At 41.2% G+C, this 114,757-nt stretch overlaps 3 protein-coding genes across 6 annotated transcripts; 1 reads left to right on the forward strand and 2 right to left on the reverse strand.

Annotated features, from left to right (window-relative positions):
• Positions 1-3,484: 3,484 nt before the first annotated feature.
• On the reverse strand, positions 3,485-3,980 carry LOC308426856 (ubiquitin-ribosomal protein eL40 fusion protein-like). The gene has a single exon (XM_080924819.1). It carries the CDS (start codon positions 3,934-3,936, stop codon positions 3,550-3,552), a length of 387 nt encoding a protein of 128 aa, XP_080780945.1. The 5' UTR covers positions 3,937-3,980; the 3' UTR covers positions 3,485-3,549.
• Positions 3,981-13,270: 9,290 nt separating this feature from the next.
• NCOA6 (nuclear receptor coactivator 6) lies at positions 13,271-92,145 on the forward strand. Of its 3 annotated transcripts, none has more exons than XM_080924899.1 (16): positions 13,271-13,407; positions 32,294-32,362; positions 39,148-39,249; positions 41,855-42,134; positions 45,634-45,789; positions 49,664-49,786; positions 58,724-58,852; positions 59,794-60,693; positions 62,601-62,747; positions 66,325-67,441; positions 69,493-69,614; positions 72,539-75,520; positions 78,189-78,257; positions 81,034-81,070; positions 84,609-84,757; positions 88,372-92,145. In XM_080924899.1, exons 4-16 carry the CDS (start codon positions 41,900-41,902, stop codon positions 88,413-88,415), a joined length of 6,210 nt encoding a protein of 2,069 aa, XP_080781025.1. In that variant the 5' UTR covers positions 13,271-13,407; positions 32,294-32,362; positions 39,148-39,249; positions 41,855-41,899; the 3' UTR covers positions 88,416-92,145. The 3 variants fall into 3 exon arrangements, with proteins under 3 accessions (XP_080781025.1, XP_080781027.1, XP_080781026.1); XM_080924901.1 differs by having other exon boundaries at positions 84,612-84,757; XM_080924900.1 differs by lacking the exon at positions 32,294-32,362 and having other exon boundaries at positions 13,328-13,407.
• TP53INP2 (tumor protein p53 inducible nuclear protein 2) lies at positions 89,614-97,566 on the reverse strand. Of its 2 annotated transcripts, none has more exons than XM_080924903.1 (4): positions 97,397-97,566; positions 93,972-94,146; positions 93,272-93,440; positions 89,614-92,880 (listed from the first exon to the last, which is right to left on the reverse strand). In XM_080924903.1, the coding sequence occupies exons 2-4, from the start codon at positions 94,093-94,095 to the stop codon at positions 92,628-92,630; spliced, it is 546 nt and encodes a 181-aa protein (XP_080781029.1). In that variant the 5' UTR covers positions 94,096-94,146; positions 97,397-97,566; the 3' UTR covers positions 89,614-92,627. The 2 variants fall into 2 exon arrangements, with proteins under 2 accessions (XP_080781029.1, XP_080781028.1); XM_080924902.1 differs by having other exon boundaries at positions 89,627-92,880; positions 93,272-93,560.
• Positions 97,567-114,757: the final 17,191 nt, after the last annotated feature.

The following is a 114,757-nucleotide window of genomic DNA, read 5'->3' on the forward strand; positions in this document are numbered from 1 at the left end:
TGTTAAAGATGTAACAATCATTAGTATATCAGTTATCTAGGAGATCTATAATTTATCCACCCTCCTAAAGAACTCACTCTCCAATTATAGCACTGTCAGCAATCTAGCACATGTTCCTCCAAGCTGCTTTCTTCTGCACATTTATGATTGTTTAAATAGTAAAAATGGAACTATATTTTGTAATTGCTACCTTTTCCTCCTCCTCTGGCTTCTAGAGTTCACAGTGGTCCTCTATCATTGCCTCCTAAGAACTTGGATTGTAGTCATGGGACACTGTGTCCAGCTAAGACTCTTGAATACTAAGATTCTGATGACTTAGGATGTCTGTTTCAATACTGTCCTAGTACAAGGGAGACTGAGACAGAAGAATCATAATTCCAAGGCCAGTCTGTGCTGGGCAGCAGTGCAGATGCCTTTAATATCAGCACTCAGGAGGTAGACGTAGGTTGATCTCTGAGTTGGAGGTGAGCCTAGTCTACAGTTGGGTTCCGAGACAGCCAAGTTACACAGAGAAACTGTCAACAAAACTAGAGGGAGGGAGGAAAGGAGGAAAGCAGGGAGGAAGGGAGGGAGTCAGAAGAGGAAGGGGGAATGGAAAGGAAGAGGGAGGGGAGAGAGAGTGACATTTGTGAAACACTAAAGTTTATTCCACGAAATGCATTACATATTATGTGTGCGCTCTGTTATGCATGGACCAAGGCACTGGAGACACTAGTGGAAAAGGCAAGGCCAGTGCAGTCTGAGATTAATTCTAATCATTTTTAGTTTATTTAGACCATACTATCTTGTGATGGCATAAAGAACACTGGAAATTTTGCCTCATTTGAAGAATATGACTTTGGCTATCTATGAAATGAGAAAAGAAAACGTAGTGCTCTAAAGACAGTCTCAGGCCTCACATAAAGTTAAAAGTACTTCCTCAATCAATTTTGGCATTTCCTTTACTATTTTCTTTGGCAGGGCCCTCAGCTGAGGATGATCTTGAATTTCTGTCTTCCTGCCCCTACCTCCCACGGTCTTAGATTTCAGTCATGTGCTATCATGCCTGGTTTCTGTGGTGCTGGGAACTAACTTTATGGTTTGGTCCATGCTAGGTGGTCACTACCAACCATGGGCAGCTCGTAGAGGATCCCCAGCCCCTTGCCGGATCGTGGGGAGCATTTTAAATGATCATTCTTACTAGTCAATTTTATTGGCCTTATCTTTACACATCTTCTTATAATTCAGAGATATTTCCATAAGAGGAAGAAAATAATCTGGGCCAAGTACATCATTAAAAGATTTAAGAAATATCTAGTTGCATACCTTTAATCCCAGCACTCTGGAGTCAGAGGCAGGGAGATCTCTGTGAGTTTGAAGCCATTCTGGTCTACAGAGTGAGTTCTAGGACAGCCAAGGTTATGCAGAGAAGCCCTGTCTTCAAAACAAAAAAAAAATTCAAGAATTCAATAAGTAAGTGGGAACAGGACCAAGAATGTAGCTCTGTTGTAGAGCATGTCTAGCATGCATGAAGTTCTGGGCTCGAACCCCAGTCCTACAAAACAGTAACTTTCAAGGTGGATGGGTAAAACAATCTGATCAAGAAACCACATCACACTGGATATAAAAATAATATCCAGAAGTTCATTGTTTATGAAAAGATTCATAAACTCAAGATTCAGACTCAAAGACACAAATAGGTTGAAAATAAAGAATGAGGGAAAGTAGTTCATGTAAATAGACCGTAAACATTTTAGAAGTCTGGTGTGGTGATGCTTTTAACCCCAGCATTTGGAAAGCATCAGCAAGTAGGTCTCTGGGAGTCCAGGCTGGTCAACATAGCAAGTTCTAGGCCAGCCGGGGCTACATAGTGAGACCTCATAAAAGAAAGGAAGAAAGAAAGAAAGAAGGAAGGAAGGAAAGAAAGGAAGAAAGGAAGAAAGAAAGAAGGAAGGAAGGAAAGAAAGAAAAGAAAGGAAGAAGGAAGGAAGGAAAGAAAGAAAGGAAGGAAGGAAGAAAGGAAGGAAGAAAGGAAGAAAGAAAGAAAGAAAGAAAGAAAGAAGGAAAGAAAGAAGGAAAGAAAGAAAAGAAAGGAAGGCAGGGAAGGAAGGAAGGAAGAGAAATAGAAAGGCAGGAAGGAAGGAGAAAGAGGGCTGGAGAAATAGCGTACTTGTTTTGTTACTGTGCATCTGCTCTTCTAGGGGACAGGAGTTTGGTTCCCAGTGCCCACATGGTCGTTCACAACCCTCTGTAATTCCAGTTCCAGGGGCTCCTGCTTTTTGCTTTTGCCTGAACCAGACATTGCCACAGACACATACACATGCAAAATACCAATACACATAAATTTTTAAAGAGGGAGAAAGACTGGAGAGCCAGATTTGGTGGTGAATACCTATAATCTCAACACTCCAGAGACTGAGACAGGGGGATCACAGAGTTTGACGTTGGCTTGCACTACAAAGTGATTTCCAGGCCATCCTGGACTACAGAATGAAATACTGTCTCAATAAGAGGCAGAGGGGAGGAGGGAGGGAACTGGGGGGAACTGGGGTTATTGGACTCTGACACAATAGATTGTAAAACAAAAAGTCACTTAGAGTCAACCTGCCAGACAAATATAAACATATTCACATCCTACTAACAGTCAAAAACATGAAGGATAGGTCTGGGAAGATGGGTTGGTGGGTAAGAACATTGCTGGGCAGGCATGAGGACCAGGGGTTGAATTCTCAGAACCTGGGTAAAATGTTAGGCATGGCTACTACATACCTACCCGCCCAGCACTGGGAAGTAGGGACAGGTGGATCCTGGATGCTCACTGGTCAGACAGTCTAACCAGAACAGTGAACTTCAGATGCAGTGACAAGAATCTAACGAAGAACAGAGGAAGAAGACACTGACCGTCTTCTGCTGGCCCCTGCATGCACAAACCTGGACACTTGCGTGCATGTATCACACATCAATAAGAAATAAGACATTTAAAAATATGAAGCAACCCCGCACCCATGCTCAGGCATGGTGAGAGGTTAATTAAACTCAGGGGGTCCCACACATAAAAAGACTCAAGTAGGCAGGGATTTGTTGGGAAGACGGTTTTCAGTTGGAGAAGGATGTGGCACAAGAAAGAGGAACAGGGTACAAAGGACTATAAAATTCATTTTATGCATTGATAAAGCTGTCAAATATACTTTTAAAATTATGAATCAGAAATGGACAGAAATGAAGGGAGGAACGGATGAATATTCAGCTCTTCGTTGTCAACAGAGGATTGAACAGCCACTCAAAAGCTTTTACAAAACTGGGACTGAAGAGGGGACCCCGTGATTATGAGCATTTGCTGCTCTTGCAAAGGGCCCGAGTTTGTTTCCCAGCTTCTCTATGCCCAGCTTTGGGGAATAAGGTGTTCTCTTTGGACCTCCACAAGTACTGCATTCACAGTGTACACTATATACAGGCAAAACACCTGAACACACAAAACAAAAACAGACTCTTTTTTTTTTTTTTTTTTTCCAGTCGATGAAAGGGGCCTTTATTTGGTCCCAGGGGCCCAGGCCAGGCATAGCCCCAGCTTTATTTGACCTTCTTCTTGGGGCTCAGGTTGTTGGTGTGGCCGCACTTCTTCTTGCGGCAGTTGACTGCACGGGGGTGCAGACGTGCATAGCACTTGCGGCAGATCATCTTGTCACAGTTGTACTTCTGGGCAAGCTGACGAAGGGACGGCTCGATGATGCCACCGCGCAGTCGCAGGACCAGGTGTAGGGTGGACTCTTTCTGGATGTTGTAGTCAGACAGGGTACGGCCATCCTCCAACTGTTTGCCAGCGAATATCAGCCTCTGCTGGTCAGGTGGGATGCCTTCCTTGTCTTGGATCTTGGCCTTGACGTTCTCGATGGTGTCACTGGGCTCGACCTCAAGAGTGATGGTCTTGCCCGTCAGGGTCTTCACGAAGATCTGCATGTTGGCGTCTGCCGCTCGGCCGCCTCGTTGAAGAGAAAGAGAAAAACAGACTCTTAAACAAACAGCCAGCCAACACTTAGGAGGCAGAAGCAGGTGGATTTCTGTGAGTTTGAGGCCAGCCTGGTCTTCATAGCAAGTTTCAGGACAGCCAGGGCTACACAGAGAGGCTGTGTTTCAAAAAGAAACAAACAAAAGACTGGCAGATACTGCTTAAGATATTCTATCTCCCCAAAACTAGGACAGACATTGCTCCCAGCTCCCAAGAAGCAGAGGCAGGTGTCTCTCTGTAAGTTTGAGACCAGTTTAGACTACACAGTAAGTTCTGGGACAGCCAGAGATACATAGTGAGACATTGTCTTAAACAAAAACAAGAGATGACAGACCCAAAACTACCCTTACAGTGAAATCCTAAATGCAGTTAGCAGCAGCAGAGTAGATAACCCATAACATAGTCACAGTAAATGCTACCCAGCAATAAAATGGGATAAACTACAAACGTGTGCGCTAATATGGATGAATCTCAGAAACAAGCACAGCTACAGAAGCTAGATTCAGAATCTGCATTCTCTGTGCTTCCATTTGCAATGTATGAAGCTCAGCCCTGGTCAGGCTTAACCTGTAGAGTGAGAAGTTGGACCATTCACTGAAGGGAAAGGAATTTCAGCAATTTCTAGAAGGCTTGAAAAGGGTTTTTATGGTGCTCATAACATATGTTCATGCTCTCCTCTCCTCCCTTTCCTTCTCCCTTTCCCCTCCCTCCTTCCCTCTCTCTCCCCCTCCTTCCCCCTCTCCCTCCCTCTCTCTCTCTCTCTCTCTCTCTCTCTCTCTCTCTCTCTCTCTCTCTCTCTCTCTCTCTCTCTCTCTCGGAGAGATGTCTCAGAGGTACAGAGTACTAGCTGTTCTTGCCGAGGACACAGATTTGGTTCCCAGCACCCACACAATCTCCTAACTATCTGTAATTCCCATTTCCAATTAATGTGATACCCTCTTCTGACCTCCATGGACATTACATGTATGAGGTTCAAACACAAACATGTATGGAAACCTCTCATATATGTGAAATGAAAATTAAAAAAATTTTTTTTAGTTTTAAAATTCCATAATATTTTGAAAACAGATATTTGAATGCTAAGATGACCTGAATTAGGGCACATACTTGATGTTGTTCAATTTTTTTCCCAGCTGTGTATCTATGGCTCTATTTCTTCCATTTTAAATTCTTTCTTCCTGAAGGACAAGCCTTCTTGCCCATGGTAAGCATTTATTGTATAAATTTTACACTGAATGTTGCTTCTCTTGAGGGCCCCTCCATTTGTCTGTGTATCAAGGCACTTTCCTGCCACCTACTGGTCAACCATCGATGAATTTACACAGTACAATGTTTGCCCAGTGAATGGAGCCCACCGAGATGTGATGTTCCCCTGCAGGACTACTTACCCAACTAGCCTAGTCATTGGCCATTTTGAGACGAACCCTGAAAACAATGGACTGTTGATGATCTGACCCCCTTTGTTGGTTCTTCTCCCTGTGCAAGATGTAGGTCTATTGTTGGCGGCCATCACCGGTTCTTAAATGTTCTCAATTAAATCCCAAGTTCAAACTTTCTTTCTTTTTTGAGCTTGTGCCACCATGCCCAGCCAAACTTGTTTTTGTCTGGAACTAACTCTCCCACCCCCTCTCCCTCTCCTTCTACGTCTAGACAAGGCTGGCCTTGAACCCAAGGCTAGGATCAGAAGTATACACTACTACTTTTAATCTGATGCTACAGTGCTGGATTGTTTTACTGTATTTGTTTGTCCGTATCCTGATTTTAAAAAAAATGCATACAATATATTCTGATGATGCCTTTCCCCTCTCCTAATTCCTTCCAGATCTTTCCCACTTCCCTACTCACCCATTTGCATTCTCTCTCTCTCTGTCTGTCTGTCTCCCCCGCTCTAAATATCAAATAAACCCACACACAAAAAAGAAACCAAAATATACAATCAAAAGATCAATAAGACAAAAAAAAAATGTCAAAACTATATGAAACAAAAAAAAATCTTCAAAAATGCTATACTATACTATACTATACTATACTATACTTTGTGTTGGACATCTCCTGGCCAAGAACCTGAGACTCCTGGAATGGAACTTCCTCTAAGTTGTGATTAAAGGACTCCATTTTAGACTGTCTTTTCTTTTGCAAGCAGGTACCAATTGCAGATAGCTTCTTGGCTAGGGGTAGAAGATTGTGCCCACTTCCTCCCCATTATCCTGGAACTCTGTCTAGTTTGAATATGTACTGGTCCTGTGTGTGCTGCCGTAATCTCTGTGAGTGTATATGTGTGTTGATCCTATTGTATCCAGAGGTCACTATTTCTTAGAGTCATCTGTCACCTCTGGCTCTAAAAGATTCCCACTCCTCTTCTGCATAGGTCCCTGATTTCTACTGGGAGGGTTTGATAAAGATATGCCATTTAGTACTGAGTGTTCTGATATCTCTCACTCATTGTATAGTGTCAAGTTGTGGGTCTCTGTGTAAGTTCCCATTACTGTGAGCTGCTCTGATGGTAGCTGAGTGAGGCACTGGGCTATGGATACAGCAGAATGCCACTGGGAGTCATTTTGTTGCTATGTTCCTTTAGTACAACAATAGTACTTGGTTTTCCCATAGATCTGTGGTCTGTTCAGTCTCAGGTTCTTGGCCAGCCAAACAATGTCAGGCCTGGTTTTCATCTAATAGGGTGGGCCTTAAATTCAATCAGAGAGTGGTTGGTTGCTCCCACATATGTATGCCGTTATTGTACCAGTGTGTCTTGCAGGCAGGTCACCACTGTTGGTTCATAGCTGGGCTAGTGATTACCTTTCCCCACTGTAGTCTGCAAAGTTAACCTCCAGTACCATTGATGCAAGTCACTAGTGGTGAAGCCTCTAGTTGGGTGCAAGTTCAACTTCTCTGTTTGATTGTTGCACCTCACTGCTAAAACTGTAATCTACCATATGTGGTCAGCTTTCTTGACTGAGCTCCTCACAAAATGGAGAACTCCCTTTTCTTAGCAGGACTTTCTCTTCTCTGCCTAATCTGGGGAGCCCAACCCCCAGGCTTCTACCCAACGAATGTTACCCAGTCCTTGGCAAAATTACAGGTTCAACTTCCTGGAACACCTCAACATACAAATGAGGTATTCCCCAAACCTTAAGCCTCAGCCAATGAAACTCCACCCTAAGAAGAAACCCCTTCCCACTCTCCAAGATTCATATATACAGTGCTTGATTCACCCCCAAATAAAGGGTATGCACAAAAGCTGTTTCATTGAATACCATCTAAGAGAGCTATAACACTAAAATCTTTGGAGAAGGATATCTTTTGTGCTCTGTGAGCACTGCACTCTCTTTTCACACACACAACACAATATATATATATATATATATATATATATATATATATATATATATAATTAAAATAATAATACAAAATTCAAGAGTGAGTTGTTGCTAGGCATGGTGATGAACACCTTTATTCCAGCATCAAGAGGCAGAGATGAGCAGAGTTCTGTGGGTTCCAGGCTAAGCCAGCGCTACACAGTCTTAAAAGTAGGAATTGATGATGGCTTGGGTTCTGTGTGTATGTGGTGTGTGTGTGTATGTGGTGTGTGTGTATATAACACGTACCAGTTGTGATGACTGTTCTTACTTGTTAACTTGGCTACATCTGGAATAAACTTCAATCCAGAAATGGAGGGCGCACCTTCGATCCGGATCTTGCTGTGGGAAGACACGCCTTTAACCTAGATCTTCCTTCTTTTGGAAGTCTTTATAAGGACATGAAAGAAGGAAGGTTTTGTTCTTTGCCTGCTTGCCTTCACCTTGCTGATATATCCATTCCTTCACTGGCTTGGAGCCAGTGGGGAATCCAGCATATACAGAAGACCAGTGGCGACACCCAACCTTGTAGGACTAGATTCTTGGACTTTCCATTCATAGCTAGCCATTGCTGGATTAGTAAGTCATTCATAAATATATATGTATATATACATATATATATGTGTGTGTGTGTGTGTGTGTTGGATATATTAAACACACACACATATAGAGAGAGGGAGAGAGATATTCATCCCATAAGTTCTGTGACTCTGGAGGACTCTGACTAATATACCATCCCAACCACTCAAAGGTACAGCTCAGTGGCATTAAGAACATCCACAGCAGTATTCCCTATCATCCATTTCTACCCTGCCAACCACACCACCACCCTTCAGAAACTGAAGCCTGGTACTCATGAAAGGCTTCCAGATCCCCACTTCCTCTTGCCTCTGGGAACCAGTAATCTACATTCTGTCTTTGTGAGTTGACTGAGCTACCTCACAGAAGAGGAATCATACAATATTTGTTCTTTCATGCTGATTTCACCTAGTACAATGTTAACGTTCAGCTACATTGTGACATGTAGGTATCAAAACCTTTTTTTTTTTTTTTTTTTTTTTTTTTTTTTTTTTTTTTTTTTTGGACCTGGGAATTGAGGTGATGGCTTTGTTCAGGTTAAGCACATATTTCTTATCCTCCTAGCCCCTTCTCTTTTGAGGCTCGATATTTCACAATATAAGCCACCCTCTGCTCATCTGTTGAGGGACATTTGACTTGCTTCCACTTTTTGGTTGTCATGAACAACTGTGAGCATGGGTATACAGAAATATTTTCAATTTAAATATCTTAAATTGGATGGAAGTGCTGGCTCATGTGATAATCTCATGTTTAACTTTTTCAGGAGCTGTCAGGCTGTTTTCCACAGTTACAGCCCCACTAGTAATACACAGGGTTCCAATTCCCCCATCTCCATGACAATAGTACTTTTCTGCCTCCCTCTGCCCTTTTGAGACTCATGTAGCCCAGGTTATCTCACTATAGCTGAGAATGACCTTGGATTTCTGTTCTTCTGCCCCCACCTCCTGGTTACTAGAATTAAAGGTGTTCCGGCAGCACTGAGGATCAATCCCAGAGGTTCCTTCATGCATGTCAGGCAAGAACGCTACCAAGCAAGCCATATTCTCAGCCCCAGTTTCTCGTTGTTACTGTGACTGCACACATGCACTTGTGGGTGGGCATGTGTATGTGTGTGCATGAGTGTGTGTAAGATAGCCATTCAATTGGTTTTCTTTATCGTTTATCTTTTTTTTTTTTTTTTTAAGACAGTTTCTCTCTGAACCTGGAGCCCACTCTGCAAAACTCAAAACTAGATTTTGAGGGGTTTGTTTGTTTGTTTGTTTGTTTGAGACTGGGTTTCTCTAGTTCTGGCTGTCCTGGAACTCACCCTTAGACCAAGCTGGCCTGGAACTCAGAGTTGAAGGCACGCACCACCACCTCCTGGCTGAGAACTGCCTCTTAGCACTTCAACACTAGGATTACAGGTGCTGGAAAGTTAAACTTGAGCCCGTATGCTTGTGTTTTCCATGAGCGTTTACCCAGACCCTTCATTGTGATTTTGATTTGCATTTTCTGATCGTTACTTAAGTTAAATGTTTTTCATGTGTTTGTTTGCCACTTGGGTATTTTCTTCAGAGGCATGTCTATAGCCAGGTCTTTTGTCCATTTTTCAAATTGCTTGGAAAATGAGATTCTTGTTACTATTGAGTTTCTGAAACTTGTCAGAGTTTTCACACCTCTGAAAGTTTTGTGGAGCTGGAGGATGTGTAGATGATGTCATTCCTAACTGCTGGTGGCCTGTTGATGTCAGGACCCCATCTCTGCAAAATGAAGTCATCAGTCACTTTTCATTCTCGTATTCAGATTGATTAGCCAAGCAGTTCATTTATTGTATCATAAACAAAAGCGACCCTTCCACTGCATCCCAGGTTCGGGCTAACACAGAAGAATACATGCTATATATTCTCCGTGTCCAGTTCCAGGCTGACACAGAAGAATACATGCTATATATTCTCCGTGTCCAGTTTCAGGCTAACACAGAAGAATACAAGCTCTACATTCTGTTTATCAGTCATTCAAGAATTGACAAAATAAGTTTAATGCTAGAAATCAGCCTATTCTTACCTCTGATGGGACAGGCATTCACTGGAAGGGGACAGAAGGGGACCTTCTGGGTTAGCTAATCTGCAAGTTGATATGAGTGAGTGGTGGCACCACAGGAACACAAGTTAAAGACTTCATAGGTGGACCAAGGATATAACTTAGCAGAAAGCATTTGTGTAGCATGTTCAAGTTTCCAGCCCCGCCCCCAAATTAGGCACATGCATAAGATTTTTGTATTTTATTGGGTATAATTTATAACTTTTAATAAAACAAAATGAATTAATCTAGTAACCATGGAAATTAATATGGATGTTCCTCAAACAATAAAAGGCCTACCATATGATCCAGATATATCATTCTTATGTACCCACACCTAAAAGGACCTAAGTTAATATACATCAGAAACCCTAAACCCTCGTGCTTACTGTGGTACTATTCACAATAGCCAAGCTAAGTAATCATCAATGGATGAATAAGCTGTTGTACATACACACTTACATGTTATTTAGCCATAAAAAGAATGAAATCATTTGGGCAGTGGTGGCTCACACCTTTACTCCCAGCACTTGGGAAGCAGAGGCAGGTGGGTTGCTGAGTTTGAGATCACTTGTCTACAGAGTGAGTTCCAGGACAGCCAGAGCTACACAGAGAGCATTTGTCTCAAACACCAAATAAAATAAAGCAAACAAAAGAATGAGATCAACTGGATATAGAAGTGCAGAGGCAGCCAGATCTCTGTGAATGTGGAACCAGCATGTTCCAGGCCCGCTTCTGGATTCTGCGGACACCCCCACCCCTCCAACACACACACAGGCACATAGCCCTTTCTCTAGACACATGCATGTTAAAGTTAAAACAAATTAAGAAATAAAAATGAGAGAATGAAATTTGATAGAAAATAATTGCAACCAGAGATCATCATGTTAAGCAAAAGAAGCCAGACTCAGAAAAATAAATACTGCACATGGAATATAGGTTTAAAACAAGGGGGGGGGCACAGAAATGGAAGAGGAATTGTTTGGGAAAGGAAGGAGGTGTGCAAGACACAGGATGGTGTAGCACAGAGTAAGTAGGATCAAAGTACAAATCCCTGCATATGAAAATCTCCTGATGAAACCCATTCTGTCATAAGGTTAACATATGGGATAGAAAAGAAAAGGCCTGGGGAATGGTGATTCATGCTTTTAATCCCAGCACTCAGGAGGCAGAGCCAGGAAAATCTCTGAGTTTGAGGCCACCCACGGCTACATAGTGGCTTGCCTGTGGTTCTCCATCTTTTTAGGGTCTTGGGCCTCATAAGGACAGCATGTAGAATCCACATAAATATTCACGATCAACATTGTGCTATTTATTAACAGAGGAAACAGAAGCCAGCATAACAAGTCCAGTCTAGTGGCAAAGAAAATTAACTATTTTTATTTATCAGCTGTACACTCAATTGATGAGTACGTTCTGCTAAGAGAAACCTGTGTAGGGAGAGATCAGGGTCCATCTCCATGAGGTAGCCATGTTTGAAGCCGGAAGTGAAGGGTCTCTGTGTAGGAGGGAATCTCAGGCGGTAGGATCAGGGGAGGCAGAGAGAAGGAAAGAGGACCGGAAATAAGCCTGGCTCAGTGTCTGCCCTAGGGAGATTGGTTTGCCTGTTAGCTTAAGAGCAAAGAATTTAGAGTGGGTTTCAAGATTTTTATTACATTAAATCATTGGTTGTTTGGCATATTTCAGCGGTTTAGTTCCCAGCACCCACATGGTGGCTTATAACCTTCTGTAACCGCAGTTCCAAGGGATCCAACGCCCTCTTCTGGCCCCCAGAGGCGGACACCAGGCACGCACGTAGTGCGTGGACATAGACACAGGCAAAAAAAAAATAATCAGACACATAAAATATTTTTTTAAAAAATTTAATATGTGCGTATGCATGCACACACTCGAGAGTCAGAAGACAACGTGTGGGAGTCGTTTCTCTCTTTCCATCACGTGGGGCTCAAGGGACGGAGCCCAGGTCCTCGGGTATGGTAGGTAGGTAGGCAAGTGCATTTACCCATTAATCCATCTTGCCTGCCTGGGTTTTTTAATTAAAAAAAAAAAAAGATTTTGGGAACTAGAGAGATGGCTCGGTAGCCTAGCACTCTTTGGGAGGACCCAGGGTCCCATTCCCAGCACCCACATGACAGCTCACAACTCCCTGTAACTCCAGATAGTAGATCTGATACCTCCACAGGCGCCAGGCAGGCACCTGTGGTATACATACATACACACAGCCAAAACACTCATATACATAAATATAGGCTTCTCTATATTTCCAAACACGTATATCACGTTTTTATTTACTCTCCTCTCAAAACGTTTTCTCTCTCCCTTCACCTCCTCCGCACCCCGCCCCCCTCACACACACACACACACAATCTAGATTTTGTCGAATCATTTTTAGTAAGAGCGTGATTTCTGACTGAGGAATATTGCTGACAAGAAAAATAATAGCGGGGCACTCTGGGGGCATGGGGGCGAGGGTGTCTCCTGTACTGGTCTAAGTGCACAGTGTGTGCTGAAGAAACATCTGTGGAATGAAAGAATCATAGGCCTCTCTCTTAGATGAGACAATACACTGAGTTCAGAATCCACCTACCCTAACGCCTGCCCTGGCCTTCCTTACAGCGGAAGAAGCTGAGATTCAGAGGGGCAAAGAAAATCATGAAGCTAAGTGGTGAGAACTGATTTAAGTGAATCCAGGCCCAGCCCTACTTTGGGAAGAGAGGTCAGTGACCCGCCCACACTTGTTCACTTAACAATTACATTTTGCGAGCATCTACTAGGGTGGTGGTGGGGCAGAGTAGGGAAATGTTTACAAGAGAATAATAAAGGTTATCTTTATCGCCACTGTTCTCAGACTCTATGCTAATAAATGGCTTTAATACTCCGATGTTTGGCTATAATAGTCCGACGTGTCAAACGCTTTCCGAGTCTTAATTTCTTCTGCGTCTGGAAATACTGTTATCCCCATCGTTGGGCTGAGTAAACGAGGCATGGAGCACTAACGTACCCAGCATACACAACCATCCGCTGGGACTGTGCTGAACGTCTAACCAGACCCAGGTCGGACCCAGCTCCGGAGCTCGCTCGCCCGTTTGCTCGCTCGCTCACTCCCAGGCTCGCGCGCTCCACCTTGCGCGCCAGGGGACGCCTGATCACGTGGGCAAGGGCCCCGCCCCTCGGGCCCGCCCCGCCCCCGCCGCGCTCCCTCCCTCTCTCCTTCCCTCCCCCTCCCTCCCCGGCCCGGTCCGGCCCATCCCCCCCCTCCCCACCGGCTCCCTGAGGCCCTGCCGGGTCGGGCTGCGGGCGGCCGGGCGCCGACGGCCGGACAGACGGGCACACGCGAGGACGGGTGGACGGACGCGCCTAGGGCGCTGGGCACGCACGGCCCGGGCCGGCGCTGCGAGGCCCGCCCGGGAGGGCCGGGGCCGCGCTCAGGTGAGGCGACGGCGACGCTGGCCCGTAAGGGGTGGGCCTGCCGGGCGTCCCGGGCCCGGCCCGGTTGGCTTCGTGGGGAGGAGGCGCCGCCCGGGCCCGGCGCCCGAAGATGGCGCCGAGTGGCTGTGCAGCTCGGCCCGAGTGCGGCCCGGGCCCGCAGCCGCCCCACCCGCCGCCGCGCTCGTGTCCCCGTCGCCATGTTGGGGAGCGGGCCCGGGGCCTGCGGGCGGGGCGCGGGCGGGAGCGGCGGGGTGGCGGTGGGGAGGGTGCGGGGAGTGGGGGGTCGGGGCGCTGCGGGAGTGCAGAGCGGCCGGGGGACTGAGCTGGGTGGCGCTCCGGCCCAGCAGCGGGCGACATCGGGGTGTGAGGTTGGGGCCAGGAGCACGGAGAAAAGACCCCAGGAGCGAACGGGACCCGCGTTGGGGTTGGTGGGCTGAGGGGGTGGTGGGCGGTGGAGTTGGGTTAGGCCTTGCGCAGTGCTCCGAACCCCAGAGTCTTACCCAGGGATAGAGGAGGTGGCTTTGGGGGCCAAGTCCTGGCTGTCAGGACTCAATAGTTCTTTCCCTGCACAGGAGGCGATTGCTTAGAAATGGGGGTTTCGAACGCGGGTATCAGAGTGGGGTACTGACGCGGGAATCAATCTGGAAAGGTCCTGGCGCTGAATGGCCAGCCTTTATGACTCCCAAGGGTCTCAGGACCTGTGAGCCCCGAGGAGCCTCTGAGGAGCCTCTTGTCCGTTTGGAAGCAGCAACAGGAAAAAGGGAAGAGAACTTGATGAGGAAAGAAAGGGTGGCGGGGGTTGGATGTAGGAGCTGGACAGACAGCAAAAGGTAGAGTGGAACTGGTTGGGAAAGGAGAGAACCTCCAGCAACTTAAGGAGTTGTCTTTAAAAGGAGGGACCCGACTGTTAGGGGGCGGTGACCCAAAGTGTCTTTCCTGGAAGGGGACAGCAGCTGCTTAAAGAGCAGGGTCACCTGAAGAGGTCATCTGAAAGGTCTTGTTGAAACCAGTTAGAATGGTAAAGAGTGACTTTGGATATCATGTCATGATTTCAGACCAGATAGTGATTTTAGCCTGAGACATAGAAAGGTAATTGCTTTCCCAAGACATGTTGGTGACTGGGGCTCCTGGAAGGGCCTACTGCTTCCTCATTCAACACGTTTCCTCAAAGGATTTTACTAAGCCAAAAGGTACCATAGTTTAGAGAGCCGTTAAGTTTTATTTGAACAAGTTTGTCAGTACAAAGGATGAGTGGGATATAAAAAATATTGATAATCAATTATTGGATATTTCCTAGATCTCCATTGGTACAAAAAAAGCATCAACAAAGAACCTCCTTGTAGAGTTAAAGATGCCCTTCCTCTTTTTGATGTTTATTGCACAGCAAAGAACACAAAAAACCTTCAAGAAAAAAAAAAAAAAGCATTTTAGAGACCTAGGCTTTCCATCATATTCTCTTTAAGTACTGTTATTATAGGGAATTCAAAGTTTAAATAGATCAGCATAAATCAGCCAGTGATGCATAGTTGACTTTTAATATCCCTAAGTTTTGCATATACATCTTCAACGAATTATGAATTGAAAACATTCATTAAAAAATACATCTGTGCTAAATATACCTTTTTTTTTCTTGTCCTTCTTCCCTAAACTTAGCAGGTTTACAACTGTCTACATGCCATTTATATTGTATTGGGTGTTACAGGTATAGGGGATATACAAATATTATACCACTTCCTGTAATGATCTTGCTATCTTAGGAAGTCCTGGAATCCATGTAGATGGATACAGCAAGGAATGACAGCACAGAGCCCCACATTATCAAAAAAGCTTTAGAAGCCAGGTGCATTGGCTCACATGTATAATCTCAGTGCACAGGAGGCTAAGGCAGGAGACTGCTTTCAAGGCAGTATCTCAGGAGGGGGGAAAAAAGACTTTCAGAGGTTAGTGTAGGTCATTAGTTTTATCCCAAGCACAAAAAGGACTTTTAGCCAAAAGAACTTAAAAGGATTTTAAATGCCTTAGGTATATTCAATAACAACTTTTCTGAGCCTTCCAAATGCAGAGAGATCTGGTCTTATGTGTACCGTGGCCCCTGTGGCATCTAGTGAAACACATGGACTGCTCTCAAAATAATATTTCTAAATGTATAATTATTCTAAAAATAAGCCACATTGGATTACAAAGAAAAGCAATTACATTATAATAGTTGCTGAGTATAAAAAGTATCTATGCTGATGAATCTGTACACATACCTTTCTGTGAATGCAGTGGTAGGAATCAAACTCAGAACCTTGCTCAACAGGGGTTGTGTAGAACATGCACTGTGTGTGCATGTGGTTTGTGTGTGTGCATGTGGAGGCCAGAGCTTGGCTTTGGTGTCTTACTTGGTTGCTTCTCTGCTTTATGACTTTTGTTTTTATTCTCTGTTCTTCAGTTATTTGTGTATGTGGGTGGATTTGGAAGCATGAGGACAGCGTGTGGGAATCACTTCTCTCTTTTCTCCTCTGTGGGTCTGCCAGACCGAACTCAGGTCATCATGCTTGACAGCTAGGGCCTTTACCCACTGAGCCATGTTACAGTCTTAACCACCTTATTTTTTGAGACAGGGTCTCTCATTAACCCTCCAGCTTATTGATCCAGGGAGGATCATTAGCCAAGGAGCTTTAGGAACCGGCCAGTCTCTACCCTCCAGCAAGGGGTTACAGATGTGCACCCTGCCTTTGTTTGGACTAGGGTTCCAAACTCAGGTCTTTATGTCCTTGTGGGACAAGCATTTTACTACCTGACTCATCTTCCAGGTCCTATATATAGTCTGTTACCAGCACATTAAGAAGTCATTTCAAAGACGTGTACCTTGAATAAGGTAGAGAACAATATATATGCAGGTATGATTAGAGACAAGATAAGGAAAGGTTGATGAGGACTTGATTGAGCAATTTAGTCTGACTCCTCCTCACCTGAGGATGGGGGCAGTCAAGAGTTTTGAAAGGGGAAATATATAATGAGGTTTAATTTTAAGGAGATGAATTGGATGCTCTTCCTCTCTCTCTCCCTCTCTCTCTCTCACACACACATACACACACACTTGGGGCGGGGCAGGGCAGGGGAAGCGCATGTGTGTTCATATACGTAGAACCCAGAGTTCAATCTCTGTCGTCATTTCTTATGCACTGTTCAGCTTGGCATGCTGAACATTTGTTTATCAGTTGGTCTATCTATCACTCTATCCATATATCAACAGGGTCTCTTGATGGCCTGGGATTTGTCACATAGGGTAGGCTAGCTGACCAGTAAGCACAGGCTTACTGCTTGTCTCTGCCTCTTCAGCACTGAGATTACAACTGAGCACCAAAATACCTGTTCTTTTGTGTTGGTTGGTTGGTTGGTTTCCTATTGTTTTAATTGGTTCCTGGGATGGAACAAAGGTCCCCATGCCTGGAAGACAAGCACTTTACAAACAGCTGTCTTCCAAGCACAAATAAATGTTCTTTTCTGATATGGAGGATATAAGGGCCAAAATTAAGGTTCAGAGAGTGGACATTGAGCAGAATTAGCTATTACAGGTGTTGATAGCCAATACTGTGAGTGATAAGGGACCATTTTAAACTCTAGTTTGGATGATGACTGTCAAAAACATTTTTTCACAGTGAAGTAAAGTTGAACGGAAAATTGTCACAGATAATAAGTTGGAGGATTTTTGTTTTGTTATTGTTGTAGGGCTTTTTTGTTTGGTTTGGTTTTGTATTTTACCATTCCAAAGCTGTTAGATGTGGTTGTAGTATAGTTTTTTGTTAGAAATCAGAGGTGTCAGCTGACATTAAAGGTAGTGAGTGGCAGGGTGCAGAGAATATTCTGAGTGTAGGAGTCACAGCTTCCTCCATTAGGGAGCACCAAGCTAGCTCATAGGTTAAATCTTGTTCACCAACCTGGTTTTTGTAAATAATGTTTTATTGAAGTGCAGCCACACTGTTTACATATTGGCCATGGCTGTAAGTGCTTCCAGTTGCAGGATTGAACAGTTGTTACAGAGAATTTATATCAGCTCACAAAGTTGAAAATACTCTTTTGTAAATGTTTCTTAACACCTGATATACTTTGATGCATTAGTTGTTCAACCTTTACTTTCCTGTCCAATATCTATACCATGGAGACTTGCCATCTTACCTCTGCTCTTCTGGATGGATTCCCTACCTCTCTGTGTACCTGCAGTATGATGTAGACCCCGGGCTACTTTTTATTGTTCAGTGATAGCAAACTGACTGTTTTGGAATCTGCTGAGTGTGTTAACTGAGGTAGTCTCAGGTTTATACAATTTACACCCGGATGGGGCTTGTTCTGTTAGATTATATATTGTTCTGTTGAATTATTTTTTAAAACGTTGCTTTATATATTTTAATTATTAACTCGTATGTATGCATTACAGATGTCATTTCCCATATTTTAAAACTCTTGAGAGTTGAGAATACATAATTTGCTCAGTGCCTTGGACTTGATCCTCAGCATGGAGAAAAAAGCAGGTTGGGATGCTGGTGAGATGGTTCAGTGATTAAGAGCACTCAATGCTTTTATGTATGGCCCACATTCAGTTTCCAGCACCCACTTGGCAAGTGTCCAATTTTGGGATCCAGTGCCTTCTCTGGTCTCCATGAGCACTGTATACATATGGTACACATACATATATGTAGGCAAAACAGTCCTACACATAAAAAGTTTTAAATAAGTCAAATTTGTATAAAGTTGCTAAAAGTTTGAAATTTTAATGTCAATTTTATCAATCTTTTCCTCCTTCAAGATGTAAGTTACCATGTAAATGATCTACTAGAATCTTAACTGTTTGCCTTTAATGTTTAGATCTCTGGTCCACTTTGTGTGTGGAATGAGGTTAGGTGCAATTTTATTATGTCATTTATATATAATCACTTATCTCAATACCAGATACTAACTAACATCTGCTTTCAAATTGTAAGCTTCTTAGTGGAATCTGAAGTCTTAATTTCAGCTTTCCTGTTTACTAATGGACCTTGGGAGAGATTTATGTAACTTTGTGCCTCTGCTTTATCTTTAAAATAAAGATAATAGTACTTAGTAGAGTTGCTAAAAGGATTAAATTAGCTCATGTAACACGTAGAATAGTGCCTGGCACTTGCAAAATGTTCAATAAATGTTACCTGCTATTTATAGCCCTCGTTCATGTCTCACTCCCCAGCACCTGGCACAAAGTAGGTATCCACTATAGCTCACTAAGTTGTCACATATATTTGGCTTTCAGGTTAAGTCAGAATGTTTGAGATCTAAGCCGAGATGGTTGGAAGGAATTGCTTGGTTTAGGGCTGCCATAACTCCCAAATTCCTCATTTTTGCAAATAATTTTGTAGCAGAGGATACAAATTGGCAACTTGTGGTTGACTTTGACCTGCACACATATTTTCTTTGGCTCATGCAATATTTTTAATGTCTTTAAAGTTTTACACAAACCCCTGAGTTTCTGACTTGTCTTGAAAACCTGGAAGGTCTGTCAACACTAAGCTCATATTCTTTCATAGGAAAACTCTGCAATACTTGTAGGCAGATGTGACGTCTAGTTCTTGGTGCTCTGCAGTATTTAGGTTTATGCTTCTATAGACCGTTGATTTTCTGATTCTTTTTTTTTTTTTTTTTCTTTTTTGGAATTTTGAATATTGTCTCCTAAACTAAGATAAAACAAATGGGATAAGGTCAGAATAGCTGAAAGTAATGGGTTTGTAGACAGGCTAAATACTAAAATATATTCAAGAGACTGAGCTTCACTTGAATATAATTAATAAAATGAGAATTTAATTTATAAGATGAGGTAAAATTTAGTTCGATTCTGTGGATATTTAGGCATTTACTATTTTTGGGTGCTGTGCTATATTAGAAATTACCACACTGGTGATAGAGAACTTTGATAGATAGCTTTAAAAAATATTGCAAAAAAGAGGTCTTTGTACTTGTGATATAGAGTTGCCGTCTTAGGAGTTCCGCATGAGAGAGGAGGCAGGAGTTCATTCTTGAACATTTTACTACCTTCCATGCATGCCACGAAGTGGCTAGAACTCTACACCGCAAAGTTTATACCAGGAGTAGAGCAGAATTTGTGCGATTAGTGTCTGTATGTGTTAAGGAGTTGAAGCAGAATACCAAGGATGCCGAGAGTCTTAATTCTTGAAGATGATACTACTTTACAGACTGATGCATCCTGAGGGTAGTGGTGTGTGATTAGAAAACAGTAGTCTAGTTGGAGGCAGTTTAGTAGATAAAGGCACTTGCCACCCGAGTTTAATGGCTAGAGCCCTGCTTTAAAGTTGGAGAGAACTGACTAAGTAAAGTTTTTCTTTGACAGATGTATCTCAACATAAAAAAATAAGAGTCCAGTTTGCCTGGAAAACAGGTTGTTACACAGTGTTTTTGGAGATAAAGGCTCAAAATGAAGAGTGAATTGCAGCAATAGTGATAGATTAAACTTGTCAAAGCATCACTAGTGCTTAGGGTTTGCACGCTTACTGTTTGCTGCACACATGCTGAGCATTTCACAAGTAGTTTGCTCTTTTCTTTTTCTTTTTTTTAATTTTCATAATAATTTGAAAAATATTCTGGTTTTTTAAAATTCCCTTTTATAGCCTAAGCAAGAAATAGTTAACAATTGATAATAATTTTGCATTCAGGCAGTCTAGTTGCAAAGCCTGTCTTCCCTAATTTGTGCATTGTGTGCTAATGAACCATAGAAGACTGTTTTGGTTGTGTTTGTTGTTTTGTTTTGAGACATCATCTCTCTAGGTCAGGTTAGTATTGACACTAGTAAAGACTCTCCTGACTTCCTCCAGAGTGCTGGGATTACAGGTTTATGCCACACACCTGGTTCATGGAAGACTTTGAATGTTCTATTTCTTCTTGTTTTAGGCTGGAGAGTTTGGCTTGACAGTGGGAAGCCATCAAAGGTTTTAGTGTTGTAATGAAAACTGTAGGAAGAGAAGCCCTTTTGTGAAGTACTGGACCAGTGCAGGAAGAAAGGAAAATGATAGAGGTTGTTTCCTCCCTGCTCTTTAGATTGGGTGCTTCTTGAGGGCTGGGCCAACTGTTGCTCCTACATTCTGCCTTTGTCTCCATTGTCTACCTGTTGTGTAATCTAGCATTTAAAAAAAATTACTTTTTAATTTTTTAAAATCTTTTTCTACTTTATTCTAAGAAATATGTATGGTGGGCATCTAGGAGCTCAACAGATATTTTCTGAGTTACTTAATAAATCTCTAGACCTGGAACAGTGGCTCAGCAAGTAAGAGTGCATCTTGTCCTTGCAGAGGACCTGAGTTTGATTTCTAGCATCCCCATTAGGCAACCCACAAACTGATCTGAGTTCCTTAAACATACTTACACAAACAAATAATAACTAGTAAAATATTTTTAAATTAATAAATGTCTAGAGGCTTATATGGATGAATACAGAAAGGGAATAAAACCCTTTGATGGAGTAACGGCAGCCATACAGTTTGATAAGCTAAATTTTATTTATAGACCAGAACACATAATTAAAACTTTTGAGGGATTTTCTATTCTGTATCATTTAGAATAGTAGTGATTACTAATATTAACTTGGGTTAGTTAATGATACTAATGAATACCAAATTTAAAGGGCACGTAAGCTATAAATCGGTATTTATGTTCTGTAGCTATCAATGTCTAACTTCAACATTCCCATTATGCACACAAAGAGGCAACAGAAGTTCTCATTAGCCAGTTCATTTACTAATACTGACCTTTTAAATGTATATTCCATCGTGCCCATTTATTTACATTTTTTTTTTTTTTTAAAGATCAAGCAGATGTCTTATGGGAAGAAATAGTGATGAATTTGTGTATCAGATTCCTGTTTGGGAAAATGTTCATTGTGTTAAGTCTCTTTCTATATTAATAATTTTTAAAATTGTATTTGATAATTAATTTTGTTATGTTTATGTGTATGCAGAGGTCAGAGGACAACTTGTAGGAGTCTGATTTCTCCTTTTACCATGTGAGTCACAGGGATTGAACTTAAGTCATTGGGCTTGGCAGCAAGTGCCTTTACCTGCAGAGCATCTCACACGCTCCTTTTCCATATTTATTTAATATTTTATGAAAGTAACTTTGTGGCCTTTCTATAAAATATAGACTTAAAGAATTTTTTAAAGATTGATTTATTTAATTTATGTATATGGATACACTTCAGACACGCCAGAAGAGGGCATTGGATCTCATTACAGTTGTGAACCACCATGTGGTTGCTGGGAATTGAACTCAGGATCTCTGGAAGAACAGTCAGTGCTCTTAACTGCTGAGCCTTCTCTCCAGCCCTAGACTTGAAGAATTTTAAACAGTTGGAGAAATTCAAAAGCACCATTGTTTTCTACTGAATGCTCTGGGAAGATTTTAGGTAAAGTGCATTTTATTAGACTAAGAAAATCAAGGCTAGGTAGGGGCCATAGCATATACCTATAATCCCAATGTTCAGAAGGCAGGGAGATTTCTGTTTCCTACCCAGCCTGACCTAGATAGTGAGAACAGAGTAAGGCGAATCACGTACTTCCCACGGAATGTATTTTTAAACGTCAGTTTCCATTGTGGACATTGGCTAAGAGCATTATGTGTACATATCAATATTATATGAATTTACATAATAAGTAGCTAGGAATGTTTTCTAAGAATAGCATCTTTGGGACTGGATATGTTATTCACTGATAGAGTGGTTGTTTTAAATGCTCAAGGCCTGTCTGTGGCTTGAGTTCCCAGCACCAAGAAAACAAAATACAAATTTTCAGTAGAAAACTTTTGTGGTGTATTTAACTTGTCAGCATATGTGGAGATGATACATTCAGAACTTTTCAGATGAAAATAAGTGTGTTGGGACAGAAAATGTGACTGGCAGTCAGTATATAATGAATGCGCACCAGGTGTTGAGAGATACACAGTTAATGAGTGTTTAGGCTTCAGTATACATGGAGGATTTATTTCAGACCCTCTTGGATACTAAAACTCATAGATGCTCAAGTCCGTTATTTAAAATGCTGTCTTATTTGCATTTAACCTTTATGTATCCTCCTATACTCTTGGAATTATCTCTAGATTATTTATAATAATAAATGCAATATGAATACTATGTAACTAGTTATACTGTATTGTTTAGAGAGTAATAGAAAGAAGGCATACAAATGCATTTTTCTGGGTACTCTTTTGAATAATGTTCATTGGAGTTTTACGTGCATGCATGAAAGTGGCTAAAGTCTTGGAACAGGAGTTGCAGACAGGTGTGAGCTGCCTTGTGGGAGCTGGGAATTGAACCCCGTGTCCTTTGGAAGAGCAGCCAGTGCTCTTAACTGCTAAGCCTTCTCTCTATCCTTCTACCATTTTAATGCCACATCCTCAGGTACAGAGAATGACCATCAATGGTTTCTGCCTTCCCGAAAAAGTTTATATAACAAGGTCCTGTGAACATAAAAGGAGGAAAAAGAGAATCACAGCACTTGATAGAACAAAGGTGGAGAAGGACCATAAGTTTGAAGCTGTTCTAGACTACACAGTGAGTTCTGGTTCAGCTAGACTACATCACAAGACCCTTTCTTGATACAAAACAACACAGGGGTGTGGGAATTCAGAAATAGATCATGTATTGGAAAGTTAAAGAGAAAGTTTTATGGAAAAGATTACATACTGGTTTCCTTGGGCTTCAATTACAAAGAAACAAACTCAGTGACATAAAATACCTAAAGTTTATTCTGTTATAGTTCTGGGGGTTGAAACCTAGGCTAGACTCTGAATTTAGGATGCCAACAAGTCATGCTTCCTCAGAGTTAGGGCATAATCCTTCTGCCTTACTTCAGCCTTGGAATGCCAGGATTAGAGGCTTGTCTGCCCTTCCCACCTTCCTCTTCATTTGCCACATCATTCTAGTTTCTTCCTCTGTTGTCATATGGAGCTATCCCAGTGTGTCTATGTCCAAGTGTCCTTAAAAAGGTAAGAATCATTGCATTTAGAGCTCTTCATCCTAACTAGTTTCCTATTTCAAATTAATCCCTTTTCTGAGAATAAAGGCTTAATTAAATACAAAATCTGAGGACACAGCTTCTCTCTTTTTGTTTGTTTGTTTGGTTTGGTTTGGTTTGTTTTTCCAGACAGGATTTCTCTGTGTAGCTCTGGCTGTCCTGGAACTAACTCAGTCTGTAGACCAGGAAGGCCTCAAACTGTTTCTGCTCCTGAGTGTTGGGACCAAAGGCATGTACCAACCACTGCCTGGCCACAGTTCATCTCTTAGTAGGTAGCGATTGAAATGACACACAGCTACTAAATTAAAATTTTCTAAATAAGCTAGCAAGGTAGCTTAGTAGATAAAGGTCCTTGCAGCTTTCTACAAACTTGTATTCTGACCTCTACATTTGTACCATGGCATATATGTCCCACACACATCATACACACACACACAATCAAAAAATTGACTAAATAAATGAATAAGAGAGTAAGATTGCAACAAATGAAGAGATGAATCAAGGGAATGATGGATGTAAAAAAGTTTTAAGTTACCTAGGTAATGGAATGGTAAGGTGTCTGTTTGCTGGTGTGTTGAGTTGTAGAGATGAAGCCAGAGCAGTTTGTTGGTGGCATGGGTACCAGATCTAGGACATTTGCATGCTGGTGGCTGTCCAGTGTTTGTAAGCAGGATGCCATTGCAGATGTTTTGTTTATTTGGTTTTTGGTTTTTCAAGACAGGGTTTCTCTGTGTAGCCCTGGCTGTCCTGGAACTAATTCTGTAGACCAAACTGGCCTCAAACTTAGAGATCCACCTGCTGCTGCCTCCCTAGTGTCATGATTTTAGTATTCAGTAACAATCTTGATGCACTTTTAGTCATCTCCTTATTTTTAGTGGATATAAAATAATGACTTTTGATATCTTGATATATTTGATGTTTAAGTGTTTTCCAGTTTATTTTTATTTCTGTTCTCAATTGTATTATGAAACATATGTTTATAAGCCCTTCCCATTTTTCTGCTAGACCATATTCCCTAAAGTTACTTAAAACTAAATGAGTTAGGACTAAGGATATTACTTTTTGGCCATATTATTCCTTAGAATGACTACCAGTTGCTACGACCAGTTGCTACTAACTACTAGTTAACATTGAATTTTATAATTCTTTTTTTACTTGTAACATAGTTGCAGTACATCGAAGCTTAGCAGGGAACTGGGTGATACTCTAAATATCTTATCATACAAAATTTCATATACACTAACCTAAATAGTGTATGTTTAACATGTTGTTATATTCCTTTTCTTCTTTTAATTTTATTTTTTATGTGCATTGGACATTGGTGAAAGGGTTTCAGATGCCCTGGCACTAGTGTTACAGACAGTTGTGAGCTGCCATGTAGGTGCTAGGAATTGAATTTGGGTCCTCTGGAAGAACAGCCAGTGTGTTCTTAACCACTGAGCCATCTCTCTAGCTCATTGCTATATTCTTAATGTATTAAATCATACAAAAATAAGGACATCTTGGGCTGGAAAGATAGATGGCTCAGCTATTAAAGGTTAGGCTCACAACCAAAAATAAAGACACTTTGATACCATGCTGCAGAGTCTTCAACATGCATCTCTTACAAATACAGACATCATTTTTTCTCTTAAATAATTGTACGGTTTTAATTAGAGAATTAGATTATTTTAAGAATCATTTTAGGCCTGGCAAGATGGCTCAGCAGGGAGGGTGCTTGCCACCTGACCTATGACCTGAGTTTGTACAACAGCACCCACATGGTTGAAGGAGAGAACCTACTCTCAAAAGTTATTCTCTGACCTATATATGTGTACATGTGTGCCCACAATTATAATACATAAAAATTTTAAATTCCTTAAAAGTTTTTTTTTTAGGTTTTGTTGGTGGTGGTTTGGTTTTTCGTTTTTTGTTGTTGTTCATTTTTGGTTTTGTTATTGATTTTTTGGTTTTGAAACAAGATTTTTTTTGTGTAACAGCCCTTGCTGTCTCGGAACTCATTTTGAAGACCAGACTGGTCTAGAATTCAGAGAGATCTGCTTGTCACTGACTCCTGACTGTTGGGATTAAAAGTGTGGGCCACCATGTCCAGTTTGAATCTTTCTTTTAATGCATACGTTATATATTATATGCTAAAATGCATTGCCTAAATGAATTGAGATCTTACTAATAAAGCCAGAGCAGCATTGGAAAGAGTAATGATCAAAACATCAGAGTCCACACCAAAAAGATTTTGGAAGAGCTTATAAACATGGAGATGTTGCTAGACTTTCAATTCCTTGACAATCAGCAAAAATCATTCTCCTTAATATTCATTGAGGTAAATTTCTTGAAAAGCATCTAAAGGAAATAATATCAATAGCTGTACCAAATGAGGTGTAGCCCCAGAGTAAAGCTACATATGTAGATTCAACAGGAAGCTCTTGGCTTTAACTCTATGGGAAGACATAGCTTCCAAGCAAGCCTGGGCTCAGTAATGTTATCCAGTGTGTCAGGCTGAAAAAACGCTTTACAGCTTAGACAAAGAAGCAATGTGTTGAGGAAATCCGACACCAGTAAGTAAGTATTTGGACCTTGAAAAGAAGGGCAGGGGCTGGAGGGATGGCTCAGTGGTTAAGAGCACTGACTACTCTTCTAGAGGTCTTGAGTTCAATTCCCAGCAACCACATGGTGGCTCTCAACCATTTGTAATGGGATCTGATGCCCTCTTCTGTTGTGTCTGAAAGACATAGACAGTGTACTCTCATACATAAGATAAATATGTCTTAAAAGAAGAGCACTTGTAATGTGTTGACATTTGTAGAAATAGGTTTTGTCTAAAACAATGTGGCATCATCAGTTTTATGGATAAATATGTATGGTACAAACCTGAATCTAAGCAGATAGTGCAGTAACAGACACTAAGTTTAGTGTCTTCAGTGTCTTGATTAGGTCATAATATTAGGTGGATCACAAATAGTAAGATGATTAGGATGTCTCTACTCATTTGTTTAAGCATGTGTTTTGGGGTTTGTATAGTTATGTGTAAAGGATTATAGAGAAATGGTTCTCCTTAACAGGTCATATTTCTAGCTTTCTTTAAAGGTATTTTGAATCTTCAGAGAGTTCAGTTAGTTTTTCAGCTCTGTTAGTTATAGTTTTTTCAGTTGCTTTGATCAACATATTCTTCTATGACATTCCAACAACCTTAAAATACATGTCAGTCTATGAGGCTTAAATTTTGGTCCTCCGTTGTTCAAGAACAATTTATTGGATTTATTTACTACAATAAAAGGGTAGTGTATCATTCACAATTTTCTCCCTTTTTTTTTTTTGAAGAGACTGTCTTCTGTTGTAAAAGTTAAATGAGCTTAATTCGCCTTTAAGGATTTCCCAGCCAGATAGTGGCATGCTCTTTTAGTCCTAGCATTTAGAATGAGGCAGAGCCAGAGGCAGGTGAATCTTTGAGTTCAAGGCTAGCCTTATCTACAGAGTGAGCATCCAGGGATACATAGAGAGACCTTGTCTCAAGGAAAAAATTTTTCTTTGTTCTCTCATAACCTCCTCATTGCTTACATCTTTCAAGTTCTTCATATTTTAAAAAAATGTATTTTTATCTTATGAGTTTGAGCATTTGCCTACATGTATGTATATGTGCAAGCTACTCATGGAAGCCAGAAGAGGGTATGAGATCCCCTGGAACTGGAGTTACAGATGGTTGTAAGCCACCATGTAGGTGCTGGGAACTGAACCCAAGTTCTATTAAGAGCAGTGCTTTTAATTGTTGAGCCGTTTCTCCTGCTCCTAGTCCATATTTTCAAGGAAATGTCATACTACTTAATACTTGGTCCTCTAATGCTTGGTTTTTGATAATACTTCCCTGTTTGCGAAATTGTGATTATTTGAATGATCAAAGGGCTAAGGTGATGATTGCCAGGTCTTTCTATTGTAAAGTTGCATTTTTTTTCTTTTGTAGTTTCTTAGAATTGTGTATCTGAAAGAAGATATCATGCTAATTAGCTTACCTGCCTCATTTACTTTTCATCTTAGTTGGCCATTTGTTCAGTATGATTTGATACTGTCTATTTGTATTCTTATGATGCACATAAAGTTGTATTCAGTATAACCAAATTGGTGGGTTATTATTGAGGAAAAACTTTAATGTCTGGAGATACCTAAAAGCAAAGCTGGGGTGAAGAGGTTACACACAAGCACATGATAATACAATGGGAGATATTTCTTTCAAAGGATTTTGTGATAGTTTATGTATGTCTTTTTTTTTTTTTTCCTCTCTTACAACTTTATTTTTTAAAAAAAGAGAGATACATGTACAGATTTTAAAGGACATTTTGGCATAACACTATATGAATATATTTTTGTCAGTACTTAATTCTTTTAGAGGTTTGATAGTATGCATTGAAATCTTACTAGTTACCATAAGCATAAAGTACATGTAGAACAGAACGTAATATGGAAACAGTCAGAGTTTTCTTGATGTGTATAGATTAAACATAAAGATTTTTGAATACCAAAAATTGCCACAAGGCTATATTCTTAGCTCTTGGATTATTAATGATTTAAGGTCCAGGTGTACCACACTCTGAGAGGGTGCTATACATTTATTTTTTTTCCTAAGAAAGACTGGGGCTTTCACTTTTTGGCCTTTGTTTTTCTTGAACTTCATATGGCCTGTGAGTTGTTTCTGGAGTATTCAGAGCTTTCTGGGGCTAGTATCCAATTATCAGTGACTACATATTATGTCTGTTCTTTTGTGACTGGGTTACCTCACTCAGGATGATATTCTCTAGATGCATCCATTTTCCTAGGAATTTCATAAAGTCATTGTTTCTAATAGCTGAGTAGTACTCCATTGTGTAAATGTACCACAATTTCTGTATCCATTCATCTACTGAAGGGCATCTGGGTTCTTTCTAGCTTCTGGCTATTATAAATAGGGCTGCTATGAACATTGTGGTGCATGTGTCTTTGTTATATGTTGGAGCTTCTCTGGGGTATATGCCCAGAAGTGGAATAACTGGGTCTTCAGGTAGTACTATGTCCAATTTTCTGAGGACCCGCCAGACTGATTTCCAGAGTGGTTATACCAGTTTACAACCCCACCAACAGTAGAGGAGTGTTCCTCTTTCTCAGCATCCTCGCCAGCATCTGCTGTCATCTGAGTTTTTGATCTTAGCCATTCTGACTGGTGTGAGGTGGAATCTCAGAGTTGTTTTGATTTGCATTTTCCTGATGACTAGGGATGTCTAGCACTTCCTTAGATGCTTCTCAGCCATTCAATATTCCTCAATTGAGAACTTTTTGTTTAGCTCTGTATCCCATTTTTTCATAGGATTGTTTGGTTCTCTGGCATCTAACTTCTTGAGTTCTTTGTATATATTTAATATTAGATCTCTATCAGATGTGAGGTTGATAAAGATCTTTTCCCAATCTGTTGGTTGCTGTTTTGTTTTCTTGACAGTGTCCTTAGCCTTACAGAAACTTTGCAATCTCATTAAGTCCCATTTCTCGATCCTTGGTCTTAGAGCACAAGCCATTGGTGTTCTGTTCAGGAAATTTCCCCCTGTGCCTATGTGTTCTAAGGTTTTCCCTACTTTCTCTTCTAATAGTTTCAGTGTACCTGGTTTAATGTGGAGATCTTTGATCCACTTGCACTTGAGCTTTGTACAAGGAGATAAGAAAGGGTCTATTTTCATTCTTCTGCATGCTGAGTGCCAGCTGAGCCAACATCATTTGTTGAAGAGGCTATCCTTTCTCCATTGAATGTTTACAGCTCCTTTGTCAAAGATCAAGTGACCATATGTGTGAGGGTTCATTGTCTTTTTTAAAGGAATCTATCTGTATGTCTATCTATCTGCAGAAACCAGAAGAGGGCACTAGATCCCTGGAGCTGGAGTTATAGGAGGCTGTGAGTTGCCTGACATGGGTATTGGGAACTGGACTCCAGTCTGCTGGAAAAATAGCAAGAACCCAGCAACCTAGCTATTTCCCCAACCCTATATCTGCTTTAACACACACACATGTATACATGCACATATTGAAAGTTAAGAACATTCATATGTAAAGTACAAGCAAAAAATAATAATAATTTGAGGCAGGGTCCCATGTAACCCAGGCTTACCTCAGGCATGACCTGGAATGATCTCGGATATTGGGTCCTCCCAAGTGCGGGATTATAGTTGTGAGCTACTCAGTACATCTGGCCCATGTGCTGAGGATCAACTCAGAACCTCATGCATGTGATTTAGGTACTCTACCAACTGAGCTATAATACCCTTTAGGGTGTTATAGCCCCTACAAGTAAATTTTTAATTCATAAAAGGTCTTTATGTACCTTCCTAAAAGCACCTAGAATTTGTTTTTATTCTTTAGTCTGAGAAGGTTTTTCTTTTGTTTGTTTGTTTTGGTTGCTGTCCTGGTTAGGGTTTTACTGCTGTGAACACACACCATGACCAGTGCAAATCTTATAAATGACAAATTTTTAATTGGAGCTGGCTTCAGAGGTTCAGAGGTTCAGTCCAATGTCAGCAAGGCAGGAGCATGGCAGCATCCAGGCAGGCATGGAGCAGGAGGAGCTGAGAGTTCATCTTCACCTGAAGGCTGATACACTGGCTCCCAGATAGCTACAGTGAGAAACTTATAACCCATACCCACAGTGACACACCTCCAACAGATCCACACCTTCTAATCCCTAGGCCAAGAGTATAAACAAACCATCATAGCTGCCTTTTATGTAACAATGCTTTATCAGTTTTTAGTAATTATTTTATCATGCTTATCGGTTTTTCTTCTTTTCTTTAACAAATTATACATAAAGGATATTTCTTTAAATTCCCACAGCAGCAAAGCACCTGTTGTATAGCCATGAAAGCCAGCACCACCTTTTCTCCAGTTCTCAGCTCCAAATGTATCATATGAGTTGAATTGCATAATGTGATTCTTCTTTGTTTTCTCTGTACTCTCAATATATATGTTGACATATTTTCTCTTAGGAAGTTATTTTATGCATTGTTCTACAACTTTTTTTTCTTTTTAAGAGAAAGTCTTGCAAGCCTCCTCCTTTGCTCTCCTTCAGAGGTGTGGGTTGCATATTGGCACCACCTCACCTAGCTGTGACTCCACCCCCCTTTTAGGATATCATACATTTCTAAATCCTAAAATAATATCTAATTAACTTTTATTAATGGCATATTCTATATATGTGGTACTCAATGAATTTTTTCTGGTTCTTTCTCTTTATAAACAATTCTACATATTGTTTATGTATATCTCTCTGTATAGTTTTGGCTGTTCTTAAACTCACTCTGTAGACTAGGCTGACCTTGAACTCAGAGATCCATTTACCTTTACCTCCTGAGTGCTGGGATTAAAGGCATCTGCCACCACTGCTCAGTGTTTATATATGGTTTTAAAAGTTGAGTTTTTCCTTCTGTAAATCCCCAAATGTATATGTGTATAGTTTTATTTTGAACTGTGAAATAGTTTTTTATAAAGGCTGGTTATCACAGTTCCCTATTCATTTACACTGGTAAAAAAAAAATAAATGTTTTGTTTATATTCTTTAAATGTCTTAAAATCTAAAAGGAACATGAGAAATCTGTTTAGCTATAGCTCTGCCCTCTCATTATTTAACTTTAAGGAGTCTGGCTTTTATGAATTGTGTTCTGCTCCAACTCATGCAATTTGATGAGAAGAGGCCACAGTGAGAAGAAAAGGCGCAAGCACACACACACACACACACACACACACACACACACACACACACACACTCACCCCCCCACACACCCCACACACCCCACATACTCCTGCATGCCTAGCTTTCTCCATTACACAGTGTGTGCTAGTGTAACTGTGTAGCCAAAATCAGATGAGGTGGGACACAGTTGTAGCTCTAGCACCTAGAAGGCTGAGGTAGAAGATTAAGAGTTTTAGGCTAACTTGGACTACACAGCTAGATTCTGTCTAAATAAACAATAAATAAAGCTGTATTTTCTGAATTTGTTCACCAGCTGATGTTACTATTTGAGGGATGAATACTAAGGTTGGGAAATGTTTGCATGGGCTGTAGGCTTTATCTCATTTCCATGTTTGGCTGGTAAAGTAGCTGTAATAGGCAATGGTTGTAGACTTAGGACATCTGTGTTTTTATGTGTTTGTTTCTTTGTTAGTTTTTGCAGTTGTCATAAAATAATTTTCTAGAGTATAGAGTAAGTACTAAATTAAAATGTATGATGTTATTAACATGTTTATGGTTTTAAAGCCAAAGAACAGTGATACAGAGTGTGTGGGCAAGCTGGGACAAATCAGCTAACCGGTGAGCTGATCTATAATGAAAACCTTTTAGGGATTCTATTCTGGACAAATACATACTGCCTTTCTTTTGTTCCTTCTTCCTCTCCCCTTCTCTCTCTTTCCTTTCTCTGTACCCCTCCTCTTTTTCTCTCTTTTGAGACAGAGTTTCTATGTAGTTTACAGGCTAGCCTGTATGGTCACATTGTATGGTCCAGGCTATCCTCAGCTTGTCTGTGTTTTAAGTGTGTTAATTGGAGTATAACATTAAGAAAAGTGTACAAACCATGAAGATCATGACATATAAAATGAGTTTACGTGTACAAGTGTTCTACAGCTGTTTCAAAAATACCTTGAGCATTCTTGCTAATAATAATAAAGTTTATTTGCTAAAAACTACTGTACTAAGAGACTATACCTTTTCTTTTACATCTCTTTCTAGAATAAATTAAATAATGATAAATGAAATTGGCCAGTTATCAACATTTACTTAGACTATTTGTTGGGTTTATTTAGTCTTTTCATCTGATGTTTCTCTCCTTCCTCTTTTCTTTTCCCCTTTTGTCTAGGTCCTGGGAGGAATGGAGAGGGGTCCTATTGACCACCTTCTCTGAGAGTGGTCAGAGAATTCTTAACAGGTCTGTCAATTATGTAGAATGAAAATAAAAGTTTTTTTTTAAAGACTTAGTTTCAAAGTTTCAACTAAAAGAATTAAATTAGAAATAAACTATTTTAAAATCTGTACTGGGAATTGAACCTAGAGCCTCATATGTATTAGGCAAACACTAAACTAGGAACTATACCTGAGACTATAAATACCCTTTAAATTTTTAAACATTTATGATATGTATGTATGTATGTATGTATGTATGTATGCGGATGTGAGAGTGCCATGGGTGTGTATAGAGGTTAGAGAGGGAGTTGGTACTTTCCTTCCACCATCTGAGGTTCAGGGGGATTGAACTCATGTCAGCAGTTTTGGCAGCAAGAGCCTTTACCCACAGTGTCATCTCACTGACCAAACCTTTCTTTTAAAAAGAAGTTATTTTGAGCTCAGTATAAACAAGATTTCACTTTGGCAAGCTGCAGTTGGCATGTTGGTTAACTAATGATCTGTTTGATGGAAGAGCATTTGGCCATGCTGGGGTCAGCCTGTAATTCCACCAATTGACTGAGGCAGGAGGATCATGAGCCTGAGTGCTGGGATTGAAGATATGTGCCACCGTGCCCGCCCAGCTGTTTGTATTTGATCAGTCTTACAGGGCTTTAGATTTTGAGTCATTAGAAAAACTATTTTTTCTGTGCTTCTATAATATTAAAACGTAGAGTTTCACTTATTATATGTGAAGTTTTTGGTCTGTTTGGAGTTACCTTATTATATAGCGAGACAAATGAATCAATTTTAATTATCTTCTAGATAGCTACCTTGTTCTAATATCATAGAAAAAAATAAATCATTTTTCTTCACCTTTATGAGATACTAAAATTTCAAAATTCTGTTAATCTTCCATCCACTTAAAAAAGTTTTAACTACTGAGAATATAGTGTGGGTCGGTGTTTGCTAACTTATATAAATTGCATGTGTATGTTGTTTACGTGTGCATGGAGGGCCTAACACGGAACCATATTCTCTTAGAGGACAGAGGACTTTGGCTGTCCTGCTCTCTCACTCCTTACCTTACTCACTTGAGAAAAGGCCTCTTACAACTGGAGCTAGCTAGCTTGGCCTCCTGTCTCCACCCCACAATGCTAGAGTTACAGCATATGGCCATGTCCAGCTTCCTGTATGAGTGCTAGGGATTTGGATTCCCAATCTCAGGCTTGCACAGCAGCCTCTCACCCACAGAGCCAATTCCTTAGCCCCTGATAACATGTTTTAATCAGATAGGGCTAGGTTATCATTAAATTATACATTAGGGAGAATTGACACATAGGAATCTTTGCCTATGCAAATGTCATTTTACCCATGTCTGCAAAATTTTTGTCCTTTATTAAGTATTTTAAAAAATTTCTGTATACCAATGTTTGCCTTCATGTGTGCATATATATATATATATGCATCATGTATGTGCCTGATGCCCTAAGTCAGAAGGCCTCAGCTCTCCTGGAACTAGACTTATGGATGGCTGCAAACCACCCTGTGAGTGCTTGGGACCTGTTTCTTCTACAGGAACAAGTACTTTTACCAATGAGCTCTTTTTCCAACTCCCTTCATAAGTATCTTAAGGTTTTCTTTCTATAACTTGACCTTTCTTTTTTGTCAGTTCTTAATGATTTTAAATTTTTTGTCACTATTAAAAACTGAGATCTTTCCCCACCTGTTGATGATTATGTGGGTAACAAATGCTATTTTTCTGTATGTTAATTTTACATTGTGCTGCTTTGCTAAATTTTCTCATCTGTGTTGTTTGACTTTCAAGAAAACAATGTAGTAATAATTTTTTAAATTAATCTCAGCAGTGGATTCGCTACTTGCCTCAATGGTTTACATTCCCAAATGAGACTCACAGACAGCCTTTATATTTTAATATACCTTACACAGCACAATCACTGGGCCACTGCCTAACCTCCATTGCTGATAGAATCTACCTCTGATAATTCCGAGTAGTAACTTACTAAGTTTTATGTTCTATCTTGGCTGCCCTGGACCCAGTTAAGCAGCCCTTTGGGCTGAACTCTCCCAGCTCCTTCACATGTGGCTATACCTCTCTGTTTTACACTCCTCTCAGGCATGTCCTACATCTCTCCTCCCTCCACACTCTCCAGGCTTGGTGGATCTCCCCTCTTCCTCTTCCTGCTCCTGGTCTCAAAACCAGGACTCCTCTCTATCCTCTTCAGCTATTAGCTGTTGGCATCTTTATTTACCACCAGAACCAACTGGGGGCAGATTTCCAGAAGCTACAAGCAGGCATTCTCATGCAAACATTTTTTGGGGGGGGTCATAATTAGCATTAGAGTACCCGCAACTATAATTCAGTCATGTTGTTTTTCTTTAATTTTATATTCTTTCTGATTTTTTTAACCTTTATTTCTCTTGTTTTATTTTAATGATTTTTTAAATACATTTGTGTTCGTGGGTATACCCCTAGACTCCTCCCACGAAGCAGACTGCTGATTTGTATTGCTGGTTTCTGTGAGTGTGATGTGCTTCATATATGCATGTACTCTGCTACTGAGTTACACGCTAGCCCCTCTGTCATGTTAAGAAAGCATTATATGGGACTGGAGAGGTGGCTCAGTGGTTAAGAGCACTGATTACTCTTCCGTAGGACTCTGGTTTGATTCCAGCATCCACGTGGCAGCTCGCAACTGTCTCAGGCACCTCACAAATGTCTGTAACTCTCGTTTTAGGGAATTTGATGCCTTATTATGGATTATACAGGTACTGCATACACATCCTGCACAAATATATATGCAGGCAAAACACTCCTGTGTGATATAAACAAACAAACAATAATGGTATTAAATACTTAGAAAAAAGAAAACATTGTATATTTTTTCAAGTTTAGAAAATTATCAAGAATAAATGATTAAGTCAGCCAGATGAGGTAGTCATATAATCCAGCAATGCTGGAGGCTAAGGCAGCAAGATCAAGACTTGAAGGCTAGCCTGAGTTACATATTGCTAGCCCAGCCCAGGGTGGCATGGTGGCACATACCTTTAATCCCAGTACTCAGGAAGCAGAGATAGGTGGATCTGTTCATGTGAGGCCAGGCTGTGGTATACATAATGAGTGAGACCCAGTCTCTAAATAATTAAACTGCTACCCTAATAGTGTCGCTCACTTCCAAATAAAATACGGTGTAAAACTCTAGATTTAATACCCAATATTGGAGATGGGTATGTTACATTAATGGAGATAATCACATAACATCTTTCCTTAGTTTTCTGATACTTTGAATACCAATAAAAAACTTCCTTTAAAATACTGCCGAGGTCTATTTAACATTTGATTTAGAATCTCATACATTGTATAAGAACACACAATATTAAAAAAAAAAAGATCTGTAGCTTTCTGCCTACAGATTGTGTTGGCTTTGAGTATTTATATTTACTTCATTAAGTGAATTGAGGGGCTGGAAAGATTGCTAATTCAGTAAAGGGGGCTGCTACCAAGTCTCATACCTGCATTTAGTCACTGGAACCCACATAAAAGTGGAAGGAAAAAAGTGACTGTGAAGTTGTCCTCTGAGTCCATGTGAGAGCTGTGTCATGGGAATGCCCACGTATAAACAAAATCTAAACACAGTTTTAAAGCATTGAAAGGTCTTTATGTATACACGTGTACTCTGGACAACTTCAGGCCATTAGACTTCTGTACTCTTTAAAGAAGTATCTTGTTTTTTACTAAGTTTGTATATGGTGCTTAGGGGTGAAGGTAGTCATGGCAGAGAAATGAGCTGTGAAGAGGTGAGAATGAAAAGTTGGTTCAGATTTACTTCATTAGCCTGGATCAAAGACTTCGGGGAGTCTGGTGCTAGGTGGTGTATTTCCAGCAAATTTAAAGAGTATAATTTGGAATAGCTTTCCTGTTGTAATACAGCCCTTGGTGTACATTGAAACTCAACTCGGGGTACATGCCATTTTTTTCTGAGAAGATGTGCAAGCTTGAGGACCTAAAGAAGAGTCTGGCCTGGTCTGTCATACAGACACCATAGAGGTCATTTGTGCTATAAGCCCCCTCTGATCCTAGTTGTGAGAGCTTGGAGGAGCCTCTGGCTATATAGATAATGTAGGGGTCATTCAGACTACTGAGTATCTCTGTCCTGGTTGTGGGAGCTTGGGGATCCCCTAGCTGTAAGGATCATTTAGATCACTAACTACCTTTGTTCCTGAGTTTATGTTGGAGCTTGCTATGGTCTGGCCCAACAAATAACACTGATCAGTAGCTTAATCACTTCCAACTCTAAGCTTTCTGGATGGAAAAACAGGTTTTGAGTCTTTCCGTTTGGAAAGACACTCCTGTGTGCTTAACACTCCTGGTCTCCCTGGAGATATTTGGATTCAAGGACCTTCCTGCTGTGCTCTCAACATAAGAATATCAAAACATTTATATTGTAGCTTGGCAGTAGCACATGCCTGTAATTGCAATAGGCCAAGGCAAGTGGATCTCTGAGTTCAAGGCCAGGCTGGTCTACAGAGTGAATTCCATGGCAGCCAAAGCTACACAGAGAAACCCTGTCTCAAAAACAAAACAAAAATGTATACTATGATGAACAAAATCTTGGCCAAAATAGACCCAGTCAGCAATCGTATTTTGTTTCTGTCTTGTGCTTCCCTGGCCTGTTATTTGTTGTCTTCCTTTCTTTTTTTTTCCCTAGGTGGGGAGTGGTAAAGGGTTGTTGTTGTTTTATAATATGTAGTTTTTGTATGTAGTCCTGGCTTTCCTAGAACTCAATCTATAGACTATGATGGCCTCAAAAGGCATATATCATCTCTGCCTGGCTTGTTTGCCTTCTTTCTTCGTTAACTAGTTAAATAACTTTAAAATATTCTTCCAATATAAAAGTATTGGAGCTGAGCATGACAGCACATGTCTGTAATTGCAGCATATAAGAAGTTGAGATAGGAGGATTGCAGAGAATTCAAGGCCAAATTGCATACAGAGTCACAACCTGCCTCATATTTTTAAAAATAATTTACCTGTTTGCTTTTGTTTTCTTGGAATTTCTGTATTATTTTATTTTATTAACTTGAAACAGTGTTTATGCAATGCAAGCCTCAGACTCTTTTTGTTCCTGACTGGCCTTGAACTATTGATCCTTTTGCCCTCAGTGCTTCCCTACTTTCCAAACCCCTGGGTCTGACCCTTTCTTAGTTTTTTGAGTAAGAGTCTTAAATCATAGCCCAGAATGACCTTTGATTTGTGCCCTTCTTGCCTCTGCTTCCTGGGGGCTGATTGCAGGCATACCCTGTCCTTTTTCTGTGTTTTCGTTCAGTTCTATTTTACTGATGTATTCATTTTGCTCCCTTTTTAGTTCATTATTAGTTCATTCTAATGACTTTTTGCCTAACTTTGAGTCAGCTATTTAAGTTTATTTACTTCCCCCTATACCTCACGTAGATATTTTATAACTATTCATTTTTTCCTCATTAATTTGCTTGTATTCTTGAGTTCCTATAGTTGTATTAATTTATAGTTTTCTAGAAAATTTGCATTTCTGCTTGATATTTTTTTTTAACCTCAATCCATAGGTTTTGCTGTTACCCTAAGATCGAAAGAATTGTTTGTTGGTTTTGAGTTAATCATTTTAGTGCGTTGTTACTAGAGTATTTGAGTACTCAATTGTTGTTTAAGATGTATTGAGATTTTTTTTCCTTGTGGTCTAACTTAAAAGTACCTTTTTCTTTAAGAAAGCAATTAAACAAGTTTTTTTAAACTTATTATCTATTAGCACATATCTATCTAAAGTATTAAGATTGTAAAAATCAATATTGAGCTCATAAGATAGTTTCTGAGGGTAGGAACACTTGGCCACCAAGCCTGAAGACCTAAATTCAGTCCCCAGGTAGAAGTGAAAAACTGATTCTCACAAGCTGTCTTCTCACCACTGCACACTGTGACACAAGCATGCGTGCACCATTAAATAGATGTTTCAGGGATTCTAATTGGCATGTGACAGTAACAGAATTACAACACCCACATTAAAGATGTTATAGTCTGATACTATCTTACTAAGATAAGTAATTTTTTTCTGAAGCATGCCAAAATGACAAATTTTCCATGTATAATTTGTGTGCTTGCCATATTCAACTAAAATTTAAATTAAAACTATAAAATATTATAAATAAAATAGGGAAAATTTTATACTTTTGGATTTAAAAAATAAATTTGAAATTATGTTAGAAGATGTGAGGTTTGTTTTTAATGTGAATAGAAAATATTTTGTGGGGCTGAGCAAATGCTCAGGTGTCAAGAGCTCTGGCTGCTCTTCCAGAGGACCTGGGTTGGTTCTCAGTACTGATATGGTGGCTCACAATCATCTCCATATCATATAATAACTCCAGTTCCAAGGGATTCGACACCCTCTTCTGGCCTCCATAGGCACCAAACACATATGTGATACACATATATACATATAAGCAAAACACCCATACACACTTGTAAAAAGAAAAATATTTGTCTCTAAATATCTATAGGCAGTTTCCTTGTTTAATTTGGCAGGGCTGGGAATAAAAGTCTAGAAAGTGCTAGAAAGCCAGAATTCCCAGTTCTGTGGTTCTTACATGAAGCTGGTTTGGGTTCCTGAGTTTTGCTTCTACATTCTACATGTGGGATAAGGCATGTTTTAAGATTTCTAGTGAAAACTGATTTCACAATCTCTATAGAGTTTACATACTAACTTTGTGTTGTTCTTGTTTGTAATTAAATTTCTTTATAATACTGTTTTCTCTCTCTCTCACTTTATTACTTTCTAAAAGAATTCTGGTTTGGCTGCTACTTTGACATATAAGCTCTAAAGATGCCACCTTGCTTGGACTTAGAGGATGATCTGGATAAGTGATAAAATTTAAAACATTTTGGTAAGTGAAACTTTGTTTAAGAGATTTTTTTTTTAGTCTAACTTTTTGGTGTTTCTTTTATTTTAAATGTAATTGTTTTATATGTACTATGTATATTTTTGCCTTCTTGTATGTCTGTACATCTTATTCATGAAGTTCCCAAGGAGGCCAGAAAAGGATGACAGATGCCCTGGAACTGAGGTTACAGACAGTTGAGAACCTCCCTGTAGGTTCTAGGAATTGAACCTGGGTTCAAGCCAGAGCCATCTCTCCTGATTTCTTTCCCAGTGTATTATCAGTATATAGAGAACCTAGCAACTTATTTTTATTTGCATGTGTGTGGAGTCCAGAGGAGGATATCGGATCCCCTACAGCTGGAGTTCTGGGCAAGGTTGTGAGCCACCTGACATGGGAACCGAACTTCATTCCTCTGAAAGAGCATTTAACTGCTGAGCCATCTTACTAGCACTGCTACTGACTTCTCTATGTTAATTTTGTAACGCTGATATTTTCTTGAAAGTATTTACTACCTAACTCTAAGAGTTATCTCATGAAGTTCTTAGTTTCTTTTAAATATATGATAATATCTGTAAGTAGGAGTGATTTTACTTGTTTCTATGCTTTTTATTTATTACAAGCACTATCTAGGAATGATATGATTAGCACATACTTTTATTTTATTTTATATTTTGCATACACCTTTAATTCCAGCATTCCAGAGGCAGGGGCAGGTGGTGGATCTCTATGAGTTTGAGACCAGCAAAGTCTACATAATGAGTTTCAGGACAGTAGAGCTACATAGAGAAACCCTATTTCAAAACAAGCAATCACACAACAAAGAATTCAAGCACTACAATCCATGTGACCAGAGGGTAAAGTGGGGCTGGAGAGTTGCTTAGGGGTTAAGAGTACTTGCTATTCTTGCAGAGAAGCCAAGTTCGTTTCCTAGCACCACTCAAAACCATTGGATCCTCTCTGTAAGAGCAGCATGTTCTCCTAACTGCTGAGCCATCTCTCTCCAGCCTCCATTTCCTATTTCTCTTGTATGTGCATATGTCACCAAGAGGTACAGAGGTCAGCAAACAACATACAAGAGGTGTCTGGTTCTCTCTCTCCTCCACATAATTTTTGGACATTAAACTTGATCATCAGGTTTGGCTACAAGTGCCTTTACGCTCTAACCCATCTCACTAGCCCTCATTGTATACTAGCCTTTTTTAGGTTATATCCTTTTGGTTCAATTTTGGTAACTCATATAGTGAGAAAAATATATATTCCTCCCAGTTTTAACAACTTACTGGAAGTTTTTAAAAACTTCTTAGTGATTCTCTTTGAGTTTCATTGCTTTAATATCTCCTTAGTCTATGTAAGCATTATATATTTAATGCATATTATGTATGTATACTTATCTTTTTTGAAGCCAAGCCTCTTATATCACAAACTGGCCTTAAACTCCATTTTAGCCAGATATGATCTTGGATTTCTGAGATTCTCCTTCTTCTGTCTTCCATGTGCTGGAATTATAAGTATGTATCACTGTGCCTGCTTTATGTGATGCTGAGAATCAAATCCAGGGCTTTGTGCATGTTAAGCAAGCTCTATAGCAACTGAGCTGCATCTTCAGCCTCCTCATTTTCTTAATTCATATCTATTTATTTTGGTTAATTTGGTTATCAAAGAACTCTTATTAATCTTTTATATTTTTGTTTTAATCCATTTTATTAACACCTATTTTAACATTTATTTTGTCTTTCCTTTTTTTTTTTAATGTCTAAACATTCATTTATTTACTGTTTGTATGAATGGGCTTGGTGTGTGTGTATGTATAAGTTAGAAGACAACTTGCAGTTTAATTCTCTCCTCCCACGACATGGATCTCAGAGATCAAATTCATCATCAAGCTTGGTAGCAGTCACAGTTTTTGCTAAGTCTTCTCACCAGCCCTCTTACGTTTTTGAGACAGTCTCAGGTTCACGGCTTAGAAGCTATGCATTTACAGCGTAACCATCTCACCAGTCTGTGGCATAGCTTTCCAGCTACTAATTTTGGTTTGGCTTATTCTTGTTTTACTAAGACCATGACATATATCATTAGGTTATTTATTTGTTTATTTTTTTTCTGTTTCTACTTTGAAATGGTTGCTAAAAACCTACAGGTTTTAGGCTGTTTCAAGACTTAGTCTTTCTCCTACTAAGCAGCAGCATTTTTAGCCTTAAAAATGTTTATTAGTTTTATTTCTTTACTTTTAATGTTATTAGAATTTTAAAAATGTAGCTGGGGAGGTAGTATAGTTATTTTACAAAGGATTTTCTGGGTGCTGTTGTTTGAGACAAGAACTTAATTCTGCAGCCCGGGGTGGGCTCAACTGTGAGCTCCTGTGCACTAACTCTCAGGTTTCTTCATCCTCCTAGGACACTTTGTTTATCTTTCCCAACATTCTGGGCTTAACAAAAAAGTAGCAAATGGTATTACAAAAGAAAATTTTATTTAGTAAATAAATTACATCTTTTATAGAAGTAGAGATGACATGCTAAATAAAATATGTTAAATATATAATAAATTATAATACTCTGCATCCTCTCTCTCTCTCTCTTTTTTTTTTTTTTTTTTTTTTTTTTTTTTGAAGGTTTTCTTGTTGTTCACTTTGCATATACTTCTGGAATAATACACCATGGTTTTGGATGACCTTCCAAACTTTGAAGACATCTATACTTCCTTGTGTTCATCAACAATGGGAGACTCAGAGGTGGAATTTGACTCTGGACTAGAAGATGATGACACAAAAAGTGATAGTATTTTGGAGGATTCCACAATTTTTGTAGCCTTTAAAGGAAATATAGATGATCAAGACTTCAAATGGAAACTGGATGCAATATTAAAGAATGTGCCCAACTTGTTACACATGGGTAATTGCTTTAATTTTCACTTGTTTCTTGTTGCTGTATGCTTTGACAGAGTTACCTGCATACAACCATGATGCTAGGATTACAGGTTTAGGCTACCATGCCTAATTCTAAAAGTTGCTAGTAAAGTATAGCTGTATTGTGATTAGATAATTTTCAACTATATCAACATTAAAACTAGTATAAAGACAGCTGATGTGTGTGCAGAACACAGATAAGTTTCCAGCAATCATCAGATTGGAAGAAACTTCAGTGTCTCTGTCCTGTGGAACCATGATCCAGAGTTTTTCAGTGTATGGAGACATGTCTCCACATGTCATAGAAAAGGAATAGGCTTAACACTTAGGGCTTGTTTTAATGCCTTCTCTGATCTCATTAGGTAGCTACAGGTTTCTACACAGCTCACTTAGCCTTTCTCTGGGCCACAGTTTCCTTACCTTTAAGAGCACTTTGACTAAATATAGTCTAAGCATTTTTAAAATTTGTGAGTATATTAATCCCATCACCCCTTGCAAGTGGTCTGTTTGGTTTTTAATTTACATTAGGACAAGTAAATTCTGTGTTAATATTTAGTATCTATCTAATGGCTTAAGAGCTGGAATGGGCTTAAGTGGCATACAGAAACGCTTTTTATAGATACCTGGATTTTTAGAAAGCATTTTCCTATAAAGCCAATTTATTAATATTGAGAGATATAATTTGGGCAGTGGCATTTATCTTTAATCCCCGTATTTGGGAGACACAGAGTGAATTCCAGAACAGCCAAGGTTATGCAGAGGAGTCCTGTCTCAAAAGAAAGAGAGATGTAATTGATAAAGGATATAAACTGTTTAGTTGATCTGAGCTATTAACAAAAGGGAAATTATTTTCTCTAGGGTTGTCAGATATCTTTTATTTCCTTTCTTGTCTGTAAAGTGTATTTACAAACAATATTACTACCTCATCTTACTTTGTAAATCTTTAATTGTAAAATACATATAACAGAGTTTGCCATCTTCATGGTTTTTTTATGACTCTGACACTTAAATACAATTAAAATATTATGCAACAATTACTAGTAGCTATTTTTAAAACTCTTATAAAATTAAGATCTATAACTCTTATATAATAACTTCCCATTCCATACATACTTAAACCCTTAATAAGCACCATTATGCATTTTAAGATTTTTTTTTTTAATTTAAAATATAGATTCATTTATGTGTATGGGTATTTTGCCTGCATGCATGTAAATGCACTACATGCATGCAGTGCCCATAGAGGCCAGAAGAGGGCATCGTATCTGCGGGAACTAGAGCTACAGCCAGTTGTGAATTGCCAGGTGTGTGCTTAGAATTGAACCTCAATTCTCTGAAGAGCAGCCTTTTCTCTAACTCTCCAGCCCCCTTTCTTTATTTTGACTACTATTACTTATCTCATATAAGCAAAATCGTGTATCTTTATGACTGTTTTATTTCATTTAGCATAATCTTCTCAGTGTTTGTTCATGCTGTAGCACATGATAGTATTTCCTTCCTGTTTCAGGCCAAATATTCCACAGAATTATATTTTACTTACTGTTTATCTGTTGCTGAGCACTTGGATTACTCCCATGTTTTAGCTGTTAGGAAAATTGCTGCTATAAATGTGGATATACTCTTTATATTCTTATTTCAAGAATTTAGACTATATACCTAGAAATAAAAGTGCTATATTATTTGTTCAGGTTCTGAACAGCATTGGACAAAGGACAAAGGCTGATGACCTCTGGACTTCTAATTCTCTCTTACTGTTTTGGGGGCCAGAAGCTGATTACTTTGGGCAGTTTCATAGAGAAAGAAAGTCAGGCATTCACACATGTATACACACACAGTTTGGCTGGGCCTAACCACCTGTTTCATCAATTTCACAAGTGCATATGTATACTTACACACATACACATATACCTACATATGTATGTATGCAGACATACACACACACACACACACACACTTGGTGGATGGAGCAGAGCCTAAAAGCCACACTTTATTTCTCCTTTCCATGTTTTTATACCTTCTTAGACAAAAGTTCTTTATAAAATTACCTCATAGATAAGATGTTACATAAAAGGGCAGTCACAGGAGAATGAAGGATGTCAGTAGTAAGTTCAGAGAAGTGCTCTGTTCTATGAGCGCACTGTAAGTTCAAAGCAACAGTTTCATGTGACCTTGCATCCTAGTGCACACCTGTGGCTTTATCCTTGGACCTGATCTACAGTGAATGTCTTTCCTTCATCACAAATCGGTCCCAAGCCTATTTCTTTTCTTAGTGTAATTTATGAAGACTTACCATGCAGCCTTTACTTACTATTTTATGAAGAGGGGGTATATTCTATTCTTGGTTTTAACACTAACACCATCTCCTTAAAACTTTCTTTATAAAATAATTTTAATTCTATAAAGTCATTAATTCATCTAAACAGCATTAATTCATAAAAGTTCCATCTTCATGTTGATCTGCAGGAAAGTTGCCCAGTAGAGTGGACTGATGCCCAAGAGTCATTAGGCTTTGTAATAATAGCAGGAAAGGCATATCAGCAGTGAGAAGCAATCATGGGCCAGTCTCTGGGGCTGTGCCTCCTAGACTGACTGACCTATCATAGCCATGCAGAATGGTGGACCATCTCCAAGAAACTCACTTGCTTGCCATAGCCTTTCCTAGATGGCTTCTGTCATTGTATAACCTTTTTAAAAACTCCTTACCAAAAAGTTCTTTTAGTAGTTGTACCATTTGTATATTTCCATCGTTAGTGCACAGGGTCCCCAATTTCCCCGTATCATTGTCAACATTTGCTATATTCTGTTCTTATAACAGCCATCCTAGTGATATGGTATACAGCCATTTGATAATTTTTTTTAATGCACAAAGTCATTAAGAAGTCCAGTGTTTCCGGAAGTAGTAATGCACACCTTTAATTCAGCACTTAGGTGGCTGAATCAGGTAGATCTCTGTGAGCTGAAGTCTAGTCTATAGAGTGAATTCCAGGACAGCCAGGGCTACACAGAGAAACACCGTCTGGGGGGGGGGGGGTTAGTGTTTCTTTTTTTTTTTTTTTCCTTTGCTGCCACATCCAAGAAATCACTGCCAAATCCAAGGTGGTAAAGGCTTGTTAGATATTTTCTTCTAAGAGGTTTAGGTCTACATTTAAGTGTTTGTACCATTTTCAATTAATTTTTGTATATGATATTAGGTGTAGCTTCATTCCTTTGCATGTGGACACACACTTACCCCAGAGTAAGTTAGCTTTTGTACATTCTTAAGAGTATGTCCAGAAGTTTATGTAGGTTTTAGAATTGCATAATGCCAAATGTTTTTCTGTCTTGAAGGAAGCTAACTTAACAGAATGTCTGTTTCTTCCCTTGGTTTGTTGACTTCAATGGACTCTGATTTTATTTCAAATAGGAACTTTTGTTTTGTTTTGTAGCTGCTCATTCTCAAATGCCCTCAAAACTGATAATGTTATTCTCTTTCCTTCATGACCAAGAATCCAGCAAGCTAAAGGTACAGAAAGTGGAGCCCTGGAACAGTGTGCGAGTCACGTTCAACATCCCCCGGGAAGCAGCAGAGCGGCTACGGGTCCTGGCTCAGAGCAACAACCAGCAGCTTCGGGATCTGGGGATTCTCTCCGTTCAGATTGAAGGTTCTTTACTTTGCCACGTGCCCGTCTGAATCAAAACACACTCACAGCAGTACCCCTCAATTTCTGAGGCTACCTGTCTATCTCTGCTCTTACGTTTGAGACTCTCAAGCACCTGTCTATCCTGTGTTTCATGTTGCAGTATAAATAAAATAAATAATTAGAATAAAATTGGATTGAGGGTATTGCTGGAGTCTGAACGTTCAATCCTTTGGCTCTTTTGGCCTTCAGTCCTAGACTTTGATCTTACTTATACCCTGCAATGAACTGATTTGTTTTTTAAAGAATGTTTAATTTTAATTACTTTCCTTTATTGAATAACTTTAGTATTTCCTTTGTTCATTTAGCAGATTAGGGAGTCCTCAACAGTTTTGTAACTGTTTATCACTGGAATGACCCTTAGAATGTAAAAATATGCTTATTCTAATATTTATATATAATATTCAGCCTAAAGCTCTTCTGTTGCTTGCTGCTTGTTTACAGAATATAGGCCAAATTCTCTACCATGATCTCAGGGCTTGCATAATCTGAAGTCTGCCTTGTCAGGTAGCCTTATGCTAGTTCATTTCCTCCCCAGCCCTCTGTTCTCCAGCCTCTTGAGTTTTCACTGGGTTCATCAATCACAGTTCTCCCTTTACCATAGATCTTTGCAGTTACTGCCTGGATATGGAATACTGCTCTTACCATTCCCATTCTTCAGGTTAATCTTTGCAGCCTTAAGTCTCTGGCTGAGTCTGTTGCTGTGCTCTAACAAAAATCCCTTTCTCTGAGATCATTTATCTCACACTTTACTGAGAGCAGTTAGCTGGTTGCTGTTTATTTCTCCATGTACTGTAAGCTCTAGTAGGAAAGGGACCATGTCTGGTTTTGTTTACTGTTGTATTTCTGAATTGTCTTGTCCATATTAGTCTCTTTAGTAGATATGTCAAATGAAAGCAAGGAAGGATATAATAGTATTACTTTACTTTAGCACTTGGTATATAATAATTAAAATATGCTCCTTGCTATTATGAACTCAAATGAGCCCATGATTTTAATAAGAAGGACAACTCTGTGATTGATGTGAATCAAATTTATAGTACATCAACTATGGGCAAGTACAGAAAATTTTCTTTTTAAAAATAATTTTTATATTTGTGTGTGTGTGTGTGTGTGTGTGTAGGTCAGAAGATAACCCATGAGAGCCACCATGTGGGTCCTGGGGATCAAATTCAAGTCATTAGACTTGGAAGCAAATGTCTTTACTCTCTGGGCCATCTCGCTGGCCCTACCTTGTGCTTTGAGACAGTCTTTCATTCAGACCTAGGACTTGCCAGTTGGGCCAACTTGCTGGCCATTGGACTTCAGTGGTCCTCCTTCCTCTGCCTTTTGTGTGAGGTACAGGTGTGCTTCACTGTGCCTTACCAGCCTCTTTAAAAAAGTGCTAGGAGTCAAATTCAGGTCCCAAACAGTCGCTTTACCAACTGACCTGTCTCCCTAGCCTCCTGGAATAGAGAGCTTCTAACAAGAAGTGACATTACGTGATGCCATTTCAAGAACTCTTCTGTTTGCAAAGCAGGGTGAGGTAGCTCATACCTATAATCCCAGCACTAAGGAGGCTGAAGCAGGAGGATTGCTACAAATTTAAAGCCAGCCTAGCCTACAGAGTAAGATCCTGTTTTTTAATAAGTAAATAAAGACACCTTCTACTAAAAAAACAGAAATACAACAACAACAAAACTTCTGCTCAAAATTTCTTACCAGGTTTAGTAAATTGTTAGCTTTTTCCCAATGGTAAAACCTTCAAACCCCATACTTTTTTTGGCTTTCACTCTTGGTTCCTAAAACCCGAGTCAGAGTATCTGATGGCCTCTGATGACACTCCTTTATTGGTAGGATCTTGTTCCCTATGACCAGGCAGTCAGTCCCTGATTAAACTTCACACAGACAGCTCCAGGACAGCACAGAGTACCTCCTTGTCAGCTTCCTGCTTTACCTTCAGACTGGGAACCAAGATCCTAAAATATGAAAGGAGTTGGGCATATTAATTTCCAACTCCCAAATGATAGGCTACCTATATTTTAACTGTCTATAAGGTGTGTCTTCTATGCAAGGTACTATAGTAGTCAAAATTGTAGATTAAGTTCAAGAAGCACTCTGAAACTTGTTTCAGCAGTGGTTCTTTGTTTTTTGGGTTTTTTTGTTTTTGTTTTGTTTTTTTGTTTGTTTGTTTGTTTGTTTGTTTTGTATTTTTTGGGACAGGGTTTCTCTGTGTCACTGTCCCAGCTGTCCTGGAATTTGCTCTGTAGGTCAGAATGGCCTTGAACTCACAGAAATCCACCAACTTCTGCCTCCCAACTTGCCTGGCTCAGCAACTGTTTTCCATTTAGGCTAAGTAAGATTTAAATGTCCATGGCTAGCGAGATGGCTCAGCTGTTAAGAGCACTGACTGCTCTTTCAGAGCTCCTGAGTTCAATTCCCAGCAATCACATGGTGGCTCACAACCATCTGTAATGGGATGTGATGCCTTTTCTGGTGTGTCTGAAGACAGCTACAGTGTGCTCATAATACATAAAGTAAATAAATCATAAAAAATGTTAAGTTTCCTTAGAAACTGTTTAATGAAAGAATTCCAGTGATTCTACCTACTAGCGAAACTCAGATGAGCCATCTTGAGGTGGCTCAAAGTTAAGAATATTTGCTACTCTTGCAGAAGACCTGGGTTTGGTTTCCAGCATCCACATAGTGACTCACAACTATCATAATTCCAACACTCTTTCTGACTTCTTTGGGTTCTGTATGCATGTGGTACACATATATACTTGGAGGCAAAAGTCTCACATAAAATTCATCTTAAAAACAAATATAGGAGATTAAATGCGTTGGTACAGCACATGCTTATCATGTACAAGGATTCAGTCCCCAGCATAGCCCATTAAAAACATATGTAAATGTTCTTATCTTTTGTCACAGAGGTGGTTTGGAGAGACTTCTCTGCTTCCCATTACGTGACATCTCCACCAGAAGGCTGTAGGGATCTCTTTGTTCTTTGTGGCTTTTTTTTTGTTGTTGTTGTTGTTGTTTTTTTGTTTTGTTTTTTTTAGATAGGGTTTTGTGTTGCCATTAGCCTTCAATGCCTTGTGCTGCTGAGCACAATCTTAAACTAATAATCTTCCCTCCACCTCTGAGGTGCTTGGATAACAAACATGTTCTAACACACTAGGTTTATGCAATATTAGGGTAGAACCCAGTGCTTTGTGCATGCTAAGCAAGGACTCTGCCACCTGACTTACACTCACAATACCTGGAAACCTTTTTATAGTGCAGTTATTAAAAGAAAATGGTAATTTCCTCACAAGTACTCCAGGGTCTCTGCACCCAAGTATTGCAGTGTCCATACTACCCTGCCTTCTTTCCACATTAAACTTCATACCTCTTATCTTCTAATTATAAACTCCCAGAAGGGAATCAAGAATTTTGAGTTTCTGAGTTTCTTCCTGTTCTCTCCCTTGTTTCCATCCTGCCCCTGCCCACACACAATTTGTGGGCTGATTTTGAAAAATAACTGTTGAGACTTTGAAGCCCTCTGACACTAAACTCCATTAATGACTGAGAACTGACTGTGGTCATCTTGTGCTTGCTGAGCTGGAACAAGCTGCATAGGCCGGGTTTCGGTTTGCTGTGATTCCAGCATTCTGGAGAGCAAGGCTGGAAAGTCGGGAGTTCAGAGCTAGATTGAACTATATATACAATAAGGGGTTAGGTTGGGGTTATAATGCTGAGCTATCCCTTTTTGTAGTGGTAACTTAGTATAATTCTTCAAAACCAGAAAAAATACTTGTTATGTAACTGTCTTTAAACTAAACCTACATTTTACTCTGGCTATTTCCATTTTCAGGGGAAGGTGCTATCAACCTGGCTTTGGGTCAGAACCGAAGCCAAGATGTGAGAATGAATGGACCCGTTGCATCCGGAAATTCCGTTAGGATGGAGGCAGGATTTCCCATGGCAAGTGGTCCAGGTGAGACCTCCTACTCATTTTGTGTGACATTTTACCAGTTTCGTTTTGGGAGCTTGGTTTCTTAAGATATTGAGTCTTGCTATATAGATGAGGTATACAGCATGCTCACTTTTATTTACTCAGAAAAATGAATTATTCTCAGAAAGGTAACAGTAAAAAAGCATAAGGCTATGGTCTTTATAGTCTTTGGCTAAAAAGTCTGATGAGCACTAAGCCATAGAGTAAACATTTGTTAAGTACCTAGTATGTGATAAGACCTATGCTAAGTGTTGGAAATAGAAATAAGTAAAACAGTTTCCATCTTTAAAATGTTTATTATAACTTGTAGAGAATGTAGCTTTCCACCTTGTTCTCTCTCTGTGCCTGAGGGTCTGTAAACAGAGTTCTTGTGTCCTCTGTGGGATTTTCGTGTTATGTAATAATTTGTTTTTATGCATTTAGAACTTGAGGGAGTTGGCTGGAAGTAGTGGGCATGCCTGTGCTCTCTCATCACTCAAGAGGCTAAGGCAGAATGATCACATGCTCAAAGTGGGAGGGAAGAGTTCAAAAGAGGTACAGGTGGGTTACTTCCTTTTCTAATAATCTCAGAATTTCTCCTTCAGAGATTAAACTCAGTACTCTCTGATTATAAGACATTAGAATTGAGTTGGCTCTTCCTTTTAAAGCTAGGAAGTTCTGGGATTCCTAGAAAGGAAGGTCAAGTAGAAGAGGACTTGCATTCCAGATGTGTCCTCACTCTCAGGTCCTTGGTTTGTTGATGGTTTCTTATTTTTTAACTGAACTAGTAGTTTGAAAGTTTAGAAGCTTATGGAGTTTTATTCAAATAAAACAGAAAGGCACAGCTGCTGTGGAGTAGGAGCATAAAACTATACATAGTCACTCACTCCATCTCTGACAGCCATAGTACTGTTTGAAAAAACACAGCAAAGGGGACTAGAAGGATAATTTGGTGGTTGAGAGCACTTGTTGTTTTTGTAGAGGTGCTGGGTTTGGTTCCCAGTAACCACATGGTAGCTCACAATAATCTAACTTCAGTTTCAGGAAATCTGGTGCCCTCTTCTGATCTCCACAGGCACCAGGCATATTCATACATATAAAATACTTTTTTTTTAAATACAGAAAGGTAGAGGAAGTTCATTAATAAACTGCTGTTTTGAACTGTAAGCAAGAACTTGACACAAGCATAGTGGTACATGCAAAATACCAAAAACAAAAACCAAAGAATTTTGGCATAGAGTTAAAGTTAGATTTTTATACTGCCAATCATTTTCTGTTTACCTCAAGCATTTACTATATTTCAGGCAAATATAGTATATATTTTTATTTCCCTGAAATATAATAAACGTATTGCATCTTTTAAGATGAGATAAGGCCTACAGCCTTTGGAGCTTATGCTTGATAGTATATGAGCTCTCCTATAAAGCAAACATTTCTTAATTTTTCTCACATATGCACTGGCAAGATGTCTTCTGTGGAACTACATCTGTATTCACAGCTCTCAAGATCCTTTTTCTGAATCTGTCACAATCAATGCTATTGGACTGATATGAAGTTCCATCCAAGTAATGGAAAATATCTAACCTAGAAACTTACGTATAGACCTGCCCCCCCATACAGCTCTGAGCAAGTGTTAAGGCGGTTTGATAAGAAATCACAGTTTGTACTGCTGCCACTGCTGACCCTAGCTGAAGACCCTTGCTGCCTTGTCATTAGTAAAGAAATGCTCCCATGAAAGCAAGCCAGGGACTCTTCATCTGAACTCCTGCCCTCAAGCATTAATGTTTTCTGGTCATAGGTGACCAGAAACATCTTTAATTATACCCTAGAAACAATGTTAGAGATTCTATCAAGTCCAGAAATGTTACGATACCTGTGGCACTGATGCCAGCGTGCTAATTACAACATGTACTGTCTGGCTAGTGTTACAGTGCTGTAAGTTCATTACCCCATAGAAAATATTGATACTTTAGGTTGAGATTGGGTACAGACCTCCCAAGGACTAAACCACCATCCAAAGAGCACACATAGACGGACCCATGCCTCCAGCTGCATATGTAGCAGAGGATGGCCTTGTTGGACTTCAGTGGGAGGAGAAGTCCTTGGGTCTGCGAAGGCTCAATGCCCCAGTGTAGGGGAATGTCGGGGTGGAGAGGTGTAAGGAGTAGGTGTGGGTGAGTGGGGGATCACCCTCATAACAGCAGGGGGAGATGGGATAGGAAGTTTATGGAGGGAAAACCAGGAAAGGGTATAACATTTGAAATGTAAATAAAATATATCCAATAAGAAAATAAATTGGTATTTAATGGAGGTTACTGATTATGATCATTTACAACATAAAGTACCAGGACTAATAAGTTAATGATGACTTATAGTTACCATGACATTTTAACCTCTAGGTATTTTTTTACACTAGCTATCTATATTTTACAAGTCCTTTTTTTCTCACTTGTTTGTTGGGCCTTCATGGATGCATGTGAAGTTTAATAGTAGGTTAAATTAGAGAAGTATTCCTAGAGAAAGAAGCCTTACATTTTCTCTAAACAGTATTAAGTAATTTTAGAGTTATGTCTCTAGAACATCTCTATCAGTTAATCTCAGCACCACTTTCTTCACTTAACACTGACAATAGAAAGCAACTACATCAAAATTTATAGCCCATTTTTCATCCCCTTAGAGAGTACCAAGGTTTGTGAGGATAATCATTTAATGACAGGTTTTCATTCTTAGCTGTTGGTATTCGAGGTCAATGATTTTTGTTGTGGTAGCTGTCTTGCACATTGTGGTATGTTTAGTAACATCCTTAGCTTTTACCACTGAGCATCTCTTTCTTCTAATCGTGCCAGCTAAAGAGAAGAAAGTAGTGCTGAGATTAACTGATAAATTAAGATGTTCTAGATATCTCTTGGATATTACTTACAGTAGGAATCACAGATCTAGTTCAAATTCCCACATAGTACCAGAAATGCATGTTAGCATGTTACTGCTGAGCATGCAGTCAGTGTGTCCTATAAAATTTCTGGGAATAAGCAGCTCCAAGATCTGTTCTGCATGCCAAGAGAGTGTTCTTGTTTCTTGTTTGTTTGTTGTGTTTTGTTTTTAGTCAGGTTCTCACTGTATAGCTCTCTCCTGAAAATGGCTATATAGACCAGGCTAGCCTTGAGCTTGCTACTATCCTCCTGTCTTTTTTAAAAGGTCTTCTGAGTGTTGAGGTTTCATGTGTATACTGCTGCATCTGGTTCATGAATGTTCTTTCTAATTGTCATCTTTGAAAATGGGGTGGGATTCCACAGAAGTAGATCTGGTTTCAACAGATGACTGTTTATTGTCTTATCTTTAACTAGAACTTTTAATGTATAACTAAGATATTAAGAAGCAAAAGAACTTACCAGAGAAAAACCAAAATTGAATATGAAAATGTGAACAGTGATGAATTACTGGTGTTGAAGCACAAGACTTGGTAATGCCAGCAATAGGGACTGGTCCAGACCAGTCTGAGCTGTATATCAAGACTGTCTTTGAAGAGGGGAAGTGGGAAGAAGGAACAAAACATAAAAAAATCATGAAGACCCTAAAGAATCAAGTGATTTGGATTGCTTGGAAGGCCTCATGAAGAATGAAGTTAGAATTTAAGAATTGCGCATGAAGCTAGACTTTCCAGGGAAGGTAGATTCTAAAACTGCTAGTTACCTTTGACACGGGGATGGATGGGTATCTGCCTTTCTTGGCCTGGGCTTTCTTTGAAGGCTGGTGTTTTTTGGTGTTGTCTTCTCTAACTGTTTTTGTGTTGAACATATGTGACTAAAATGACCTGGGGCAGCTAACCTGCCATCAAGCCTTGAGTGGTGCTAGACTGATAAGACCCCATGCTGTCCTTGGAGGAGCACTTTCACACCCCAGGCTGTTACAGACGCTCAGCTCAAACCTGCTGTGATGTCAAGTCTGCACTAAGTTCATGAATTTTAAGGTTAAATGTCCAGTTTTGGGAATTTTAGACAGTAAGAATATTGGTATATTTAAAATTACAAAAACCATAAGAAAAAGATATTAGCAGAGTATGATAAATATGTTTGAAGAGAGGCACAGAACTTATTAAAAAAAGACATCAAATGAATAATTTACTCAGTAAATTAGAAATATCTAGACTTGAAGGAGAATTTGAAGAACACACCCAGAATGCAGGAGAGAAGTGGTGGAAATATGAAGCACTTGAAGGACGGGACCAGAAGGTCTATAGTGCTGTTTAAAAGAGCTCCAGAAGATGAAGAAACTGAGGGACAGTGTTAAAGAATACCTGAAAATTTTCAGAACTGATTTTTTTCAAAATAACACATTTTCTTCGTATCAGGATACCAGAAATGCTGAGCATCACAAATAAATCCATATCTAAACCATATTGTAAAGTACAGATGTGAAAAACAGTGTTAAAGACACCCAACCACCCTCAAAGTGCCATTGTTTACAGAGGAAAGACTGTCAAATTCACAGCTCATTTCTCAACTGGAACATTGGAAATCAGAAAACCTTAGAACAGTATTTCCAAAATGCTAAGGAAATAATTAGGAGCCTAGAATTTTAAACCTATCAAAAGATGTAGAACAACAGGAGTTTTCAAAGACTTAAGAACATTTACCAGCATGCTGGCTAGCTGACCTGACCACCGAGGGCCTTGTGGTAGAAAGCAGAAGAAAGGTGCTGGTTCTTTGTACCTTGCACCTGCATGTCTGGACCTTTATATTCAGGGTTCTGTAAAAGACATCTGTTACCTTGTCTGCTGCACTCCCTTTATGAATATGATCCTTCACTTTTCCTGCTGATTTAAGAATCAGATGGAGCCATTCATCGATGCAGAGAATCCACCCTGGACAGTTTGTACTATGGCAGAAAGGTCCAGCTCTATATCAGCAGTGTTTTGTCTGTGGGCACAATTGTGTGTTTTCTGGGGGCATGCCTGGGGCAGAGGCAAATTGGTGTGAACCCCTGGGAGCTATGCCATAGTCGTCTCTCATAACCCGAAGACCAAGGAGACCCAGGTAAAGCTGCCTTTGGGGTCTGAGGTAATTTTCAAGGCCAACAAAGCTATTACTGATGCCAGGATTGACAAACCTATCTTAAAGGTAAGCCCTGCATACCACAAGAAAAAGGCAAGAAGAACTGCTAGTTACATGTACAGGGTGTGGCCATAGTCCTGAGGAACATCCCTTTGGAGGTTGTAACCACCAGTACATTGGCAAATTCTCCACTATCCAAAGAGATGTCCCTGCTGGGCACAGAGTGGGTCTCACTGCTGCCCACTGTACTGAGTGACTACATGGAACCAAAACCTCGGAGGAAAGAAAACTAGAACTCGGGGCCCAATATAGTTTCTCCCTTGGTCAGGAAAAAAAAAAGGTCTTTGCTAACAGATCTTTGCTAATTGAACTGCTCAAGGCTACATTTCAGGAAGAAGGAAAACTGAACTAAAATGAAAGAATAATGAGCTAGTAACTGGTAAACATAGGTAAGCCTACATAAGACCGACTTAGTAATATGACAGCCAAATACACCCTAGGTCAGGTTTGCCTGTTGACACTTTAGATAACAATAAAATAGAATGTGCAACATCTAGGAAGTAATAGACTGGTCAAAAGGAACGGTATAGTGAAAAAATCCAGTAGAATTTATGAAAAATAAAACAGTATAGCACAGGGAGAAAAAAATAATGTAGATATAAGTCGTAGAGTAAATGATAAATGAGAATACACCAGTAATTGGCAATAAAAGTAAATGAATTGTGAACACTAATAATATAGAAGTGATTAGTTAGAATAATAATCTCAGATTTAGCTCTGTACTATTTAGAAAACTGTTTAAAATGTAAGGACTCATTAAAGTCAATTAAAAATAAAATTAAGCTAGCTAGATAAATAGTAACTAAAAATAATAATAATTTTTCAACTAGGCAAAGCAGATGTTAAAATTAAAACTAAAAGGATCAAAACCAGGTACATGCCTTTAATTCTAGCACTGGGAGGCCAAAGCAAATGAATCTCTATGAGTTTGAGGTTAGCCTGGACTACAAAGCAAGTTCCCTACAGCAAGGGATACATATCTAGACCCTGTCTCAAAAGAAAAGGAAACAAGAAGGGATATTATCTGGCATGGTGCTATTTGCCTTTAATTCTACCTGCCTAGTACCCACTTAGGGGGACCTTAAACTTGAGGTCTAGTAATTGCATCCCGAAGGCCTGCTGGAGCAATTTAGGCTCTTGTCCCAAAATTAAAAAGTCTTACACGTGTAGGTTGGTACTAGAACACTTGTTTAGCATATGCAAAGTCTTCAGTCCCTAGTACCCCAAATGATAGCAATAAAAGAGAAAAATCATATAAGTGAAAAAGACCACTTTAACAGAAATTTACCAAGAATATAGCTAAATTTTTATATACTTAATAACCTAGCCTCTGAATATATAAAAATTACATGGAAATACCACATCTTGGAAAATTTAACATCTATTAGTAATTGATGAATCAAACATAAAAATAATGATTAAAAATAATTTCAGTAAATAGTAAGATTTCAATGCATACTATCAAACCTTTAAAAAAATCAAATACTAACAAAAGTATATTCATATAGTTTTGTGCCAAAATGCTTTTAAAAATCTGTACATGTATCTCTGTTTTTTAATAAAGTTATAAGAAAAAAATAATATACATGTACTAAAATGCACAGATCTCAGATGCATGATGAATTTTGGCCAAATGTATAGATGCATCTAATTCAAATGCAGATCAAGATGAGATTATTTCTATCACTCGACATGTTTTCTAAGGTCACAGCTGATCTCTGTATTTCTTCAGACATAGCTGCAGTTAAGATTTCTATTACTGTGGATTAGTGTGGAGTTTATATAAATTGAGCCATGCAATTTGTACACCTGCATTTATTTATGACTTTGTTTAACTTGACATTTATGATCTGCATCTGTTTTGTCGTGGGTTTCAAGGATTCATTTCTTCTCGTGGTGAGCAGGTTATGTTTGTGAAAATATGGCAGCTTATTGGTAGATACTGGTTTACTGACTATTGATCCTGATTAAAGCAGGCAGGAATATTCTTGGACAAGCATGTCTATAGGCTATTTTCCCTTCTCTGGGCAAAGAACTAAAGATAGATTTGCTGGCTGTAGGATAGTTGTACATTTATAGTTCGATGAGAAAAGGACAGGGGTTTTTACAATACAGATTATCCTAATGATATTTATTCTCAGTAATTTTTGGTGATGTTAATCATTCTAATTTTAACCCTTGCATCTTGTTTTGTGGGGTGTCTGCTCAGTTCTGGCCAGTTTTTATATTATTTGCATTTTAATTATTTTCCTATCTTTTACTTAATAAAATCTGAGAACTTCAAAAAAAAAAAAAAAAAGGTTGAATGACATGATGATACGTTTTATAGAATGAGCCATGCCTTGTGGCATAACACTTTGAATTTCAATGCTTAGGATGCAGGTGGATCTCTGAATTCAAGGCCAATCAAGGCTACATAGATTATCTGCCCTCCCTAACCCCCAAAGAGCTTTATAATGGACATGTATAGAAATTATGTAGTCTTAATTCCAGAGTTCTTGATCTTTTCAAGCATAAATGGAATATTTGTATGAGTTGACCATGTTGTCAAAAGTAAGTTTCAATAAATACCATGGGACAATGTCCTATCAATTCTCTGCCTAATCAGAATGTACTTAAGTGACAAAATAAGTAATACAAAGGGCCCCATAGTTTCAAAAATTTAGAAGTATATTATAAATGCTTTAATGATTTGAAAAGGTAATCATGATAGAAATTGAAAAGTGTTAAGAATTTTAGTGTAGAGTAGTGAGAAAATATTATATATCAATCAGATTTTGTGAAATATGTTCATTATAAAGTTGGAAGGAAGATTCTTGAGTATCAATGGTGAACATCAACCAAAAACCAACAATCTAAATGTTTGACTTAAGAATTGGGAAAATTGGTGACGCACACCTTTAATCCCAGCACTCGGGAGGCAGAGGCAGGTGGGTCTGAGCTTGAAGCCAGCCAGATCTACATAGCAAGTTCTAGGCCAGCCAAGGCTACATAATGAGACCTTATCTCAAAAGAAAAAAAAATTGAGAACAGAAGTAAGTAAATAAAAACTATAATTAAGGAGCAGCACCGTATGTTTCTTTATAAAGAGTGACTAAGCTGGAGTGAAGGGTTTGCCCAGCAGGTATAAAGCCTGGGTTCATTCTCAAACACTGCATAAAACCCAGCCTACTGATCCATGTTTATAATCTGAGCAGTTGAGAAGTAGAGGCAGGAGGATCCAGAGATCAAGGTCACTTTCATCCATATAGTAAGTTTGGTGCCAGCCTAAGCTACACAAGACCCTGGTTCAAATAAGTGAATAATTCTTTTAAGAAAAGGACAGGTAAAAGCGATTTTCAAAATGTGAAGAGTTTAAACAAACATATTCTTAATATTTTTTTTTTAAAAAAACTAGAACTAGATTACACACCTGTAATCCCAGCATTTGAGAGGATGAGGCAGGAGTGTTTCCAAGAGTTTGAGGCCAGCCTGGACTATGTAACAAGTAAACATGGGCTATGTAACTCTGTCTCAAAATACAGAGGGCTCAGCAGTTGAGAATGCCTGCTTTTCTGGAAAATCAGGATTCAGTGTCCAGCACCCACATAGTAACTAGTTCTAGGAACTCCAACACCTCTTCTGGTGTTCACAAATACTAGTTATGTAAGTGGTGTACATACATCTAAACAGAAAAACTTTTAAATCTAAAAATAGTTCTGAAAAGACAAATTTTATATCTTTTAATGTTTTTAAGTTATGTCATTAAAATGAAAAGATTATAAGCTGAGACACACATACAAATATACCAATTCCAGAACGTTATTTCAGGTTTTTCTTCTTCTTCTAGGACTAATAAGGATGACAAGCCCTGCCACTGTTATGATGCCCCAGGGTGGGAACATGGCATCTTCTATGATGGCACCAGGCCCCAGTCCAGAGCTGCAACCCAGGACTCCTCGCCCTGCTTCGCAGTCAGGTAGTGTCTTCCAGCCATTGGGATTAAAGACGCTGGAATTACTTAAGAGATATCACTGAGATCCAGCCACTGAGGCTGAATTCCTAACTGCTCAGCTCCAAAATTTACCATGAATTCTTGCAACAAAATGTCAACATTTCTTCTCAGAATTTCTTGTTATTTTATCAGCTTTTCTCCAGTGTTCTCAATGCTGTCCTAGTTAGGGTTTCTACTGCTGTGAAGAAACACCATGACTACAGCAACTTTTATAAAGGAGAACATTTAACTGGGGCTGGCTTTCAGTTTCAGAGGTTAGTCCATGGTTTAGAGCATGGTAATGTGCAGGCAAACGTGGTGCTGGAGAAGTAGCTAAGAGTTGTAGATCTGAATCAGCAGATGACAGGAAGAGAGTGACACTGCGCATGGCTTCAGTCCTGAAACCTCAAAGCCCATCCCTAGTGACACCCCCTTCTTCCAATAAGGTCACACCTCCTAATTATGTGCCACTCCCTATGAAGCTATGGAGATCGTTTCCATTTAAACTACCATAATATACCTTGGGATGCTTAGTCCTGTAAGGCACATCATGACAGAATTTTGAAGTCATATGAATTTGGTAAATGTTTTTTAAGTTAACATGTTATAGCACTAAGCTTCCTACAATAAAGAAGAAACTTGTCTGAAATCTAAGTTTAGCATTTCCCAAACCTAGTTGACTATTTTATCTTGTTTTCCTATAACAATAATTATCCAGAATAAAAATTTGAAAATGTTGTTATCTATATTTTGTTTGATGCACTAATGAGCCATAAGCTGTCATTAAGGCAGGATTCTTCTTTATAGCTGTTGGTACTTAGAAGAAACTCATAAACGTGGTAATATCAGTGGTATCAGCAGATCCAACCCAGTGTGTTAAGATCTGGGTTCCAGTAGGTTAATTATTGCTCACTGTCTTTAAACAGATGCAATGGATCCACTTCTCTCTGGAATCCATATACAGCAACAGAGTCATCCCTCAGGATCTTTACCTCCAGCGCATCACCCAATGCAGCCTGTTCCTGTGAACAGACAAATGAACCCAGCTAATTTTCCCCAGCTGCAGCAGCAGCAACAGCAGCAACAGCAGCAGCAGCAGCAGCAGCAGCAGCAGCAGCAGCAGCAGCAGCAGCAACAGCAACAACAGCAGCAACAGTTGCAGACTAGACCTCTACAACATCAGCAGCAACAGCCACAGGGGATTCGACCACAGTTTACTGCTCCAACTCAGGTGCCTGTTCCTCCAGGCTGGAACCAGCTGCCTTCTGGAGCCTTACAGCCTCCACCAGCCCAGGGATCTCTGGGCACAATGACTACAAATCAAGGGTGGAAGAAGGCTCCCTTGCCTAGCCCAATGCAAGCGCAACTTCAGGCAAGACCTTCCTTAGCCACGGTACAGACACCTTCTCACCCTCCCCCTCCTTATCCTTTTGGCAGCCAACAAGCCTCACAAGCCCATACAAACTTTCCTCAAATAAACAACCCAGGCCAGTTCACAGCTCCTCAGATGAAGAGCTTGCAGGGAGGGCCCTCCAGGGTTCCAACCCCCCTGCAACAGCCCCACCTCACCAACAAGTCTCCTGCCTCCTCACCCTCCTCCTTCCAGCAGGGATCCCCTGCATCCTCCCCAACGGTTAACCAAACTCAGCAGCAGATGGGACCAAGGCCGCCTCAAAATAACCCACTTTCCCAGGGATTTCAGCAGCCTGTCAGCTCTCCAGGTCGGAATCCTATGGTTCAACAGGGAAATGTGCCACCTAACTTCATGGTGATGCAGCAGCAACCACCAAACCAGGGGCCACAGAGTTTACATCCAAGCCTAGGAGGTGAGGAACACTGAAGCTATTTGTGTTGGTAAATTTCCTGGAGATAGATTTGAGTAGAATGTCAGTTTTTAGTATTATGGAGGGAGTGAAATAAGGGTGTAAACATTTGGTTTGTGATAATTGTGATGACACTTGATATAACTTAGTTACCTTAATGTATTTTTATCTTGATATACTATGTAACATCTTACTGGTTAAATATAAGCTAGCTCTCTGGATAAAAATGCAGGTAAAATTGAAAATAGAGATGTTCATTTGTTTCAAACTATTTTTTACTTAATTTTATGCTAGTAAATTGAAATGTCCAGACCAAACATATGTTTCATTAGTAGTTAAACTTGTCATTTGTAGAAGGGTTAAGGTTATACAGTGGAGCAGAAATGAAAGGATAAGTACAAGCTTTATTGGGGACAGTGCCCTTCTACTTAGCAATCTCAGTAATCCTAGTTAGTAAAAGAGTACGCATGGTGGTTTTAAGTTTGATTAAAGTATTAAAGGGGACTAAGTTCAAAAATCATTACTTTTATAGTTTTATAATGCCAATGCCTGCTCCTTAGAGAGGGAATTCCACTAGTTATACCTAAAGGAGATTTATTTATTTATTTTGTAAGGTGCCTCTTGTATGAAGAAAAAGCAATGGAGCTTAATGTGTGAGAGGTAAAACGATTCCAGTAAAACTTATCCATCTCCATGTTTATTATTTATTCTTATTAATCATGACCTCGTGCACATGACTGTGCTTGGAGCTTTTCAGTGAGGTATAGAGAGTTCAGTAAAACTACCATCCGATAAGCATACCCCCACCAAGACACCCATTGCCTACCCAGAAAAAAACCCTCGCATCCTTAGTGCAACATAGTAGGCATGCTCCCATGGTTCCTGGTGAAATTAAGTTGCTCATCAGTTCTTTCTCTCTTGTAATTGATTTTGCTGAAATACGGGCTCTAATATTATTTCTAAGATGTTGTTAGAAAATGTAAGAACATTGCTGCTGCAGACATGGTATGGGAGCATGTAAATGGGGACCTGCTGCTAATGGAAGGACAAATGCATATTTGTCTACAGAGTCTTTGAGGGCATTAAAATGTGGCCCTAATAAATTTGAAGTGAGCTTTAGGTATTGTCGCTTTCGTAGAACACTTGATACCTCACGTAGGTGGTCTGGCCACATCAAGACCTGTGCTACACACAAGTGGATCTGAGATTCTTCTTATGGCAAACTTGCTTTCTGAAATTAGGCTTTCCTGAAAGGATGTAAACTTGAGCAAGGCTCTATGAGAGCGTGGGTTCTGCACCGTAGCTGTCAGTCACAGCAGATCTTAGGGGAGACACAGCCTCTCTTTGAACTCCTATGAACTCTTGTCTCTTCCAAAGAGACAAGCACAACACTGAAGGGAGGGAGACTTTTCTGCAAAGATTGTTATCCATTTTCCTCAAAGGAAAAACAGTATTATCTATCTATCCTTCATTGGGACCCTACTCTTTCTTTTGTAGTATTTCATATCAATATGTTTGAATATGAGAGAATTTAGCATACTCCTTTGGTGCCTGTGTTACAGTATATAAATATGGGGAGTCCACTGTACGACAGAGAAAAGTGAGCCCTTCAACCTTGTTATGATGTGGCCTCAGATCATATGTAGGGAGCAGATTGACATTTTTTCCTTGGCATGTTCTAAGTGTAAATTTTTTAGTATTTCCTTTTCATTTTGACAGTGTTCATGTAAGGGATTGTGTTGTTTTTTTTAACCATCTTTCCCAACCTTATTATTAAAGATCCTACCAGTGTGACAGAGAGAGCTAAGCCAGTGGAAACTCCATGCAGCTCATCCTCCCTTATTCATTCCATATCTCAGCAAGAGTATAAATTTGCTAGGTAACTGCCTTACTCATTGTTTTCTATTAAGGAATGCCTAAACGCCTCCCACCTGGCTTCTCAGCAGGACAGGCCAATCCCAACTTTATGCAAGGTCAGGTGCCTTCTACCACAGCAGCCACCCCTGGGAATTCAGGAGCCCTTCAGCTGCAAGCAAATCAAAATGTCCAGCATGCAGGTTTGTTTACTTTTATTAGTTATGTGTGTTGAGTGAGCATTGATTGGGTGGTGAATACCTTGAAAGACAATAGAGTTATAAAAATTAGCAAGTCCTGATCTTTCTCTTTAATTTCAAACACATACACCTTAGGGGTGATGGTTGAAATATGGAAAATAAGTTATTTCTCAAGAATCAGGAAATACCTTTGGAAAGGAAATGAAACTTCAGTTAGAACAGAAGTCACAAATACACGCACACATGCATGCAAGCACTTCCTTTTCTTTCCATAAAGGGCCAAATAGTAAATAGCTTAGATCATTTGATCTGTATTGCAACTATTCAGTCTGCTTAGTCTGGGAATAGTTCTCCCAATTCTTTGCTGTTTCCAAACCAGCCATACCTGACTTGCTGACCCCTAGATTAGAGCTTGCTCAGGCAAAAGGCATTTCTGGGAAAGGAAATCGTAAACTCATAGGTATATGGCATGTTTGAACATCTTCAACTCTTAAAATCTCTGTAATAGTACATATTAGCTTCATTCATGCTGGATATCTAAATTCTAGTATGTAGTGTGGCATTTTTCCAATTTAATCAGTACCAATAGTATAGTATATATAAGAAAGTTTGAAGTGGAAATAACATATAGTATATTGACTAATAAGTATTTTTTGAAGCAGTTTTTAAAGCCCAAATTTCATGTTGCTTGGTTTCTTTTGGTTGCTTAGGAACTAAGTGACTAATCTCTTTGCCCTTTCCCATTGAAGTAGTTTGCTCTAAATTAGCTTAAAATTTCCTGAACTCCCAATGTTTATTGTAAATTGCTTAGAGAATGAGAAAAAAAAAAACTCTAGAGCCCACAGTGGGTTAAAGTGCTTGTTCTGGCCTTGCTAATGGGCGTATTTGATTACACATACATCATAGGCACGGACACACCACCACCACACCATATCACATCACATACATACTCAGTAATAATAAATAAGTAAAAAAATTAATGTTTTAAGAAATAAAAATGAGAGACTAGAGATGGCTCAGTGTTTTAAAAGGCTCTCTGCTCTTCCAGAGAACCTATGTTCAGTTCTCAGCATCCATATCAGTAGCTCATATCGATCTGTTGTTCTGGCTTCTGGAGACCTAACACCCTCCTGGATCCATGGACACACACATACATGTGCCATTCATTCATATAGATATAGACACATAAATAAAATTAAAAAGTTAAAAAGGAAAAGGATGAGGCTGGGCATGGTGGCACACACCTTTCATCTCAGCATTTACAAGGCAAAGCTGGGAGAATCTCTCTGAGTTCAAAACCAGCATGGCCAGCATAGTGAGTTCCAGGTCAGCCAGGGCTATGTAGAGAGACCCTGTTACGGGGGTTGGGGAAGAGATATTTGACTTAATAAATAAAAAGCTCATATTGTCTCTTGAAGGATGAGAGAAGAGCAGAACTATTTGACTTTTTCCTATCTGCTAATATAAAATTACATTCCTGAGTTATGAGAATTAGTGTTTTATAGGAAGTTTAAAATCATAAAATTTATAATTCTTGGGGCTGGAGAGATAGTTTTGAAAAAAAGAGTTTTGAGCACTGAGTACTCTTCCAGAGGACCAAGGCTTGCTTCCTATTACCCACATGGTGGCTTACTCCAACTTCAGGGGATTCCAGAGGCACCAGGCATATACATGGTATACAAACATACAGGCAAAACACCTGTAAACATGAAATGAAAATAATTTTTAAAACATATGTAATTCTTCCACCCTGGCACAGCTATTTATTTTTTAAAGGAAGACTTTCGTGTGAACCTATTGTTTTCATCTCTCTATTTGCTCTACTTAAAGCAGCTCTCCTCTTGCCTATCATTTTCTATCGTTACCCTGTCTTAGTGTTCTGCTAACTTTATTACTTCCTGGAAAAATGTGGGTTTTTTTTTTTTTTTTTTATGTTTTTGTCTCTTGCCTCTAAAAGGAACCTTTTTATTGATACTAAATCTAATCAGTACTAGATTTAGTATCAATAACTGGATAACCCTAGTTGTTATTCGATAATCAAATAATTGTTGCTTAGATGACTGTATACTTGTATATGCAGTGTTTATGGAGTTCAAGCTTGACTTTATGAGGCTGGTTTAGAAAGCATTCCTGAAACTCAGGAAGAAATGTAATAGTGTAACGAATGAACAGTTTTTGCTTCTCTCCCAAGCTAGAGCATGGGCTGCTCTGTAACTTCATTAGATTGACACTTCATATCTCCTGTTTAATGTTTGGTTTTTATTTTGTTTTGTTTTGTTTTGAAAAAGAGATAGGACGTTGTTTGATTAGTAAGGAACTTGCTGTGAAAGCATAAGAACCAGTTTGTATTCCAAGAACCCAGACAAACTGAGTGAGTGTAGCAACGGCCTATAATCCCAGGGATTGGGAAACAGACCTGCACAGACCACACACATTTGAATTCGAACACACATGTACACACCATGCACATGTACATACTTAAGTTTATTGTTTCTACTTTTGGTGTTTTGAGATAGGATTTTACTATGTAGTTCAGGCTGCCCTTGAATTTATGACAGTTCTCTCGACTCAGCTTTTCAGGTGCTAGGATTACAGGCATCAGCCACTATGCTCAGCTGGGAAAAATATAAAGCCAAACATAGTGGTGTAGTTAAAGGTGGTGTAGTGCATTGTTCCAAAGCAGTGCTATATAGTGAGGTCCTGTCACAACAGAACAGATAAAATAAGCCAGATGGTTTCTCAGTCAAAGTGGGTGGGGTGGATTGAAAGTGTAACTCTAATAGACTTCATGCTAAGTATGTGGAAGGCTGTGGGTTCACTGTCTAGTACCACAGTAAGACTTAGAGATAAAGCAAGTAGCCATAGGAAAATTCCAAGGATCCAACAGTAAACAATACAGCTGGCCAGACGTACCGACAGTACCTTTGGTTGAAAGAGAACTTAGAACAAGTCCCATATGGTCCAGTAAAGACTGTCACAGAGTAGGATTACTAAACTTGTAGCATTCTCCTGTTCTAGGTCACTTGAGCAGAGCTACCCTGTCCTTTGGAAATACTGTATACTATCTTCTTTAAAGTGCAGCGTCCAGATTTCATACACATAATCTTTGAAAGACATAATTACTTTTCAAAGAAGCATTTTTAAATGTCTTTTTGTGTTCCTGAGTTTTTTTCTAGAGGACACTGGTACATTCTTTGTTCCCCTTGTTTACTCATAATGAGACTCATGTTCTAACCCTTGATACTTTTTAAATTTTATTCACAATACGGTAGTTACAAGCCATGTTATAAAACTGATAATACTTCATTGAATCTGAAAGTAAACTTTATTTTCTAATGTTATCTTTAAATTACTATATAAGAGTAAAGACATGTTTTTCCTAGTCTATGATTATGGAAGATGTAAGCAATTACCTTCATCCTGTAACACACCTCCAGAGTCTAAAGTACTCACAGAAAGTGTGTTAAATATGTACATTTATGTTAGTTATTACATACATGGATGATGGGTGCCTTTCTACATAATGTAATTTGAGTATCTTAATATGATAATTTTTTATTCTTTGTCTTTGTTTCTTAAGGTGGTCAAGGAGCTGGTCCTCCTCAAAACCAGATGCAGGTGTCTCACGGGCCACCAAATATGATGCAACCCAGCCTCATGGGAATTCATGGCAACATAAACAACCAACAGGCTGGTAACCCTGGGGTTCCTCAGGTGACCCTGGGCAGCATGCAAGGCCAGCCCCAGCAGGGCCCACCATCTCAGCTGATGGGCATGCACCAACAGATTGTGCCCTCACAGGGCCAAATGGCCCAGCAGCAAGGAACTTTGAACCCTCAAAACCCTATGATTCTTTCAAGGGCCCAGCTTATGCCACAGGGCCAGATGATGGTGAATACTCAAAACCAAAATCTTGGACCTTCACCCCAAAGGATGACCCCACCCAAGCAGATGCTTCCCCAGCAGGGCCCACAAATGATGGCACCACATAACCAGATGATGGGGCCTCAGGGGCAAGTTTTGCTCCAGCAGAACCCAATGATAGAGCAAATAATGACCAATCAGATGCAGGGGAATAAGGCACAATTTAACTCTCAGAACCAATCCAATGTCATGCCGGGACCAGCACAGATAATGAGGGGACCAACTCCGAATATGCAAGGAAACATGGTGCAATTCACAGGACAGATGTCAGGACAGATGTTGCCTCAGCAAGGGCCTGTGAACAATAGTCCATCTCAGGTTATGGGGATTCAGGGGCAGGTTCTGCGGCCGCCAGGACCCAGCCCACACATGGCCCAGCAACATACTGATCCTGCTACCACAGCAAATAATGATGTCACCTTGTCTCAGATGATGCCTGATGTTAGCATGCAACAAACCAGCATGGTCCCTCCACATGTGCAGAGTATGCAGGGAAACAGTGCTTCGGGAAGCCACTTCTCAGGCCATGGAGTGTCTTTCAATGCACCATTCGGTGGTGCACCCAATGGAAGTCAAATGTCTTGTGGTCAAAATCCAGGCTTTCCAGTCAATAAGGATGTAACATTAACAAGCCCATTGTTGGTCAACTTACTGCAAAGTGACATTTCTGCAGGCCATTTTGGTGTAAACAATAAACAAAATAATACCAATGCAAATAAACCGAAGAAGAAGAAACCGCCTCGGAAGAAGAAAAATTGTCACCAAGATCTAAAGTAGGTTATAATCAGTTTACCTCAAATATGACTCTTTCTGTGGACATTCATTGATAGGTTTTTTTCTTTTTTTCTTTTTTTTTTTTTTTCTTTTTTTTTTTTTTTTTTTTTTTTTTTTTTTTTTTTTTTTTTGGTGTTTTGTTTTGTTTTTGAGACAGGGTTTTACTATGTAGCCTTGGCTGTCCTGGAACTCACTCTGTAGACTAGGCTGGCCTCAAACTCAGGAGATCTGCCTGCCTCTGTCTCTTGAGTGCTGAGATTAAAGGTGTTCACCACTCCCTCAGCCTGAAAAATGACCAGTGCTATTCCACTGCCATTCCATAGAGCACAGACTTGAATGTTATGCTGATTGTTGGGGAATTGAGGGAATGTGTTTGGTGGGGACAGCCTGCATCTAAAAGTCACTTATAATCCCTAAGAGCTTCAGTCAGCTTCCCTTATATAAATGTTTCCCAGGGGAGCTCTTTCATAAGACACAACAGGAAGGATAATTAACAATTATGTTTCATAGCCTAAAACTACATATTAAGTTATGCTTCTCATTTTTGGCTAGATGTTTCTTGAGCAATTGAGGTAGATTTTCAGCCTTTAATCATAAAATGAGTTCAGAGACATTATCAACAGGGACTAGTGACTGATGAATATAAAACAGTTTGAGATAAATTGCTAGGCCAAGTATGGTAGCTTACACTTGCTATCTCAACACTCTTGAAGCGAGACAGGAGCCTAGCTTGAGATATCCAGGGAGACCTCAGAGGGAAGGGAGCAAGACGGGATGGGGGGAACAAGAGACAAAGAAAACTAGAACAAGGGAGCTTTGTCTAAATGAGCTTCAGTGTTCAAACTAAAGCCAGCTGCCTTTGTCCAAGCTTTTCTATTAGTTCTTTAGTTTTAGCCTATTGTAGTAACTTGCTACTTTTTAAATCTTAAATATTAGAAGTCAATCACTATATATTAATAACATATTTTCCTGAATTCGAACTTATTTTCTTTATACCTAGTCCTCAGTTAAATTCCTGCTGTTACCAACTTGTCTGGTTTCTTGGGTTTTGGTGTTTTTTTGTGTGTTTTTTTATTTTTGTTTTTTTATGTATATGAGCACACTGTAGCTGTCTTCAGACACACCAGGAGAGGTCATCAGATCCCATTATAGATGGTTATGAGCCACCATGTGGTTGCTGGGACTTGAACTCAGGATCTCTGGAAGAACAGCCAGTGATCTTCAATGCTAAGCCATCTTTCCAGCCCTATTAAGCTGGCTGAATAACTTTTTTTAATGGTAGTAATTATTTTATTCCCCTCAGTAGGCTAGAAATAAGATTACACTTATTTGCCATTATTATGTATTTTTCCTGTCTTCACCACCCTCCTGGTGAATTGTTAATTCAGTACACTTTTAAAAGAACCTTAAATAGCATCAAGGTTCCTATGAAAGAGAGGCAGTAGGCTTAGGAGGAATGTAACCTACCTTCAATTCTACCATTATCTTACCATGAAACCTATCTTAGACTATCAGAACCTTTGTTTTCTTATCCATAACAAGAGAGGGTATTTTAGCCATAAATATTTTTTAAGTGAAGGATACCACAAAACTTTATTTATGATTTGAAATAATTGGGAAGTTATATAAGGAACAAGTTGGCATAGTGATTTGGTTGTGCTTAAGGAACTGTTAAATGCTGGGCGGGGGGGGGGGGGTCCCTCTTATTTTTTATGTGTATGGGTATTTTGGCTGCATGTGTCTGTGCACCACATGCTTCTGTATCTGGTGCTACCAGAAGCTAGAAAAGAGTGTCAAGTTTCCTGGATCTGCAGTGACAGATGGTTGTGAGCTGCCATGGTGGTGCTGGGAATTGAACCTGGATTCTCTGGAAGAGCAATTATAGCTGATAGTGAACTTTAAGGTTTAATGAAATGGCCATGTTACTCTTGAGAATCCAGACTAGAAAGATACAAATAATCAGAGCAACGCATAAGCACACTGTCATTGTTTAAAATGGGTTCCTGTGTTCCTCATACAGCTTACTCAGTCTGTGCCACTTATGTCTTAGCACCCCAGATAATCGTCCAGCTGGTCTAGAGGAAGTTGATCAACAGTCATTACCTGGAGAACAAGGAATCAGCTTGGACAACACAGGCCCCAAACTGCCAGACTTTTCAAACCGGCCACCAGGTAATAGGATATTAGCTAAGATTATATATTTTGCACTGTGTATACTCCTTTACAAGGCTTCTTTCTCTTCAGTGAAGCAATAATATCCTCTGTCTACTAACTAGACTATTTCAGAAATATATTGTGCAAGCTCTGCATTGGTTAAGTAAATGCTTCAAATAGAACGTCCGTAGGTACATGTAAATGCACAACTGCAAACCTGCTTAAACGGTCTTCATCATAAGTCCTCAAGTCAGACTGAATAGAAGGTGCCTTTTTTGGTTAGCAGTGCAGTTTTAGTTGCCATCAGAATAAAATAGGATAATATAGAGATCTACTCACTTATCCTGCTTGTCTGTAATTCTTACTTCCTGACACTTTCTCAAAGCAGAGAACCACTGCTGGGACTTAAAACAAGATGACTTTTTAAATAAAATTATTGTGACTATAAAACATAAGCAATACTCATATAACTACTACTGTCAGCTTAATAGCTTAAAGTGAATAGTACAAATATTATGGAACTAAGACCAGATACCACAATTTCTCTGCACCTGTTTTTTTCTTGGTCTAAACAATGACTTGTAACTTTATTCCAGAATGAGAGTCAAAGTTTTACAAGCTCTCTCCTGTGGATATAAAGAATTAATGCTTTGTTTCTTCCTCTTAAGTAACATCACCTATTTTTGACATACTAGTGAGTGATTATTTTTTAGAACTAACCTTTAATCTGCTTTTAATTTATAAATTTGTGTTTCAAAAGTACATCATGATGTCAAGACTTGATGTTATTTATTACAAATTGAGTAGCATACTAGAGTCATCTCTAGTGAGCCACAGTAGCATTGTTGAGGCTGGGCAGTCTCTAGTTCTTGGTGAGTATGTTCAGAAGACATTGTGAGTAGGAAGGGAAGTATTCTTTTACCTCAGGCATATCTGACTCTTTCATGGATTCCAGAGTTACTTCAAACATTTATTGTCCCTTTTCTGCAAACTGGGAACCTGAGGCTCAATTTGGCCTTTAACAGATTTGAATCGCTTGTGGTGTCTAAATAAATTTCTGAGTTTAATTGACTTAAGAAATAGGTTATTGCTCTGCAGTTGGGCAGTGTCCGCAGACTCTGCTGTCTTATGTCTACTTCTCTCTTACTACCTGCCTGGCCCCTAAAGGCATCACGGCATTGTATCCCTTGGCTAATATATGTAGTATTTGTGGATCTGGCTTCCCTCTCAACCATCTATGCCAGTCTGTCTTCTTACCACTAAGCATCTTTGGACTGATTTCTCCAGTTTCTGGACCCTCTATAGCAGCTGAGCCTTCAGCTCTTGGTTTTGAGAGGCTGCCATGTCATGTCTTTCTTTGTATTTACTGTGCTGTCTGATAAACTCATTTAAAGATCTTGAAAGGCATCTGTGTTAGAGCCCTGACACAAGTGCACTTTTTCAAAAATTACACTTTTCTTAACACTGGAACCCCAAAGTACATAAGAACCTCTTGTGTTTGACCTGTTGGAATGCCAGATTTATAAGTATCAAGAAATTACTCGGGCCTAAAACAAAAGGATTTTAAAGAAAATCTTCAAAACCGTATTCCCAGCATTTTCAGGGTAGAGGCAGCAGAGTTAGCTGTTCAAGTTTCTCCTCAGCTACCTAATGAGTTTAAGGCTACTTGGGACCCTGACACCAAAAAACAAGATAAACAGATCAAAAACAACCTCAGAACTGGATTCTGCTTGTTGGTATCCTGGAAATCTTTGACTAGAAGACAGTAACTCTGTTAAGCGCAGAATCTGGCCAAAGCGTTTGGTAGCTGCTCTGAAAAAAATCCTGATCCAGAATTTCTTCCAGCTGCCAGAGCTAGTTATTTGTGTTGTTATACTTTCTGTAAAACGTGCAAATTATTTTTTATGCAACAGTTGAATAAACATAATTATGGAATCATATCCCTTGACGTATTCCCACTTTCCCATACAAAAACACCTTTAGACTTGGCTTAATTTGAATCTTCCTTTATGCTGATTGTATAAGGTTTTTGTTCAGAAATTCAAATAATTCATCACAAAGAGGGAACCATGTATAGTGACGCCTTCTGCAAATTTAAAAGGCATTGTCCTTAGAGTTCTTGTCCCAAAATCATTTTCTATTTCTGCGGTCTGCTTCTGGCTTATTTATTCAATTTTGGATTCATAGAAAATACTTTTCCAAATCAAGACTTCTATATGTGAAGGCACATGGAGATGAGTATACATAAAAACTTGAGTACTTTATTTTCACCATAATAATCAGCCATTGCTCCTCTGTTTATTAAACTGATACACACCTAGGAGCAGTATAGTACATTCATTTTGCTCCAGAGGATCAAGCCCAAAGGATACAGCATAATATATGGAGACCATGGACCAGACTAATTGAAATGCTGTTTAAAAGAACTCAATCATAGAATTATATACTTAATTTTCCTGAAGGAATAAAAAGGCTGTTTGCATCAAAACCAAGTCTTGAGAAAAACAAGTCCTCTGCTTCGAGAAAAAGTGATTTCTAAATGTGTTTTTTCATATGCACAGTGAATTACTGATTATTTCTACATGAGACCTAAATGCTGGGCAGCCAGCTACTCACTGTTGATCGTTTCTCTCTTTTCATGTTCATCTGCTAGATCCAACCACTTATGGTAGTGCATAGTACAGTCTTAATACAGTAATGCTTCGTTTGCAGCCTGAACACCAAGGGGCTTCATGTTCTTAATGCTTTGCTTTTTGCCTCCTTAAGCAGTGTGCCCCCTCCCTTGCTTGTGTCAAATAATGAGGGGCTGTCCTGGGAGCAGCATGCCTGAGCTCTTTGTGCACAGTCTGCTACCTATGAGTACTGCTTATCTATACTCTAAAGGTAGCAAAGTTTTCTCACTGAAAAATCTAACTTCCCTGATTTTGGGGGGCTTGTTTTAGGTTATCCTACACAACCAGTTGAACAGAGGCCACTGCAGCAGATGCCTCCTCAACTCATGCAGCATGTGGCACCCCCTCCACAGCCACCACAGCAACAGCCACAACCACAACTGCCTCAACAGCAGCAGCAGCCACCACCACCTAGTCAGCCACAGTCTCAGCAGCAGCAGCAGCAACAGCAACAAATGATGATGATGCTCATGATGCAGCAAGATCCTAAATCCATTAGGCTTCCAGTCTCCCAAAATGTCCTTCCTCCACGGGGTCCTCTGAACCCAGACTCCCAAAGAATGCCCATGCAGCAGAGTGGCAATGTACCTGTCATGGTTAGTTTGCAAGGACCTGCCTCTGTGCCACCATCACCTGATAAACAAAGAATGCCGATGTCTGTGAATACTCCTTTGGGAAGTAATTCGAGGAAAATGGTATACCAGGAGAACCCACAGAACTCTTCTAGCTCACCACTAGGAGAGATGTCCTCACTTCCTGAAGCTAGTGGCAGTGAAGTACCATCTGTTTCAGGAGGCCCAAATAACATGCCCTCGCATTTAGTAGTTTCTCAGAATCAATTAATGATGACAGGACCCAAACCTGGACCATCTCCCCTTTCAGCAACTCAAGGTGCAACTCCTCAGCAACCTCCTGTAAATTCCTTGCCTAGTTCCCATGGCCACCACTTTCCAAATGTGGCTGCACCAACCCAAACATCTAGGCCTAAAACACCAAACAGAGCCAGCCCCAGACCTTATTATCCTCAGACACCCAACAACCGCCCTCCCAGCACAGAACCTTCAGAAATCAGCCTATCTCCAGAAAGACTCAATGCTTCCATAGCAGGACTCTTCCCTCCGCAGATTAATATTCCTTTACCTCCCAGGCCAAATTTAAATAGGGGCTTTGATCAACAGGGCTTAAATCCAACAACTCTGAAGGCTATTGGGCAAGCACCTTCAAATCTTACTATAAATAATCCTCCTAACTTTGCTGCCCCACAAGCTCATAAATTAGATTCTGTGGTGGTGAATTCTGGAAAACAGTCTAATCCTGGAACAACAAAACGGGCAAGTCCAAGCAACAGTCGCAGGTCTAGTCCTGGGTCCAGTAGGAAAACTACCCCAAGTCCTGGAAGACAAAATTCAAAAGCTCCTAAACTTACTCTGGCTTCTCAAACAGGCACAACACTGTTGCAGAATATGGAGCTGCCTAGAAATGTGTTGGTTGGTCCCACTCCACTTGCCAATCCCCCCTTACCTGGAAGCTTTCCTAACAACAGTGGGCTTAATCCCCAGAATCCCACTGCGCCTGTGCCTGCAGTGGGGACTGTTCTTGAGGATAACAAAGAGAGCTTGAGTGTTCCTCAGGACAGTGATTGCCAGAATTCCCAGGGTAGGAAGGAGCAGGTAAACACTGAGCTGAAAGTAGTCCCTAACCAAGAAGCTAAAATGGTTGTCCCTGAAGATCAATCCAAAAAGGATGGGCAATCTTTAGATCCTAACAAACTCCCCAGTGTTGAAGAGAACAAAAGTTTGATGTCTCCTGCCATGAGAGAAGCACCAACATCATTAAGCCAACTTCTTGACAACTCTGGAGCTCCTAATGTGACCATTAAACCCCCTGGGATTACAGATCTGGAAGTAACACCTCCAGTAGTTTCAGGAGAGGATCTGAAAAAAGCAACTGTCATTCCCACACTGCAGGATCCGTCTTCTAAAGAACCCTCTAATTCTTTAAACTTACCTCACAATAATGAGCCGTGTTCAACTCTTGCACATCCAGAATTGAGTGAGGTTAGCTCTAATGTTGCACCAAACATCCCTCCAGTAATGTCAAGACCTGTCAGCTCTTCCTCCATTTCTACTCCCTTACCCCCAAACCAAATAACTGTATTTGTTACTTCCAATCCCATAACCACTTCATCTAACACATCAGCAGCCCTGCCAACTCACTTGCAGTCTGCACTGATGTCAACAGTCGTCACAATGCCCAACGTGGGTAACAAAGTTATGGTTTCTGAGGGACAGTCAGCTGCTCAATCTAATGCCCGGCCTCAGTTCATCACACCTGTCTTTATCAATTCATCTTCGATAATTCAGGTTATGAAAGGATCACAGCCAAGCACAATTCCTACAACCCCATTGACAACCAACAGTGGCCTGATGCCTCCCTCTGTCGCAGTTGTCGGACCTTTACACATACCTCAGAACATAAAATTTTCTTCAGCTCCTGTAACACCTAATGTCCCCTCCAGTAGTCCTGCTCCAAACATACAGACAGGTCGGCCATTGGTCCTTAGCTCACGAGCCGCTCCTGTTCAGCTGCCTTCCCCTCCTTGTACATCCTCTCCAGTTGTCGCTCCTAATCCTTCTGTCCAGCAAGTGAAAGAATTAAATCCAGATGAGGCTAGTCCTCAGACAAACACCTCAGCAGACCAGAGCACTCTGCCTTCTTCACAGCCAACCACAGTAGTTTCTCCCCTTTTGACCAATAGTCCAGGCTCCTCTGCCAATCGGCGAAGCCCAGTCTCATCCAGTAAGGGCAAAGGAAAAGTGGACAAAATTGGCCAGATTTTGCTGACCAAGGCTTGTAAGAAAGTTACAGGCTCTCTGGAGAAAGGGGAAGAACAGTATGGTGCAGATGGAGAAACTGAAGGCCCAGGGGTAGAGACCACAGCTCCTGGGCTAATGGGAACAGAGCAGTGCTCCACAGAGCTGGACAGTAAAACTCCAACACCCTCAGCACCCACTCTACTAAAAATGACCTCTAGCCCCATGGGCCCGAGCTCCACCTCAACAGGACCCATCTTACCTGGCGGTGCTCTTCCCACCAGTGTACGCTCAATAGTAACCACATTGGTACCCTCTGAGCTCATCTCCACAGCACCAACCACAAAAGGCAATCATGGTGGCATAACATCTGAGCCACTTGCAGGTGGCTTAGTGGAGGAGAAGGTGGGATCCCATCCAGAGCTTCTACCCAGCATAGGTATGTACTTGAGCTTGGCATCAGCTCCTCATGTCAGGTTTTTGCTGACCTGTCCCACAAGAGAGAAAGCACAAGCCCTTTCCTACTTAAAGGAAGAAAAATGACAGTAGTTGTAGATTTGCTTACTGAAAGTACATTGAAAAATATGCTTTAAGATCCCATGTTCAGTTTATATTCATTAACATGGTTCTTTCTTGGCTTCTGAACTGATTCATGTTTCATTTTCATGTGTGTATATGTTTCTCAGTTTTAAAAAGCATTTTCATACACCCTATCACATCATCTTTGTGATACAGTCTTACTCCTTCTATGGGTGAAAAGAGTGGAGCTCAGAAATGTCTTAATATTTGTTGAGCCTATGCTCTTAGGTCTCTGGTCTGGCATTGTCCCTTGAGTGTGAACAGCGACCTCTCTGTGCCCCTCCCATAATGAAGACTTACTTGTTCTACTTGCCTTGTTCTCATTGTGTGCTAACTCAGGGGCCTTTCTGTTTGGACTGCTCCAGAAAAGCTTTTCAGAAAACCAGGTTTTGTGATAAGCAAAGGAAGATCTGAGTAGGGGAAGAATCAGATAGGCTTGAGTTGGTAACTACCAGTATTTGCCAGCTCAGTGGGCTGGGGCAAGTTTCACTTCCTCCTTTGTAACTTGGAGACAGTAATAGTCACAGGATTTCAGTGAGGTAATGCATGTGCCGTGCTTAGCACAGGACCTAAAATATAGTGATATGGTGTAAGTGCTATTGCCCGTTTCCTTTGGACATGGCCTTTTAGTAAACCGCATTAGTGAGCATCTAGTTCAAGTTATTTCCTGTGTACTAGATCAGTGGTTAATACTGGAAGCACAGGTGTCTTTATGCCTTCTTTCTCCTGTATGGCTCAGATGGTACAGACAAGTTAGTCATAGCTGGGAGGCCTCTGCAGTATCTAAGCCAGCTAATAATGCCTCTTTTATTTATGCAGCTAAAATACTTTGAGTGCCTACCAATTAGGAGGAGGAGCAGAAAGAATACCAGCTTCAGGTTATGATCAGAGTTCAAATTTTAGCTCCACTGGTTGCCAGTTACAGTCTGGTGAGTTCCTCGTACTTCACCTGTAAAGTGGAGATTATAATTCTACCGCCCAGGGTATGTAGGACTCAGTGAGAGAACTTGAATATCAAGTGCCAGCATATCGCCTCAGACATAGCTCTAGAAAGGTTCCTTCCCTTCTTTTTCCTGCTTGCCTTCTTTAGAGATACAGAAAGGGTGAAGGCCTGCAAAGAGTTATTGTCCTTACAGGAGAGAGACTTTTCTGGGGACGGCTCTGGGTTTCAAATTTGAATTTTATTTATGTAGATGACTATAAGAATTTTAAAAGTCTGGGCATGGTAGTGCACACATGCAGCGTGTGGGAGAGTGGGAGAGGAGGTAAGAGGATCTAGAGCAGGGCCATCCTCAGCTACATACTGAGTTTGCGGCCAACCTAAGCTACATGAAATCTTGTGCAAACCATACGTATATTCTCTGCTGCATAGTATTTCCATTTCTAGTTCCCTTTATGAGCTTTTTCCTCTAATACTGAGAGAATAATGATGAAATAATTAGATATTTTTATTTGGAGCACAATTGATAGTAGAGAAACATAAGTTTTACGGAGATGAACTAGCAACTAAGTTACTAAGCAGAGAGAGATCTACAAAATTCAGTTTCCATCAAAGGGTAAAAGTTGTTGTCGTTTATCAAGATGATGGGAGGGCAGACCCTTAATAAAGACAATAAAGTTCTGTTCTGGAGTGTCACGTGTGTTCTAGTTCGAGGGTCTAAGTCCGTTCTGTCTTTCAAAGACTCATTCTGACATCTCTGCCTGAAGTATTCCTTTACATTTTCAGCCTAGAATATTCTTTTCCTTTGGACTCCCATGGCACTTTATATTTTATGTGTCTCTTTCCATATGACATCATAGTGAAGTGTACTGTATGTATTTATCTTACCTTCCATAATAGGCTGAGTTGCCTATAGAAAGTTCTTGTAGCTATTTGTTAGAAAAGTAAGTAATACTATATTGATTTATTTATTATATATTGTATGTTTTATGCCCATCACTCTTGCTAGATGCTATAGAAAAGTACAGAATTGTGTGTTTTGGTAATCAAGGAGTGTGTATAGTCTCTATCGAGGTTACATAATTTTTTTAAATGTTGAGGTGAGTGGTATAGTCATTCTAAAAGTAGCTAGATTGCTTGCTAAGACATAGTTTTTAGTTTTTTAAGAAAATGGCCATTAGGCCTGGTATAGTTGCACATGCTTATAATCTCAGACGGTGGAGACTGGGGTGGGAGGATCAAGACTTTGACACCAGGCTGAGGAAACTGAGAAAGACCCCGTCTGAAACCCACACAGAAGAAAAGTCAGAACCTGAAACTGTCCCTACACTTGCGGCTGCAGTTGTTCTTGTGGCCGTCTCCTTCCTGGTTCTGTGTAGTGTACAGGGAGGAGCAGATCAGCGCTGCTGAAGGTTAGAGCAGTTGGTTTGTTAAGTACATATTGAAGATCAGCTTCAAGTGTGCAGGTATGACCTTCTAAGAATATGGTGTTTCAGCTGTTACGTAGTTGCTTGGTTAATGCTTTTTGGTTTAGTTAGGGATTAAAAAAAAAAAAAGTAAAGACCTATTTGTTTGTTTCTTGCCTTAGCACCTTCACAGACTTTAGTCCCAAAGGAGTCTCCAGCCACAGCACTGCAGGGGTCTGTCGCCAGAACAGGTAAGGCAAGGCACTGTTCAGAATATCTTGTTGGAGTGGGTTGGGTTACATTGAAGGAGTCAGTGCTGTTCTCACACCAGTAAGTATCTCAAACTGTCTTACCTACTTGTTTTCCAAGCCAGCTTAAATTGAGTGGCCTAACTTGGGTAGTACTCTACAGTTACTTTTCCCAACCAGCTTGTTTATTTTCACATTTGTAGTGTTACCACAGCTGGCTGCTAAGTAGTTAGCATATGCTTGCTTACTGGGATGACAAGCATGAATATACCAAAATGTAGTTGGATTATCATGGTGGATATTCCAGCCCCTCTGCTTACAGTGAGTCATCCTAGCCATCTATGTGTAAGTTTTTCCCCATGACCAAGATATTGTAAATAGCCCTAGTAAACAGCACTAGGGGTGGTGCTTCTGGAACGAGAATTCAGTTGCAGCTGCTGTGAGATGCTGGGTCAGCTCTGAACACACAAGGCAATAAGAGCACTTTTGCCTTTGCAAAGTAGGTACCAGAGCCAGTGAGTGTCATAGACGTCTCCATAGTTTTACTTGTTCTTTGTCACAGAAGGTTGTTGAAGGTACAGAAGAAAGTATGACTGGTTCCCAAAGGAAGTTAGAATATTATTGGTGGTGTACTTGAGCTGATGACTCAGTAGATAAGAGCACTTGCTGCTCTTTCAGAAGACCAGATCAGTTCCCAACACCCACATCTGATGGTTCATTGGTGCCCATGCCCATAACTCAAACTCTAGAGGATCTTGCAGATCTTATGGTGGCCTCTTTCCACACTCTCATGCACATAGTACATCTCACATGTATGCATGTGAAAACATACCCTTAGAACCTTCCATTTACATAAATTAGTGTAAAAGTTCTCAAAATCAACTTCCTAGTCTTCTTTCAAAAGAGCATACAAGCCAGGTCTAATGGCACATGCCTTTATCCCAGCACTAAGAAAGCAGAAGCCGGCAGACATCTGTGAGTTTGAGGCCAGCCTCCTCAGATAGTAGGGTCCAGAACAGCCATGGCTACATGGAAAGGCTGTCTCAAAAATAAACAATTTATTAATTACAGATAAGAATAAAAGAGCAGACTAGCCTGATGTAGCACATGCCAATAATCCTAGCACTCAGAAAGCTAAGGCAGGAGAATTACTACTATGAGACCAGATTAGGCTACATAAGGAGTTCAGGAAGCTTGTGATAGAATGAGATGCCTGGAGGGTGAAAGTCTTCAAGGATAGCACCTCTTTTTACTTGAACTATTCTTTTATTATTGATCTAGCACCTTAGACTGCTCATCCGAATTTTTATTATTGTGTATATATTAGATGAGTTGTATGCTCTAGCTGACCCAGCAAGGAAGTAAAGACCCAAGAAGGAGTTAGTGTCTGTTTCTTGTGGCATTACATCAGGTTTTATGGAAGAGATTCTGGGAACTAAGCAGAAGACAAAAAGCAAAGCAAGGATTCCTTCCATTTTGTGAGCATTTTGCAGTGAAGGTCCAGCCTCCTAACATGCAGAGTGCAAAGTGACCATCAACACAACAGATGGTAATGGTTGATGCTGAGTTGTAATTAAGTACCAGGCACTATACTAAAACTTATGTGTTTTATTTCAATTTACTCTGAATGCTAAAGCAGATAGCGTAGTCACCTATACCTTTCATATGAGGCACTGAGTCCTGAGAAGGCAAATAATTTACATATGCACACATGGATAATAAGAAATTGCATACAACAGGTATGGTAGCTCATTCCCTGTAATCTCAGCGTTTAGGCTGAGGCAGGAGGATTGCCATGAGTTTGGGGCTCAGCCTGGGTTACATAGTGAGTTCCAGAACAGCATGAGCTACAGAATGAGCCTCATACAAGGAAGGGAGGGAGGAGGGAAAAAGTTGGGGTTAAAAAAAAAGTAAGCCAAGTAACTCTTCAAAGAAAAAACCATGTGCTTTGTCAGGCAGTTTAGCTATTGAGCATGAGGCACTGTATTCTTTAAGTAGGAAAACAGGCACAGGGTCAGGGAAGGTATAGGCAGAAGACATGATTGTCTAGTACATTAGAGAAAGGCCTTTGGCCTTTGTAAAAGATAGAGCTACCTAGAGGTATATTAATAGAAGTAGAGATTATTTTTGTTGTTTTTATTTTACTTTATTTCATTTCATTTTATTGCTGGTGCTGAAACCATAAACCCAGAGAATGCTCACTGATGCAGTCCTGACAGATAAACTGTTTTAATTGTTTCTAGGTGATTGCTTGGTGGTTGATGAAGTCTATGAAATATCTAGAAATAAATATAATTTAGTCTGTTGGCAATATCTCAAAACTGGGCCCTCTAAAAACAGTGAAAATGTTGTTGGGGGAGGGGAGGAATGAGTCTTTAGTAGACATTCTGTTATATTTAAAAGGTAATTAAGAAGGAAATACAGGAGGGCGGTGATATTTTAAAAATGAAAAGTCTCTTTTACATGAAGGGAAGAGGCTTCTTTTCCTAACCTAGTTTTAACTGGATGAAATCTGAGCCAGGCAAAGTGAATTTAATTCTATTGGTCAAAACAGGATTATTTCACGACAAACTATAAATAAAAACAAACCAAGTAAGTACCCCCAACAAACCAAGTTGGGCCAGTGCTGACTTTGCATATCCCACAGGGTGAGACTTCTGCAGGACATGGAACATTGTTAGTATAAACATGGCGCTGTAGATTCTCTAGATTCCTAGCTTCTCCCTGTGGACACACGCAGCAGCTGCCACATCTCATTCTCTCCTTATATTTTTTACAGAACTTGAGGCAAATGCTGCCATAGCCTCTGGACAAAGGTAAGATGACCATTTCTGTAGACTTAGCATGACCCTGGCATAAGCTTCTTTAAAGGATGTCAACTTTCTCGGTCTTTAAATCTCTTTTCACCTTGTCCTTCTCCTGTTCTCTGGCACCAGTTTATTTCTACTGCTCACACAGGGAGCTGCTATGAATCCTCATTCCTCTGGGAAACATTTCACGTAATAAAACTTGATGACTACGTTTCTTTTATGATGTCTTGACAACTCAGCATAGTGAGGAAATGAGTGTCCTGTTTATAAATGTCACCTTCTCTACTAGTGGTCCTCGAGTGTGTCTTCTGAGCATGGGTGTTCAATCCTCAAAGGTGAAAGAGGAAAAAGTCAAGTAGGTAGGGTATAGCTCCAAGCCCACACTGTGTTCAGTTAGCTGTGCTGCCCTATATAACCAAGCAGATGAAGCACATCTGTGCTTTAATCTCATTGGCCCTAGAAAGGAGTTTTATCTCCCAAGAATCATTTTTTTAAGTGAAGGAATGCAGTAACATTTTAATGAATGCCTCATATTTATATAGAAATTTAGTTGTAAAGTATATTCACAATTATTTCTCATTGAATCTTCATATCCGCTTTTTAAAAAAGATTTATTTATGTATATGAGCATACTGTTGCTGACACACCAGAAGAGGGCATTGGATCCAATTACAGATGGTTGTGAGCCACCATGTGGTTGCTGGGATTTGAACTCAGGACCTCTGGAAGAGCAGTCAGTGCTCTTAGCCACTGAGCCCTCCTATCAGCTGTTTATATCAGCTAACATTTTTTTTAATATTATTTCTTGCCCTACTCTGGGCTATGAGCTCTCTAGATATATTGCCTTACCTTATTTTACATTATCTATTACAATAATAAAATATAGCATATAGATGAAAAATATAAAGGTCAGAGAGGTTTAACTAAATTGTCCAGAGTCACAGATACAGCAAATGGTGAAATTGAGTTTTCAACCCATCTCCTTTCTGACCCCAGAACCCTCACATTTGGCCTATGTATTACAGAGGACAAGTTGAGGTTCTTTAAAATAAGACTCTACACTCCAGAAAGCAAAGGGTTAAATATTGTAGCTGATAAATGCACAGATTCTCCAACTTGACTCATATTATCTAACTCTAATTTCACTGCTATTCCTATTAACCACCCATCTGTTTTTATTTGAATTGAACTAAAACTTGAATTCATTTGAGTTTCTTAAATATATACCAACTATTTATCTAGAAAAAGGGTCTATCAAGATCTCATGGGATCTTTTCACAGAGCTGCCTGAATACTGACCACCTAAACACATTAGAGTTGTTTTGCTCTGGATTTATTTATTTATTTGGTCGTAAGAAAAAGGGTCCACTATTAAGAAAAGTTAACTTTTTTCTTAGTTTTTAAATAGAAAGTTGTCTTTAGAATCTCTAAAAAGTGATGTAAATCTCTTTACTTGTAATTCCACCCTAGCTTCAGTCTGGCCTCTCTGTCTTTTCTTGGTTTATGGTTTGATACGAGGTAAAGAAGGCAATAAATGAACAGTTATGACCCAATTCCCAACCATAGTGTTAGATCAGCAACCAGCAAAAGATCAGCAAAAGATCTTCCAGCAAGAGTGAACAATGAAGTAGTGATAGTTGATAGTCAAACCATGATTTGTACTTTTAAGGAGCTCACAGTAAAATAGAACATTCAGAGCTGGAGTCAAGGGCACTGACGTTTCTTCCAGAGGACACGAGGATTCCCAGCACTCACACAGTGACCAGAGCATCCAGTGGATGCTTTAGAAGGTCATACATGGGGCTGGAGAGGTGGCTCAGTGGGTAAGAGCACTGACTGCTCTTCAGAGGGCCCGAGTTCAAATCCCAGCGACCACATGGTGACTCACAGCCATCTGTAATGGGATCTGATGCCCCCTTCTGGTGTGTCTGAAGACAGCTACAGTGTGCTTACATAGAATAAGTAAATTTTTTAAAAAGGTCATATATGTAGACTGTGAACCCAAGAAAAGAAGAAACAAGTACACAAAGAGAGAGGCATGGGAAACTTCCAGAAGTAATGAGCTTTAACTCGTTTTGTTGTATAACATTTCTGTTCTATGCCTTGCAAGCAAATTTAATCTGAATTTTTAAAATGATCTTAATAGACATTTTGAACCATTGGATATAGTAAAAAGTTTATTAAAGAAATTTTCAGATTCATATCAATATTAAGCCTAGGAATTGTGGCACATGCCTTTAATGGCAACACTTGGGTGGTACAGGCCAGAGAACTAAAAATCCAAGGTTATCCTCAGTAATATAGTAAATACGAAGCTAGACTATATGAGACCTTACTGCAAAAAAAAAAAAAAAGAGAGAGAGAGAGAGAAAAAAATAGAATTGCACAGTGACTCATCTTGTAGTCTTCTTTACAGAATATATACAGAGAAGTACCATTCCAGTAGTGTGTGTCATACCTATTCACTCATTTATCATGAATAGTGTGCCATAAAGTAATCTTTCACAAAGTAATTTTTAAGACTGCATATAGATGAGCCATAACTTAAGTATTTTATTATTATTATTGTTATTATTATTATTGTTATTATTATTATTTGGATTTTTATGTCTGTCATAACTTGTCCATGTGTCTTTAATAACAACATTATTACCAATTTTAAATCTTTATCTACTAGCCAGGTGGTGGTGGTGGCATACATTTCTAATCCCAGCACTCTGGTGATAGAAGCAAGTGAATCTCTGTGAGTTCCAGGACAGTTTGGACTACATGCAGGAACCCTGTCAATAAATAAATAAATGAACAAATAAATAAATAAATATATTTTTTTTACTAAAATTCCAGGGGGGTAGGGCTTTAAGTAGATTGTGACTATATTTCTGTTGCTTAGATAATTACTGTTATAATCTAATACCAATATATGCTCAGATTTTCCTAGCCACCCCTAAATGATTTGAGACAGGGTCTCCCTATGTAACCTTTGATGGACTATAACTCATTATGTAGACCAGGCTGGCTTCAAACTCACAGGCCATTAACCTGCCTCTGCCCTTAAAATGTTGGAATTAAAGGTATACACCTCTACATACAGATTTTAGGTATTATTTTGGGCTAGTAGAAACTTTCAAACATCTATTAAATATATTCTGTAGCTGACATTTTACACAGTAATGTCTGAAGGTGTCTTTCCACCTTCGGAAAGCAGTGAGGGTTCTCAGAGAGGAGCTGCTGCAGTTCTTTATGCCCCTTACCTGCTTTCCCACAATTCTACCAGCATTGTGCTTTTTTACTTTTCTAATATAACAAGATAGACTCAATTTTAAATTCTCAGTAGCATTTTTCTGTTTCTCTCTAGAATGACTGTGGCTTGTTTTGTTTTTGTTTTCAGTGCTGGGAATCAAACCCAGTCCGTGCACATACTAGCTAGACTGAGCTGTATCCCTAACCCTGGATAGCTGATAATAATTGACTTTCTGAATGAAACTGTTAAGAGTTTTATGTGTCTTAATGCCCTTCTTGGAAACTTGGTACTTCTCTCTGTTAGCAGTGAGCCAAAAGAGATAGTTGAGAAGTCCAAAACCCCCAGCCGAAGAAACTCTCGGACTGAAGAGCCAACTATGGCTTCTGAGAGTGTGGAAAATGGACATCGGAAAAGATCCTCTCGACCTGCTTCAGCCTCCAGCTCTACTAAAGGTTAGCAGTGGGACCTGGCTGCTGTGGGCATGGGGAGATTAAGATATGAGAGGGTCCTGGTCTATGCAGTTCTTTCAGGTCTCTTTGCTCCCCCTCCTAGCTGTTCTTTGTTCACTGTCAGCTCATTAGCATGTGTTTGTGTGTGCTAAGTCAGTCTCCTTCTCCATTCACATTTGCACAGAGCTCCACCTGCTTCTTCCTCCCAAGTACTGGGATTAAAGGCATGTGGCACAACACCAGGAAAGAAAAACAAAATTTCAGCCAGACACGTTAGTACATACTTGTAATCCCAACACTTAGGAGGCTGGGGCAGAAAGACCCTATATTCAAAGCCTGACTACATCCAGAGACCTCGTTCCAAAAACAAACATTTATATCTCATAATAGCATAAAGGTACACTGTTCACCATTCCTACCAGCCTTCAAAAGAGTTCTTTTGGATTTTATTGATTTTTTTTTTTCATTTCTAGGCTTAGTTACTTGTTTACTGCATTGGTTAATGCAGTAAAGATAACCTCAACACTAAACTGTGTTAATGCTGCGGAAGATGTGAAAGCAAAGTCACTTTCTCTTGTGTTGATTTCACCAAGAGTTCACTCAGATTTGAGTTTGCCACTTCTCTCCCTGTGTCTTCTATCTATAGTCTTTGGCGTATCTGTAATCTGCTGTGTGAGTCTGACACTGTGCCCTGCTAGTTGTCCTTGTCCTTAACAAAGGACTTGTCCTATATGTATTAAACAGCATGGGAATATGGCGGCATGGGAAAGTATCAAGGGTTCTTTACAGAAATCTTTCACAGAGGTTTACAAAGGAAGGAGACATCTTACTGTCTGCATCATAGCCCTCAACACAGCAGACAGACATCAACCTATAACCACATGCTGTTTGCAGCATTTATTATGGTGGATGTTTGTTTTAAGGTTGCTTTCAACCTGTTGGCTGCTTTCAGGAAATGATTACCACACCACGCACATACACATATATTCTGGGCCAGGGGCATAGGAAAGTACATAACTTAAGATTGAAGCTTTGCATTTGTCTTGGGTTGCAAAAGCTGGTTGCATGGGAAATTCAAGGCACAGTAAGGTTAGTTACATTGTTTTCTTAAGGGCAGGTTAAATTTAAACATCCTAATAGCAAATAAATAGTCTAGAAGCCAAAAGACCTTTTTCATAAAAATATATCACTACCTTTACTGAGAGCCTCACACGTTTTTTTTTTGCCAAAGGCAAAAAAAATTCACTTGGTGACTTGAAACAAAGTGGGGCCAAACCTGACATTGCTCACCTTCCTCATTTCCCAGCCATATTTGTCTAAGTCTCAGATCCACCATTTGATTTTTTTTTTTATCTTTTCTATTTTTTTAAGACAGGGTCTCTCTGTATGTCACTCTGGAACTCAGTACTTGGATCAGACTGGCCTCAAACTCAGAGAAATCCTCCTGCCTTTGCCTCTTGAGTGTTGGGATTAAAGATGTGCACCACCTTACCCAGCTACTGTTTGATTCTTCATACACAAGAGAGATAGATATTTGTAAAGTTGACCTAGTTGATAATTTTGTGTGTACATGAGTTTTTTCAGATATTGCACACGTGTGTGCATTCATGTGAAGACCAGAAGTCAGTACTGGGTATCACCTACTCTCTACCTTATTTTTTTATCACTAAACTTGGAACTTGCTGATGACGATAGCCAGTGTGCTCCGGGAAACTGCCTACTTTTTTCTCCCAAACACTGAGATTACAAACATACACAGCAGCCTTTACTTTTCATGTGGGTGCTGGGGATCCAAATTCAGCTTCTCATGCCTGCCCAGCGAGCATTTCACCAACTGAGCCATCTCCTCAGCCCAAGTATTTTCCTAAGGATGAACAATGTCATAATAAAACCCTATTTAATATATAGAAATCTAGTTCTGTACACTCATTTGAAATAAGTTTGATTGCAGTGAAAAATCAAACTTAAGAGTTAATTATAGTGACCCATGACTGTAATCCCAGTACCTGAGGGGCTGATGTAGGAGGATGGACCACAAGTGTGAGGTCAGCTTGGACTAGTAGTGACTTACAGGTAGCCTGAACTACAGAGTAAGATCTTGTATAAATTAATAAATAGTTGATTATGGGGAGTTATGTGTACTGTAAAGAACACCATTATTAATGTCCTTCATTGTCTGTAAATGTTTGGAGATACTCTCCCACGTGGCACAAGCAATATGACCACCCAATAAGAAAACATATTGATGGGCTGGAGGATGGCTCAGTGGTTAAGAGCACTGGCTGCTCTTCCAGAGGTCCTGAGTTCAACTCCCAGCCACCACATGGTGGCTCACAACCATCTGTGATTGGATCAGATGCCCTCATCTGATATGTCTAAAGATAGCCACAATGTACTCATGTCCGTGTAATAAATAAATAAATAAGAAAACATACTAGAGTTTTTACTAACAGAAGCCTGGAAATACTGCATTGTTCCATCTTATAAAATCATATAGACCAGCAGTAAAATGTTTGCTTTTTTCATCTGCGTCTGGTGGTCTGGCTTCTTCAAAATGTTATGATTTTTAAGACAGTTTTTCTTAAAACACTGAACCTGGTAATGTAGCATCAGAAAATCCATTCCATCCACAAATAATTTAATCTGATTCGTCTTTTGAATTAATGTGAGAAGCATTTTTTTTTTACCTCCACAAGAGGTATATAAAACATTGTTTGGGTTTGGAGTTTGCTTTTGCTCTTTCTAACATCTCATATAGCCCCAAGGCTGTTCTCAGGACCATGTGTGTACCAAAGATGACCTCTTGCCTGTAACAGGAGTGATGGAGACATGAGTCACACTACCAGGATAAAATATTCTTTTTACTATTGAAACTAAAATACCCATCATGTAGCAGCATGAAAAATAAATCAGTACAGCTAATGAGATATTAAATGTTTATATTTGCAGAACCTGAAAGCACTACTGTCCTCTGCCATAAAAAACTAGGAAAGTTTTGAATAAATATTTAAATCTGAGATAAGAGTAACTTGAGACGCTGTACAAGGGAAATTAAAGGATTTAAAGCAGTCTTTCCCTATTAAGTCACTGTTACTGTATATAGATCACTTAATTCCCACCAATGCAGCCCTCAGGTTTCCTCTTTTGAAGGCTTCCATGTGTGTATGCACTACTGTTTGGGGGATGTGGGTACTGAAGATGGAGCTCAGGCCTTATGCATACTAGGTAGATGTTGTGCTGAATGCCCAGGTGTACACTCATAATTATGATAAAGGTTTTCTCTACCCCAACAGTGGCAATTTTTCTGGCCAGGTGCATTTCATCTTATATTTTGTTCATGGGTACATGCGTGCCAGCCAGTTGGTTCTCAAGTATCTTTACCCACTGAGCCATCTCTATGGTCTTTATCACATTTCCCCACTTAGCAGGCTCTAATATACAGGGGTTATTCTCTCTCACCACATAAGTTAGCAGGCAAAGCCTGTGACTTTTCAAATCATGAGTCTCTTAAACGGATTTAAAGCCTAATAGAGCGTTGCTGTGTCAATTCTAGTCATTGTGGATGCCCACGGGGCACTGCTACCTTCATTGAATGTGTCCTTCCATTTCTCCAACAGATATAACTGGTGCAGTGCAATCCAAGCGAAGAAAATCCAAGTAAGCAAGCTGGAAGATGACTTGATACTTGTAAATGTGTGTGAATTTTACAAAGCAATTTTCAGCTGTGACTTTTTAAATCTATTTCTGTACAGTTAGTCATTTTAATAACACGGTCCTTTTCCTAGTCCCTGAAACCTGTCTAAAAGTATAACGGGGAGCAACCCTTTTGGTGTTGCAAAATGAAGTTCAAGGCTTCTAAAATGTTGCCATGTATCGAAAGGAGCTAATGCCATTGTAAATGTTATTAGTTTCAACATTTCTTAAGTGGCCTAGAGTACAGGGTGAACATTTGTAGATCTTGTAATGATGTATTGTGCTGTGGAAGTACTGTGTGTGAATAGCAGTAGTGGGGCAAAAAGCAATCTTGTCATTTGGAAATGTAAATAATTTTATTATATAGTGTTTTGGATGTATTTGTTGTAGAGATGGACCAGTGAATAAAAAGAATCTAAGGGTTTGTACAATGTGAAATACTGAACGTGTTAAATAAATGTCTTTGTCATACAACTTAAAAGTATGTTATTGGAAAGGATGAGCAAGATTTTCTTGTGGGTCATAGATTTATAAACAGAGCTTTCATTGTAACTCACACACAGCCCACCTGGCTTTGAACAAACATACTGGAGGGAGGGTGCTAATTATTTCATTAGTCTAAAAATAATCACCAAGTATAGTGGTAGATTCTTATGCCTCTACAGCCCAAGCACTATATTTGCAAGTTCAAGGTCATCCTCAGTTACAGAGTTTGAGGCCAGGTTGAACCTTGTCTCAGAAAGCAGAACCAGCCTTCCACCAAAGGCACCCAGGGTTTTTGGAAGAAGAGGCTGTCCGAAACACAGATGGCACTTCCCCTTCCACTCAGGAGATGCATTCAGACTGACCAGCAAGATTGTCTTAGCACAGTTTACAGTTAACTAGGTAGCTCTTTGACCTTGGCATGACCCAGTGCTTGGGACTAAGTGCACCAGTGTCTGCTGTGCTTTAATTCTCATTTCTGTACCCGGGGGTCTTCATATATGTGTCTTACAAGGATCTTCTAAAAATATTTTAGGAGTCAGACCCTATATTATCTTTTTCTAGTAAACTATTTGTCCTCTTCCTTTCTTGTATGACAAATAAGAACAAAGCCTAATTATAATGTCCTCTGCCTTGACTAGACTTGAAAACATAGTGTTTCTCAGACTTTAACTCAGCTGAGGCAAAAAGCTTAATGTGCTTTAAATAGATTTTTATTTGTTTATATTATTTTTTCTCCCATACAGGAATAGTATTACAACCTAACATTCAGAATCCTGTTACACACATACACAGGCATGCCACATGACCAGGTCGAGGTGGTTGTGTCCTTGAGTCTGTCAACACATCACAACATGGTCAGTCAAAGAGTTTTCACTTCAGCCAGTCTCAACACAAAACACCCAACAGAGATGCACTCAACTTGTTGGTTCCATTTGGAACTAGGTGGTAGGGAAAGAAGGTATTAGAAGCAGGCTGTGGTTTGTCTGCATTCAGTCCCCTCACACAAAGCTACATGGATCTTGAATGCCACCCAGGAGCTCTGGTAGGGTCCTTGTTGCACCTAAGACATTATAGGTCACAGCAAGTTGATCAGAGGGTTCCAGGATGGGGAGCAGGCATACTCCAAAACAGCACCAAACTGCACTCACACACACATAGTGCCCTGCTGGGGCTAGACTGGCAAAGGTTAGAAAGTGACACCAGCTCAAGAGAACCACTCAAGACTTATTGGAGAAAGCTGCAAGTTGCCCTTTGATGTAATTGGGACTCACTCTAGAAACAGGTCCCTCTGACATCCTTAGTTTTGGCAAAGTGCTGGTAGTACTGACTTAATACAAACTGGTACAAATTTCTCTAGGGTCTCTGAAATACCAATCAAGACAGACTCTCTAACCTCCTCCTGTCTAGGGTTGCATAGGACTTTGTGAATTCTGGTTCCCTTGTGTATTCAAGTTCTGTGGTTTAAGAAAAAAAGAAAATCCTGAAGCATGCTCAAGGTGAAAGGCACATACAGTCAATACAGTATGACAAGGTCTGATGCTTCAGGAGTAGACTAGCAGGAGACGGATAAGTGTTGGTTCTTACAAATCTATACACAACAAAAAATATTGCCACACTCAAATGCTACAGAATCTATAGGAAAGTACAAAAGAAAAATAAGCCTTGCAACCAGTCAGATGAGAGATTGGAGGGGTCTAGAACTACTGGAGCTTCGAGAAATCAGGTCAGGAGTGAGGCCTTTTGAAATTTGAGCCAAATGCCCTATCAAACTTCCCACAGCAGCAGGATCATGGGCATTTGCCCAGGACTGAGCCTAGGCCCCCGACTGGCAGTGAGGACTAGATAAGAAGGACAAGAGGAAGTTTCAGCTCTTAAGAGGTGCTGAAGACCCTAAGCTGGCTGGGAAGTGACCCTTAGGACAGTTGGAAGAGGAAGTGTACTAGGTTGTAACTGGAGAACTTGGTTATCGGCTAATAGGGCCCTAATGAGCTAGTGGAGGATTTTGATCTGTTTATAGTTCCCGTTTGGCTTATTGGGCTAGGAGACCCTAACAGGGCTTCCTCTGTCCCCACCCCGGGGAAACCCTCTCCCATCCCACATGAAGCCTAGTAAGAAAGGATCAGAGAGGGCAGCTACCTTTCACCCTCATAGGAATGCAGTTTTCTCCAGCCCCAGCATGGCTCTCAGGCCTGACACCTGGGGTTGGAGTGAAAGGGAAGACCTGTGTCGGTATGTAACAGGAAATCTAAAGGTTTTAAGGAAGGAAGAGCACACAGTTTAAAAAGGACAGCTAGAAAGAACTGGAAACAACTTGGGGCATCCCAAGAGGCTGTTGCTGGTGTCTGAGCCCCACCACAAGAAGGGAGAAGCTGGCTACCCCATCCCTGTGCCCTACCCAAGAATTCCTTATTCTAGATATTTAACTAGGAAGGGAAGAGGGGTCATAGGGCACTCAAAAAGAGCCCTGTGGGAAAACATTAAGAAGACTCTTGAAGGCCTTGAATCTCTAAGAAAATTTTGGGAATTGGACAGTGAGGCTCCTGACGTCCTCTACCCAGGAGTGTTTATTACTCAGCCATAATGAGCAAAGTATGAAATATAAGGCCAGAGGCAAGATGAAGGCAGAGCTGTCAGTCCGGGGATGGTTTTACCCACTGTTTTCCTCCTTCGAATCATGCCTCTGTATTCTTGCCTTGGGGTAGGTATCCTTTTCCCTGCCTGAAAACCCTCTGGCCTGCATCTCTCCTAAGCTAATTCTAGCACCTTGGGCATATGAACAGAGATGGCCAGGATGTTGGGGCCTTACCCAGCTTCTACTCCTGGGGTGGCATGTCAAGGTAAGGTAACAAGGTACAAGCCCTTCGGACTCCAGACTCATGGGGGCGGGGAGGGGACAGATTTCAGGAAAAAACCTGGAAGGCAGGATTATAGGAAAAGGAAATGGGGGCAGACTCCAGGCTCAGGCCTAAGACCAGGGCTCAGCTCCTCTGACCAAGCACAATGCCAGCTCTCTAGATGCCCTGCTCCCTTCTGTTTCTCAACCCATCTGTTCCTGTCTGAGTCTCCCAATAGGCTACCTGTTTCCCTCCATTCCCTTCACCTTATCTAACTTACAACTCACTGTCCTCTTCCACATACTTAAACTTTCTAGGCCTAAGCAGCAATAAGGAGCCCAGCCCCCAGGGCAGAGAAAGGGGGAAACTAAAAACAAAGCCGGTGCCGAGGTAAGGACAATGGCCCAGGCCTGGCAAGTTGTACCTGCAAGATTGGAAGGGAATTGCCAGGAATTGGGGGGGGAGGGGTGGAGAGGAGTGGAAGCGATCCCAAACAGAAAGTCTTGGAAAGCAGAGCTGAAAGTAGAGAATGTGCCACGTCAGGGTGGGCTAGGGGGGAAAACGTGAAGGAGCAAGAGACAGGAATAGGTCTGAAAAGGAAGCATGAGAGATTGGGCATGGGGAGTGTAAATCAAACACTGGGGGGTCAGGGGAACCAGGAGGAGAGATTAATAGGTGAGTTAGATCAGAAACAGAAGTAGAGGGCCATCATCCCACCTCAAAACTTAGGAAGGAGGGAGGTTGTGATATCCAGATGGAGGCGGGCGGACCCTGAATGCCCCTTGAGTAGCACACAGCTGCTGCAGAGGAGACAGATGGGACCAGGAGACTGCGAGGGATTGGCGGCGCAGCAGGGGCGCTCAGTAGTTGAACTGGCGCTGGCACGGCTGGTAAATGAAGCTGCCCTGGTGCTTGGGCCGTCGCGAACGGCTCTCCCGGGCGCGATTCTGCCGTTGCAACACCTTAGCACTCAATGTGTGGCGCTCGGCGCGCTGCCGGGCTCTCTGCAGCCTTCGCACCTGGCCAGTCTTCTCCAGCAGCACAGCTCGGGCGGGCATAGGAGCGGCTGCGTGGTGCAGGGCCCTAGGCTCCCGGTGGGCAGGCGCCAGCTCTCTGCAGGGACAGAGTACAACTCTGTCAGAGGGGGAAGAGGTGGGGGTTGGCCATCCCACACCCTGTCACTACGGAGCAGACCATACGATGTCCTAACTGAGCACTACAAACTCTTCCCTTAATCACAGTTAGAGATGTGATTAAGCGCCTGGAGCAGACAACTAGACAGAATAGGGGAAAGGCTCTGACCCTCAATCAATAGAAGCCCTACTCTGATACGGTCAGCAGTTCAGACTGGTCCCTCCCAATCCCCACCTTAGCCACAAGATCATGCCTCTTTTCCATCAGAGAGCCTTGATGACAACCCACCTGACACGCCCTTTATCCCAAGGACACGTCCCTGCTAGTCTCCTAGACCCTAGACTCCAGTCTCCACCCACAACCCACTCACCCATCGCTGAGGTCCTGATCAGGCAAGGCAGCTTCAGGGTGAGGGGAAGGTGGCCCAGACTCCAGCGCTATGGTGCTGCCGGTGACATAAACGGACATGCTGGGATGCTCAATGAGGAGGTCCTCCAGGGGATTGCTCTGGAGGCGGGCTGGCCCAAGGCCGGGCCCCTCTGCAGTAAAACAGGCGGGAGGGGTAACAAACCAGCTCTCGTCCATCAAGGAGGGCGCGGGTGGAGGGCGGCCTGCAGGAGCAGGAGAGGCCCCAGGGTCGGGAGGAGCTGTATAGCTGTCTATAGGGTATGGGAATGGGAAGCCATGCAGAGGGGAGGGGGGCAGCAGGGTGGGACACACACGCACATACATACCGGACACAGGGGATGGGGAGAGAAAGGGTATCGTTAGTCAGACCTGCAGCTCTATCCATCGTGCCCAGAAAGCACCTGAAGGCCAGGATCCTTAGCCAGATACCCTAGGGATCCCAGGGGTATGCCCCAACAAATGCCAGAAGACAGAGCTTTCAAGAGAAGGGTCTACGTTACCTCACCTCTGGGCCTCGTTGCTTCAACTTTACTTTGCCCTAGTAGACCTAGGGGGACTCCAACTTCCAAATAGCCCCCTTCCCCTTCCACATGGCAGAAGGTCCTGTCCTTATGCTTCATAGACTAGGGAATCAGAGAGCTGGCTCCTGACTCAAGCCTCACCCTGTAGGTCAATGATGAGCCAGCCATCCACTTCATCCTCCTCAGAGACAAAGGCCCCCGGACAGTTGGAGTCTTCAGGAGGTGCAGGGGTGCTGAAGAAAAGGCTGGTGAAGCGCTGGAACATGGTCAGCTGGTGAAGCAACCTCAAGGGGGCGCCCTATGGCAGTTCGAAGCCCTAGGAAGCATAGAAAGACATTAGAACCACAAACTAAAGTCAGCCCTTACTTGGTAGCTGGAGACTGAGCTACAGCTCCTAGCTGCCAGAACAGTGATAAGAGAGAAGCCTTCGGCGTGCGAGCGCTTTTCTGCATTCTGGAGGTGTTCCTCCTGTTCCAGTATGCATTTAGGAAAGTGTTGGGTCTATCTGTCAAATGACAACAGTAAAACCCTAATAAGAGTTAAATGAGCAAAACACTTAATGACATGTTTAGAACAGTGCCTGAGCACACAGTAAACATTCAATAAGCTAATAAGCTTGGTGTTATGACAGGGTGCTTTGGGGATATGGAAGAAGTGATATGGCCAGGCTTTGCCAGTGTAGGTCTCTAGAGGAAGATACAGCCAACCTGGGCTTTGAAAAGTAAATAGGAATTTTCCATTAAGGGAAAAAATTGTCCTAACATCATCATCATAATTAGCATTCCTGTGTCAATAACATACTAACCACACTATACTCCACTATTTTACCTTATGCCCTCACAGTGTATGAAGGGGCCAAGACTGGAATCTTAGTACTTGGGAGGCAGAGGCAAGAGGACAAGAGTTCAAAGACATGATGACCCCCATGTCTGTCATCCTACAACTTAGAAGGTGGAGGCAGGGGGATCAGGAGTCCAAGTCCTACTGAGGCTACATAGTGAGTTTAAGGTCAGTCTGAACTACATGGGACCCTACTTAAAGAAAAAAAAAAAAAAAAAAAAACAGCCCCTGGCTACATGAGTTCCTGCCAAAGGGACTGAAAAGGAGTGGGAGGGAGAAAGAATATTTTTTCTGGTGAAGAGAAAAGTAAAACAAGGCCCAGAGAGGTTAAGATAACTACCCAAAGTCCCACAGCTAGTAAAAGACACAGGTAGTATTTGAACCCAGGTAGTTAGTGGCACCCATAATCACCACAGTCCACTACTGTCTAAATTAGGCATTTTTAACTTAGTAAATTGGACTGTGTCTAGGTGTATTTTTCTAGGGGAAAAAAAAAACTTCTTGGGGGGCTGGAGAGATGGCTCAGCAGCTAAGAGCACTGACTGCTCTTCCAGAGGTCTTGAGTTCAATTCCCAGCAACCACATGGTGGCTCACAACCATCTGTAATGGGTTCCAATGCCCTCTTCTGGTGTGTCTGAAGACAGCTAGTGTACTTATATATACAAAATAAATAAATCTTTAAAAAAAAAAAAAACTTCTTGGATTTCAGCAAGATTTTCTAATTAACAGTCTTTGAACCCATAGACCAAGAATAATTATAGTGTGGTTTGAACAGTGTTCAATTGCAGAAACCTGAGATTGGGCAGCCCTCGGATGAGGAGGACCTATGCCCACAGGTCCTCCTCACAGCTCTGACCCCCAGCCCCCTTCCCCAGACTCTTGTTCAAAGTTGGCAACCCTGGCCAAGAGAAAGAATATTGGCTAGTGAGGCAACATGTCAGTGACAGGCAGTGGAAGAAGGAAGCTGTCAGATCCAAGGAGCCCTTGAGGATAATAAACCCAAGCCTTCAGACAGTCTCCCGTTCTAGGAATGGAGACATTAAATTGGGAACATTAACCTACCCAACAAAGCTATAGCTTAGTGGTAGTGTGGCAATGCAGAATGCATAAAATCAGAAAAACCTCAACAGATAATATCCAATATAATGATGCACAGGAAACAGGGACACCAGACACGTGCCCTGGCCCAGCCAGCACCCCTGTGCCTATCCACTGAATGATGTAGATATCCTGGCATCAAACTTTAGCATGCGTTTATTAGGGTTCACACTGTGTGCCAGACCCTGAAATGAGCCTTTTCAACTGTTAACATGTTGAGTGAGAAGCTCCCTGGTGGAAATCATACAAAAGTTAGTGACAGCCAGAAAAGAGGGTAGGTAGCCACCAGCCAGCTATGACTGCCCCCCTTCCTGTGACCACTAGGAGAGCCTCCTGGGTTTTCTTTCCTAGCCTGACGGCTTCCTGGTTCTCAGATTCCTGGCTCTGCTCCAGGAAGAAAGAACCATTCCCTTAATACTACAGCAGCAGCTGTGCCCAGAATAGCACTTGATGCCTAAGCCAGCCCTAGCCCAGGTCATTCTTGAGCGACCCCCAACTTGGGAAGGACTCCAGATCTACTTACTTGGAAAGTAAGAAACATCCTCTGTCACCCTGCAAGCAGACTCAGGAAACAGCATATGCTGTGCAATCACTAGTGCCAGGGAAGGTCTGGTTCACCCAGCTGACAGCTTGAGATCTGATGGGAGGCCAATAGAGGGAACTCCCAACTCCCTCTCAACAACATCTGCCCTGGAAGCAGGCAACTGGTGACTCACCTGTCTGTGGTCAAAACAGCTGGGAGACAGCAATTTATTGGGTTCTGGGGTAAGAAGAAGGCATAGGAGGTCAAGGCCTTCTAAGGGACCCAGTTTTCAGAGACCTCCTGGGAAAATGTCCAGGATCAGGAAGACTGAAACACCCCATTAAATTGGGGTGGTGCTGAACCCAAGCTAGGGTCCTCCATAGATGGTTATATAGCTTGTAGCTTGTACTGCAGCTAAGGAATCTGTCACTTACTGAGTGTGATTCTAGTTGGCTGAGATCTCTAGTAAACTGTCTCTCTGAGTCTGTTTCTCCTTCCTTGAAGTGGGCTTTAAGGCCCTCAATATTTGTAGGCTGAAAATGACATCAACTAAGGCTCTGCACACATGTCAGGGATTAGAAGGATGTTATTATGTTAGGGGGCGGAGCCTGAAGACAGAGGAGATCCGCTGCCATCTGGTGCTGTCTCCAGGACCTGGAATCTGAAGCTTCCTTCATCTACCTACCACCCTCTCAACTTAAATCTGTATTTGCCGTCTGACCCTTCCTCGGGTTGCAAGGAAAAAGCAGATGAAAGGCCTGACCCCAGTCCCTAGATTAGTCCGGGAAACCGCCGAGTCCCCTCGGATCTCGCTTGTCTTTCAGAGTCTCTCAACCCTCGACCGGCTGGGCACGACAAAGCGCCCACCGGGTCACCAGAGGACAAGAACCCAAGCAAGCCTGGAAGGCGGGGCTGGCCTTGGTGACGTCTCAATGTCATATGCAAATAACGCGACGTCATGGCCTACCGGCTTAGGGCAACCAATAGGGAGCCAAGAACGCAGCTCCGGCGGCCGCCGGCGGAGACAGACAAAGAACGGGAGAGGGGGGCGCAGGGCGTGTCCTGGGGGTGCCCGGAGCCCCCAGCCCCGAGGTCGGGACTCACCTGGGGCCGCTGCAGCAACCGCTGCGCTGAGGTAGTTGTGCGGCCGGGCGTCCCCGGGTCGCCGGTGCTCACAACCGGAGCCGCATACCGGGGACAGGCCGAGAGACGGCGGGGCTCGCGAACGGACGCCCGGAGCTGCTGCGGCCGCTGCGCCGGGGCTCAGGGCACAAATCCGAACGCTTCAACAGCTGATTGTGACGTCACAAAGGGGCCCGCCCGCTCGCGTCAGCGGCCGTCGGAGCGGCGGCCAATCGCAGGCGACGAATGCTCTTTCCCCGCCCCTCCGCGGTTTGCCAGCGGGTGGCTGCAGCCCGGGAGCTGCGCTCCGAGCCTCTGTCTGAGTGGAGGTGACGGCCCGAATTCCCTGCCCCCAGTCACCCACAGACCTCACACTGAAAGCGACCTCCCCCCATTCTTCCTCAAGAATCCCACCTCGCCGTTTTTTCCGCACATACCCCTGCTCCCTCACTTGCCCCAGTGCTCCGCACATCCTTTCGCCTGCATCTTAGGTACAGGACACCCACCCCACCCACCCCTGCCGCGCTCCATCTGTAAGTCCCTTTTACCCCCCTCCTTGTCCTTTACTCCACTTCTCCACAGTGTCCTTCTTGTCTGCTCTCCCTCTATCTTATCCCTGCATGTTTTCTGTTTTTCGGGTTTTTTCCCCCCGGTGGGCTTGAGCGGACCTTGCCCCTTCCGCGGTTACAAAGGAGCACCTGTGAGTGTTAGGGAACTGGTGGGGCTGACGGGAAATCTGGCCAGCGTAGGACTTGGAAATTGCTCTAAGCTGAATAAACATTGACCTGGAGACAGCTCAGCCTAGAACGTTTACATACCTTATTTAGTCCACGTTGCTACTGGAACAGGACAGAGGGAGGAGTGACGGACAGAGCAGGATTGTTAGTCCTGATTTACATGTGGAGAAACTGAGATTACATGCACCTGCCTTTAATCTCAGCACTTGGTAAAAATAGGCTCAACAGTTGAAAGGCAGCTTGAGCTACAGGAGACCCCAGAGAGGAGAGGGAAAGAAGGGGCAACTACTATTGTTTCTTCCAGACTGTCAGCTGACACTGGACACTTACCATATGCCAAGCACTGTGCTGATTTTTAGTCTTCACAATAAACCCAAAAGGTAGGTGTTATCCTCCTTTTCCAGGTCAGGAAACAGCCTAGGAGATCTGTAACTTCCCGAGGTAATTAAGCAAGCGTCAATGGCAGGGCCAGGAGTTTAACTCACAGGCACTAGCCTTGACTCTGATCACTACCTGAACCAGAAGGACTGAACTCCAGGATTCTAAAGTCTGCAGGGAAACCTGGCTTCCAGGCCTGTGCCTCAACGGTGGGATTTCAAGTACGTTCTTCTACTCTGGGCCTTAGTCTATCTGTCACGCTGCCATAGATATCCGATCCGAACTTAGAGCTGACAGGGTATTCCAGACCCTTCATCCTCAAGACGGCCAAATTCATGCTCCAGACCTCAGCTCTTGCAGTGGCCTGTGAAATGCTAAGGGTTCCCACGACTAGAGTGTCTGGGTCTCTAGAGCAGAGGTGGGACATGAGGCTCTGAGAGTTGCCCATTTGGCCAACAGGAGCTAATTCAGAGCCCCATGCTCCGGTGATTTCAAGAACCCTGCCCCAGCCCGGTCAGAAGACCATAAGGGAGGACTGAAGTCTGCCAGGCAGAGGAGACAGCCAGAAAATAATACCCAGAGGCTTGAGGGGAGGTGATTAGCACTGTGTTCCTTACACTAGGGTTTCCAGTGCGTCCTCATTTGTGCAAGCCTGTGCCCTGCCTAGCACAGCCACTTCCAGTTAATCCCATACCCTCCCTTGACCTCCCTGCAGACAAACTAATCCCTAACGTGTCCCTCCTGTCACACACTTGTGTGCTCTAAAACCTTACATTCTCACAAAGCCCCCACAATCCCAGCAACACTGATGGCTCTCACAATCCAAACCGGGTTGTCCACCAGCAGCTCCCCCTTTTTGTCTTGGTGTCCCCTGAACTGGTAAACCTTTGTCTTTTCAAAACTCTCTCACCTCAGTGAGTTTAAGCTCTCTGTCTAGATTGCCCTCTCTGAACCTTTCTAACATTCCTCCCTGACTTCAAAATTTGACTAGTACTTCTCAGGGGAGGCTACTCTTGTCCTACCCATGTGTCAGTGACAACTTTGATGGACAGTCTTATTTGCTTTTTCAATAAATGAAAGTGGCAGAGTGTGTTGCTTGCACTTGTAGTCCTACTACCCAGTGTCTGGGACAGCCTGGGCTACATTGTGAGTCAGAGCACACACATGCTTTGTGTGTGTGTGTGTGTGTGTGTGAGAGAGAGAGAGAGAGAGAGAGAGAGAGAGAGTTGAAACAAGAGTTTTACTACATAATTCTGGCTGGCCTGGAACTTGCTATGTAGATCAAGCTAGCCTGGTCTCACAGATAATCACCTGCTTCTGCCTCCCAAGCCTTGGGATTAAAGACATGTGCTGGCATATTCAGAGACCCAATTAAAAATAAAAACATTTGACTGGGTGGACTGGAGAAAGAAAGGGCTCAGCAGTTAAGAGCACTGACTTCTCTTCCAGGAGACCCAGGTTTGACTCCCAGCATCCACATGGCAGCTTACAACCATGTAACTCTAGTTCCAAGGAATGTGATGACAATTTTTGGATCTCTGCACATTCATGCATACATGCAAGCAAAGCGTACATTACACATAAAAATAACTAAAAGTACTTTATGCATCTCATCTAAAATAATTTTTAAAAATCTGAAAAGCACTATTAATAGAAAATAAGGCTAGAGAGATCACTCAGTGGCTAAGAGCATTGGATGCTCTTCCAGGGGACCAGGATTTGATTCCCAGCACCCACATAGCAGCTAACAACTGTAATCCAGTTCCAGGGAATTTAACACCCTCTTTTGGCCTCCTCAGGCATTGTCAATGTGATAAACACATACATGCAGGTAAAACATCCATACATAAAAACAAATCTTAATGTTTTTAAATAAGCAAGTATTGATTCCTATGTGTATGTGTGTCTGAGCAAGTGAATGATTGACATCCCAAGAACAGGGTCTTTGTTCACGTATTTCCCCAATCAGGCTATATGTCATGTTTGACATATAGGGGACTTTAATCAAAGGCTTAGTTATTGTAGTCTGAAGCCCACAGACAGTGTCTGGCATAGGAGTCTCCCCATGGACCCTCTATCTTGGTAGGAGCACAAAGTTCTGATTCCCAAAATCTAGAGAATAGGGCTCTTGGCATACCCTCTGGTACCCTAATTGACCTGGATTCTGTTCCCAATATTGGCTGTACCCAATGTTCAAACTGCTAAGCCAACTTCCCATCTACTTGGGACTCTAGCTTGGGTATGGCAGCTATGGAAAGGGGGCTGGGGATTGGGCTTTAGTGGTAGAAGCCCCAACGCATGATGCCCTAGCTTTAATTTCCAGTACTGCCAAAGTAAACATGTAAATTAAAAGGAGCTGGAAGAGGGGGAGGCTGGAGGGATGGCTCAGCGGTTAAGAACACTGACTGTTCTTCCAGAGGTCCTGAGTTCAAATCCCAGCAACTACATGGTGGCTCACAACCATCTGTAATCGGATCTGATGCCCTCTTCTGGTGTGTCTGAAAACAGCAACAATGTACTCATACATAAAATAAATAAAATCTTTTTAAAAAAAGAAAGAAAGCACTTGGCCTCTCAGCACCCACTCAATGACTCAAACATTTGTAACTCCAACTTCAGGAGATCTGATGCCCCCTCCTGACCTCCACTGGCATTAGGCATGCATGTTGCTATGCCCGCATACATGCCAACAAAACACCTGTACTTATAAAATAAATCCAAAAAAAAAAATTATGCTAGGACCCTTCCCTGAAATTTTATAATCAGACAATACATGGATGTACTTGAACATACATGGATGTAAATAAAGATATCTGTGAACAAAAATGCATACATGTGTAGATGAGTTCACACTCGTGGGACTAGTGGCTGCCCATGTCCAGCTAACCTAACTCATTCCTACTCATTCCTGAGTAGGAACACCTGCCCAGTTTTATGGGCACTAGGATTGGAGGTCAAGAGGCCACCCTTGTGTTCATGTATAGGCCTTAGGTTGGCACTTAAGAACTCTGAACTGGGTTGGGGCCTCTAAAGGGCTGAGATGTGTCAGCCTTGGGTGTGTTCCTCATGAGACCTTAGATGTGCACAGCAGGTCTGAGCCCATGTGATGAGAACACGACGGTCACTCCCCACCCACCCTCTCCAGCCCTAGATAGTCACTGAGACAGAGCAAGGAAACCCTCAAGTGTAGATTTTTTTTTTAATTAAAAATTTTTGGCAATATGGGGAATTGAACCCAGGGCCTCCTTCATGCTAGGCAGACACTTTATCACTGAGCCACGTTCTTTCTTTTCCTTTTATCTTTTTCAGCATCTTCTAAAGTTGACCAAGTTGGCCTTGGACTTGCTCTCTAGCCTATGCATGCCATTAGTGTATAATCCTCCTGTCTCAGTTTATCAAGCTGCTGAGATTACAGGCCTACTCCATGAGCCTGGCAAATAACATATCCTTCCTATTTTACTATTGAAGGAACTAAGACTGAAAGGAAGAAAATACGTTTCTAATTGCAGGCACTCAGGCCCTTATCCATGTGAACTCTGAGCAGGAACTGCTTCTCCTTTAGGGAGAGACTTAGAACATTAGTGTGCTTATATTTATTTATGGGGGGGGGCATCTGTGCCACAATAAAGTGGGGGGCTCAGAGACAGAGTTGTGGGACTGGGTCTGGTACCCTTTTGTCTATTACTGTGATAAAGGCACTATGACAAAGACAACTTCTAGATGGAAGGTTTCAGAACATTGGGGTCCATGGCCATCATGGTGGGGAGCATGGTAGCAGGAAGACAGACATGGTGCTGGAGCAGACGCTGAGAGCTCATATCTTAGCACCAGGCGGAAGGATCTAAGTGAGTAGCACTGACTTTTGAAACATTAAAGCCCACGCCCAGTAGTGTACCTACACCAACAAGGCCACACCTCCTGATCCCTCCCAAACAGTTCTACCAACTGGGGACCAAGTATTCAACTATATGAGCCTATGGGGCCTAGGCTCAGTCAAACCACCACACCCATTGAACCATCTTTATAGCCCCTCTCCCCTTTTTTTTTTTTTGGTGTTTAGAAATAAGGTTCTTCTGTGTGGCCTTGGCCATCCTGGAACTCACTCTGTAGACCAGGCTTTCCTCCAAATCAAGAGACTTGCCTGCCTCAGCCTCTCGAGACCTGGGATTAAAGGCCTCTGCCACCACCACCACCACCAGGCACCCTTGTCTTTTCTTTAGGGCAGGGTCTCTACCTAGGCTGGTTCCTCCATTGCCACACTGGGTCTGGAAAGTAGCACAGTGGTAGAATGTTTGCATTCTGGGTTACACAAGACTCTGTTTCCCAATCCCCAAAAGTCAATGCTTAGGAGGTGGGAGAAATTGAGTGACAGGCAACAAAGTGTGTATGAGTGTGAGCAAGTATTCTCATTTAGATATCTCTGAGTTGAACAGGAAAGGTTTTTGAGGTCCCTATGATGGCATTACACCTGTATTTCCAGCATTTGGGGGATGGATCTGGCAGAAGGACCTGTAATTTGAGGTCATCCTCAGCTACCTGGTGTATTTGAGCCCAACCTGGGCTTTATGAGACACCTGCCTCTAAATAAATAAATAGGCTACCACGTGATTCAAAATCTCAAAGAACAAAAGGGGCAGGATTCTTCCCTACCTCTGCCGCCAGGAATGTACAGTATAGTCCCACTGTCAGAGGAGACTGCCAGTACCAGCCTTTTGTGTGACAGAATATTCTCTGCATCAGCAAACAGCACACCTTTAATCCCAGCACTTGAAGGCAGAGGCTGATGGATCGCTGTTCGAGGCCAGCCTGGTCTACAGAGAGAGTTCCAGGACAGCCAGGGCTACACAGAGAAACCCTGTCTCAACCAAACAGGTGTGTGAAGTGTGTCTATTTTTGCCACATTGTTCTTGAAGCTGGATTACAGGCTGTTGTAAACCACCTGTTGTGGGTGGTGAGAACTGAACTCAGGTCCTCTGGAAGAACAGATGGGCTCTTGGCTGCTGAACCATCTCTCCGGCCACGTGAGGTTCTTTGTGGTTATTGTTTTGTTTTGTTTTTAAAGACAGGGTTTGGAAGTTGTCTTGGTTGCTCTGGAGCTTTCAAGACTCCTCAGTTTCCAGAGTAGCTAGGTTTACAAACAATGCCGCCACACCGGGCCTGCCTTGGATTTCCTTTCTTCTTTTCCTTTTCTTTAAACTCAGCAATACTGGGGCTGAAGAAGTTATTTAACAATATAACTTGGAGATCAGTTCCTAATTATATGTATAGGGCTACATAAAGAACGCCACCCTCTTTAACAGCTTCGTGGCATTTCACTGCAAGCGCAGTGTTGGTAGATCAAATAAATGCCTTTCCATCTGCCCCTGCAGGTAACCATTTAGTTTGTTCTCAGCACTTTGCTCTGTAAACAGCTGGTCTTGAATGTGGTGTTGAAAGTACGGGGCCTGATGTGTGTGGACCCCTGGGGTACTTACTTACTTGTTTTGCTTTATTTCTAAGACATTATTATGTAGCCCTGGCTGTACTGCTAAGTAGATCAGGCTGGCCTTGAACTCACAGAGACCCACCTGCCTCTGCAGGCATTAAAGGTGAGCATCACATCTGTCCCTGGTGGCTTGTTCTAGTTTGAAGCTGGCCTTGAACTCATGGCAATCCTCCTGCCTAAGCTTTCTGAGTGCTGGCGTTACAGGTAAGCTTGATTCTGTTTTCTCACCACATTCCCTCCCCTTGTCTACATTTTTCTATTCGAGCCCAGCTTGAGCCTTTTCCCCACAGTCTGCTTTCCGAGGCTTTCAGAAGCCCCCCTCTTGATTCCATCTAAGAGGCTACCACCAGGAGCTTTGTGGAGAAAAACCAGGGAGGCAGGTTCTGAATACCGTGCAAATATTTACTGGTCGATGCTGGACCTTGCTTGTTCTCTGCCAGCTTGTCTGGTTCTCTGAATTGTTCCATCCCTTCCCAGTAGAGAAACTAAGTCTATTTTAAATTCATAGAGGCTGCCTTTAACCTGTGAGACTTTATTAATTTTTACTTAGGTCTGTGAGTGTTTTGCTTGAATACCTGTGCATCATGTGTGTGCCTGGTGTCTGTGGAATTCACAAGATTGACGTGTTGTGAACTCTGTGTTGAAATTGGGGACTGGACCTGGGGTCTCTGTTGGAGCAAAAAGTCTTCTTAATTGTTGAGCCATCTCTTCAGCTCCATCCTGTGAACCTTTATTTGGAAGAAAAGTCTAAAAACCTGAAAACACACAGGGGAGTTATTTAGAAATCATCTGATTTGTTATGTTTACAGGTGATGAGTGTGATGGGTAGACGAGGGGAAACAGAGTTTCAACCTTCAGTTTGTACCTTTCAACCATCTCCTAGAGTTCAAACTCAGTCAGCCTTAATGCTCTCAATATCTAGCCTATAAAGCTAAGATAAACTGTGGTGCACTTGTGCAACAGACCCCCTACTCAGCAAGAAAAAGGAAGGCCCTTCTAAGGCTTGCCACAAATCTAGATACATTTTTAAAACAGCATGCTGAGTAGAAGCCAGACACAAAAATGTCATATAGTAAAACTGCATTTATATGAAATTCTAGAGCAGGCAAGTTATATACACGGACAGACAGCAGATCCATAGTTGTCCAGAGGTGAGCAGCAGGAGGGAGATTACATAGGGAGTGAGGACCACTCATAGTGATGCCTGTGTACATATGTCCACGTGTGTGCGTGTGTATACACACACACATACACACACACACATACACACACACACACACACACACACACACACAGCCACTCATATACCTAAACCCAAACAACTTGACGAAATATCTCATCATAGTATCGAAATAACCCTATGTAGAAGCAGATTGGGAAACTGAGGCAGGAGGTTTATCTAAGGTTTGACAGCTGCTGAGTGACAAGCCTGGCCTATGACTGTACCCGTCTAGCTCCAAGGTCCACCCTCTTAGGCACTACGCCTTACTGCCTATCAGTCTGACTTAAGAACAATAGTAAAACATTGTTTGCCTCTAAATACCTTCTTCTCTGGTAGCAGAACGTCCAGTGTTGCATCTTCCTCAGTGAACCCCAGTTAGGAGCCTCCTGCAATACTAGTTAAAGGACTGGCGCGCTGGCTCCTTCTACATCTAGTCCACTGCATGGCCTCAGACGGAAGCTTACGCTGGAGGTGGAGCAGGGGGCACAGTGGCTGGAAGAACAAAGGAGACAGACCAAATGTCCCGTTTTTTCCTGGCCTGGCTATCCCAGCCTCCTGGACCTCTGGAAATACGACCCCTATAATCAGTTGGCTCTGGTCCTCAGCGCAGAACACTGGTAACAGGAAGCCAAGTGGGTGAGAGGTGACAGGAGAAACTGCTTGGAATGATGTCCAGTATAACCCATTGCCACCTGAATACTATATTGTTAGTGTTGATTAGAATAGATCTTAAACAGGCAACAGTTTATTCATATATTGTATAAAATATTGTATAATTTGAAAAGCATAAATGAGGGCTGGAGAGATGGCTCAGTGGCTAAGAGCACTGACTGTGTAGTTATATATAAAAAAAAAATTTTTTTTTTCAGAGCTGAGGACCGAATCCAGGGCCTCACAGTGCTAGGCAAACGCTCTACCACTGAGCTAAATCCCCAACCCCTATAAAAATATCTTTAAAAAAAAAAGCATAAATGAAAATTTCAACCAAGAGTCAAGGTCATTTTTTTCTCTTTTTGAAGATTTTTATTTTTAATTATTGTGTAGAGGACACTGGATTCCCCTGTAGCTGAGGTTAGGGGTCGTTGTGGACCACCAGATGTAAGTGCTGAGAACCAAACAGAGTTCTTCCTCGAGGGCAATAAATACTCTTAATTAGGGCATCATCTTTCCAGCCCCCATCTTGAGCTACAGAGCCACAGATGATGACTTTAAACTCTGATCTTGTTTCCCCTTCTTGAGTGCTAGAGTCAGAGGCCTGTGACATCACACTCTTTTTTTTTTTTCCAGTACTGAGGATCCAGCCCAGGGTTTCGTGCCTTCTAGGCAAGCACTTTACCAACTGAGCCTTATCTATCTCCAGGTGTGTCAGATGCTTGTTTGCTGTTTGTTTTGATTTGGTTTGGGTTTTCAAGGCAGATTTTTTTTCCTATGGAGACCTGGCCATCCTGTGGTATAGACCCACCAAGTGCTGGGATTAAAGGCCTGTACCATCACTGCCTGGCCCCATGCATTTATTTTGTACAAATAGAAACACTTCTCTACATACTTTATTTTACACTATGTATTGCCAGTTAGTTACCTTGTGGGTTTTTTTTTTTTTTTTTTTTTTTTTTTTTTTTTTTTTTTTTGGTCTTTTTGATATTTTGGGGTTTTTTGTTTGTTTGTTTGTTGTTTTTTTTGTTTTGATTTTGTTTTTTTGGGTTTTTTTTCCCCAGCTGAATACTCAACCCAGGGCCTTGTGCTTGTTATGCAAGTGCCCTACCACTGAGCTACATCCTCAACCCCTGCACTGTGTCTTGAAGACTGTTTATTATCAACATGCAAAGCAGCTTCACTTTACATACGTGTAATATTCAGCCAACTGTTTATTAAAAACACTGTAGTTAAAAAAAAAAAAAAAAAAAAACCCACTGGAGCTGGAGAGATGGCTCAGAGGTTAAGAGCACTGACTGCTCTTCCAGAGTCCCTGAGTTCAATTCCCAGCAACCACATGGTGGCTCACAACCATCTGTAATGGGATCTGATGCTCTCTTCTGGTGTGTCTGAAGACAGCTACAGTGTACTCGCATAAAATAAACAAATCTTTTTTTAAAAAAAAACACTGTAATTCATATTTATCCACGTAATCTGACTTTTAAAAATGTCTTGTTATGTAGACTAGGCTGGCCTCAAACTCTCAGAGATCCACCTGCCTCCACTTGCCAAGAGCTGAGATTCAAGTCGTGTGTTGCTATACCAGCCTTGCATATTTATCTTAAGGTAAGTATCTTCAATCATGTCTAGGCAGTTGAAGCAATTTTACAATTTTATTGGCATTTTAAAATGGAGGCTAGCCAGCCAGGTAGGTGTGGTGGCTCAGGCCTGTCGTCACTAGAGACATGGCAGCAGGAGGGCCAGGAAGTAGTCAAGGTTTGAAGCTAGGCTACATGAAGACCTTGCCTCCAAAAAAAATTCAAAATTAGGGCCAGCGAAATGGTTCAGGAGGTGAAAGTGGTTGCTGCCATACCGTGACCTGAGTTCAATCCTCAGGAAGGATGGAGAGATTGAGGATTCCCTAGTGGGAGGAGAGAGGTCACCAGCACTCCACGCTGTCCTCTGACTTCCTCCTGAGCTCCTGTCACTACAGGTATCCGAGCGGTGCTCATGTCTAGACACATACGATAAATGTACATTACAAAGATAAAAGTTAAAATGTAACTATTAAAGATATAACCCCACAGCTTCCATGATGTGCTGATTTATACTATTCAGCCATGCCTGGAAGATGAGCCATGTTGATACACAAGCTCTGCCTCATTAAAGACGACTCTAGTCTCCAAAAAAGGTAAAAATGAGTTCTGTTTCATAATGGAAAACGGGTGCCTGAGTCACTTGTTGAACATTTGGGTTTTCCCTGTCTTGCCCCCACAAACAATGCTACAGGGACTATCTCTGTTTAGAATAGATCAGAGATAGGGCTGAAGAGGCAGAGTGCTCGAATAAACTAACTTAACTAAATCCTGGGTTCAAGCTCCAGCACTGCATAAACATAGACGTGGTGGGGGATGGGGATGTAGCTCAGTGGTAGAGTATTTGCCTCTCAAGCACAAGGTCCTGGGTTCGGTCCTCAGCTCTGGGGGGAAAAAACATGGTGACAAATTCCTGTGATCCCAGCACTTGGGAGCTGGAGGCAGAAGAATTGAGAGAGGTGTCTCTTCAGACATATAAAATCGATTAGTATATACATTTTGGATGTAACCGTGACGGTTTAGACGTCTGTCAGTGATGCAGTCAGTGTCTCAGGTTACACCCAGACTTGGCTTGTGTGCTTCCTTTTGAGCCAAAGCTCAGTTGTTCCTCGATGATTTCCCCTCTGCAGAACCCGAGTGGACACCTGAGTAGGCAAGGACACACACGAATGAGGATTAGGCAGGCCCTCATTGACCATAAGCTCCCATCACTATAGCTATCCAAGTGGAAGCTCAGTATCAATATTTACTGTCCCAGGTTCTGGGCCGGTGTCCCCAGAGATGAGTCAGCTGAGTCCCTGCCCTCCCAGAGCTTGATACTCACGGAGAAAAAGTAAACAGACAGTTAACGATGGACATTTCCCTCAGCACTGAGCCGGACTTCCTTTTCTGACTATGATCTGGAACTCCTTGCAACGTAGCACACAGAGATGCGGAAAGAAAAACAAAACATTCTGTGGAACACACAACTGATTTCTTAACAAACAACTTGAGCTTTTAACAGACATTTGGACTTAAGAACTGTTAGGAGTTGGGACTAAAGCCCCAGAGACATCTGGGAATTCTGAAGGCCCAAGATGAACTTGACTAGTTCATCTGGCTCTTGGCAGAATGCCCTGTAGCTGCACCAGAACTTGAGGAGGCTTGTCAGACAGGAAAAGCTTTCTCCCCAGGGCCTCCCATGTCCCCTGGAAGGCTGGCAAGAGATGATTCTTTGGCTTCTCAGGATCTAATGAAGTGTTGTGTTTTTTTGTTTCTAGATTTTATTTGTGTGTGTGTGTGTGTGTGTATGTGTGTAGTTGGAGTTACAGGCAATTGTGACCTTCCTGACAGGTGCTGGGAACCAAATCTGGTCCTCTGGAAGAACAGGAAATATTCTTAACAGCTAAGTCATCTCGCCAGCCCCAGGCACAGGGTTTTCTGCCTATCCTATTTAGGATGTAGTTGAGAATCTGTAACTCAGCTGCCTCTTAAGAGTTGGTTCCTAGGTTACAGAGTAACCACGGCTAGCTAAGTGGAATTAACTCTTCATGCCTCGGTACCATTCTTTTGGTGTGTAGGACAGAGTATAAGAAGCCGCCTTGTTCTTGCTGACCATGCAAGTTACAGCTGTTTAAATCTACAGCTGGCTTACTGTATCTTAGTGGAGCCATTCAGACTTTGGCCTTGTCTTACATGCAGGATATGCCAAGAGGCTACCAGCTGCTCTTGGGTCAGATGCCTTCTAAACTCAAACCCAAAGGAAAAGATGAAATTCATTTCCTCAAATGGCTCACCCAAAAATCTCAGAATTGAGTTTTGAATGTCCTGTGGATTACATGCTCATCCCCAACCAGTCACGTTTGTGGGGTCTTGGCGTGTATTTGTTAGTCTAAATCATTTAGGTCATGTTCTTGGAATGAGGGCTGAGGAATTTAAGGTTTTGCTAGGAAGAGAAAGCAGGGTGAGAGGGATTGGGGGGCTGGATACCAGGGAACAACAAACAGAGACAATATGTACCTCCTTTCCCAGAGCAGAGAAGGGTGTGCATATCTGGGACAAGGACACAAAGAGCCTAGGTTCATAGCCATGGAAGGTATGGCTGCTAGGGAGGGAAAGAGAATCCGATAGAGGAAGCTTGAGGAAGAGGAGCAAAGCTCTAGCTTTGGGCTTTAGGCAGAGTGACATCTTAGTATTGTTTTCCTAACAGGATGACTTTGGTAATTGTGGGCATGTGTGGGTTCAGAGTAGGAAGGAAGTTTGTAGAGCTGTGGACACACCAGTCTCTGAAATCTGTCCTAAGGAATCACATAAGCCTGTAAAGCCCAGGTCTTCATTTCTTTTTTTGGGGGGGCATGGGGGGATGGGGACTTACAATAATAGGGTGAAGGCTTGAGGACGGAGCTAGTTGTGGGCTTTCTAATGAACTTCATCAGAGACCCTGGTCCAGAAAACAGAGGCTGCTCCTATAGGAGGCTTATGGTGAGACCCTGGTGTCTAGGCCTAATGTCACCACTGATCTGTTGTTGGTTCCTGAACCTAGCACTGCCCCTCTCTGGCCTCTAGTTTCCCGGTCCATACACAAGGCCAGGTCAGGTCCTTCCTCTTTCTTCAATCTCCAGGATCCCTTGGATTATCTCTCCCACGTGGTGATACTGTCCACAGCCCCTCCCCATGTTTCCTGTTCGTGCTATTTCTTTTCAAGGTATTAAAGTTCATCGATTCCTGGTGGAAAAATCATGCTCACTATAGATCACACTAAGATTTCCTTCACAGTACCCTTACTTCTGCCGTGATTTGCTTGACCTTATATTTCCATCCTCCTGCCTTATGTAGCAATCCTCCTGCCTCCACCTTCAGAACACCTGGGACAATAGCTTGTTATTAATGTTCCTTTTGACAATTTCTTGAGTTCTTTCCATTTCATTTGGGTGTATCTGGAAAGCCTATGTTTGGAATGATTTCTCTACATAATTAAAGGAGGTGTAAATTTTTGTTTTGAGACAGGGTCTAGAAGAGTAGTCCAGGATTGCTTTAAAACCGTGATGCTCCTGCCTTCATGTCCCAAATGATGGAATTACAGACAGGACTCACCATGCTGGCAGGGATTGGTTGTTAAGTTGTCAAAGCTTCTTTTGCTGTTAGCAAAATAGTCTTTACATCTGTAAATTTTGTTCTTGTAAATTTTGATTTAGTGTGGTCCTATTGCTTCTGAAGGGTCGAGTATACGTGTGGTTATATGTGGGTTTTAGACTTCATTTGTATCTTGGTCTTATTTCCCTAGTAAAATTGTCAGTGGTTGGAAGTCCATGGACACCCACCCCTCCTGTCACTGTTCTGTCATTCCCAATGTTTGCTGGTTGTCAGGCAGTTGGAAAGATAACATTTCCAGTTTAATTTAAGATTTTCATATCAGGGCTGGAGTGAAATCTCTTCAGTTAAGAGCCATGGCTGCTATTCCAGAGGACCCAGGTTCTACCCTTAGCTTCCACATAGCAGCTCACAAATCTGGGTAACTGCAGTTCCAGGGTATCTGAGTTTGAAGCAGCTAAGCCTACATTAGACCTTGTCTGAAAAAAAAAAAGAATCTAATTTGTGATAGTGTTCTAAATATATTTGAAAATGTTTTGTGGATTTCCTGTTCTTTTTGGGATAAGAATTCAACTTAGCATCATGGTCTTCAAAGAACATCTGACTCTTATCTGCATCTCCTGTTTCTCTTCTGGCTCCCATCACTCCAACCACATTGGCCTCTCTGGTTGCAAATTCAGTGACTTTGTCCTCTCTTCCCATGCACATCACTGCCAGCTTCACACCACCGACTCCTCGTCCTTTAGGCCTCAGAAAAGCCATTGGTGATGGGGACACAAAAGCAGCTGTAAGATGCAGATGTGCCCAGCTGGTCTATACCACAACTCTTTCATCCTTCACCATCTCTGTTCCTGTCTCTGACCAGCAAAGTCTAATCACTAGCTCTTAATTATTTTGTCTGCTTACATTAATTTAGTATGATTCCCCGGTAGACTCCAATATAGGAAGGACTGAGTCTCTAACACCACCATCATTAGTGTTTGCCTAATGCTTTCAGAGTGTGCTATTCTAGGACGATGATTCCTCACAGATGTTTTTTTTTTTTTTTTTCTCTTCCTGCTATATACACATCCAAGAGGCAGTAAGGTGTTGAACCTGATCATAATCAAGACCATCATCATCCTGAGTCATGTGTACAGGTCTAACTCAAGTTTCCTTATTCTAGTGATGGAAAGGTTGACCATCTGGATAGTTCTGCTCACCGGGGTCAGCAATGTGGCCTACCTGAACCCTGGCTTTTCTGCGTCTAGCTTCCCAGTTTACTCCTCAATACCGTGTGCTCCCAAACAGCATTTCTAATTATTTTGTTCATGTTGAAGATGAAAAGAATGAGTTTGCTATTCGGAATCCACAAACTGTATTAGGTGGACAGGATTAGGTCCCTGTCATGCTTAGCATAGTGTCTAGTGGTGACAGGTGCTTGGTAAATGGTAACTAAAAATCAACCCAGGCATGTGGCTTACTTGGTATTTCAGAGCCCCAGTTTTTTGCTCTCCAGGTAGCTCACCCATCAACTGGGATGTTTGGTTTCTCAGGAGAGGAATCGCCTTGCTCATGACTTCCTTTCTATTAAACACCCTTCCTTTTCAGCTACAACTACAAAATAACCCAACCCACCTCAAACCCAACCCAACCCAAATTCCTCTCATTTTCTCAGGCAGAGCAACTAGCCACAATATTTAGAACCTACATAAACATCCTAGATGTGCCACCTGCCATGTGGCTTTGGGCAAATTGCAAGGTCTCTTTATGCCTCAGTTTCCTTATTGGTGATGGGGACACAAAAGCAGCAGTAAGAATGCATATTCATTCAGATCATGGCCCATAAAAATCACTATTTGCTAACTTCTCTTTCCACCTTTCGGTTAGATAGACCGAATAGATGTGTATGCTTTTCAACATGTTGTTTTTCAAGGTAGGGATTCCGAGTCTGAAATATCAGAATTTCCTAGAGAAATGAGGAATGCAGCTTACTGCAGTGGACCACAGTTTTTAGGGAAGACTGGAGTTTACTGGAGGATGGCTCAGCAGATGTGGGCCTGGCGACAAGCCTGACCATCTGAGTTCAATTCCCGGGACGCACATGGCAGGAGAAAGAGCTGATTCAGTTCAGTGGGTTTTCAGTATCTTCACAGACCAGTGTAGACATCACTACAATCTAATTTTAGAACTTTTAGACTATGTCACAAGGAAGCCACATTGCTTTCCCTGGTGGTACAGGTCTGTAATCCCAGCTTCTGGGAGGACCGAGAGTTTAAGGGCTGCCTGGAAGACTTGTCTCAAGATAAAAAAGGAGCGGTCATAGTGGCGCACTCAGGACACTGAAGCAGGAAGGTTGCTGCAAGTTCTAGGCTAGTTGGGGTTACACAGTGAGTATGCAGTCATCGGGGGTGCATAGCAAGATGCTGCTTCTAAAACATACACACACACACACACACACACACACACACAGGTATACACACACAGTCACACACAGACACATACACACACACATACACACACAGGCACACACACAGACAGGCACACACACACACACATACACACACAGGTACACACACACACAGGCACACACACACACACAGGCACACACACACTGTAAAAGAAGTCAACAGGACTTCAAGTATGGATTGGTTAATAGGCTGTACTTAGCATGCAGGAAGCATGCGTTGACCTCAGCACACTGTAAATTGGGTGTGGTAGCTCACACCTTTACTTCTAGCATTTTAGGTGGCCCAGGCAGGATTGAAAGTTCAAGTCACTTTTGGTTCTGAGGCCTAGAAGAAGAGGGATCAGGAGAAAGAGAAGGGGCAGGGAAAGAGAGGGAGGAGGACAAGAAGGAAGAAGAGGAGGAAAAGGGGGAAAAACTAGAGGAAAAGGAAGAAGAGGGAAGAAGGAAGAAGAAAAATAATGCTGGCATAAGCTCAGTGGTAGAGTGTTTGCTCACCACGAGAAAGACTGTAGGTTTAATCCCCAGTACTACAAGAAGAAGAGAAGCACAAGAAATTGTACTCGTGGGCTGGAGAGATGGTTCAGTGGTTAAGAGCATTGACTGTTCTTCCAGAGGTCCTGAGTTCAAATCCCAGCAACCACATGGTGGCTCACAACCATCTGTAATGAGATCTGATGCCCTCTTCTGGTGTGTCTGAAGACAGCTACAGTGTACTCATATACATAAAATAAATAAATCTAAAAAGAGAGAGAGAATGAAATTGTACTCTTTTCTACCCTCTTAGCCACCCCAAGTCCTAACATATTTTCTGTACATTTGCTTATTCTGAACATGTCATATAATTCATATGACATGTATATCCCAGGACTTCATTATATCTTATTGCTTAGTTACCTTTCATTGCATAGACATACAGCTCTATTTTGTTTACCAGGTCATGAGTGTATCTGCTTTGGCTTTATGACTAAGTTGTCCACACTTGGGTGGATACTTGTTGCCACTTCTCTCAGATACATAGCAAGAGCTTTACCACAGAGCTGCAGGCCCATCTCAAGTTTAACATTTTGTGGAATTGCTGAACTGTTTCCCAAAGTGGCTACATTTTCTGTTTCCAGTTGCCATGCATGAGGCATTTGTTTTGGCAGAATGTATTATTTTGTTTGTTTGTTTTTTTTTTCCCCAGTCATCCCAGTGAGTGTGGGGTTGACAGGTCCTTGGTGACTTTGATTTGCCTTCTCCCAGTAACCAGCAAGGCTGAGCATCTTATCAGGGAC

Source organism: Micromys minutus, assembly GCF_963924665.1.
Source record: "Micromys minutus genome assembly, chromosome: 11".
Taxonomy (NCBI): domain Eukaryota; kingdom Metazoa; phylum Chordata; class Mammalia; order Rodentia; family Muridae; genus Micromys; species Micromys minutus.

Excerpts from the sequence above, each read along its gene's own strand:
- TP53INP2 (XM_080924902.1), bottom strand. The coding sequence starts at position 94,095 with ATGTTCCAGCGCTTCACCAGCCTTTTCTTCAGCACCCCTGCACCTCCT. Across the intron at positions 93,561-93,971 it reads GCTCATCATTGACCTACAGG|ACAGCTATACAGCTCCTCCC; the intron begins GTGAGGCTTGAG and ends CATACCCTATAG. Across the intron at positions 92,881-93,271 it reads GATCAGGACCTCAGCGATGG|AGAGCTGGCGCCTGCCCACC; the intron begins GTGAGTGGGTTG and ends CTGTCCCTGCAG.
- NCOA6 (XM_080924899.1), top strand. The coding sequence starts at position 41,900 with ATGGTTTTGGATGACCTTCCAAACTTTGAAGACATCTATACTTCCTTG. Across the intron at positions 69,615-72,538 it reads CTTTTCAAACCGGCCACCAG|GTTATCCTACACAACCAGTT; the intron begins GTAATAGGATAT and ends GGCTTGTTTTAG. Across the intron at positions 78,258-81,033 it reads GGGGTCTGTCGCCAGAACAG|AACTTGAGGCAAATGCTGCC; the intron begins GTAAGGCAAGGC and ends TATTTTTTACAG.
- LOC308426856 (XM_080924819.1), bottom strand. The coding sequence starts at position 3,936 with ATGCAGATCTTCGTGAAGACCCTGACGGGCAAGACCATCACTCTTGAG.